This window comes from Ranitomeya variabilis, chromosome 1, assembly GCF_051348905.1.
Source record: "Ranitomeya variabilis isolate aRanVar5 chromosome 1, aRanVar5.hap1, whole genome shotgun sequence".
Lineage (NCBI taxonomy): Eukaryota > Metazoa > Chordata > Amphibia > Anura > Dendrobatidae > Ranitomeya > Ranitomeya variabilis.
The window spans coordinates 403,300,467-403,444,645 of NC_135232.1; the positions used below are offsets into that span (position 1 = coordinate 403,300,467).

At 43.4% G+C, this 144,179-nt stretch overlaps 2 protein-coding genes and 1 long non-coding RNA gene across 3 annotated transcripts; 1 reads left to right on the forward strand and 2 right to left on the reverse strand.

Annotated features, from left to right (window-relative positions):
• Positions 1–9,620: 9,620 nt before the first annotated feature.
• On the reverse strand, positions 9,621–14,112 carry LOC143806382 (uncharacterized). The gene is made up of 3 exons (XR_013221507.1): positions 13,976–14,112; positions 11,618–11,653; positions 9,621–9,886 (listed from the first exon to the last, which is right to left on the reverse strand). It is a non-coding gene; the product is annotated as an uncharacterized LOC143806382 (long non-coding RNA).
• A 43,177-nt stretch (positions 14,113–57,289) lies between these two features.
• Positions 57,290–114,006, reverse strand: BRD10 (bromodomain containing 10). The gene is made up of 8 exons (XM_077249178.1): positions 113,502–114,006; positions 102,235–102,429; positions 86,102–87,504; positions 85,341–85,405; positions 77,855–77,944; positions 71,313–71,428; positions 70,375–70,538; positions 57,290–61,089 (listed from the first exon to the last, which is right to left on the reverse strand). The coding sequence occupies exons 1-8, from the start codon at positions 113,852–113,854 to the stop codon at positions 57,869–57,871; spliced, it is 5,607 nt and encodes a 1,868-aa protein (XP_077105293.1). The 5' UTR covers positions 113,855–114,006; the 3' UTR covers positions 57,290–57,868.
• Positions 114,007–123,643: 9,637 nt separating this feature from the next.
• LOC143806762 (uncharacterized) lies at positions 123,644–125,084 on the forward strand. The gene is made up of 3 exons (XM_077288050.1): positions 123,644–124,149; positions 124,471–124,604; positions 124,683–125,084. The coding sequence occupies exons 1-3, from the start codon at positions 124,144–124,146 to the stop codon at positions 124,930–124,932; spliced, it is 390 nt and encodes a 129-aa protein (XP_077144165.1). The 5' UTR covers positions 123,644–124,143; the 3' UTR covers positions 124,933–125,084.
• Positions 125,085–144,179: the final 19,095 nt, after the last annotated feature.

The window sequence follows — 144,179 nt, forward strand, 5'->3', positions numbered from 1 at the left end:
AGTTATGTGACACAAAATAGTTAATAAATAACATTTCCCACATGTCTACTTACATCAGCACAATTTTGGAAACAATTTTTTTTTTTTTTGCCTTGGAAGTTATAAGGGTCAAAATTTGACCAGCGATTTCTCATTTTCACAGCAAAATTTACAAAACTTTTTTTTTAGAGACCACCTCATGTTTGAGGGGTCTATATGGCTGAAAATACCTAAAAGTGACACCATTCTAAAAACTGCACCCATTAAGGTGCTCAAAATGACATTTAAAAAGTTTATTAACCCTTCAGGTGTTTCGCAGCAGAAGCAACATGGAAGGAAAAAATGAACATTTAACTTTTTAGTCACAAAAATGATCTTTTAGCATTATTATTATTTTTTTAAATTTTCCCAAGAGTAAAAGGAGAAACAGGACCCTGAAAGTTGTTGTCCAGTTTGTCCTGAGTATGCCGATACCCCATATGTGGGGGGGGGGGAACCACTGTTTGGTCGCACGGAAGGGAAGGAGCGCCATTTGACTTTTTGAATGAAAAATTGACTCCAATCTTTAGTGGATACCATGTAGCGTTTGGAGAGCCCCTGTGTGCCTACAGATTGGAGCTCCCCCACAAGTGACCCCATTTTGGAAACTAGACTTCTCTCCCCCCCCCCCCCCTTCCCCAAGGAACTTATCTAGATGCATAGTGAGCACTTTAAACCCTCAGGTGCTTCCCAAATTGATCCGGAAAAATTAAAAAGTACTTAATTTTTGTAAAAAAATAAAATTAAATTAAAAATTCTTTTAGCCTCAATTTTTTTTCATCTTTACACGGGCAACAGGATAAAATGGATCCTAAAATTTGTTGGGCAATGTCTCCTGAGTACACCGATACCTCATATATGGGGGTAAACTACTGTTTGGGTGCACGGAAGGGAAGGAGCGCCATTTGACTTTTTGAATGGAAAATTAGCTCCAATCATTTAGCGGACACCATGTAGCGTTTGGAGAGCCCCTGTGTGCCTAAAGTTTGGAGCTCCCCCACAAGTGATCCCATTTTAAAAACTAGACCCACCAAGGAACTTGTCTAGATGTGTGGTGAACACTTTGAACCCCCAAGTGCTTCACAGAAGTTTATAACGCAGAGCCGTGAAAATAAAAAATCATTTTTCTTTCCTCAAAAATGATTTTTTTAGCCCGCAATTTTTTATTTTCACAAGGATGACAGAAGAAATTGGACCCCAAAAGTTGTTGTCCAGTTTGTCCTGAGTATGCTGGTACCCCATATGTGGGGGTCAACCGCTGTTTGGGCACACGTCGGTGTTCGGAAGGGAAGGAGCACCATTTGACTTTTTGAACGCAAGATTGGCTGTAATCAATAGTGGTGCCATGTCGCGTTTGGAGACCCCCTGATGTGCCTAAACAGTCAAAACCCCTCAATTCTAACTCCAACCCTAACCATGACCCTAATCACAACCCTAACCCCAACACACCCCTAATCCCAACCATAAGCCTAACCCTAATTCCAACCCTAAGCCCACGTTGCGGATTTGTATGTGGATTTTTCCACACCGTTTTTGAAAAATCTTCAGGTAAAACGCACTGCGTTTTACTTGCGGATTTCCAGTGGTTTTTGTGCGGATTTCACCAGCGGAATCCTATACAGGAACAGGTGTAAAACGCTGCGGAATCAGCACAAAGAATTGACATGCTGCGGAAAATACTGAGCGGTATTTTCCGCACCATGGGCACAGTGGATTTGGTTTTCCATAGGTTTACATGGTACTGTAAACATGATGGAAAACTGCTACGAATCCGCAGCGGCCAATCTGCTGCGCATCCCTCCAATCCCTCCAATTCTAACCCTAATTGCAACCCTAACCCTAGTGGAAAAATCAAAATAAATATATTTTCTTTATTTTATTATGTTCCCTACCTATGGGGTTGATGAACCCCCCCCCCCCCCCTTTATTTACTTTTTTTTTATCACTGTCATATGATCTATCACAGTGATAAAAATGAATGAACGAATCTGCCGGCTGGAAGATGGCGGCGCCCATACTAGAAGCCGGACAGACACCGGGAGGGACCCCAGGACTCTGGAGGTGGGATTGGACAGGACGGAGGGGAGACGATTGCAGCGGAGAACATAAGGGAGGGTAGGGAACACTGGCGGCGGCTGCAGATCGCCACCGTCAGTCAGTAGCGGGGGCAGATCGCGGTCTCCAGCTGTGGTCTATGATATTGCAGCATCGGCCATGGCTGGATTGTAATATTTCACCAGTTTTCATTGGTGAAATATTACGATTGCTCTGATTGTTTCACTTTCAACAGCCAATCAGAGCGATCGTAGCTACGGGGTGGGGGGCAAAGCCACCCCTCCCTGGGCTGAAGTACCACTCTCCCTGTCCCTGCAGGTTGGGTGAAATTTCAGTTAACCCTTTCATCTGTTCTGCAGGAATGCGATCCTGCCATGACGCCAGATCGGCGTCACAGGTCGGATTGGCATCGACTTTCATGACGCCTACGTGGCGTCACAGGTCGGGAAGGGGTTAACCATGTGTCTGCTGTATACTGCTCTTATGTATGGCTGCCCTGAGGAAGGAGTCAGTGTGATTCTGAAATGCATTGACAAACAAGCAGACTGTATCCAAGTGTGGAAAAAAAATTTCCAGCTCACAAATGTGAAAGGAGCCCTCCGGCAGTGCAAGGATTCAGCTGTATCGGCATCAGGACTAAGCCATAGAGGTGAGTATCCAGCAACAGGTCCAGGAGAAAGTGATTAAAAACAAAAAATTTTTTTTAGAAATTCATTAAAAGACAAAATTGGGACAGTCCCTGGGAACTGTACCCAGGTACTACAGTAGAACTGATGCGTTTCAAACTAGATAGTTCTTATTCATAGTCTGGCATGGTTCCATGTTACAAGTAAATGTCTTAAAATGTAAACAAAAAAAAATAAGGGGAGAGGGATGTAAAGAAAGAAGAAAATGTAAAATAGTCAATCCCTAGTGTATATCCATGAAGTCTGTTTTAATATTCATACCCTTTGGTAGTATAATTTAAATATCTACATAACTTCCTTTGATGTAGTGACCGAGTTCTATCACCTCCTCGTGTGGATGAGGGGACTTTCTCAACAGCATTAACTCTAAGAGTGCTGACATCACCCTGGTGGTAATTTAAAAAGTGTTGGAAAGCACCTGACAAGCTGCAGTTGTATTGTTCTGGGCATAATATACTGTATCTGTTCGGAGATGAGTCTCTGTAACGTTCTTGTTGTAAAACCAACGTATTGCATGTAATGGCATATACTGCATAGGTGCTTCCACAATTGCTAAAATACCGTATATACTAGAGTATAAGCCGAGGCACCTACTTTTGCCACGAAAAACTAGCTAAGCTTATTGACTCGAGTATAAGCCGGGTATGCATTGTCCCCTCATCCCTATTGTGGCATGCATGGCTTCCCCGTCCATGTCATGGTGTGCATGGCTCCCCAGTCCCTGTCCTGGTGTGCATGGCTCCTTATCCCCATGTATGATTCCTATATTAAAAAAAAAAAATCACGTGGCCCCGCTCATTAAGGTAATGAATATGTGCGCCACGCTTATTGGGAGTGGAAAGGTGTGCATATTCATTACCTTAATGAGCGGGCCATGTGATTGCTCGGCTGGAAGAGCTGGAAGAGCTGAAGGCGCTGGCGGCCAGAACGAGATGCAGTCACAGTGGCAGCACCGAGGGCGCGATGGTAGGTGAGTATGAGTGCTGGAAGTCGGTGGCTGCGGCTGGCACTGTGTGCTATTACAGCAGCGGCACAGGCTGTAGCCACCGGCTCCGGCCTCTGTGACCCGCTGCTCCACCGCTCCCCCTCCCCTGCCGGCTTTCTGGGACCGTGACTCACGTATAAGCCGAGGGGGGGGGGCGTTTTCAGCACAAAAAAAGTGCTGAAAAACTCAGCTTATATACGGTAATCAATTTTATACTACTTACCATCAGAGGATATGCTAGTTTTAGTATTAAACATTCATGCACAATCTGCAAGATTTTTGCCCACATTTATAAGGCCTATTGGCTGATGACCGATTTCTCCCATTTGCACTTTTTTTTTTTTTTTTTTTTTTAAATGGATTTATTTTCTTTATTCCTGTGGTCACTAGGGGAAACATTAATTACCAATGATTATGCCACGTTTAGAGACAAATTTACACCCTCCCGGCAAAATATTTTTGAGTCCCTCCTCCATATATAAAATGGGTACATTTCTCTTTATAATGTTCACAATGTGATAATTAGTACTTTATTGGGTAGAAAAAAACTGGTTTGTCATCAATGTGGGTTTTATTATTTTTATTATATTTGAGAGATTAATCTTCTGGTGTTTTTTTTTTTTATTAGCAATATTTTTTAGTTCTGTTTTAACCCCTTCACCCCCGGAGCTTTTTCCGTTTTTCCGTTTTCGTTTTTCGCTCCCCTCCTTCCCAGAGCCATAACTTTTTTATTTTTCCGTCAATTTGGCCATGTGAGGGCTTATTTTTTGCGGGACAAGTTGTACTTTTGAACGACATCATTGGTTTTAGCATGTCGTGTACTAGAAAACGGGAAAAAAATTCCAAGTGCAGTGAAATTGCAAAAAAAGTGCAATCCCACACTTGTTTTTTGCTTGCCTATTTTGCTAGGTTCACTAAATGCTAAAACTGACCTGCCATTATGATTCTCCAGGTCACTACGAGTTCATAGACACCTAACATGACTAGGTTATTTTTCACCTAAGTGGTGAAAAAAAATTCCAAACTTTGCAAAAAACAAAACAAAACAAAATTGCGCCATTTTCCGATACTCGTAGCGTCTCCATTTTTCGTGATCTGGGGTCGGGTGAGGGCTTATTTTTTGCGTGCCGAGCTGGCGTTTTTAATGATAGCATTTTGGTGTAGATACGTTCTTTTGATCGCCCGTTATTGCATTTTAATGCAATGTCGTGGCGACCAAAAAAACGTAAATCTGGCGTTTCGAATTTTTTTCTCATTACGCCATTTAGCGATCAGGTTAATGCTTTTTTTTAATTGATAGATCGGGCGATTCTGAACGCGGCGATACCAAATATGTGTAGGTTTTTTTTTTTTTTTATTGATTTATTTTGATTGGGGCGAAAGGGGGGTGATTTAAACTTTTATGTTTTTTTTATTTTTTTCACATTTTTAAAAACTTTTTTTTTTTACTTTTGCCATGCTTCTATAGCCTCCATGGGAGGCTAGAAGCAGGCACAGCACGATCGCCTCTGCTACATAACAGCGATCATCAGATCGCTGTTATGTAGCTAAAATGCAGGTGTGCTGTGAGCGCCGACCACAGGGGGGCGCTCACAGCCACCGGCAATCAGTAACCATAGAGGTCTCAAGGACCTCTATGGTTACAATGGAGGAGCATCGCCGACCCCCGATCATGTGACAGGGGTCGGCGATGCGCTCATATCCGGCCGCACGGCCGGATGCGGTAGTTAAATGCCGCTGTCTGCGTTTGACAGCGGCATTTAACTAGTTAATAGCGGCGGGTGATCGCGATTTCACCCGCCGCTATTGCGCGCACATGTCCGCTGTAAAAAACAGCTGACATGTCGCGACTTTGATGTGCGCTCACCGCCGGAGCGCACATCAAAGCGGGGGTCCCGACATGTGACGTACTATACCGTCACATGTCGGGAAGGGGTTAAAATATGATCATAATAACCGTGTTTGCAGAACGTGAATCAATATTTGAACATTGTCATATACAGTTCTGGCAAAAATTAAGAGACAACCACATCAAAACCCTGTCATGGGCAGCCCAATCTCCAGACCTGAACCCCATTGAAAACCTCTGGAATGTAATCAAGAGGATGATGGATAGTCACAAGCCATCAAGCAAAGAAGAATTGCTTACATTTTTGTACCAGGAGTGGCATAAGGTCACCCAGAAGCAGTGTGAAAGACTGGTGGAAAGCATGCCAAGAGGCATGAAAGCTGTGATTAAAAATCATGGTTATTCCACAAAATATTGATTTCTGAACTCTTCCTGAGTTAAACATTAGTATTGTTGTTTCGAAAGGATTATGAACTTGTTTTCTTAGCATTATCTGAGGTCTGAAAGCACTTTTTTTTCTTTTTTTTTTAAATTTTGACCATTTCTCCTTTTCAGAAAAAAAAATGCAAAATTTATTGCTTGGAACTTCGGAGACATGTTGTCAGAAGTTTAACTAAAAGAACAATTTACATTTTACTCAAATATACCTATAAAGAGAAAAATCAGACAAACTGAACATTGTGCAGTGGTTTCTTAATTTTTGCCAGAGCTGTATTTACTTTCAAGTGCTCTGACATATTCACCAACTGGTAGGTTGTGAATAATATGTCGATGATGACACCTAGTACCAAACGAGAGAGTTCCCAGCAGTGGGTTTTCTATAAAGTTCACATTTAACATTGGAATTAAATGGATAATCGCAAAGTAAAATATCAAGAAACGAAATTTGCAAATTATGTTCATTACTAAAAAATTGACGTTTCAGCCACACGATATAACAAGGACGTCATCTATGAAGTGTCCATACCATATCAGACAAAAAGGGATTAGTCACATTAAATAGTGTGGATACCATTCTTCCAGTAAGTGCAGATTACTTCCATTTCCCTGGCAATCTCAATTCTGATATTTTATGGAAGCTACAGCATCTAGTTTTTCATTGGTTGTGTCACACACAACCTTGTAAGGTGAACGTATCTTACTCATTCTTGTTTTTTGCTATATTAGGATAAGATCCTATTGTGCTCTCATTTTTTTTTTTTTATCTATGGACGGCATATTGGCAAGCACGTAGCACAGGGGAAGGGGCAGTGGTGTCACCTGCACACTTATTATGGACCCAGGCATTTGGCCCACCTACTGTAGTTGAGTGCTTTGATGATGTGCCTGAGCATGCTGGCGGTGGTTAGGGTGGTAATGGTCAGACCCCTGGTGTACTTGGTATCGCACAAGGTTGCAAATGAACATTCTTTTATCATTCACACTTTCTTTAAAAACAAAACAAAAAAACTATACTGGGCATCACTTAACTCTTGGCTGGGACCTTGATTATTGTGGGTTCTCTGTGGAACAGTTGCTCACCTTCTCCCTCTGGTCACCCCACTGCTGGCTGAAAATCCCTCCCCATTTGTGCTGCTGGTCTCCCACATCCTCGTCTTCCACTTCCACAAACTGGTTCTCCTGACTTAACAACATCACTTGTTGGCAACTGTATCTCATCATCTACCGCTTGAAACACTAAGTGCCGTTCCTCACAGTCATCTTATTCTGACAGTAGCTGCTCAAATATTGGAGCTCCTAATGTGTCTCTCTTTAAACATGCATGGGAGAGTCCAGAATCAATAAATGGAAATGTAAAGTGTCCGAGTGTGGGTTAACTTGTCTCTTGGGACTCATCTTGTCATATTGGGAGGAAGGAGGATTAGGGTGAGGATTATGTGGTTCAGACTCTTGGCACATGAGACTGCATCATGTGGAAGAAGGGGTGGTGCTGGTAAGCATACTGGAAGCATTGTTCTTGCTTTAAAAGTGGTGTCCTGTGCCCCACTACAAAGTGGGACAGGAAGCTAGGTCACATAGATGGGTGTGTTTATTGTGCTCCTGCAGCAGGCACAGCTTCACGTGGTCCACGGCCTCGGCGTGGACCATCAGAGGCACGTCCACTTCCCTGTCACTTAACGCATGCCTTGCGCGTTTTAAATTAGGTATATATTTATAAGCCTGCAAACTTTCCGGTATTAGTAGGTAAAAGAAAATATATTGCCCTTGAAATGACTTTTCTTTTAGAGGTGCAGTAGTGGTATAAAACTACTGCAATAGCAATATTAAACCCTGCCTAATCCAAAGTTATCCCTCCACTGAATGCAGGTAACAGCTTTGTTTCTAGAGAAAGGAAAATATTTAGCCCTGACTGTTGTTTTTAGGTTGCCTATAGAAGGACTGTAAGGCAATACACCCTGACTATATGCATGCTCTAAAATACGCTCTCCCTCCTATATCAACTCTCCCTGAACTGCTTTCTGATGACAGTGTGATGAGCAATGCGTCATCGGGGCTTATATAAGACCACATGACGAGATGCAGCCGGCCAGTCACAGTAATGCCAGTATCCAACATGGCTACAGCATTATATCCGCCAATCCCCGCATTTTCACTGGCTGTCTAACAGGTGCCAAACATGTGGGATGGCGATACTAGCATGGTGCTTGAGCACCCACAATACTTAATTGAGTAACAAGTGTGCCTGAGCCCCCCATGCTCGATCAAGTATCTAGCAGTGTTGAGCAGGTGAAGTCACCACTAATAATTACATGTTCAAGAACCTACTGTATTGAACTTAAGAATAAATCTAGTTAGTAATTATAAACATTATATGTCGAGACAACAGCCAGTGCAGAGATGAAGAGGTGATCTAATGTTGGGCTTCGGAGAGTGAATTTTATTCTGCAGTCTAAATGATTTATATTTTTTTTCTCTTAAATCTGACCCTAAAAAAAATATGGGATTTTCTAAACAGTTGAGGCCTGCTGCTGTCTCCATTTACTTATCTTTGAGGTGAGTACACATGGCCATCCTAACTGTAAGATAGCACCTACCAGTAGCAGCAATCTGTAGTGATGTCATGGTGGGTGCAAAGTAATGTAAACGGTAGCTAACATGACCATACGAATGTCAAAGGTTAATTTTAGCACCTTCAAGACCACAGACATGTACACACATCCAGGTTGGGAAGGACTTCCCGACCTTGAATGTATGGATACATCCTGGTGATTTTGCACTCGCAGGGGCTGTGCGTGATTGCCACCAGGAGTTCAGCTAATCTGACAGCTGACACCCTGCTCTCACGGCCAGGAGCTGTGCCCGCACTGCTATAGGCAGTATAACACCCTAAGTGCTGCGATCGATATCAATTGCAGAACTTAGGAGGGATTGGACTCCCTCTCCCCTGATCGGCGACATCGCCAAAGTGCGATCGTTGTCATCGTGACTCAATGTTGTCATGACGACATTCAGGTCACCGGGGCTAACAAGCTTGTTAGAACATGAGCAATGCATGGTCTAGCAAGCTTGTGTCAGTGTAGAACTGATAGTTTATGAAGCATTGCAATAGTTTATAAAGCAATCCGATTGCAAAAAGTGAAAGTCCCATAGAGGGACTAGGTAAAGAAGTGGAAAGAAAAAAAATTTGTAAAAATATTTAAAATATATATATATATATATATATATATATATATATATATATATATATATATATATATATATATATATATATATATAATCTCTTTATGAAAAAAAAAATACACATTGCTGCATCTCGAACGACCTGATCTATAAAGCAGTCCCACTGTCTAATCCCTTAAGTATTAAATTAAATACACCGCACACTCTAAGTGTATCATTTGTGGAAAACTTGAAATTTATTGAAGTGCTATAGACATATCATTCAACAATGCAGAATGCGACCAGAAGTCAAACTGACAACGTTTCGACTCCTCCCGAGTCTTTATCAAAATGGTCGCTGGAAAGACTAGAACAAATGTAAGTGACTGTACATCAAATATATACATAATTTACATACAAGGTGGTAGCACATAGCAACCCGAGAAAGAGAAAAAAGACATAATATATACAAATATACATGTATGACATAGCATAGTACAGGTATTTGATCCTGTCTAACAAAGGAAAAAATTAGAGAAAATATCCCCATCCTATGGGTGAAGGTGTCAATCCGCGTGGTGATTTCTGATAGTTGAGAGGACGGAGGGTTCGAGAAGAGACCGAAGTGAGGTTTACCTTAGCAAGGTGAATAGTAGTATAGCATAAATAGTATCCTCGTGGTATAAAGAGTATCTATAAAGAATAAAAAGTGTTAGTAAGGACCGTAGATGAGATGCAACCTCTTCCAGATTATAAGAAGAATTTACCTTACAAAATGGTATTAATAATAGGCAGGTGGCCTTTCGTTATGGTACCGCAGGTATAGTCTGTTGGGGACACATGGAATGGGAATGTGTGATGGAACAAGATATATAGAAGGGCATATCCAGTGAAAGTATCGGAGAGCCGTTTTACCTTGCAGAGTTGGTGGGAATATTGCGAGTATATTTGTAGCTCAAAGAATGCGACGTTCCTGTTGTGCCGTAAAGCGGATCCTATATAAGGTGCTTAGAATTAGAGTGTATATAGATAACCATGACCTGTAACGGGTGTGTTGGACACTGCTATATAATATTACCTGGCAGGCTTAGTAGGTAGTAAGGGGGTTAACCTCATGTGGTATAAGATCAGCAGATGGATCTAACGTGACGTAGGTACTGCCTGATATAAATGCACCAGGTTAGGTGAGAAATAGAAAAGCGTAATATAGGAAACGGTTATAAAGGATATTACCTAGGACAACTGGTGGTGTGGGGCTATCCTCTGGCAAATGTAAGTAGATAAGTAGCAGCAGCTAAGAAGCTGAAAACAGGATGCTTCTGCAGGTAGTAATTCAGGTAGCATGTGGTTAAAATGTATATGGAGCAGTGGTACACAGAGAGAGATGTTTAGAAGGTAATACCTTTTTGCGCAAGGCTCCACAACGGCTGTAGGCGGCGGTATCAAGGAATAGGTGTCATAAATGGCAAAAGGGGGCCATGAGTTGGAGACCTCTAGGGGGAAATATATCGTGTGAGCCAATAGTATAGAAGCCGCCAGGGCCATGTGTGACATGGAGCCGAGGGCTACATCTACATTGGTGGATCAGGGCATTACCTTCGGGTGCTGGGGTGTCGGCGGCGCTCCTGCGCCTTGCTGTAACGGCAGGTGCCCTGTGGCGTCCGGACCTTCTATTTAAGAGCGGCGGGACCCGCGGCACCGGAAGTGCGTCACCCGGTACCGGAAGTCCCGCCGCCTGGTGTCTAGAGTGGAGTGCGCAAGTGCGGGCATTGTCAGGGAGACCGGGCACTGTGTACTAGCTGCTGTAACTGCGCATGCGCTGTCGGGTCATCGGCGGAATAGGGTATAGATGAAGTGTCTTATTGATAGATATCAGGTCAGACTATAGGTGCGGTGCTGGTTCATTGCTATAGCTGGGAGAGATAAGTCCCTCCAGGTATAGGATAACCTGATTGCGGGCAAACAATATATAAATACATATATGCAAATAGTGCAGGTGAAATAAACTCATACTACGGGTCGAACTTGATCTAAAGATAATAAGGGGGGGGGGGGAAAGAAATATAAAAGATAAAAGTAAAGATAAAGATAATGCAAATAATCAAAAAATGAATGATAAAAAGGAAAATTGGACCAAATAAAAATAAGGAACGGGAAAAAGGAAAATAGGTGAAAAAATGTGAGAAACATATGGAAAATAAAAGCAAAAATTGAAAAAATAAAGATAATAGTAAAAATAAAAATAACAATGAAAAATAAAAATAAAATAAATGAAAATAACAATGAAAGAGAAAAAGGAAAAAGAGGGGGAAAAAAATAGGGAAAAATGAATGAAAAAATGATAAAGATAAAAAATGAAAAGTCAAAAATAAACGGGTTGGAAATGAGGATAGTTACCCCATAGGGGGAAGAGGGTAGTCATACCAATTGCGATTAGACCAACCACCACGGTCAGCGGGTCTATAGGGAGAGAGAAAAGAACATGTCAATGGCAACGTTAAGGCAACCAGTCAATTTCTCTATTGAGGCCCTTGGGCGCGAGCGTATCGAGTGTATAGATCCAAAATGTCTCCCTGGATCGGAGCAGTTTGATATGGTCACCCCCCCGTCTCGGTCTAGGTACCTGTTCTATTACCTGAAACTTGAGTTGTGCTACCGTGTGTCTGGCAGCAGCAAAGTGAGCAGGTAGGGGGAGCCATGTTTTCCCACACCTAATGGTGGATTTGTGGCTAGCCACGCGATCCCTCACATGTTGAACTGTCTCGCCCACATACAGAAGGCCACACGGGCACTTGATTAGATACACTACAAAATTTGATTCGCAGGTGAAAAAACCCCGTATAGGGAAGGACTTGCCAGTCCTTGGGTGCATAATATTGTCAGTTTTGATTACATTAGAACAGGCAGCGCAGTGGAGACACGGAAATGTGCCATGACGGCGTGTACTCAAAAGTTGTTGGGTAAGTTCCGTGCGTGCACTACCTATGTCGGCCCTCACAATCTGATCCCTAATATTGGGGGGTCGTCTTGTACTAATCAGTACCGGTGACTGAAACGAGGGGATACCGGGATAAGCTCTGCCCAGAAGAGGCCAGTGTCTTCTGATAGTTGAGTAGACCTTTTGCATAAACGGGTGGTGGGTATGTACAAACGGTACCCGCTCCTGTTGTAATTTAGGTAGTTGGTTTTCGTTAGGAGTAGAGGACAGTATTCGTTCCTGCTGTAGTAGTATAGGTGGGTATTCCCTGTCCCTGAACTTTTGGGACATAAGGTCAAGTCTGTTGTGACATGCTTCTGGATCTGACACTATTCGTGACACCCTTTTAAATTGGGAGCGGGGAAGACTGTTTTTAGTAGACCTAGGATGGCAGCTTGAGTATAACAGTAAGCTGTTACAATCCGTGGGTTTAGTATAGAGGTCAGTACTCAATCTTCCCTCGGGGTCCTTGAGGACCAATGTGTCGAGGAAGGCTATCTGTGTAGTGCTGGAGTTCAATGTGAACTGAAGTTCCTGAAAGATAGAGTTGAGATATCTGTGGAAGTCACTGAGTGTGTCGGGGGTACCTGTCCAGATCATGAAAATATTGTCTATATAGCGATGATACTCGATCGCGTGTTGGAGAAACAACTCATTATTGTAAACATAATGTTCCTCAAAGTAGTGCATATAGGCATTTGCATACGCCGGGGCTACATTTGAGCCCATGGCGGTCCCGCGTGCCTGGACGTAGTACGAGTCCTCATATAGGAAATAGTTTTCATGGAGAACTATCCTGAGCAGGTCTAGGCAGAAATTAATTGAATTGTGGGATAAGTCAGATTTGTCCAATAAATCTTTGGTTGCTAGGATACCCTTGTCGTGCGAAATGGAAGTATACAGACTTTGTACATCCAAGGTAACTAAGAGGCTGGATTTGGGTATTTGTTGGATGTTTTTTATGACGTCCAGGAATTGGCTGGTATCTAATAGAAAAGATCTTGTCCCCTTGATAAGGGGTGTCAGGATTTTTTCTAAGAAAATCGAGAGAGGTGAAAAAACAGAATCTGTTGAGGCCACAATGGGTCTCCCGGGGGGATTGCTGAGGGATTTATGAATTTTGGGTAAGACATAAAAAACTGGAATTATTGGATGAGGATTTTTTAGGTAGGTCACTGTTTTGGTAGCTATTGTTTTATTGTCGAGATATAGGGTAAGGAGATTTTGAATACGTTGGGTAATCCTAAGAGTGGGATCTCTGGGGATAGCCTTATAGGTGTCCGTGTCTGATAGCTGACGGAGTACTTCCGCATGGTATGAGGTGCGGTCCATAACGACTGTCGCTCCCCCTTTATCTGCCGGCTTAATAATTATGTTTTTATTTGATCTTAATGCCGCGAGTGCATGTTTCTCATCGAGGGTGAGGTTTGTGTGGGTGGGAAAGAACCCAAGTTTCTGTTGGTGAGTGAGGGATTTGATATCCCGATCAATGAGGGAAATCACAGTTTCAGCCCCATGGTACGAGTGAGGAGGTGAAAAGGCACTAACATTCCGTAAACCCAAAGAGGCAATAGACAAATCTGTTACATTCTCAGGAACAACTGTGGCATTGGAATCTGTATTGATCCCAATGCCAAAATGGGTTTTGAGTCTGATGGATCTATAGAACCTATTTAGGTCCTTTTCCAACTGGAACGAGTCCCAGTGTGGGGTGGGGCAAAAGGATAAACCTTTTTGTAGGACCGATAGTTCTGCAGGGGACAGATTGTAGCTAGAAATGTTCATCACCAGGTTGGATGGCTTACCTGGCTGCGTGTTGTCATTTTTTCTCCGCGCCCGTCGGATTGGTCTCCGTGCTGGTAACCTCCCCTGCGGCCTTTCCCTAAAAAAGGCGGTCTGGTTGAGCCTACAGACGAATCGCTGCCAGAGCTGTGTGAATCGAATCTTCTTTGCATAGGGTGTCGGCGCCAAGATGTAAATGTGGTGGAATCGCTCCATCTATAGACACGGTTGGATAAATAGTCGTCGTTGTCCCTCTGGAATTTCTGCCTTTTGCGATCCTGCAGGTTCTTCTGGTGTTCAATGATAATTTTGTCTGTTTTCTCCTTTAGGGTAGACCACTCGGCAGGAGGAAGGGTGGCTGCTAGTTGATTTTCGGTAGCCTGGATATTTTTTCTTAGATCAGAAATTTCCTTCTGGAGGTACTCTACAGTAAGAATGATGATGTCTAATGAGCACTTATTGAGAATTTTTTGATATTTATCACAATACTCCTGATTGTCTGCGAATAGGGTGGGTCGTAGATGACTCCTCAAACCCCTGGGGATTTTGTTTTGGCGGTGGTATTCTGCTAAGGTCGTGCAATGTAGGTCATAAGAGACCAGTTTGCGTTTGGTTTTCTCGTAATCTCTAGTCCTCAGGTCAGTTGCTGGTATTTTCAGGAATTCAGCGGAACTGGTAACCTGGGAAAGTATACTTGAGCTAGTAGCTATGTCATAGGCAAATGTGTCGGTTGACATTTGGGAACCTTGTGCAACAACCAATATAATACGTAAATGGAGGAGAAATTGGTGTGCACTAAGGTTAAAATAAAGCGAGGTGCAGGTGTAGAGGACTGGAATGTCCTGATACACTAGAATTAAATTAAATACACCGCACACTCTAAGTGTATCATTTGTGGAAAACTTGAAATTTATTGAAGTGCTATAGACATATCATTCAACAATGCAGAATGCGACCAGAAGTCAAACTGACAACGTTTCGACTCCTCCCGAGTCTTTATCAAAATGGTCGCTGGAAAGAATAGAACAAATATAAGTGACTGTACATCAAATATATACATAATTTACATACAAGGTGGTAGCACATAGCAACCCGAGAAAGAGAAAAAAGACATAATATATACAAATATACATGTATGACATAGCATAGTACAGGTATTTGATCCTGTCTAACAAAGGAAAAAATTAGAGAAAATATCCCCATCCTATGGGTGAAGGTGTCAATCCGCGTGGTGATTTCTGATAGTTGAGAGGACGGAGGGTTCGAGAAGGGACCGAAGTGAGGTTTACCTTAGCAAGGTGAATAGTAGTATAGCATAAATAGTATCCTCGTGGTATAAAGAGTATCTATAAAGAATAAAAAGTGTTAGTAAGGACCGTAGATGAGATGCAACCTCTTCCAGATTATAAGAAGAATTTACCTTACAAAATGGTATTAATAATAGGCAGGTGGCCTTTCGTTATGGTACCGCAGGTATAGTCTGTTGGGGACACATGGAATGGGAATGTGTGATGGAACAAGATATATAGAAGGGCATATCCAGTGAAAGTATCGGAGAGCCGTTTTACCTTGCAGAGTTGGTGGGAATATTGCGAGTATATTTGTAGCTCAAAGAATGCGACGTTCCTGTTGTGCCGTAAAGCGGATCCTATATAAGGTGCTTAGAATTAGAGTGTATATAGATAACCATGACCTGTAACGGGTGTGTTGGACACTGCTATATAATATTACCTGGCAGGCTTAGTAGGTAGTAAGGGGGTTAACCTCATGTGGTATAAGATCAGCAGATGGATCTAACGTGACGTAGGTACTGCCTGATATAAATGCACCAGGTTAGGTGAGAAATAGAAAAGCGTAATATAGGAAACGGTTATAAAGGATATTACCTAGGACCACTGTTGGTGTGGGGCTATCCTCTGGCAAATGTAAGTAGATAAGTAGCAGCAGCTAAGAAGCTGAAAACAGGATGCTTCTGCAGGTAGTAATTCAGGTAGCATGTGGTTAAAATGTATATGGAGCAGTGGTACACAGAGAGAGATGTTTAGAAGGTAATACCTTTTTGCGCAAGGCTCCACAACGGCTGTAGGCGGCGGTATCAAGGAATAGGTGTCATAAATGGCAAAAGGGGGCCATGAGTTGGAGACCTCTAGGGGGAAATATATCGTGTGAGCCAATAGTATAGAAGCCGCCAGGGCCATGTGTGACATGGAGCCGAGGGCTACATCTACATTGGTGGATCAGGGCATTACCTTCGGGTGCTGGGGTGTCGGCGGCGCTCCTGCGCCTTGCTGTAACGGCAGGTGCCCTGTGGCGTCCGGACCTTCTATTTAAGAGCGGCGGGACCCGCGGCACCAGAAGTGCGTCACCCGGTACCGGAAGTCCCGCCGCCTGGTGTCTAGAGTGGAGTGCGCAAGTGCGGGCATTGTCAGGGAGACCGGGCACTGTGTACTAGCTGCTGTAACTGCGCATGCGCTGTCGGGTCATCGGCGGAATAGGGTATAGATGAAGTGTCTTATTGATAGATATCAGGTCAGACTATTATCTTTAGATCAAGTTCGACCCGTAGTATGAGTTTATTTCACCTGCATTATTTGCATATATGTATTTATATATTGTTTGCCCGCAATTAGGTTATCCTATACCTGGAGGGACTTATCTCTCCCAGCTATAGCAATGAACCAGCACCGCACCTATAGTCTGACCTGATATCTATCAATAAGACACTTCATCTATACCCTATTCCGCCGATGACCCGACAGCGCATGCGCAGTTACAGCAGCTAGTACACAGTGCCCGGTCTCCCTGACAATGCCCGCACTTGCGCACTCCACTCTAGACACCAGGCGGCGGGACTTCCGGTACCGGGTGACGCACTTCCGGTGCCGCGGGTCCCGCCGCTCTTAAATAGAAGGTCCGGACGCCACAGGGCACCTGCCGTTACAGCAAGGCGCAGGAGCGCCGCCGACACCCCAGCACCCGAAGGTAATGCCCTGATCCACCAATGTAGATGTAGCCCTCGGCTCCATGTCACACATGGCCCTGGCGGCTTCTATACTATTGGCTCACACGATATATTTCCCCCTAGAGGTCTCCAACTCATGGCCCCCTTTTGCCATTTATGACACCTATTCCTTGATACCGCCGCCTACAGCCGTTGTGGAGCCTTGCGCAAAAAGGTATTACCTTCTAAACATCTCTCTCTGTGTACCACTGCTCCATATACATTTTAACCACATGCTACCTGAATTACTACCTGCAGAAGCATCCTGTTTTCAGCTTCTTAGCTGCTGCTACTTATCTACTTACATTTGCCAGAGGATAGCCCCACACCAACAGTGGTCCTAGGTAATATCCTTTATAACCGTTTCCTATATTACGCTTTTCTATTTCTCACCTAACCTGGTGCATTTATATCAGGCAGTACCTACGTCACGTTAGATCCATCTGCTGATCTTATACCACATGAGGTTAACCCCCTTACTACCTACTAAGTCTGCCAGGTAATATTATATAGCAGTGTCCAACACACCCGTTACAGGTCATGGTTATCTATATACACTCTAATTCTAAGCACCTTATATAGGATCCGCTTTACGGCACAACAGGAACGTCGCATTCTTTGAGCTACTAATATACTCGCAATATTCCCACCAACTCTGCAAGGTAAAACGGCTCTCCGATACTTTCACTGGATATGCCCTTCTATATATCTTGTTCCATCACACATTCCCATTCCATGTGTCCCCAACAGACTATACCTGCGGTACCATAACGAAAGGCCACCTGCCTATTATTAATACCATTTTGTAAGGTAAATTCTTCTTATAATCTGGAAGAGGTTGCATCTCATCTACGGTCCTTACTAACACTTTTTATTCTTTATAGATACTCTTTATACCACGAGGATACTATTTATGCTATACTACTATTCACCTTGCTAAGGTAAACCTCACTTCGGTCTCTTCTCGAACCCTCCGTCCTCTCAACTATCAGAAATCACCACGCGGATTGACACCTTCACCCATAGGATGGGGATATTTTCTCTAATTTTTTCCTTTGTTAGACAGGATCAAATACCTGTACTATGCTATGTCATACATGTATATTTGTATATATTATGTCTTTTTTCTCTTTCTCGGGTTGCTATGTGCTACCACCTTGTATGTAAATTATGTATATATTTGATGTACAGTCACTTACATTTGTTCTATTCTTTCCAGCGACCATTTTGATAAAGACTCGGGAGGAGTCGAAACGTTGTCAGTTTGACTTCTGGTCGCATTCTGCATTGTTGAATGATATGTCTATAGCACTTCAATAAATTTCAAGTTTTCCACAAATGATACACTTAGAGTGTGCGGTGTATTTAATTTAATTCTAGTGTATCAGGACATTCCAGTCCTCTACACCTGCACCTCGCTTTATTTTAACCTTAGTGCACACCAATTTCTCCTCCATAATCCCTTAAGTAAACACCATTAAAAAAAAGTGCTTTTTCATCATACCACCAACCAAAAAGTGGAATAAAACGAAATAAAAAAGATGAATGTAAATAACAATGGCATACAGGTGTTTCTCACAAAATTAGAATATCAAAAAGTTAATTTATTTCAGTTCTTTATATACTATGAGTTTCACTTTTTGTATTAGTTATTACAAACAGAGCAATCTATTTCAAGTGTTTATTTCTGTTAATGTTGATGATTATGATTTACAGCCAATGAAAACACAAAAGTAATTATCTCAGTTAATTAGAATACTTTATAACACCAGCTTGAAAAATGATTTTAACATCCGAAATGTTGGCCTACTGAAATGTATGTTCAGTAAATGCACTCAATACTTGGTCGGGGCTCCTTTTGCATCAATTACAGCATCAATGCGGCATGGCATGGAGGTGATCAGTCTGTGGCATTGCTGAGGTGTTATGGAAGCCCAGGTTGCTTTAATAGCAGTCTTCAGCTCGTCTGCATTGTGGGGTCTGGTGTCTCTCATCTTTCTGTTGACAATACCCCACAGATTCTCTATGGAGTTAAGGTCAGGCGAGTTTGCTGGCCAATCAAGCACAGTGATACTGTTGTTTTTAAACCAGGTATTGGTACATTTGGCAGTGTGGACAGGTGTCAAGTCCTGCTGGAGAATGAAATTTCCATTTCCAAAAAGCTTGTCGGCAGAGGGAAGCATGAAGTGCTCTAAACTTTCCTGGTAGACAGCTGCACTGACTTTGGTCTTGATAAAATACAGTGGACCTACTCCAGCAGATGACATGGCGCACCAAACCATCAATGATTGTGGAAGCTTCACACTAGACCTCAAGCTGCTTGGATTGTATGCCTCTCCACTCTTCCTCCAGACTCCGGGACCTTGATTTCCAAATGAAATGTAACACTTACTTTAGTCTGAAAACATCTTGGACCCCTGAGCAACAGTCCAGTTATTTTTCTCCTTGGCCCAGGTAAGATACTTGTAGCCCATATCCTGGATATGTCTGTGTGTGGTGGCTCTTGAAGCAATGACTCCAGCAGCAGTCCACTCCTTGTGAATCTCCCCCAAATTTTTGAATGGCCTTTTCTTAACAATACTTTCAAGGCTTGCGGTTAGCCCGGTTCCTTGTGCACCTTTTTCTACCACACTTTTTCGATCCATTCAACTTTCCATTAATATGCTTGAATACATCACTTTGTGAACAGCCGGCTTCTTTAGCAGTGACCTTTTGTGGCTTACCCTCCTTGTGGAGTGTGTCAATGACTGCCTTCTGGACATCTGTCAAGTCAGCAATCTTCCCCATGATTGTGGAGCCTACTGAAACAGACTAAGGGACCTTTTACATGCTTAGGAAGCCTTTGCAGGGTTTTTTGTAAATTATTATTATTTATTTATATAGCACCATTAATTCCATGGTGCTGTACATGAGAAGGGGTTACATACAAAGTTATATAGTTTACAGTAAACAAATTTATGATGACAGACTGGTACAGTGGGGAGAGGACCCTGTCCTTGCGGACTTACATTCTACATTATTCTAATTTACTGAGATAATGACTTTTGGGTTTTCATTGGCTGTAAGCCATAATCATCAACATTAACAGAAATAAACACTTGATATAGATCACTCTGTTTGTAATGACTCTAATATATGAGCTTCAGTTTTTGTATTGAATGACTAAAATAAATTAACTTTTTGGTGATATTACTAATTTTGTGAGAAGCACCAGCTGATCTCCAATAGATCTACCCTTTCTGAAAGTGATGGCTGGCAAGAGACTATAATCTGATTGAATTTACCCTCCTCTAGGCCTATGAAAGAATATGTATCTATCTTTCAGTTATTAGTTTTGAATGTCCATATCTATATCATAATGTACTATTTGCCCAGATTGTTCCTTGCTGTGACTACGTGCTAAAGAAGCGTAGATTGTATCCACTGCCTGGATAAGGCAGTTATTCACCTTTCCTGTTTACTTAGACACGTTCTATGTGCAGGACCGGTTTGTGTACATCCCACAACCTGCAGGTGGAACGCACGTGACACATTAACCTTGGCCACCTCCATGTTTACTATTTGCTACTTCCAGAGTGAGCACCACAGCAGCGTGTGGAACGCACATGACACGCTGAGTGGTACTTCCGCTCTGACCCTACCTAATTTGTTCTCGGAGGCGGAGTTTATCAGCGTCATTGGAATCTCATTGGTATGTGCCTCCAACCAGCTGACCATGGAAGGCATGCAGCATTCCACCATAGACTTCCTGTAACCTCGGGACACATGAGCGTGGTCTCAATAGGACTCAGGGGCAACACAAAAGCAATTACATAGGCCTTATATATATGTACCTTCTCTGACGTGATGGCATGCATTGCATCATTCAGCACACCACCAAGAGGGATCAATTCTCATGTGCCTGACCTCTATGCCTTGGTACCATACTGTGTGAAATTACAGCAGAGATATTAAGCAGGCACTTTTCATCCGTGTTCACAAATGAACTGTCTGTTACAGGGATCATTCAACAAGGCAAAAATCAAAATTCACAACCTGATATAACTGTTTAACACAACAAGAAGTACATTTACGTCTGAGCAATTTAAACATTGACAAATCCCCTGGCCCAGATGGCATTCATCCATGGATACTGAGGGAGTTGAGCTGAATAATTGACAGACCACTGTATCTCATGTTCTTAGATTCTCTTGTAACAGGAGTGGTGCCACAGGATTGGACGATGGCTCTGGTGGTACTAATATTTTAAAAAGGTAAGTAGGTGGATCCGAGCAACTATCGTCTGGTAAGCCTGACATCAGTAGTGTGCAAAATTTTTCATGACCGGCAGAAATATATTGCAGAGAATAATATAATAACTGGCAACAGCATGGATTCATGAAGAATAAGTCGTGTCTAATTAACATGTTGAGTTTCTATGAGGAGGTGAGTGCAAATCTGGATGTTGGTAAAGCAGCTGCTGGGTTTTATCTGGACTTTGCAAAGGCATTTGATACTGTTCAACATAACAGACTTATACTTAAGCTACAGAAGCAAGGACTGGGGGAAAATGTTTGCAGATGGCTAAGGAATTGGCTAAAGGACCAGAGGCAAAGAGTTGTCATAAATGGCAGGTTCTCTAAATGGGATATAGTCAGTAGTGGGGTACCACAGGGATCTATGCTAGGACCAATTCTTTATAACCTCTATATTAATGGCCTACTGGATGGGATTGAGAGTAAAGTGTCAGTCTTTGCTGACGACACCAAACTAAGTAAGATATTAAAATCTGACCTTGACATTACAATATTGTAAAAGATCTGGATAAGATGTCGGAATGGGTAAACACTTGTCAAATGAGATTTAATATAGATAAATGTAAAGTAATGCACCTAGCATGGAGTAATCCTATTGATGCATATGCATTAAATGGGAGTATACTCGGGACTACAGAACAGAAGGACTTGTGTATTCTCATAAAGAGTAAGCTGAGCAGCAGTACTAACTTTCAAGCAGCAGCTGCTAAAGCAAACAAGATTTTAGGGGACTTCCGGGAGGCGGAGCCTGAAGATGGCCGCATGTTAAGAAGAGCTCCTAGGCCACAGGGGATCCATCTGACTGAAGCACTAGTTGGCCACGATACAGTCCGGATAAGGATCCGCATCAGAGGATCCAGCTCTCCGGTTACCCCGAAGTCACGAGGCGCAGGCAGCGCCACAAGCAGAATTGCACACGGCAAGGCCCCTGAAGCAGGAGTCGGAGGGGGAAGGGCACTCCACGAGGACTTCGGAGGATCAAAGAAGCTGCTCCACAGCTTGTAGGTCACATACCTGGAAGGTGAGTGGAGACAGGAGAGGTCCGTGGAGACATCCGGCTGCTGGTGGTGGATGCGAAGAGGGAAGCAGGAGCGGGCCGGCGACTGAGACGCGCGCTCAGTTGATCCCGGAGTCACGAGGCGCAGGCAGCGCCACAGACAGCATGAAAGCAGGAGTCGGAGGGGGAAGGGTGCTCCACAAGGACTTCGGAGGATCATAGAGGCACTCTGTTCCACAGCCTGAGAGGTACACACCTGGTGGTTAAGGGAGGAAAGTGAGCGGAGACAGGAAAAACCGCGGTTGCTAGCGATGGGTGTGGAGAGGGAAGCTAGAGCGGGCCGGCGCCATCTTAGCTCAGTTGCAGCGAGCTCAGGCTGGACAAATCTCCTGTGTTCCATACCCAGGCTAACAATTACGCAGATCAACAGCTGAGCTGAGACACAGGAGATACAGGGGAGTTTAGAGGAAAGGAACTATATATCTCCAGCGTTATCTTCTCTGAGAGACTGTTACAGAAAAACTGGTGGCAATACCTGCTCCACACTGCAGGGGGCAGCAGACACCGAATTAGAATTCACTAACAGCTTGACAACATAATCTGTCACTGATGTAATTAATAATATAATCAATATCACCGACATCTATACTCAACATTATAAGCATCTGAACTATCATGGATAAATATGTGGGCAAAAATGCCAAGGCTGGCAGAAGTGCTACACGTAACCAGACAAGCACCTCTCCAACATCAAAAAACTCTGAAGTCAATGGCGATAATCCACAGTCCATTGCAAATGCCATCATAGACCGTTTAATGCCTGAAATAGACAATCGACTGGCAGCTTTCCAAACTTCCTTGGACATGATTGTTTCACAAGTTAACGCCCAGGGATCATGTATAGAAGAAGCTGAACAGAGAATCTCAGACTTGGAAGACTCTACTAAGGCCCTTAAGGAAAAACTGGACAATAAAGAGAAAGATATCTCAGGCCTCCTGGATAAGGTGGATGACCTCGAAAACAGGTCTCGCCGCAACAACTTAAGAATCATTGGCCTTTCGGAATTAATCCCTCCTTCAGAGCTGGTTAAGATAGCATCAGAATGGCTACCAAAGTCACTGCGCATTTTACCTATGTCAGGAGCAATGGCCATTGAAAGAGCCCATAGACTGGGACCCCCAAGGGGAGGAGAAGGAGACAGACCTCGTCCGGTCATCTTTAGAGTCCTTTACTTTCAGGACAAAACACACATACTGTCAGCTTACAGAAAGAAGCAATCTCTGTTCTATGATAAAAGCAAAATTCTCCTCTTTCAGGACTACTCGGCTGCCTTGGCAGCTAGGCGCAGGGCCTTCAATCCTGTCTGCAAAATTCTGGTAGACAAAAACATCCGTTTAGGGTTGCAGTACCCTATGATTTTGCGGTTCAGTATGTCAGGAAAAAACTGGATCTTCTACGACCCAGAAAAGGCTTTAAAATTTCTTCAAGAGGATCTTCAGCCACAATCTGGTCCTGGCAATACTTGATCTAAAGATGCTGCTTCGGATTAATTGTCTTTGGTGATGTCGCTGTTTATGACTTTGTCTATTTGCCCTTTTGGGGCATGTTTATTCTCTGTGCTTTGCTCATTCTGCTTTTGAGCATAGCAGTTTCAGGTTTAAAGTTTAAACTGTTAGGGGTTGTGGGGGGGAGGGTCTCTGCGTGCACAAACATACTACTTTTGATTTCCGAGCTTTTACGCCCACTCGCTGGGATGGGTGGGGGGCTCACTCACTGCTTTTGAATGCTGGTCCCATGTTCAACCGTATAGGAGTGGGTTGATGACAGATCAGGCTAATTTTAAGGACTCCACAATTCGCTGTGCTCGTGGAATGTTAAAAGAAAAATTGCCATATCATTTTTTTTACAGGAAACACACTGGAAAAAGGACAATCACCCGTCTCTGTTTAGTAGGAAGTATACTCTGTGCGCCGAGGCTTCATATTGTAAAAAGCAGCGGGCGGGAAGGGGGGGGGGTTTGGGGGGTGGGGCGGTGGCCATACTAATTCACAAATGCCTTAATTAAGAAATCCCTGATGTGTTGGAGGACCCACAAGGGAGGTTTCTTCTGGTTAGAATTGTGATAGAAGGGATGAGCTTTAGTTTGGTTAACATTTATGCCCCTAACGCTCCTGATCCACAATTTCATGCTAAAATATTAGAGAATATGGCGGGGTGGGACACATCTCAGACAGTCATGGGAGGTGATTTCAATGAGGTGTGTGACGCCTCTATGGACAGATCTAAGATGAGGACAACACAACAAACAGCACAGGGAAATTGTATACAATCATTGTCGGACCAACTGGATTTAGTAGATATCTGGAGAATACAGCACCCGATAGAGAGGGATTACTCCCATTACTCTCATGTACATGATTCGCACGCCAGGATTGATTGCTGGCTACTACATTCATCACTACTACCATTAGTACTGCAGATGGATATACAAAACATTCATATATCAGACCATGCTCCAGTAACATTTAAATCAAATTTAACAAATCCGATACATCGAGAGAGAAGGTGGCGTTTCCCCTCATACCTATAGCAGTTGGACGATTTTAAAAAATACCTCCAACTTTCGTGGGAAGTTTATAAAAATGACAACCGCAGACATTGTGACGACGCATATTTGTTTTGGATGGCCTCTAAGGCCGTGTTAAGGGGTCAAATTATCTCCTATGTTAGCCATAAAAGGAAAAAATTAATGAAACGTACATTAGAAACACAAAAATCATTAACTCAAGCATATAAGGAATTCAAATCAAACAATTCACCATTAACAAAATAGAAATTTTTAGAAGCCAAAGAGGAAGCAGACGCATTGGCACACGAGCTGGCCATGCACAATTTAGATTACCAAAAACATAAATATTTTAAATGGGGTAACAAACCGGGGAGGGTGTTGGCTTCCCTTACGCGACCATACAAGACGGCTACGAGAATACATAAATTACAGCAACGAAACGGTCCCATATTAATAAAGGGTGAGGAGATAGTGAATGAATTTAGGTCATTCTTTGGTGAGTTATACAAATCAGAACCAAATGAAGGAGGTGTAAATGGGAAATTCTTCAAAAGCAATTTAGCGCCGACACTCACAGAGGACGAGAGGAGGGCCATTAACTCCCCTATTACTCCCACGGAAATCCTGCAGGTCATCAACACACTTAAAACATCCAAGGCTCCTGGCCCGGACGGGTTCAGCAATGAACATTATAAAATTCTGGGAACTCCTATAGCATCTCATCTTTGTGAATTGTATTGTATTATAATATAGTCAATAGTGGTTGTCTCCCAGATCGGTTTAACGAAGCTGTTATTATTGTTCTTCCAAAACCAGGTAAAGACCACATGCAGGTTGAGGGATATAGACCAATATCACTACTTAACTCCGACTTCAAGATTTTTACAAAAATTCTGGCCGATAGAATCCAAAAAATAATTCCAAATTTAATTACGCCCCAACAAACTGGTTTTGTACACGGGAAATCTATTACATATAACATTAGAACAGCACTGGGAGCCATATCTTACAGTAGATCGCATAGACACATGAAAACCATTGTGGTCAGCCTGGATGCCGATAAGGCATTCGACAGAGTAGCCTGGGATTATCTGCATGATCTGCTAACATTCAGAAATGTTGGCCCATGGTTCTGCAGTGCTGTTAAAGCAATCTACAGGCACCCGGTGTCCAGGCTGTCCATGAATAACACCCTGTCCAGACCTTTTGAAATTCAGCAAGGAACACGTCAGGACCCACTCCTGAGAACGTTGCAGAATGAGATAGCATTCGAAGGCGTGAAAGTTGGAGCTACCTCAATAAAAATCTCAGCTTTTGCTGATGATATTCTTTTATTCATTGCCAATCCAGCTAGCGCAATTCCGGCCATAATGAAAATTTTAGGGGATTTTGGCAGGTGCTCGGGCTTCAAGGTCAACTACAGCAAATCTGAGGCCATGGCACTCTTCAGATCCAGGAGATTGCATGATCCTTTATTTCCATTCCATTGGAGCCAAGAGTCTATTAAATACTTGGGTATACAGCTCCCAGCAGACCCGTCCATTCTATATAGAATCATTTATAGACCACTAATAGCTTCCATTACTAGTCTCCTAAACTCGTGGAAAATTTCACATTATCCTTCTCAGGCCGTTGTCATTTGATTAAAATGATAGTGTTTCCTAAATTGTTGTACGCGTTTCAGACTCTTCCTCTATTACTATCCCGAGCAGATCTTAGGTTGTTAAACACAGCTTTTCGGAGGTTTATCTGGGGTGATGGGGGTAAGACATGCATAGGTCTATTGAAACTACAGGCATCAAGGGCCGAGGGCGGAATAAACTTCCCTGACATAGGAAGGTATAACTTAGCAGCCAACTTTAGATACGCCATGGACTGGATACGGGGAGTTTCTCATTTCGCTAACATTAGTCTAGAACAACAAATATGTCCACATATCTCGTCAGCTGTAATGCATTTGGGTGGGGAGGAGCTTCCGACCGAGCTCCAGGAACACCCGATAATGTGGCAAACGATACAGACTTGGAGGCGATGTAAAAGGCTTTGCAAAGTACGAGCTGATATGTCCCCATTTCAACCATTTCTTGGTAATCCTGGTTTTCTAAGAGGTACTCCACCAACGTTCTATAGACTTCTGGCAGATCAGGGATGCGTGCAGGCAATAGATTTGATGGACTTTAGATTTTCTGTACCCTCTTTTAATATAGCATCACGTTTTCCGCTGTTTAGCAACAATCCTTTCCTTTTCCTTCAGGCACGTAGTCTGGCACAAAAATGCCTGCCAGGTGGAGATGTAGGGGAGGGGAGGAATAATATGGATGGCTTTATCAGAAATACAAGATCACAGCCGGCGTCCACAAGTAGTATTTACTCTCTATTACGCAAAAAGTGGTCTTGGGAAGGGAGGGATACGGGATTAGCAAAATGGTCAAAAGATATCCCGGGCTTTGGGGCAGGAGACTTCCTTGATGCCACTACAACACAAAGAAAGATCCTGACATATAGTAGCTATACGGACATGGCCCTATTGATATTACACAGGGCCTATATTACCCCTTATTTGCAGTCCAGGATGTCTCCTTTAATTTCTTATTTTTGCTCCAAATGTAAAACACGAAATACCGATTTATATCATCATTTATGGAGTTGTCCAAAGATTCAAGAGCTGTGGGGCTTTGTACATGACGGGTTACAGAGGATGTGGGGGTTAGTTTCCCACTCACGCCACAGTGGGCTATTTTTAACATTTTGGAAGAAACCCAACACAATCTGCCTAAACATATTAAAGCTACTCTCACGATTTGGGCCTCGGCAACCAGGAAAAGCATATTACAGCACTGGCTGAGTCCGATTGTTCCACCACATTCCCTTATTCACACTAAGGTTATGTTCCTTTTCAAAATGGAGTGGTTGGATGCGTTGACTAGTAGTGTTGAGCATTCCGATACTGCAAATATCGGGTATCGGCCGATATTCGCTGTATCAGAATTCCGATACCGAGTTCCGATATTTCTGCGATATCGGAAATCGGAATCGGAAGTCCCCACAGTGCAAAAATCACTATAATGGAGTGTGGGCGGTGCGTGGGCGGAGACTGCGTGTCTCTGTGCGGGCGGGGTCTGTGCAAGTGTGCGTGCCTGCCGGGGGGTATGTGCGGCCTCTTTGGGGTCTGTACGGCCTGCCGGGGGGTCTGTGCGGCCTCTCCGTGGTCTGTACGGCCTGCCGGGGGGTCTATGCGGCCTCTCCGGGGTCTGTACGGCCTGCCGGGGGGGTCTGTGCGGACTGCCGGGGGTCTTTGTGTCCGTGCAGGCATCGTCCGATGGGACTACAAGTCCCATCAGACGATGCCTGCTACACTGACAGTGATTGACACATTAGCCAATGATGGGACAGTAGTAGTCCCATCATCCGGCTAATGTGTTGAATGTAAAAAAAAAAAAATACTCCATACATGCTACATACATACATACATACATACATACATGCTACATACATACATGCTACATACATGCTACATACATACATGCTACATACATGCTACATACATACATACATGCCACATACATACATGCTACATACATACATACATGCTACATACATGCTACATACATGCTACATACATACATTCTACATACATACATGCTACATACATGCTACATACATACTACATACATGCTACATACATACTATATACATACATACATGCTACATACATGCTACATACATACATGCTACATACTACATACATACATGCTACATACTACATACATACATGCTACATACATACATACCACATACATACTACATACATACATGCTACATACATGCTACATACTACATACATACATGCTACATACATACTACATGCTACATACATGCTACATACTACATACATGCTTCATGCATGCTACATACATACTACATGCATACATACTGCATACATACATATAGACATACAGTACATTAAATATAGATTACATACTCACCATTACTTGTCACTTTGTTCCCCGAAGCCAGTGTCATCTGTAAAAAATTTGAAAAAAACAACCAATATACTCCCTGTCCGCAGAAATCCACGAGTGTCCCACGACGATCTCCCGTGGAGAGCAGCAGCAACAGCTGTTGCAACCGCTCTCCAGGGGCCCCAGGAACACAATGACAGGAGGAAGGTATCCTTCCGCCACTGTATTCCTCCGCCGCTGTAAAAAAAAGTCCAAAAAAAAAGTCCCTAGTCTCACTTTATGGCATTGCTGGCTGACAAATTTTCCCAGGCAGCAATTGCCATAAAGTGACACTTTGAACTATAGTAACCTCAGTGATGCACTGCAGGAGCCATTGTCTCCTGTCAGTGTGTCACTGAAGGTCCTATAGAGCAGTGACATCACCCGATGTCACTGTTCTATAGGGGAGATCGTCGTGGGACACTCGTTATTAATTGGACTACGGCGGACAGGTAGTATACAGTTTATTATTTTACGTTTTTTGCAGGCGCTGAAGTATGGTAAGTATGGTGAAATGAAGAATATTAAAATACTTTTTCCTAATGTGTGCGTGTTTTATTAACCCTTTCTTACTATTGGATTAATGTCACCTTACGATATCAAGGTGACATTAACCCCTTATTACCCCATATCCCACCGCTACATGGGAGTGGGAAGAGAGGGGCTAAGTGCCGGAATTGGCGCATCTTACAATATCCATGGCCCCTCTCTAGGCTATGAATATCAGCCCGCAGCTGTCTGCGTAGCCTTTCTGGCTATAAAATATAGGGGGACCCCACGTCATTTTTTTGGGGGGTCTCCCTATTTTAATAGCCAGTAAAGGCTACGCAGACAGCTGCGGGCTGATATTCATAGCAGGCTACAAATATTGGCCCCCGGCTGTCGGCTTCCCCCTCTGGCGCAGAAAATTGCGCGGGAGCCCACGCCATTTTTTTCCGTTTTTTTTTTTTTTTTTTAAATTCAACGCTCATAAAGGCCTCTTTCACACTTGCATCGGTACGGGTCCATCACTATGCGTCGGGCCGACGTACCGACGCACGTTGTGAAATTTGTACACGACGTGGGCAGCGGATGCAGTTTTTCAACGCATCCGCTGCCCATTCTGAAGTGCGGGGAGGAGGGGGCAGAGTTTCTGCCGCGCATGCGCGGTAGAAAATGGCGGACGCGACGGACAAAAAAAGTTCACTTGAATGTTTTTTCATGCCGACGGTACGCCAAAACACGACGGATCCGTTGCACGACGGACGCGACGTGTGGCCATTCGTCGCAATCCATCGCTAATACAAGTTTTTGGTGCTGTTTTTGATGTAGCTTTTTGATGCGGTTTTTTATGCAGTTTTTGGTGCTTTTTTTGATGCAGTTTTTGGTGCAGTTTTGATGCAGGTTTTGATGAGGTTTTTGGAAAATAAATAAACGGAAAATGTGCATGATTTGAATGGAAAAATGCATGAGAAAAAAAAGGACAAAAACCGTTCCTATGTGTTTTCCGTCCGGCGGAAACAGCTTTTTTGACGGATCCTGCAAAAAGCGGACGAAACGTGTGGCCATGAGAAAAAAACAGATCTGGCGGAAAGAAACGGATCCGGCAGGAAAAAACAGATCCGGCGGAAAAAAAACGGATCTGGTGGAAAAAAACGGATCCGGGGGAAAAAAACAGATCTGGCGGAAGAAAACGGATCCGACGGAAAAAAACGGATCTGGCGGAAAAAAACGGATCCTGCAAATGTGCTCGCAGGATGCGTTTTTTTCCCATACACTTGTATTAGCGACGGATCGTGCAACGGATCCGTCGTGTTTTGGCGGACCGTCGGCACGAAAAAACGTTCAAGTGAATGTTTTTTTTTTCCGTCGCGTCCGCCATTTTCTACCGCGCATGCCCGGCAGAAACTCTGCCCCCTCCTCCCCGCACTTCAGAATGGGCAGCGGATGCGTCGAAAAACTGCATCCGCTGCCCACGTCGTGTACAAATTTCACAACGTGCGTCGGTACGTCGGCCCGACGCATAACGATGGACCCGTACCGACGCAAGTGTGAAAGAGGCCTTTATGAGCGTTGAATTTAAAAAAAAAAAAAAAAAATGGAAAAAAACGGCGTGGGCTCCCGCGCAATTTTCTGCGCCAGAGGGGGAAAGCCGACGGCCGGGGGCCAATATTTGTAGCCTGCTATGAATATCAGCCCGCAGCTGTCTGCGTAGCCTTTACTGGCTATTAAAATAGGGGGACCCAAAAAAAAATGACGTGGGGTCCCCCTATATTTTATAGCCAGAAAGGCTACGCAGACAGCTGCGGGCTGATATTCATAGCCTAGAGAGGGGCCATGGATATTGCCCCCCCCCCCCCCCGGCTACAAATACCAGTCCGCAGCCGTTCCGGAAATGGCGCATCTGTAAGATGCGCCAATTGCGGCACTTAGCCCCTCTCTTCCCACTCCCGTGTAGCGGTGGGATATGGGGTAATAAGGGGTTAATGTCACCTTGATATCGTAAGGTGACATTAAGCCGGGTTAATAATGGACAGGCGTCAGTAAGACGCCTATCCGTTATTAATCCAATAGTAAGAAAAGGGTTAATAAAACACGCACACATTAGGAAAAAGTATTTTAATATTCTTCATTTCACCATACTTACCATACTTCAGCACCTGCAAAAAACGTAAAATAATAAACCGTATACTACCTGTCCGCCGTAGTCCAATTAATAGCGAGTGTCCCAGGACGATCTCCCCTATAGAACAGTGACATCGGGTGATGTCACTGCTCTATAGGACCTTCAGTGACACACTGACAGGAGACAATGGCTCCTGCAGTGCATCACTGAGGTTACTATAGTTCAAAGTATCACTTTATGGCAATTGTTGCATGGGAAAATGTCTCATACAGCAATGCCATAAAGTGAGACTAGGGACTTTTTTTTTTACAGCGGCGGAGGAATACAGTGGCGGAAGGATACCTTCCTCCCGTCATTGTGTTCCTGGGGCCCCTGGAGAGCGGTTGCAACAGCTGTTGCTGCTGCTCTCCACGGGAGATCGTCGTGGGACACTCGTGGATTTCTGCGGACAGGGAGTATATTGGTTGTTTGTTTTTTTCACATTTTTTACAGATGACACTGGCTTCGGGGATCAAAATGACAAGTAATGGTGAGTATGTAATCTATGATTAATGTACTGTATGTCTGTATGTATGTACTGTATGTATGTATGCATGTAGTATGTATGTAGCATGTATGTAGTATGTATGGATGTATGTAGTATGTATGTAGCATGTATGTAGTATGTATGTAGCATGTATGTAGCATGTATGTAGTATGTATGTAGCATGTATGTAGTATGTATGTAGCATGTATGTAGTATGTATGTATGTAACATGTATGTAGCATGTATGTAGCATGTATGTATGTATGTAGCATGTATGTATGTAGCATGTATGTATGTAGCATGTATGTAGTATGTATGTAGCATGTATGTAGTATGTATGTAGCATGTATGTAGTATGTATGTAACATGTATGTAGCATGTATGTATGTATGTAGCATGTATGTATGTAGCATGTATGTATGTATGTATGTAGCATGTATGTATGTAGCATGTATGTATGTATGTAGCATGTATGTATGTGGCATGTATGTATGTATGTATGTAGCATGTATGTATGTAGTATATAGCATGTATGTATGTATGTATGTAGAATGTATGTATGTAGCATATATGTATGTTGTATGTATGTATGTAGTATGTATGTAGCATGTATGTAGTATGTAGCATGTATGTATGTAGTATGTAGCATGTATGTATGTAGCATGTATGGAGTATTTTTTTTTTTCATTCAACACATTAGCCGGATGATGGGACTACTACTGTCCCATCATTGGCTAATGTGTCAATCACTGTCAGTGTAGCAGGCATAGCCCGATGGGACTTGTAGTCCCATCGGACGATGCCCGCACTGAGACCCCCGCACGCCGCATGACCCCCGCACGCCGCACTGAGACCCCCCATGCTGCAGAGACCCCCCCCACGCTGCAGAGACCCCCCCATGCTGCAGAGACCCCCCCATGCTGCAGAGACCCCCCCATGCCACAGAGACACCCCCTACGCCGCAGAGACACCCCCACGCCGTATCGAGCCCCGGCACGCCGCATAGAGCCTGGGCAGACCGGATACAGCGCCGGCCGCATAGAATAGAAGCATGTATGTATGTATGTATGTAGCATGTATGTATGTAGCATGTATGTATGTATGTATGTAGCATGTATGTATGTAGTATATAGCATGTATGTATGTATGTATGTAGAATGTATGTATGTAGCATATATGTATGTTGTATGTATGTATGTAGCATGTATGTATGTATGTAGCATGTATGTATGTATGTAGCATGTATGTATGTAGCATGTATGTATGTAGCATGTATGTATGTATGTATGTAGCATGTATGTATGTAGTATATAGCATGTATGTATGTATGTAGAATGTATGTATGTAGCATATATGTATCTTGTATGTATGTATGTAGTATGTATGTATGTATGTAGCATGTATGTAGTATGTAGCATGTATGTATGTAGCATGTATGTATGTAGCATGCATGTATGTAGCATGTATGTATGTAGTATGTAGCATGTATGTATGTAGCATGTATGTATGTATGTAGAATGTATGTATGTAGCATGTATGGAGTATTTTTTTTTCATTCAACACATTAGCCGGATGATGGGACTACTACTGTCCCATCATTGGCTAATGTGTCAATCACTGTCAGTGTAGCAGGCATAGCCCGATGGGACTTGTAGTCCCATCGGACGATGCCCGCACTGAGACCCCCGCACGCCGCATGACCCCCGCACGCCGCACTGAGACCCCCCATGCCGCAGAGACCCCCCCACGCTGCAGAGACCCCCCCATGCCGCAGAGACCCCCCCATGCCGCAGAGACACCCCCTACGCCGCAGAGACACCCCCACGCCGCATCGAGCCCCGGCACGCCGCATAGAGCCTGGGCAGACCGGATACAGCGCCGGCCGCATAGAATTAGATCCCTGGCAGGCCCGCACAGACCCCGCCTGCACACACAGACACTCACAGTGTCCGCCCACACACCGCCCACACTCTTCCCCCCTCCAGAATAGAATATAGAAGGACAGAAAGGGCTGATTTACGTTCCGATATTTGTATTGGTATCGGGTATCGGTATCGGCGATATCTGATATTTTTTGGATATCGGCCGATCCAATCCGATACCGATACTTTTGAATATCGGAAGGTATCGCTCAACACTATTGACTAGTAAAGAAAGGATGTCTGGTAAATTTCTAAATACATGGTCTTTCTTCATACCGTCTCTATCCTTGGTGATTAAAGACAAACTACATGAGCATTTTGAAAATACCCAATGGTATCTACGGCAGCGAATAGGTGGTCACACACCAATTCCATAACATAACTCAAACACTCAGTGCACGCAGAGAAGGGTTTGGGAGGGATTGGGGACGGTTAGGGTTCTTGGGTTTTGTGGTTTGCTATATGCTTTGCCTAATTGTATAGCATACAAACCTTGTTATCTTAAAGTTAATAAAAAAGAATATATATATATATAAAAAAAAAAGATTTTAGGGTGTATAAAAAGAGAGATAAATTCCTGCGATCCCAAAGTATTATTTCCACTATATAAATCACTGGTGAGGCCACATCTTGAATTTGGGATCTAGTTTTGAGCTCCACATTGTAAAAAAGGATATTCAGAAGTTAGAGTCAGTTCAATGACAGGCAACTAGATTATTAGAAGGGATGGAAGGCCTCTCATATGAGGAGAGGTTGGAAAAGTTGGGCTTGTTTAGCTTACAAAAAAGACGCCTCAGAGAGGATCCTATTTACTTGTATAAATATATGTGTGGTCAGTACAAAACACTGGCACATGACACATTCCTTCCAAGGACCATGCTGAGGACCAGGGGGTACTCATTAAGGGTGAGAAAGGCAATTCCGACAGCTAAAGAGGAAAGAGTTTTTTACAGTTAGAGCAGTCAAACTGTGGAATGCCCGACCACAAGAGGTAGTAACGGCAGAAACTATAACAGCTTTTAAAAAAAGGCTGGAGGATTTCCTTGATACACATAACATTGCGAGTTATAGCTGATTAGTGACAAAATCTACAGTTGGTGGAGAAAGGTTGAACTTTGATCGACCTAGGTCTTTATTCAACCTACGTAACTATGTAACTGCCAGCTAAGTAGTCTCTTCATATAATCTCCACTCCTGATGACACTTTGAGAGGGGGAATGCGTTGTGTTCTTCTAGAGTTCTTAGTTAAAATTTATATGCACTTTTTTATGTAGTTGTCTATTACCCCAAATTAGGGAAGGTGGAATAATGTCTATCCTGTGACATGTTGTTATTTATGCCAGCACACACTGCTCTAATCTCTGGTATGGGGAATACATTACTGTCTATTATGTGAAGTTGTTAGACATCCCTTTAGCAATTTACCTTCTCTACCTCACATATTTCATTTTTCCCAGTCCATTCCCTCGGCACCAACGGCGGTCTGGATAATACTGATAGGCACAGAAGAGACAGCCATTGACAGTGGGGGGCAACAATTACGCTAATATTTAGGGTGCCCACCTCCGCTGACAGGCAGGGCACAATAAGGGAGAGCCTGCCCTCTCCCACTGCCTGGAACAATTTTTCCTGCCAACCTTAAAGCACTAATGCACTTTATTTAGGTACTAAGTGCAATACTTCATTGTTATCTCCTACACAGATAACAAGATTGTTAAATAGTCCACCTTGTCGGCCATAGTTCCATTTTTTTCTGGTTGACCAATTGTTCTTCGCCTCTCATCCCCAAGCCGTCGAGGAGCGGGGACGCCAGAGTGCATGTCCCAGGGTGCCAGCCTTCGCTGCAAGGAAGGACCAATCTAGCAACCTGATAGATTCAGGCACTTCCCTGGTTCCTATCCTTTCCTTTTACAGGGAATCTGTCACCTCAAATTGGTGATATATGTAAATGCTTTTTTTCTGGTCTGATGGGCAATGTTTCGTCTTCATTTCTCCAACCTATCCGTCTCTGTTTTCAGCAATATGTTCGAGAATTAGAGCACTTGTCCTCCATAGTTCACGCGTTCGCAATGCAATCTTCGCTCGTGCACGCGCAGTATGCTTTGCCCAACTGCGGGCAAAGCCGAAAAGCATTACTGCGCATGCGCCCGCGCACTATGTCCCAGAACAAAGCGAAATACTTCCGGGACATAGTGCACGGCCTCATGTGCAGTAATGCTTTTTGGCTTTGCCCGCAGTTGGGCAAAGCATACTGTGCGTGCGCGAGCGAAGATTGCATTGCACACGCGCGAACTATTGAGGACAAGTACTCTAATTCACTAACATATTGCGGACAACAGGGACGGATGGGGTGGAGAAATGAAGACGAAACGCCGCCCATCGGACCGGAAAAAAGGCATTTACATATCCCGCCAATTTGAGGTGACAGATTCCCTTTAAATGGTGCTGGTCATCTCTATTTTATGCATATTATTGTCTTCATGATAAGTTAAGTCTTTAATCCATAGCAAAATAAAGGTTATAGGGCATGGCCTGGAATCCTGGCATGTAGTTAGCAGGATTCTTGAGCTCCATGGGGACACCAGAGAAAGCGACCTATAACTCAACAAAAAGAAGCTGGTCTCATTTGGACCCTGTTTGGGTGGATTGAGAACTGCCTGTGGAGCAATCTAAGAACACCTGTGAGTCTCTACGTGCTGGCACAGCCGAGATATTGGCTTTGAAACCCAGCAGGACCGAACACTGCAGGCTGGGGAGTGGAGCCGCACAACACATACCTGCGACTCATTAATATAGTTCCCTATCCCCAGCTCCTAGCACAGCCATCAGGCGATGGTGGCGACGAAAATATACCTCACTCACTTCTGATCACTAGTGGGACTGTCACCAGCTCACTCTCACCCTTCCTGAAGGTGGCACACCAGAGCAACATCTGTTCCTATGATCTTAGCAGATCTAGTTTGTACCAGAGATTACCTTCAATATCCACAAAGTGGGTACAGCCCCTGGGTTAGCATTTCTCCTACCTCATTACTGCCCCTTCTGCCATTTGAAGTTTTCTTCATCTCTCTGATGCTCCATAACACCTTGAACCAACATCAAACACTGCTTGAGCCTGCTACTGATGTGAACTTTCTACCTATTTCTGGGAGGATTGCAGCAGGATATATGCTTTAAATCAATAGGATGTAATTCTTTCTATCCCACTAAGCGGCAGTATAATAATAAAAATATATATATGATCATCCTATGCACATTGCTTTTCCTAAATGAATTGTGGAGATTTATGATTGCATTTTTTCCTCCTTGTCTAGAAGTATATTATGACAAATAAATCCATGTGGATAAACAATATATATAGTTCCATATTTCTATACAATGAGGACTGCTTTTTTTTAGAACAATTATGTATTTAAAAAAATATATATATTATCAATACCACTTCTTACTTGGATGTACCATGTATTGTCTATTCATGTACTACTTTATAATCTATATTTTTATTAATGATTATTGTGTTCAATAAAAATTTGTTCATTTTAGTAGAGTTCTCCAGCTTTTTTTGATAGGATGATTCACTTATATTAGGACGGCATTGGCTGCCATTACACATAGTTACCAGGCTAAAGCCAAGCAGCATATACTGGTCAGCCTTGATGCTGATAAAGCCTTTGATCGAGTGTCTTGGTCTCACCTCATTCGAAGCCTTAAATATAGATTGTTTGGCTTTACCTTTTTCATCTTTGTAAGGACAATTTATACCAATCCCCAATCTTTTGATTTGGCTTGCTGGTATTTAATCAACCTCTTTTTCCATCTTCGGGGGTATGAGGCAGGGATGTCCCTTGTGACCTCTGTTATTTAATTTTGCCCTGGACCCTTTGCTGAGATACCTGGAGATGATCCCTTCCTTTGGGGGTATTAGGTTCGGTCACCATACACTTAAAACATTGGCATTTGCGATTTATATTTTACTCATGATAGCCAACCCTAGGGAATCCATTCCTTTTATAATGGATGCCTTTAACGAGTCTGGAGTAGTTTCAGGATTTCACATAAATTACGACAAATCTCATGCTTTGGCTATCTTCAAAACTGCTCAGAAACGGTGGTCGCTCACTTTCCCCTTTCAGTGGAGGATGGGCTCCCTGCATTATTTTGGGATCTACTTACTCTCAAACCCCCATGATATTTATAAACTGGATGTTCAACCCCTCATTTCTGCGGTTGTACAGCAAATACAATCCTGGAAATCCCTTAAACTGTCTGTGCCGGCAAGGCCCATCTGATTAAAATTGTCTTTCCCTAAAATACTTTTTCCCTTACAGATGCCGCCGATTCTATTATCGATCTATTAAGCTGATGACAGGCTTTTAACAAAAGTCTTCCGTCAATTTATTTGGGGCTCTAGAATTAGTATTTTAAGCTTCAACAAACTAAATCCTTAGGTGGCCTTAATCTCCCTAATATACGCCTATATAGTATAGCAGCTGTCTTCTGCCACTCCCTGGACTGGATCTACGCCTACACCCACTTCACTAATACGCCAATAGATGAGGCGATGTGTAGACCTTTTAGTCTCCCTGCTCTGCTCCACCTACGACAATCCGAGGTCTCAGTGGAGGTTAGGGATAACCCCCTACTGTGGTCAGTAATCTTGGGATGGCGCCATGCTAGACGAATTAGTAGACTTGACCCCCATATTTCAGTGTTTCTTACCTTCCGAGGCAATCCCTCCTTTCTACAGGGCTGGCCACCTCCCATCTATCGTGTGCTTGGGAATAATGGATGTAGACTGGTTTGTGGCATGTTGGCGGACAATCTTACTTTGGAAGACACTGTCTTTAAATACCCAATCCTGGTGGGAGATAACTTATACCGGACGACGTTAGAGTGACCCTCTAAACTTAATCTCTATTAAAGCACAAGCGGGGAATTACTCTTTGAGTTTTATATACAAGTCACTGAAACCTTCCATACAGTGGTCAGACTCTTCACCGGGCCGGGGAGATGGGTATCTCAACTGACTGGCAGGTAAAAACCTCTTGAAAGCCACATTACGTATTAAAGGGACTGTCACATGAATTTGGCGGGCCCTGTTTGTGGTCCGATGGGCGGTGTTTTCTGGTCTTTCATTCACCCCTTTCTTTCCCGCTGGCCGCAATATTCTCTTGAATTTGATTAGGTTTCCTCCGTAGAACACGGGTGCGCAATGCAATCTTGCCTTGCGCACACGCAGTATGCTTTGCCCAACTGCGGGCAAAGCCGAAAAGCATTATTGCGCATGCGCCGGCGCACTATGTCCCGGAAGTATTTCGCTGTATTCCGGGACATAGTTCACCAGCACATGCGCACTAATGCTTTTTGGCTTTGCCCGCAGTTGGGCAAAGCATACTGCGCGTGCGCAAGGCAATACTGCATTGCGCACGTGTGTTCTATGGAAGAAACCTAATCAAATTCAAGACAATATTGTGGCCAGCGGGAAAGGAAGGGGTAAATGAAAGACCAGAAAACACCGCCCATCGGACCGAAAACAGGGCCCGCCAAATTCAGGTGACAGAGTCCCTTTAAATCTATGTTACTGTATGATAGACAACCATGACTCATGATATTCCATAGAGCATATATCTCCTCAGAGGTTAAATCTACAATGTCCCCCTCAGGTGATTTTCCCTGCCCTAAATGCTTACATTCTCCAGCTGATATTTCTCTAGTTGACTTCCACGACAGCCCAGGAGGTTGTCTCCATATCCTAATGGGGGACAGGAAGCACAAGAGGTTAAAAGCTCCTCCCACCTCCCATTAACCAGTGTCTTTCCTGTTCCCCATGGGGCATGGAGAGGTTCCTGGTACGCTGCGCAGCCGGCTCTGGCAGTGGTACCTGTAAGCTTGTGCCGGGCAGTGGTGGTCGGGCCCCAGGCTTCCTCCTCCGCTTTCTGCTCCTGTCTCCTCCGGATTCTGGGACCGCTATCCTGGTCCTCCTGCGTCCCCTTGTGGGGGTAAAGTGGACCAGTGATCCCCTGCCGGAGGCCTCCCTGAGCTCTCCGGCGTCTCCCCCTGCTGTGCGCGCTGTTCGGTGAGTGGTGCTTCGGCGCTTCACTTCTGGGTCGGCGCTCCTGTACAGGAGCATTACCACATCCGGGATTCCGGACCTCCGAATGGCGTGTGAGGCATGCTGCATCCTCGCAAACCTGCCTGGAACTGCGGAGGGGGAGGGGATGGCTAATTGCCAGGCGCTGGGGCAGCATTTATTTTCTATATAAAGCTGCAGAAGACATCTCAGGTAAGCCTGCTCAGCATGGAGAATACGTCTCGCCCTGCAGCAGCAGAGCCCAGCGCTCCCCAAGCCCCAGTAAGTGTGGCAGGGACGGGTCCCATTTAAGGGTGGGTCTTAGAATAACTTCTCATACTGCTCCCTCTCTCCTTTCAGGGAGACAAGCCTGTCCATAGATCCACCACTAAACGCAAATGCGCTACATGTAATGAAAAATTGCCCTTAGAATGGGAGAAAAAATTGTGCCAACCCTGTACGGACAAAATAATCCGGGCTGAACATCCTTCACTAATTGAAGAGATACGTTCCTTGTTAAGACAGGAGGTTCAAACCTCTTTAGATACGTTTGCCCCACCCCGCCGACACCACCACCCTCACCTGGTCCATCACTTCCCAAGAAAATAAAAATCCAGGAATACTCTGACTCAGAATCTGATGGCTCATATGCATCATCCTCAGTTAAATGGGAAGATGTCCTACCTCATAAAACTCCTGAAATCAGAAAATACCTTTTTTCTTGTGAACACATTGAAGAATTGGTGTCCGCGGTGCGGAATACTATGGGGCTGAAAGAGGAACCCGTTCCTCAGACTATACAGGATGAGTTATTTGGCATACATACTGATAAACAGACTGTCTTTCCTGTACATAAGAGTATCATTGATATGATTAATAAGGAGTGGGAACTTCCAGAGAAACGGCTAACCACCCCATCAGACTTTAAACACAGGTTTCCTCTGGATGAAGACTTAATTAAATGGAATATCCCAAAAATAGATGTTCAGGTGGCTAAGGTGGCAAAAAAGACTGCCCTGCCGTTCGAAGGCTCCTCCCAGTTAAAAAATCCTTTAGATAGGAAGATTGAAAGCCTACTTAAATAATCCTGGGAAACCTCCACTTCGGCTCTCAGGTTTAATATTGCATCTACCTGTGTAACCAGGTCTCTCTTCCGCTGGATGGAAGAATTAGAGAACCACATCTCTTAGGGAACTCCGAGAGATGATGTGTCGGACTCCTTGCCTATTTTACATAGAGCAACTGGTTTTCTTGCAGACACCTCTATGGAATCTATCCGTGTAGCCGCCAGATCCTTAGTCCAGACTAATTCAGCCAGAAGAGCTCTCTGGCTCAAGATGTGGAGTGGAGATGTGACTTCAAAAATAAAATTGTGCTCCATCCCCTTTAAAGGAGACTATGTTTTTTTCATTAGATGATATCCTGGAAAAAGCCACGGACAGGAAAAAGACTCTTCCTGAACAGAGACCTCCCAGAAAGCGTTTTTTTGGGCCCTCCCAGTCTCAGCCCTCCCAGGCTAAGGGCGAATGGAAAACTGGTAGATGGAGCTATGCTAAGGGGAAACCCCAAAATATCCTTATCCCCCAGCAGCCACAGCAAGAAAAGCAATGACTCCGATCCAGTAGGGGGGGAGGCTTTCAAACTTTGTTCACAGTTGGCGGTATATCTCCAACAGCCCCTGGGTCTCAAGTGTTATCCAGCAGGGTCTTTTTATAGAGTTCGAAGCCCCCCCTCCCAGGATCCTAAGAGTCACCTCCCCGTCATCTCGGGAGACTCAAAACTTGATGTTGTCAGGGTTACAAGACCTGATGACCTCGAGAGCAATTTCTATGGTCCCAGTAAACGAACAGGGAAAGGGGCATTATTCCCGTATATTCATGGTAAAAAAGCCCTCCGGGTAAGCCTGAATTATAATAAATCTAAAGGCTCTCAATCAATACATCACCTACCGCAAATTCAAAATGGAGTCAGCAAAATCAGCCATTCCTCTGATAGCTCCTCATTTGTATATGGCAACAATAGATTTCAAGGATGCCTATTTTCATATCATGATACATCCTTGTCACAGGAAGTATCTGAGATTTGTGGTTCAGCTGAATCACAAGATTCTACATTTCTAGTACAATGTTCTTCCCTTCGGGATCTCCTCGGCCCCAAGGGTTTTCTCCAGAGTCATGGCGGAAGCTGTATCTCATATCAGGAACCAAGACGTCGCCATAGTACCTTACCTAGACGACCTTCTAATCATTGGTCCTTCTGCCGAAATTCTCAGAGGGTTTCCAGAACTCTGAACATTCTACAACTCTTGGGTTGGGTACCCAATCTAAAGAAATCTCAACTTCTGCCATCAAAAACAATAAGATTTTTGGGGGTCTGTTGTGAATTCCGTTCTCGAACTCCCTCCTGTGGTCATGAATGGTACTTCGGCGAGTTCTGTCCGTGGACTCCCTCTGGTGGCTGTGAGTGGAACTGCTGGTTCTGAGGTTCCTTCCTCAGCTGCCTTCGTTTGCGGCTAGGCTGGTTTCTCTATTTAGCTCCACTCAGATCGTTACTCCATGCCAGCTGTCAATGTATCTGCACTGGTTCAGATCTCTCTCGGATCTTTCTGATGACCTGTCTACTCCAGCAGAAGCTAAGTCCCTGCTAGTTCATTTGTTGTTCATTGTGTACTGAATATATATTTCTTAGTACTTGCTAAGTTCTAGTCCAGCTTGCTAATATGATATTGCCTTGCTAGCTGGAAGCTCTGGGTTGCAGAGTGGCACCTCCGCACCGTGAGTCGGTGCGGGGGTCTTTTTGCACACTCTGCGTGGCTTTTTGTAGATTTTTGTGCTGACCGCATAGATCCCTTTCCTATCCTCAGTCTATTTAGTAAGTCTGGCCTCCTTTGCTGAAACCTGTTTCATCCCTGTGTTTGTGACTTTCCTCTTAACTCACAGTTAATATATGTGGGGGGCTTCCTTTACCTTTGGGGAATTTTCTCTGAGGCAAGGAAAGGCTTATTTTCCTATCTTTAGGGGTAGTTAGCTCTTAGGCTGTGAAGAGGCGTCTAGGGAGAGTTAGGTACGCTCCACAGCTATTTTTAGTGTGTGTGTTATAAGATTAGGATTGCGGTCAGCAGAGTTCCCACTTCCCAGAGCTTGTCCTGTTTTTTAGTTTAACCATCAGGTCATTCCAGGTGCACCTAACCACCAGGTCCATAACAGGGGTCCTCTTGAACTCCGCAAACCAAAAATCTTTCTTACCAGAAGATCACCGGAAGAACTTGATATCCAAAGTTCTAAACTTCAAAAAACAAAGGTCCCCTTCTCAGCGGACAGCAATGTCTCTTCTAGGGTCTATTGCGGCCTGCATACAGTCAGTCCCGTGGGCTCAAGCGCATTCCAGAGTTCTGCAGACGCATATTCTGGAAAACTGGAATGGAAATCCAAACTTCCTAAACAGAAGAATCTACACTCCAGGGAGGGTAAAAGCCTCCTTAATCTGGTGGCTGATCCAAACAAACCTTCTCAAAGGTGTGGACTGGATACAAACTCCCCTGGTGACAGTAACAACAGATGCCAGTCGAAGAGGCTGGGGTGCTGTTGTATCGCAAGTCCCATTCCAGGGTCACTGGAATCAAAAAGAAAGCTCCAATTCTTCCAATCTCAGAGAACTGATGGCGGTGGAGAAGGCCCTTTTAGCCGCAAACAGTCTAATCGTAGGTCAACATATCAGAGTATACTCGGACAACATAACGACTGTAGCGCATCTCAAACACCAGGGGAGTCTAAAATTCAACTGCCTGAGAGTTGTATCAAGCAGAATTTTTTGCTGGACAGAGAAGCATCTCCTCTCATTATCAGCAATACACCTCAAGGGGTCGGTAAATGTTCAAGCGGATCTCCTAAGTCGTCACGACTTACGACCAGGAGAATGGAGCCTGAAAACAGACATTTTCAGGATGTTGCCAAACAGATGGGGCCTTCCCGACATAGATCTGTTAGCTTCAAATCGGAATGCACAGGTCGAGGCTTACTTCTCTCTAGACCCGAGACAGATCTCAGGGAGTGGCCGCTTTTGCCCATACATGGAGGTTCCGGTTAGCATATGTGTTTCCTCCAATACCATTGCTTGCAAAGACCCTTCGGAAGATCCGAGACGATCAGGTCCCGACTATCCTGGTAGCTCCAGCATGGCCGAAGAGGAGCTGGTACCATCTCATGATGGAGTTACAAGTAGATGGTCCAGTCTTACTACAAACATCAAACGATCTTCTTCAAGGTCCCTTTCATCACCCGAACCCCCAAAAGTTCAAACTGGCAGCCTGGCTGCTGAAGCCCAGGTGTTAAGAGCTAAAGGACTCTTGGAATCAGTGATCTCCACTTTACAAAAATCGAGGAAACCTGTCACTAACGCTATATATATAGCAAAATTTGGAAAAGGTTCTCCTCGTGGTGTCACCCTTGTAATCCTGACCCTTTCCACCCTAATATCTCAAATATTAGACTTTTTACAAAAAGGGCTGGAATTGGGGTTAAAGCTGAGTACATTGAAGGTTCAAGTATCAGCCTTGAGTTCTGTCTTCGACCAAGACATTGCAGGTCATCGGTGGATAAAAAGGTTTATGATCTCAGCATCAAGACATCATCCAAAACAACAATTTTTTTGTGCCATCAAGGGACATAAACATAGTCCTAAAAGGCCTTATGGCTCCTCCATTTGAGCCATTATCTTCCTGTTCCTCGCAGCTCCTATCCTGCAAAGCAGCCTTCTTAGTTGCCATATCTACTGCGAGACGAGTGGGGGAAATACAAGCCCTTTCAATCAGGGAACCTTATCTCAACATGAGGGCTGTCCCACACGTCCAGATAATTCCGGTACCGGAATAAATCGGTACCGGAGTTATCCGTGTCCGTGTGCCTGGGAACTCACGTAGGCCATACGTGCGGCACACGTGTGCCGCCCGTATGGCGAGTGGGTACCACACGGAGCGTGTGGTACCCACGCGTGTGGTACCCTGCATCGTGCTGAAGCCGCGATTCATATGTTCCCTGCAGCAGCGTTTGCTGCAGAGAAAATATGAATAACAGTGTTTAAAATAAAGATCTATGTGTCCGCCGCCCTCCCACCCCCTGTGCGCCCCCCCCGCTGTTCTGAAAATACTTACCCGCCTCCCTCGCTGCTTCCTGGTCTGGCCGCGGCTTCTAGTGTATGCGGTCACGTGGGGCCGATCATTTACAGTCATGAATATGTGGCTCCACCTCCCATAGGGGCGGAGCCGACTATTCATGATTGTAAATGAGCGGCCCCACGTGACCGCATACAGTAGGAGGCGCGGGGCAGAGAGGAAGGAGTGACAGCCAACATGGGAGCGGGTGAGTATTTTCAGGACAGCGGGGGGGCGCACAGGGGGTGGGAGGGCGGCGGACACATAGATCTTTATTTTAAACACTATTATTCATATTTTCTCTGCAGCAAACGCTGCTGCAGGGAACATATGAATCGCGGCTTCAGCACCATGTGGGGGGGACAGCGCTTACTGTAGCGCTGTCTCCTGCACGCACACGGACCCCAGACGGAGAACGTCCGTGTGAGGTCCGTGTTTTACACGGACCCATTGACTCTATTGGGTCCGTGTAATACGTGCGCTCCCACGAACACTGACATGTCTCCGTGTTTGGCACACGGAGACACGGTCCGCAAAAAATCAATGACATCTGAACAGATGCATTGATTTTTATGGGTCTACGTGTGTCAGTGTCTCCGGTACGTGAGGAAACTGTTACCTCACGTACCGGAGCCACTGACGTGTGAAACCGGCCTAAGGGATGATTCCATTGTGTTCCGACCTGATCCATGTTTTCTTCCAAAGGTGGTGTCAGTTTCACCGATCACAGGACATAATGCCTTTTTTATCCAGTTGGCAATGGTATTCTTCGCTACTTTTTTGCCTTTGTTTCGGCCAGACAAATGAACAAAGAGATTTTGGTCAATTCTGAAAGATTTAGTTTGTTCTAAATAGTATAAGACTATGTGACGTACATCCAAAGTATGGAATCTGTGTTCTTCCGGATTTGTAGGATTGTGACAGAACGATGGGAGGACTATGTCCTGTGATCGGTGAAACTGACATAACAGAATGTGATTTCTGTTATGCTGTAATGTCTATTGTCTGTACAAGTCCCCTCTATAAGTTGTAAAGCACTGCGGAATATGTTGGCGCTATATAAATAAAAATTATTATTATAACTGACACCACCTTTGGAAGAAAACATGGAGAGCATAACATAGGTAGCCTATCTCTTCAAGATGGCCTGGATAGAGTCCATATTGAATAAATAAAAATACACTGAACATTTTTTCCTTACATGGTCTTCTTTTATTAATGCAAAGACATTATTTATACGCCAGATGATTCATGGTTGCTTCCAATTTACAGACTGGTACATGAGAGAGCAAATTGACGGCAGAATTCCTGTTGGGCTTGATTGATATTGTGCTATGAAGATGTGGATGTGTGCCCGGGAGGGGAAATTGGTTATAGTTATAGTACAACGCCTAATGTTCAAAGTACTGTAAAACTTTGTCAAATATTTTCTAATGCTTCTGAATAATCTAAGCACCCTTTGGATATTGTTCAGTAAAGACGGTTTTATTAAAAAAAAGGTTATATTTTAAATCAATAAGAACAGAGGCTGACACGGTGATTTAATTCATTTTCTAGGAACCCTCCATGACAGCACAGGTAATTCCCACCGCCAGTTCATTATGTATTCCTTGGTGTTAAATAAATATTTTGAGTATGCATACTGTGTTAGCCTTCAGAAAACCGCTGTGGATAGGAAGTGGGGAAGGGCTATTTAACCTTTGTGTTTCCTGTCCCTATTAGCAAGGGGAGGCACCTCCTGTTGTGGGGTCCTGGAGGGTTCTTAGAAAAAAAGACTTACCGATAAGTCTAATTCCATTTTCTTTCCCAAAGTCTTAAACGTCATTAGTGAGAGTCCTGTAACATGTTCCCTTTTGATCTCCTAAATAAGGTGCTGTTGTGCAAACTGTCAACAGTTAATCATACGCTTTAAGCTCTGTGCACACATTGAGTATTTCATTGCAGAAATTTCTGCATCTCTAGAAAGTTGTTGGCAGCAAAAAAAAAAGCAACAGAAAAATGCACATTTTTGATGCATTTTTATACAGCAACGAATGCTTGTTAGTGCTAAATAGATATTTGAAAAAAAAAAAAAAAAAAAAAAGTTTTGTGATGCAATTCCCTTGTTCAACCCCTACTTTTTCATGCTTATTTTCCCTGTCCCAAACTAAAAATACCAGCACTGAGCTGCTCCATAAAGGGCAATTCATATTTGAAGCGCCAATTCTAACACAGCCTAGGGTTTTCCAGATGCCCTGGTACAGTCCCGTTGGGGTAATGGGATTTAGGGGTTACTATGAGCAGCTGTCACTGACACCTGCATTACTAAACCTGTAAATAAATAGTTAAATAAACACATCCAAAATAAAACACTTTATTTTAAATAAAACAGACATTCTTAATCATTTAATTTAACCCAATATACTCAGCCCAGGTCTGACAGTAATCCAAGGATTAAAGCGATGTCCCACATTGTTACCAGCCTACTTCGGAGTGTTCACAGAATGAACCTACATAGGCTGTAACCAAACAGCAACTGGCAGAACTTGGCATGCACCGCACATCTGCAAGAAAAACAGACGAGTGCAATCTGATAACAAAAAAATAAAAATCGAGTTGCACTCTGACCAATGTTAATCTGAGAGTCCCCTATAGTCTGGGAAGGGGATAGTACCCATGGAGTGTCCCAAGCTATTAATATCAATCAGCTGACTGCTGTATACGTAGCCTTCATGGGTCAGTAAAATGGTGGAACCCCCCCTACCAAAAAAAAAAAGACGTATGGTCCTCCTATAATAACCAGCAAAGGCAAGGCAGACAGCTGCAGGATATTAATAGCCTAGGAATGGCCAATGGGTATTGGCCTGTCTGAGACTTAAAACATCGGTGGCAAGTGGACCGTTTGTTGGTGGAGGGGGTGATGTGACCTTTGTATGGTCAGGTGACATCAAGCCCTGGTTAGTAATGGAGAGGCATGTATAAGACGCCTCCATTACTAAACCCATAGTGATATTGTATATTAAAAAAACAAACAGTATATAAAAAAAAAAACAAACCCACCACACACCCAGAATAAAGTCATTTATTTGAACAAATTATGCAGGCTCCTTTATTGACACTAAATTAAACCATACTTGCGTCATTGCCCATTCCACTGAAGCCACCATCCCCTATAATTAATTAAAATAAGAAACCCTATTCCTCACCTGTCCGAAGTGAAGAGATAATCCATAATGGCAAGCTCACACTGACACAGGAGGTAAATCGCTCCTGCAGTGTGTAGCGCTATGCTGCGGTGGGAAAGTTGACGGGAGTTCATCAGCTGATGAGCCCCGGTGAACTCAGCGAGTTCTCGTGCAGCAGTGCTATTTGTCACCATGGGGGTGCCGTTAGGTCACTGGGGCTCATCAGCTGAGTAACTCCAGTGAACTCTCACGCTCCTCTCAGTGTCGCCAGCTGGTGGGTAAAGCAGGACATTAAGGATTACGGCGCATAGGTGAGGGTTACGGTGGTTTATTATTTTTTTTCTTTTGCAGGTGACATAGGTATCAGGGATTAGGAGTTACGGTGAGTATAGGGTGTGTTTTTTTTTTTTGTTTTTTTTTACAGGAGACGGGCTTAAGGGGTTAGGTGTAAGGCGAGTATATACTTTGTTTTTTATTTCAATATTTTTGACTGAAATGCCTGCTCCAGCTGTTATCAGTGACAGCAGGCGTGGGTCACGCTGACATCTGACAGAGTGACTCCCCAGCGCTTTAACGATTTAACCAGCGGTAACTTTACCGCCAAGTAGAAGAGGTGTCTCAAGATGTCACACAGATAACAGCATTGGAAACACGATAGGAAATCTGAAAAACGCAAACAAAACCTCAGCAAATCCGCAATCATTTTTACACTTGTGTTTTTGCTGCGCATTTGACTGACTCAATTGAAATCAATGGGTGAAAAATGAGGCAAAAACGCACAAAGAACTGGCATGCTGTGGTTTTAAAAGCAGCACAAATTCTGAAAGGAAAAATAATGATTATTTATGCACAGCACTACAGTATTCTCATTGACTTTGCCGGTATAATGATTCCCTAGCGCTTTTGGGCCAATTCTGTGTGGAAAAAAACACCTCAAAAATGCATATGTGCACACAGCCTTGCAGCATTTTTGATTTTTTTTTAATAAATAATAGACATGGGATTAAGGAGTTAAAGTTGCTTATTTTCATATGACGTACTATCCCGTCGAGGTGACCTGGGACTTAATTCACAGTGACGGGATAGTACGTCATATGCGATCGCGGCCGGGAGTCAGCTATCGCAGCTGACATCCGGCACTATGTGCTAGGAACGGTCATGGACCGCCCCCGGCACATTAACCCCCGGCACACTGTGATCAAACATGATCGCAGTGTTCCGGCGGTATAGGGAAGCATCGCGCAGGGAGGGGGCTCCCTGCGTGCTTCCCTGAGACCCTCGGAGCAACGCGATGTGATCGCGTTGCTCCGAGCGTCTCTTACCTCCTATCCCTGCAGGCCCCGGATCCAAAATGGCCGCGGGGCTGCATCCGTGTCCTGCAGGGATTACTTCCGGGTCAAGTGCAGGCGCTGGTAAGCCTGCAGCGCTGTCAGTCAGATCGCTGATCTGACAGAGTGCTGTGCAAACTAAAAAAAAATAAATTCCTACATAAAGAAAAAAAAAATTATTATTCCCATACATTTCTTTATCTAAATAAAAAAACCAAAACAATAAAAGTACACATATTTAGTATCGCCGCGTCCGTAACGACCCAACCTATAAAACTGTCCCACTAGTTAACCCCTTCAGTGAACACCGTAAGAAAAAAAAAAGAGCCAAAAAACAACGCTTTATTATCATACCGCTCAACAAAAAGTGGAATAACACGCGATCAAAAAGATGGATATAAATAACCATGGTACCGCTGAAAACGTCATCTTGTCCCGCAAAAAAACAAGCCGCCATACAGCATCATAAGCAAAAAAATAAAAAAAGTTACAGTCCTCAGAATAAAGCGATGCCAAAATAATTATTTTTTCTATAAAATAGCTTTTATCGTATAAAAGCGCCAAAACATAAAAAAATGATATAAATGAGATATCACTGTAATCGTACTGACCCGAAGAATAAAAATGATTTATCAATTTTACCAAATGTGGAATGGTATAAACGCCTCCCCCAAAAGAAATTCATGAATAGCTGGTTTTTGGTCATTCTGCCTCACAAAAATCAGAATAAAAAGAGATCAAAAAATGTAATGTGCCCGAAAATGGTATCAATAAAAACGTCAACTCGTCCCGCAAAAAACAAGACCTCACATGACTCTGTGGACCAAAATATGGAAAAATTATAGGTCTCAAAATGTGGAGACGCAAAAACTTTTTTGCTATAAAAAGCGTCTTTTAGTGTGACAGCTGGCAATCATAAAAATCCGATATAAAAAAACGCTATAAAAGTAAATCAAACCCCCCTTCATCACCCCCTTAGCTAGGGAAAAATAATAAAATTAAAAGTATTTATTTCGATTTTCCCATTAGGATTAGGGCTAGGGTTAGGGTTGGGGCTAGGGTTGGAGCTAAAGTTAGGGTTGGGGCTAAAGTTAGGGTTTGGATTACATTTACGGTTGGGATTAGGGGTGAGTCAGGGTTAGGGGTGTGGTTAGGGTTACCGTTGGGATTAGGGATAGGGGTGTGTTTGGATTAGGGTTTCAGGTAGAATTGGGGAGTTTCCACTGTTCAGGCACATCAGGGGCTCTCCAAACGCGACATGGCGTCCGATCTCAATTCCAGCCAATTCTGCGTTGAAAAAGTAAAACAGTGCTCCTTCCCTTCCGAGCTCTCCCGTGCGCCCAAACAGGGGTTTACCCCAACATATGGGGTATCAGCGTACTCGGGACAAATTGGACAACAACTTTTGGGGTCCAAGTTCTCTTGTTATCCTTAGGAAAATAAAAATTTGGGGGGCTAAAAATCATTTTTGTGGGAAAAAAAAAGGATTTTTTATTTTCACGGCTCTGCGTTGTAAACTGTAGTGAAACACTTGGGGGTTCAAAGTTCTCACAACACATCTAGATAAGTTCCTTGGGAGGTCTAGTTTCCAATATAGGGTCACTTGTGGGGGGTTTGTACTGTTTGGGTACATCAGGGGCTCTGCAAATGCAACGTGACCCCTGCAGACCAATCCATCTAAGTCTGCATTCCAAATGGCGCTCCTTCCCTTCCGAGCTCTGCCATGCGCCCAAACAGTGGTTCCCCCCCACATACGGGGTATCAGCGTACTCAGGACAAATTGGACAACTTTTGGGGTCCAATTTCTCCTGTTACCCTTGGGAAAATACAAAACTGGGGGCTAATCATTTTTGTGAAAAAAAAAAAAAGAATTTTTATTTTCACGGCTCTGCGTTATAAACTGTAGTGAAACACTTGGGGGTTCAAAGCTCTCAAAACACATCTAGATAAGTTCCTTAGGGGATCTACTTTCCAAAATGGTGTCAATTGGTGGGGGGGGTTTTAATGTTTAGGCACATCAGGGGCTCTCCTAACGCAACATGGCGTCCCATCTCAATTCCAGTCAATTTTGCATTGAAAGTAAAATGGCGCTTCATACCCTTCCAAACTCTGCTATGCGCCCAAACACTGGTTTACCCCCACATATGGGGTATCGTCGTACTTAGGACAAATTGCACAACAACTTTTGTGGTCTAATTTCTTCTCTTACCCTTGGAAAAATAAAAAATTGGGGGGCGAAAAGATCATTTTTGTGAAAAAATATGATTTTTTATTTTTACGGCTCTGCATTATAAACTTCTGTGAAGCACTTGTTGGGTCAAAGTGCTCACCACACATCTAGATAACTTCCTTAAGGGGTCTGCTTTCCAAAATGGTGTCACTTGTGGGGGGTTTCAATGTTTAGGCACATCAGGGGCTCTCCAAACGCAACATGGCGTCCCATCTCAATTCCAGTCAATTTTGCATTGAAAAGTCAAATGGCGCTCCTTCCCTTCCGAGCTCTGCCATGCGCCCAAATAATGGTTTACACCCACATATGGGGTATCAGTGTACTCAGGACAAATTGTACAACAACTTTTGGGGTCCATTTTCTCCTGTTACCCTTGGTAAAATAAAACAAATTGGAGCTGAAATAAATTGTGTGAAACAAAGTTAAATGTTCATTTTTATTTAAACATTCCAAAAATTCCTGTAAAACACCTGAAGGGTTAATAAACTTCTTGAATGTGGTTTTGAGCACCTTGAGGGGTGCGGTTTTTAGAATGGTGTCACACTTGGGTATTTTCTATCATATAGACCCCTCAAAATGACTTCAAATGAGATGTGGTCCCTAAAAAAAATGGTGTTGTAAAAATGAGAAATTGATGGTCAACTTTTAAGCCTTATAACTCCCTAACAAAAAAAAATTTTGGTTCCAAAATTGTGCTGATGTAAAGTAGACATGTGGGAAATGTTACTTATTAAGTATTTTGCGTGACATATCTCTGTGATTTAAGGGCATAAAAATTCAAAGTTGGAAAATTGCGAAATTTTATAAATTTTTGCCAAATTTTCATTTTTTTCACAAATAAACGCAAGTTATATCGAATAAATTTTACCACTACCATGAAGTACAATATGTCACGAGAAAACAATGTCAGAATCGCCAAGATCCGTTGAAGCGTTCCAGAGTTATAACCTTGAATTGATCAGTCATTATTAAAATTCCCAATTCTAACATAAAAATCTGTGTTCAGTGAAGACAGACTTTCTAATCACTGAGATAGAATCTTATCAGTAGCAACTGCCATCTCCTATGTAGATAGGAGGGGTGGATCTCTGCCTCTGGCTTCTCCTTTGTTTGGTCTACATAAAATTGTGTGCATATCAACTGCCATCTCCTATCTCAGTAATGGGAAAGTCCTTCTTCAACTACAGATCTTACTTTAGGACTGAGAATTTTAATACTGACTGATCAATTTTGACGGATAAATGAGCACATTTTTCTGATAAGATTTATTACAAAGTTGCTTATTTTCAGGTGCACTATTTGATTTGTGAAATAAAAATGAAAGTTGGAGCTGAACGACGACATTTGTTGCAGTATTGCATTATTTCCTATTGTGTTGCATTGCGGCCAGCGACTTACTGCGACAGTCACAAATGTTTCCAATTGAGTTGGATATTCTGTTTCAAGTCATACAGTGGCTATGGAAAGTACTCGGACCCCTTTAAATGTTTCACTCTTTGTTTCATTGCAGCCATTTGGTAAATTAAAAAAAACATTTTTTTTTTTTCACATTAATGCACACTATGCACCCCATCTTGACTGAAAAAAACAAACACAAATGTAGACATTTTTGCATATTTCATAAAAAAGAAAAAAATGAAATATCACATGGTCATAAGTATTCAGACCCTTTGCTCAGACACTTACACTCACCGGCCACTTTATTAGGTACACCATGCTAGTAACGGGTTGGACCCCTTTTGCCTTCAGAACTGCCTCAGTTCTTTGTGGCATAGATTCAACAAGGTGCTGGAAGCATTCCTCAGAGATTTTGGTCCATATTGACATGATGGCATCACACAGTTGCCGCAGATTTGTCGGCTGCACATCCCAAAGATGCTCCATACAAGGCAGGATGGATCCATGCTTTCATGTTGTTTACGCCAAATTCTGACCCTACCATCCGAATGTCGCAGCAGAAATCGAGACTCATCAGACCAAGCAACGTTTTTCCAATCTTCTACTGTCCAATTTCGATGAGCTTGTACAAATTGTAGCCTCAGTTTCCTGTTCTTAGCTGAAAGGAGTGGTACCCGGTGTGGTCTTCTGCTGCTGTAGCCCATCTGCCTCAAAGTTCGACGCACTGTGCGTTCAGAGATGCTCTTAGGCCTACCTTGGTTGTAACGGGTGGCGATTTGAGTCACTGTTGCCTTTCTATCAGCTCGAACCAGTCTGCCCATTCTCCTCTGACCTCTGGCATCAACAAGGCATTTCCGCCCACAGAACTGCCGCTCACTGGATTTTTTTTCTTTTTCGGACCATTCTCTGTAAACCCTAGAGATGGTTGTGCGTGAAAATCCCAGTAGATCAGCAGTTTCTGAAATACTCAGACCAGCCCTTCTGGCACCAACAACCATGCCACGTTCAAAGGCACTCAAATCACCTTTCTTCCCCATACTGATGCTCGGTTTGAACTGCAGGAGATTGTCTTGACCATGTCTACATGCCTAAATGCACTGAGTTGCCGCCATGTGATTGGCTGATTAGAAATTAAGTGTTAACAAGAAGTTGGACAGGTGTACCTAATAAAGTGGCCAGTGAGTGTATATTTAAGTCACATGCTGTCCATTTCCTTGTGATCCTCCTTGAGATGGTTCTACTCCTTCATTGGAGTCCAGCTGTGTTTAATTAAACTGATAGGACTTGATTTGGAAAGGCACACACCTGTCTATATAAGACCTCACAGCTCACAGTGCATGTCAGACCAAATGAGAATCATGAGGTCTAAGAAACTGGCTTAGGCTATGTGCACAATTAGGAAGGGTCCTCTGCGGGTTCTCCCGCAGCGGATTTGATAAATCTGCATGGCAAAACCGGTGCGGTTATCCCTGCAGATTTATCGCAGTTTGTTTTGCGGTTTCCGCTGCGGGTTTACTCCTGCACTTGTTTTACTATTGATGCTGCAAAGATCTAAAGTTAATAATAAAAAAAATGGTTATACTCACCCTCCGACTTCCCGATCTCCTCGGCGCTGCACGCGGCGGTCTGGTTCCAAAGATGCTATGCGAGAAGGACCTTCGTGATGTCACGGTCATGTGACTGCGACGTCATCGCAGGTCCTGCTTGCATAGCAACCCTGCGACCGGACGGCCGCGTGCAGCGCTGAGAGGTGGGAGGACTTCAGGGGCCATCAGAAGGTGGGTATATCATTATTTTTTATTTTAATTCTTTTTTTTTTTTTTTACACAAATATGGTTCCCAGGGCCTGGAGAGTCTCCTCTCCTCCACCCCGGGTACCATCCGCACATGATCCGCTTACTTCCCGCATGGTGGGCATAGCCCCATGCGGGAAATAAGTGGATTAATGCATTCCTAGGTGTGCAGAATCGCCGCGATTCCGCACAAAGAAGTGACATGCTGCGGATTGTAAACCGCTGCGTTCCCGTGCAGTTTTTTCCGCAGCATGTGCACAGCGTTTTCGGTTTCCCATAGGTTTACATTGAACTGTAAACTCATGGGAAACTGCTGCGGACCCGCAGCTGCAGAAACGCTGCGGATACGCAGCAAAATCCGCAACGTGTGCACATACCCTAAGGAGCTCAGAGACAGAATTATGGCAAGACACAGATCTGGCCAAGGTTACAACAGAATTTCTGCAGTACTCAAGGTTCCTAAGAACACAGTGGCCTCCATAATCTTTAAATGGAAGAAGTTTGGGACCACTAGACGTTTTCCTAGATCTGGAAGTCCAGCCAAACTGAGCAATCATGGGAGAAGAGCCTTGGTAAGAGAGGTAAAGAAGAACCCCAAGATCACTGTGGCTGAGCTCCAGAGATGCAGTAGGGCGATGGGAGAAAGTTCCACAAAGTCAACTATCACTGCAGCCCTCCACCAGTCGGGCCTTTATGGCAGAGTGGCCCGACGGGGCCTTTATTGCAGAGTGGCCCGATGGAAGCCTCTCCTCAGTGCAAGACATATGAAAGCCCACATAGAGTTTGCTTAAAAACACATGAAGGGCTCCCAGACTATGAGAAATAAGATTCTCTGGTCTGATGAGACAAAGATAGACCTTTATGGTGATAATTCTACGCAGTATGTGTGGAGAAAACCAGGCACTACTCATCACCTGCCAAATAGAATCCCAACAGTGAAACATGGTGGTGGCAGCATCATGCTATAGGGGTGTTTTTCAGCTGCAGGGACAGACCGACTGGTTGTCACTGAAGGACACATGAATGCGGCCAAGTACAGAGATATCCTGGATGAAAACCTCTTCCAGAGTGCTCTGGACCTCAGGCTTCGCTGAAGGTTCACCTTCCAACAAGACAATGACCCTATGCACACAGATAAAATAACAAAGGAGTGGCTTCAGAACAACTCTGACCATTTTTGACTGGCCCAACCAGAGCCCTGACCTAAACCCAATTGAGCATCCCTGAAAATAGCTGTCCACCAAACGCTCACCATCCAACCTGACGGAACTGGAGAGGATCTGCAAGGAAGAATGGCAGAGGATCCCTAAATCCAGGTGTGAAAAACTTGCTGCATCATTCCTAAGAAGACTCATGGCTGCACTAGCTCAAAAGGGTGCTTCTACTCAATACTGAGCAAAGGGTCTGAATACTTATGACCATGTGATATTTTAGTTTTTCTTTTTTAATAAATTTGCAAAAATTACTACATTTCTGTCTTTTTTAGGCAAGATGGGGTGCAGAGTGTACATTAATGAGAAAAAACAACTTCTTTGAATTTACAAAATGGCTGCAATGAAACAAAGAGTTAAAAATTTAAATGGGTATAAATACTTTCTGTACCCACTGTAAGTGACTAGGGTGCTTTAACATTGCGTTGTGTCCCCGTCGGGGCATACATCTGAAATCCCGAGCAAAACGGGGTCTGGAAGCATGGGCAGACAGGGCCATAGACTATAATGGTGACGGCAGAGTGAATATGCGCTTTGCCGTGTATAATTTTTCTGGAGTGTATGCCTACACCTGCAGTAGACTGCGTGATGTCCGCCTTCTGTAGGCATACACTCCCGAAAATGATGCGCGGCAGAGAGCAGGCTCGCCCTGCCATTACCATTACAGTCTATGGCCCCGTCAGCCCATGTGTCTGAATCCCATTTTGTGGGGGATTTTGGACGTATGCCTCAACGGGGAAACAGAACACAATGTGAAAGCACCCTTAGACTTCAATGCAAGCCACAAGCGAAAAGTCACATGTTGCTGCTAAGCAATTACATGGCTAAATAAGAGCTCCAAAATGGTCAATGTGCCATCAAGTTGTAGAAAAGTAGCACAGATGTTTGTGGCACGACTATGCTAAAAATTGCTGTTGCTTGACAAATAGTGTAGCCCCAGCCTTGGTCTTCCAGACTGTAACTTCCTTCAGTTTAGTACATACAAGTTTTCAACACACAGTATGTAATCTGGCTTCTGCTAGGTACAGTATATATTATTTCATTAAAAATTCTTACTTTCAAGAAATCATACAGTAAGAATGATTGCATAACTTTTATTTTCTACAAGCAGACTAGTCTGCATTAATGCTAAACAGTACACTTCTGAAAAATACTAAAATACTTAAAAAAAACTATATACATTATGTAAACAAACATAAATAAGACAATATTCTTTATACAGAATATTTAGTAAAGAATGTTAAGGGTAAAGAATATGTACAAGTTTACAATTTTGCTAAAACCCTTTGAATTCATAAATATTTACCCCCCTCAAACTAAAATTATTTTTTATTACAACTGTAGAAAGACAAATACTGTTCTAGATAAACTGCAAAAATATTCAAATAGAAGTGCAAATAGCTAGACTATCAATGGCAAACTATACTGGCTGATCAAAGTGAATCATCATTCACTTAAAGCAGATTGCCACTCTCTGCTATACTTATGTGAACCTAGAAAAAAAAAAAGGAATAAAAACAAAAATAAAACTACAACCAGTAAGATAACTGCGTAAACCGTACTTGATGAAGTGCATGTGAAACATTTAAAAAAGCTGTGTCAGTTTATCATTTCATTAAGTGCCACAATATCTACCTTTTCATTGTATATTCTCATTTAGGATGCTACAGTGTGCCGCATTTCTGGTGAAGACTGATTGACAAAAGAGGCAGAGCTTGTCATGTTGTTCTCTGAAGCAGGTACTAGATTGGCAGAAGATTCCCTCACATTTGAAATAATTTGCTCCTTGACAGATATACTTTTAGGGAATTGCATTACGTTACTTGGTTGTGGGTAGCTGCCCTGGAGTATGCATGGAACGATGCGAGGTTGAGGTACAGTGGTTAACGAAGGACATGTTGAAGTCCTTTCGAATGAAGATACAGGACATGGAGACACAACTTTAGATGTCATATTTACATACTGAGTCGTATTCTGTACAGAAGGTACCAATTTAGGAGCGGCCACAGAATACATATTTAAAGGTTGTTCGGAAGTCGGCACTGGTGCCATATTTTGCGTTAGAGGTTGATGCACTGCGGTGTTATTCAGGAGAGAATTACATGTTTGCACACTATTGCCAACTAAAGATCCTTGTTTAGCATTTGAGGATAAAAGTAGAACATGACTTCCTGCCCCAAGACCTTGAGGAGGAACAATTAAACGTGTACCATTAATAGTAATCTGAGTTCCAGGTACCAATGGTGTGCTAGTATTAATAACCAGTTTCTGATGGGTACAGTCATTCAACTGGGGCTTTAACTGGGTGACGGTAGTGGCTGAAAATGGCGGTAAAGCTTGATAGGAAGAGTTGACAGAGCTGGCTTTACATAAAGGAGGCATTAAAGGAGAATTCAATACCACCTGTGGCTTGGTGGCATTTGTTGAGAGAATTTTAGGAAACATTTCTGAGCTATATTGAGTTTTCTCCATTCGTTCCCTAATTACTGTCGGAGATGCAGCTGTCATTGGAGGTTTTAGATGTGAACTGTTCTCTAGACAAGTGGTTGTTACAGGTATTTGCAAAGAAGATAATGCCTGTTTTACCTGTCCAGTCATTTGTGTTGACAGTAAAACTGATGATGAAAGATGTCCAGTTTTCACAGTTGATAATGCTACAATACTCCCTCCATTTGAGGGGCACAAAAAAGGTGGCAAAGGCTTTGAAAAGTCTCTTCCACTAGATGGAGTTGTGCCCGGCTTTGCTGTGGCCACCACAGTACTTTTTGCACCAGACTTTGCAACAAACACAGTACGTAAACGATTTGAACTTGTAACTTGTCCATTTTGCCCTTTTAAGTTAAAATTCTCTACAGAGGAATCAGCAAAGTCTTTATGACTATTGTCAACTCCCTTACCCAATGTTTTTTGTAAAATAATAGGTAGGATATTTTTCATACCACTAGTGGAATTGACAGTGGTCTGTCCTATAGTTAATCCAATCTTTACATCCTTCACTTGAGACACAATTGGTGCAGAACTTGTCTTTATTGATGAAGTAATGGTGGAAGGTACTAAAATAATTTGTGGAGACTCAGCCGGCTTGACATAGGTTTTGCCAATAATATTGGGAGAAGCCAGTTTTGATCTTTGTAGTGCAACATTTGTGCTTGATGAACTAGTTGGAACTTGAGTGTTTATAAAAACAAATTTTTGTGGGGTTACTGCGGATGTTGTCAGCATGCCAATTTTTGGAGTATTTGGAGATGCGAGAATAGGAGGGGGAGAAATCAGCAGAACCTTATGGAGGGCAGATCCGCTACATAAATCACCCTTGGAAGAAGTAGTGTCAGGCTGGACTACAGAAAGACTACTTTCTGCTTGTTTTAGGTCTGTGATCTTGTTTATAGCACTACCACACTGTTCACCACTGTTACGAGTAGGAATATTTAAAGCAATATTTGTTGTAGCTTGGGAAACTGTAGGTCGATGAACAGTGTTGACTATATTAGAAGATTGCATGGACTTTTCGGTAGTTTTACATATCCTTGAGCAAGGATACTGGACTGGTGTCGACGTAGTGTTTATTTCTGTCAGATAACTTCTGTCACCAAAAGCTGATAAAGTCTGCAGGCCAGAAGATTGAGGTACTGGTGTAATATTGGAAGAAGCAGAGGTTTTAGATCTTGAGAGCAAGAATGACTGAAGCTGTGGGGTGAAAGTAAATAGGGAGGTTGATACTGGAGTAACTTGTTCTTGGCTTGGCTGCACTTTCACAAGCCCTGTATTGCCACCCCTAGTTCTCACAAGAATTGACTGTGAATCTCTAATGCATACAGTTTTTAATTCCTGTTTTGCTTCAGGTATATCTGTCTGTGATGCACTGGATACATTTACTATGTGGCTAGCCATAACCGCTTTGCTTGTATTTGGTGGCACACCTCCAGAGTCAGACTGAACTGCTGGTGATCTTACAGATGATGGCACAGGTATAGGCAAATTAGCTGTCAAAATGGAAGTACTACTTTTACTTGTTTCACAGGGTGATACTGTGGAACTACAAGCAAATGGTACGGCTGGTTGGGAAACAACACCAGCTGAACACATGGAATGTACTGTACTTTTGCTAAATGCTGTGACAAGTTGTGCCGTTTTCTCTGCATTTATATAACCTACAGAGGAAGAAATTGGTGACAAAACAGCAGACTTCATAATGTTGTCAGATGCATCTGGCTGGGCATGGTGGTTATCACGTCTGGATAGCGTTTCATCTTTTTGCTGGATAATTAGGTTTTTAGGCAGAAGAAGAACCGGTTGCATTAGTTTCTCTCCAGTTTTCGTATCTACTATAGGTTGCACCTGATTGTTAACAGTGGAGTTCTGTACAACAGGGATACAGTGTCCATCTGGGAGCTTGTACATCATCTGTAATGGAGGTTTTAAAGAATTCTGACAAGGCAATGCAGACTGTAACGGAAAGAAGTCTTGAGCATTTTGAGACATGGGTTTGTTAATAGACTGTGCGAGTTGGCTCGTTAAGGTCACTTTGTTACCAAAATTTTTGGCTAGCAAAGCCTGTATTGGTTTGCTCCTTCTAGCCGCTTCTAGGGGTGAAACGCACATGACATCAGCTGTTATTTCTGTAGCATCCAGTTGATTTTGCTGCTGGTTTTCTAAGCATGTTATTCGGTCCCTGCCTTCCAAGGAGGAACCAGAGGTTTCATGAGAGCTTAATTTTATTCTTTTTTGTTGGCAAGTGACTTTTTCTTCATTATCTGGGTAAATATACTGTCTATTCACACGTTTACAGCTTCTTTCTGGCAATTCTTTTAAAATTGACTCTTGCCTAGCCATCTTGGTTTTGCCACATATTCCAATCTCTGAATACACTAGCTTCTCTGTAAAACAAATAAATATAGAAAAAAAACAATCAATACATATTACTACATTTTATATGATTATCCGGAATACAGATTATGTATATGTAAAAAGTATCTGCCAAATCTTGGAGGTATTGATGCAAAAATAACACTTATTTCTGTGGCTCCACCTCTGCCAACTCCCACTTCTTAGAAAATGGTCATTCCCCCAGTCATCGTTTTGCAACACAAGTTTGTCAGCAACCATTACTAATGAGAAGAAGCTTGTTCCATGTTTTCACAGCTCTTTATTCTTTATTGGAGACAGACAAAGGCAAGTAAGGCTTCTTAGCCATTTCAGGGACTTTCATAGAGAGGACTTGTTTGACCTTTCACAGCATTTCATCACCTTAGACACCAGAATGAGGTGTATAGCAAAACAGTGAGCAATGGAGCCCCATTTTCCTCAGACAGGGTCTCGAAAGTTATGGCATACTGGCATATTGTTAAACAAAACAACAAAAAAATGCTGCTGGGGTCAAGATATACAGAAATCACTGGATCTGTGAATACTTTTGAATTGCATTTAAGGCACATTTGCCATATTACAGATATTCAAATACATTATGTAAAACGCCACATCTTACAGTTTAAGCTCTTACTTTAGGACAACTCTTCAAAGTAGTGCCATAAGCTCAGGGTAATACCTTTTAGCAGTAAATCATGTAGGTATTGCAATGTTTTATCATAAAAACATGTGCCAAGTAACAGGAAAACTGCACAGTATCTTATAGGCAAAAGATAATTATAAGCAAATTTATGTATAATAAAAAGTATGCTTGTTTTTTTTAATCTGTTTATTTTCTGATAGAATATTTTGTGTTCCATGCTCTACACGATTATCAAGGCAGCCTCTGGATAGTTTATAATTTTAAGAAGACTGCATACCCTGACCCCAATGTACAGAGGAAAAACTGAAGAGTGATCTGCACATACCTGAAAGTGTTAGTCTTTTGTGACTACTCAGCGGCGGTGTGAAAAAGTAAAGCTTATTTTAACTACATTTTACAGTTTTGTACAGAAACGTATTAAAGGGAATTTATCAGTAGGATCAAACCTCCTAAGCCATCTATATGGTCATGTAGGTCATAGAAAGTTGAATAAAGTGATACTTGGATATCTGCAATCTGATGTTTTATTCCATAGAAATACAGTTTGGTTGTGTATTTAAAGTATGTAAGTGAGCTGTTACGATCTATGGGCTGGACATGGATCTGCATGAGAATCTGCCTCCAGAGTGTATTTTAAATGAAAGGGGGCTGTTAAGAGTATGAGACATGTAATGACTGACAGCCTGCTCTCCTGATCTACATGTCTCACACTGGTAACAACCAGTTTAATTTAAAATAAGCCCTAGAGCCAGACTCTAGGACATCTATGTTCGGCCCGGAGAGCTTAACAGCTCATTTATACATTAAGAAAAATGTGGATTGCTCTAGAATAAAACAGTTATATAGTTATTAAGGTTGAAGGAAGACTTTAACCCCTTTCTGACATCGGACGTACTATCCCGTCGAGGTGGGGTGGGCCCGTATGACCACCGACGGGATAGTACGTCCAGCGCGATCGGCGGCGCTCACGGGGGGAGCGCGGCCGATCGCGGCCGGGTGTCAGCTGCCTATCGCAGCTGACATCCGGCACTATGTGCCAGGAGCGGTCACGGACCGCTCCCGGCACATTAACCCCCGGCACACCGCGATCAAACATGATCGCGATGTGCCGGCGGTGCAGGGAAGCATCGCGCAGGGAGGGGGCTCCCTGCGGGCTTCCCTGAGCCCCCCGCAGCAACGCGATGTGATTGCGTTGCTGCAAGGGTCTTACCTCCCTCCCTGCCTGCTCCAGACCCGGATCCAAGATGGCCGCGGATCCGGGTCCTGCAGGGAGGGAGGTGGCTTCACAGAAGCCTGCTCAGAGCAGGCACTGTGAAGCAGCCTGCACTTCTCTCAGATCGGTGATCTGTCAGAGTGCTATGCAAACTGGCAGATCACCGATCTGTATTGTCCCCCCGGGGCAAAGTAAAAGAGTAAAAAAAAAATTTTCCAAATGTGTAAAAAAAAAATTTAAAAAAATATTCCAAAGTAATGAAAAAAAAAAAAAATATTATTCCCATAAATACATTTCTTTATCTAAATAAAAAAACCAAAACAATTAAAGTACACATATTTAGTATCGCCGCGTCCGTAACGACCCGACCTATAAAACTGGCCCACTAGTTAACCCCTTCAGTAAACACCGTAAGAAAAAAAAAAAAACGAGGCAAAAAACAACGCTTTATTATCATACCACCAAACAAAAAGTGGAATAACACGCGATCAAAAAGACAGATATAAATAACCATGGTACCGCTGAAAGCGTCATCTTGTCCCGCAAATAACGAGCCGCCATACAGCATGATCAGCAAAAGAATAAAAAAGTTATAGTCCTGAGAATAAAGCGATGCAAAAATAATTATTTTTTCCATAAAATAGTTTTTATCGTATAAAAGCGCCAAAACATAAAAAAATAATATAAATGAGGTATCGCTGTAATCATACTGACCCGAAGAATAAAACTGCTTTATCAATTTTACCAAACGCGGAACAGTATAAACGCCTCTCCCAAAAGAAATTCATGAATAGCTGGTTTTTGGTCATTCTGCCTCACAAAAATTGGAATAAAAAGCGATCAAAAAATGTGACGTGCCCAAAAAGTTACCAATAAAAACGTCAACTCGTCCCGCAAAAAACAAGACCTCACATGACTCTGTGGACTCAAATATGGAAAAATTATAGCTCTCAAAATGTGGTAACGCAAAAAATATTTTTTGCAATAAAAAGCGTCTTTCAGTGTGTGACGGCTGCCAATCATAAAAATCCGCTAAAAAACTCGCTATAAAAGTAAATCAAACCCCCCTTCATCACCCCCTTAGTTAGGGAAAAATAAAAAAAATGTATTTATTTCCATTTTCCCATTAGGGTTAGGGTTAGGGCTAGGGTTAGGGTTGGGGCTAGGGTTAAGGCTACAGTTAGGGTTGGGGCTAAAGTTAGGGTTAGGGTTGGGGCTAAAGTTACGGTTAGGGTTTAGATTACATTTACGGTTGGGAATAGGGTTGGGATTAGGGTTAGGGGTGTGTCAGGGTTAGAGGTGTGATTAGGGTTACTGTTGGGATTAGGGTTAGGGGTGTGTTTGGATTAGGGTTTCAGTTATAATTGGGGGGTTTCCACTGTTTCGGCACATCAGGGGCTCTCCAAACGCGACATGGCGTCCGATCTCAATTCCAGCCAATTCTGCGTTGAAAAAGTAAAACAGTGCTCCTTCCCTTCCGAGCTCTCCCGTGTGCCCAAACAGGGGTTTACCCCAACATATGGGGTATCAGCGTACTCAGGACAAATAGGACAACAACCTTTGGGGTCCAATTTCTCCTGTTACCCCTGGGAAAATACAAAACTGGGGGCTAAAAAATAATTTTTGTGGGAAAAAAAAAGATTTTTTATTTTCACGGCTCTGCGTTATAAACTGTAGTGAAACACTTGGGGGTTCAAAGTTCTTACAACACATCTAGATAAGTTCCTTGGGGGGTCTAGTTTCCAAAATGGGGTCACTTGTGCGGGGCTTCTACTGTTTAGGTACATTAGGGGCTCTACAAACGCAATGTGACGCCTGCAGACCATTCCATCTAAGTCTGCATTCCAAATGGCGCTCCTTCCCTTCCGAGCCCTCCCATGCATCCAAACGGTGGTTCCCCCCACATATGGGGTATCAGCGCACTCAGGACAAATTGGACAACAACTTTTGGGGTCCAGTTTCTCCTGTTACCCTCAGGAAAATACAAAACTGGGGGCTGAAAAATAATTTTTGTGGGAAAAAATTTTTGTTTTATTTTTACGGCTCTGCATTATAAACTTCTGTGAAGCCCTTGGTGGGTCAAAGCACTCACCACACATCTAGATAAGTTCCTTAGGGGGTCTACTTTCCAACATGGTGTCACTTGTGGGGGGTTTCTACTGTTTAGGTACATTAGGGGCTCTGCAAACGCAATGTGACGCCTGCAGACCATTCCATCTAAGTCTGCATTAAAAATGGCGCTCCTTCAATTCCGAGCCCTTCCATGCGTCCAAACGGTGGTTCCCCCCACATATGGGGTATCAGCGCACTCAGGACAAATTGGACAACTTTTGGGGTCCAATTTCTCCTGTTACCCTCGGGAAAATACAAAACTAGGGGCTGAAAAATAATTTTTGTGGGAAAAAATTTTTGTTTTATTTTTACGGCTCTGCATTATTAACTTCTGTGAAGCCCTTGGTGGGTCAAAGCGCTCAAAACACATCTAGATAAGTTCCTTAGGGGGTCTACTTTCCAAAATGGTGTCACTTGTGGGGGGTTTCAATGTTTAGGCACATCAGGGGCTCTCCAAACGCAACATGACGTCCCATCTCAATTCCTGTCAATTTTGCATTGAAAAGTCAAACAGCGCTCCTTCCCTTCCGAGGTCTCCCATGCGCCCAAACAGTGGTTTATCCCCACATATGGGGTATCAGCGTACTCAGGACAAATTGTACAACAACTTTTGGGGTCCAATTTCTTCTCTTACCCTTGGGAAAATAAAAAATTGGGGGCGAAAAATAATTTTTGTGAAAAAATATGATTTTTTATTTTTACGGTTCTGCATTATAAACTTCTGTGAAGCACTTGGTGGGTCAAAGTGCTCACCACACCTCTAGATAAGTTCCTTAGGGGGTCTACTTTCCAAAATGGTGTCACTTGTGGGGGGTTTCAATGTTTAGGCACATCAGGGGCTCCCCAAACGCAACATGGCGTCCCATCTCAATTCCAGTCAATTTTGCATTGAAAAGTCAAATGGCGCTCCTTCGCTTCCGAGCTCTGTCATGCGCCCAAACAGTGGTTTACCCCCACATATGGGGTATCGGCGTACTCAGGACAAATTGTACAACAACTTTTGGGGTCCATTTTCTCCTGTTAACCTTGGTAAAATAAAACAGATTGGAGCTGAAGTAAATTTTTTGTGAAAAAAAGTTAAATGTTCATTTTTATTTAAACATTCCAAAAATTCCTGTGAAGCACCAGAAGGGTTAATAAACTTCTTGAATATGGTTTTGAGCACCTTGAGGGGTGCAGTTTTTAGAATGGTGTCACACTTGGGTATTTTCTATCATATAGACCCCTCAAAATGACTTCAAATGAGATGTGGTCCCTAAAAAAAAATGGTGTTGTAAAAATGAGAAATTGCTGGTCAAATTTTAACCCTTATAACTCCCTAACAAAAAAAAAATTTTGGTTCCAAAATTGTGCTGATGTAAAGTAGACATGTGGGAAATGTTACTTATTAAGTATTTTGTGTGACATATCTCTGTGATTTAAGGGCATAAAAATTCAAAGTTGGAAAATTGCTAAATTTTCAAAATTTTCGATTTTTTTTGCAAATAAACGCAGGTAATATCAAAGAAATTTTACCACTATCATGAAGTACAATATGTCACGAGAAAACAATGTCAGAATCGCCAAAATCCGTTGAAGCGTTCCAGAGTTATAACCTCATAAAGGGACAGTGGTCAGAATTGTAAAAATTGGCCCGGTCATTAACGTGCAAACCACCCTTGGGGGTGAAGGGGTTAAGTCCATCTAGTTCAACCCATAGCCTAACCTAACATGCCCTAACATGTTGATCCAGAGGAAGGCAAAAAAAACCCATGTGGCAAAGAGTAAGCTCCACCTTGGGGAAAAAAATTCCTTCAGATTACATATCAAGGTATACTTTTATTCAACTTTGCATGACCTACATGCCCATATAGTTGGCTGACAAGGATTTATCCTACTGACAGATTCTCTTTAATGACCACATCTTGAGCCTGTGTCCCTTATCTTTTGACATCTTCATCACTGCCGCAGACAGCGAATTGAGCTCCATGCAATCTTTAGACTGTTCTAGTAATTATTCGGGGTGCCCAGTGATCATATAGTTATACGCTAAGGTTGTTGGAAAACCCTTTTATATTTGAAGATGTATAAAATATACTGCATAGAAATATAACCTCTCTATCAAGAACACCCAAGAATGGTATAACCTAGGCCATTAGAGAAGTTGGTATTAAACCCTCAGGCATGTATCCTACCAGAAAGGCTAAGCCTCCTTGCCATTGAGATGAGGACCGATAAGGGACTAGATCTGAATAAGTGACCAGTTGGTGGATAAGGATGCCATAGTTGAAAGCCTCATTTAAGCATGTATTCCTAGAAAACAGTTTTCCGTAATTGCAGATTATTTACAGTGTGTCCGTAAAGTCATGGTGCACTTTTGGCCAGTCACAGGATCTATTTATAGTTTACATTTTGGCGCCCTTTCTCTGACCCAAATCATATCAGACTTGTTTATGAGGAGAGATAACAAGAACCAATCAAACAACACAAACTCATTTAATTGATTATATAGGTCACCAGTATATTTACACAATCAAAGATATAAAAAAATACAGACTCAAAGAGATCAATTAAATAAGAGGAGAACTGGAGTCATAATGTATCTCAAAATATAAATATTTTATTAAGGGTATATATTTACCACATAGACTAAATACAAATACCGTATATACTCGAGTATAAACCGAGAATTTCAGCCCATTTTTTTTTAGGCTGAAATTGCCCCTCTCAGCTTATACTCTAGTCATTCCCAGGGGTCAGCATAGGGGTGGAGCCGCATATTCATTACTGTAATGAGCGGTACCATGTGACCGCTCAATACAGGAAGAAGCTGCCGGCGCCCGGAGAACCAGGGATGTCCAGGGACTGCGTCGGGTGCAGGCGAGTATGGCGGGGGGCAGTGCGCTATATTCACCTGTCCCTCGTTCCACCGTCGGCGTCCTCTGCAGTGACTCTCAGGTCAGAGGGCGCGATTAGTGTGCGCGCCGCCCTCTGTCTGAACAGTCAGTGTGGAGGACGGGTGAAGACACAGCGACGCTTGGCGGTGGAACGGAAGACAGATGAATATAGCAAGTGCCGGGGGCCTGAGAAACAAGAGGGGAGTATGTGATTTTTTTTTTTTATTGCAGACACAGCGACGCTCGGCAGTGGAACAGAGGACAGGTGAATATAGCAAGTGTCGGGGGCCTGAGCGACGAGAGGTGAGTATGTGATTTTTTTTATATCGTAGCAACAGCATATGGGGCAAATATCTCTATGGAGCATCTTATGGGGCCATGTGCAGCGTTATACGGGGCAAATATCTCTATGGAGCATCTTATGAGGCCATGTGCAGCAGTATATTGGGGCAAATATCTCTATGAAGCATCTTATGGGGCCATGTGCAGCATTATACGGGGCAAATGTGTCTATGGAGCATCTTATGGGGCCATAATCAGCATTTGTGCAGCATTAAATGGGGGCAAATGTGTCTATGGAGCATCTTATGGGGCCATAATCAGCATTTGTGCAGCATTAAATGGGGGCAAATGTGTCTATGGAGCATCTTAGCATTAAATGGGGCAAATGTGTCTATGGAGCATCTTATGGGGCCATAATCAGCATTTGTGCAGCATTAAATGGGGGCAAATGTGTCTATGGAGCATCTTATGGGGCCATAATCAGCATTTGTGCAGCATTAAATGGGGGCAAATGTGTCTATGGAGCATCTTAGCATTAAATGGGGCAAATGTGTCTATGGAGCATCTTATGGGGCCATAATCGGCATTTGTGCAGCATTATACGGGGCAAATGTGTCTATGGAGCATCTTACGGGGCCATAATCAGCATTTGTGCAGCATTACATGGGGCAAATGTCTGTATGGAGCATCTTATGGGGCCATAATCAGCATTTGTGCAGCATTATATGGGGCAAATGTGTCTATGGAGCATCTTATGGGGCCATAATCAGCATTTGTGCAGCATTATATGGGGCAAATGTGTCTATGGAGCATCTTATGGGGCCATAATCAGCATTTGTGCAGCATTATATGGGGCAAATGTGTCTATGGAGCATCTTATGGGGTCATAATCAACATTTGTGCAGTTGAATCCGTGACCAAAGTGCTACGTAAATATCGGCGCGTTTATAACGATGCACCACCACATAGGAATAACATTACTCAGTGGGATAAGCAGTTGAAGGAAACCGGCAGTTTGGTGAAGAAACCCCGTTCTGGTAGGCCATCAGTCAGTGACGAGTCTGCAGAGGCTATACGGAATGGCTACCTAAGGAGCCCTAAAAAATCTGTGCGTGCGTGTGCTCGACAATTACACCTAAGCAAGACTACAGTTCAAAAGATGTTAAAGAAACGTCTCTGTTTTAAGGGGTAAAAATTGCGGCTGTTGCACGCTATCAAACTGGCGGATAGACCCAAACGATGCGCGTTTGCTACAGATATGCTTCATGAGATCGGAGATGATGCAAGCTTTTTGCAGAAGATTGTGTTTAGCGATGAGGCGACCTTCCATAAAACAGAGAATCACAGACGTTATTCACTCTGTTACACCAGACATCCTTACCCGTGTGTGGCAAGCACTTCACTATCAATTGGATGTGTGTAGGGTAACAAAGAAGAGCCCACATCGAACTGCCCTAAATAGGTATAAAACTGGGAGAGTTTTTCTTTTATTTGGAGCAGATTTCACATTTCTATCGTTTTTTGTTGCTTTCCAGTGACTGGTCAAAAGTGCACCATGACTTCATGGACACACTGTATTTCTAGCTCAAAAACTAGTTTAGCCCTGTACCAATTGCTGTAGAGAAAGAAGAGACTTTGGTAGCAGTGATGTAGTTTCTTAGCCGAACCTGCTTTATTACCCAGATAAGTCAATGAAGTAGTTGAGCATTTTTCCGAGAGACCTGTACCGAGACAGAGAGATAGATCGATATTGATAGCATCATTTAGCAGGCAAGGATCTGAGCAGTGAGTGCTGGGTGTCAGCTGTCATATCAGCTGAACACCCAGCGGCGATCACACACACAGCTCCTGTGTGCAGGCGATCGCCATGACTTATATATACACTTTCTCTGTCGGGAAGTACTTTCTAACCATGATGTATATATATAGACTTCAAATGTCAAGACGGGGTTAAACGTAATGACAAGCTCAAAAGCCTGGGATCAGCCGTCATGCAAGCCGATCTCCCGGTTACTATTGCCCTGAAGTGGTTAATGGGCATGTAAACTTTTGAATTGGATTTACGGTACTTTATTGCTAGGATTTGTTTCAGGATTTAAATAAAAAGAAAAAATGTATACCTTATACAAACTCTTAATACAAGCATACAACCAAAACTCTGAATTCTTACCAAGAGAGCCTTTTCCCTGGATTTCCTTTTGACAGGAAACAAATGTTTTTGACAGAGACTTTGTAGATTTGTTAGTTTGACATTCTTCATTATATGATTCCCTGGTAAGATTTTCTGAATTTGTCAGTTTTAAGAAATCATCGTAATCTCTTCTGAGGCGTGCCCTGCAGAAACACAGAAAGGACAATGAAGAAGTATAATTAACCCTTAATTACATTTCAGTACAATGAGTTCTTATGTCGCACAGTCCAAACACATACATAGTACAGTAATTATAAATCAGTAAAGCACTTTAAAAATAAGGTTTTGCTAGCTGGGAGAGGTGGCTGAGAATCTATCCAGCATGTCACCGCAAGTATGCAATAAATGTGCTTACATGACCACCCACTTAAGCTGTAAATACAGGGAAATCGGCAGTCTGTATATAATGACTGCAGGCTCTTCTTTAGAGCTGGGAAATCTTTTTTTAGGATTAATATGCACAGATGGGATCACTTAGCTTCAGGTATCTCTAGCCTAATAATGGGTCACAAAATAATTTTCATTTTCTACTGGCATAGAGAGATGGGATAGAATTGAGAAACGTAAAAAAAGCTAAATATTCTGTTTTCTTTACAAGGGAACATATAAAAACCATATCTTTACAGCACCCTAATTTGATGTACAGAAGCACAATAACTCTTTGGTGCCATATGGAGAATGCTCTGGTGCTCCTACTAAACATTATGTATTAAGTACTTGTGGCAAAGAATATGGTGCAGTTCTTGTGGCCTGCAGTGCTAAATAACTACTTATATGTCTATTTAGAAATGGGTAAGTAAAGACTCTATGTTAGACATGGTTGCTCTGCTTGATTGACCAAGTGACTTCAAGCAATTATTTTTAGGAGAAAAAAAAGCGGCCTTTAGACATGAATGTAATGAGAGAAACATTATTACCGGTTTTTCTGAAAAGCTTTTTGCAGCTTTGGTTCCCATGGCAACAGCTCATTTAACAGACGTGTCAAGGTGCTGTGTAGCTCTTTCACACCTTGTCTCCTGACGTGCCACTTTCCCTAAAACATTAATACAATAGACACTTGTTCTAAAAGTGGGTTCATCTAGTCTTCAAGCTCTCAAATACATATATGGTATATAGCTACCCATCTCATGTATCACAGTGGATATCTGTCCATCTAAAGCGCAAGACATACAGTCACAGCAGAAGGGGTTTGCACCCTTGAAATGGTTCCAGAAAATAATTGCTATTACACATTTTGTTATACGTGTTTATTTCCTTTGTGTGTATTGGAACAAAAAAAAAAAAGCAAATTGGACATTATTTCACACTACACTCCAATAGTGGGCTGGACAAAATTGTTGGCACCTTTGCAAATTTGTGGATAAGCAACTTAACCTTGTTTCAAGCACGTGATGCTCGTTCAAACTCACCTGTGGCAAGTAACAGGTGTGGGTAAAATGAAAATCACACCTGAAACCAGATAAAAAGGGGAGAAGTTGAGTAATTGTGCGTGCCACACTAAGGCTACTTTCACACTAGTCCGTCAGTACGGGCCGTCGCAAACCGTCGGCCCGACGGACAGTGTGTTAAGTAGCACAACTGGGGCAGCGGATGCAGTTTTTCATCGCATCCGCTGCCCCATTGTAATGTCCGGGGAGGAGGGGGCGGAGTTCCGGCCGCGCATGCGCGGTCGGAAATGGCGGACACGATGCACAAAAAAAGTTACATGTAACTTTTTTTGTGCCGACGGTCCGCCAAAACACAACACATCCGTCGTACGATGGATGCGATGTGTGGCCATACGTCGCAATGCGTCGCTAATGTAAGTCTATGGGTAAAAAACGCATCCTGCAGACAACTTTACAGGATGTGCTTTTTCTCAAACAATGCATTGCGATGTATTACAAACGACGCTAGTGTGAAAGTAGCCTAAGAATGGAAAACAAAGGAGGAGAGGAGAACTGGGAGGACTGGATAATAGTGATGAGCGAATTTGTTCGAAAAACGATAGCCAAACAAATTCGGCACATTCGGATTCGTGATCACAAACACAAGCAAAATTTTATAAAAATCGGAAAGAAAAAATCGTAACATTCGGTAAAAAGTGCGGGAAAATATCTCAAAAGTATTTTCAGCACTCTAGCAACGATAATGGTGGTGTATCATGAGCATTTGGCACGTGTTTGATGAGAGGAGGGGGTCTGCAGAGCTCAGAGGTGCGGCGTTCTTGTAAACAGTCATTTTTTCCCTCTTTGTGTGCACATTGCGGCTAGCCAATCAGGGCGCAGGAAACACCCACAATGTCCTGACAACGGCTAGTGTCATTGGCTGCTAAAATCACATGTTCCTCTCCATATTAATAGCGAACATCTTGTTTTAGCGCCATTTTGACACTAACAGCGCAGAGAGGCTGCTCCTGATGCTGGCACTGTTAGCAGAAAAATTTTAGCTAGTTAACTAGGAAGTTGTATATCAGTCAGATAGTGTAGCTAGCTAGTGTCCAGTGTGGATGTAAAATTTACCTTCCAGTACTTATTTTTTTTGGCCATTACTGAGGTCCACTGACAAAGCCAGCAGGGTACACGCCCTACAAGTGTGTTGTGCACTGCTTCTATTGTGCTCCATGCACGAGTACAGAGTTCTAAATAATATTATTTCACTAGCTAAATGTGAAACAGCCTGCTGTATCCCACCTTGTCATTTAGTGCTGTGGTGATATAAAAAATGGTGTGCAGACCTATGGCACATTAAAAAAAAAAAAAAAATTGTAATTTTTCAGTTGCAAAAACTTTGACAGCCCGCCGTATCACACTTAGGCTACGTTCACATTTGCGGTCAGCGCCGCAGCGTCGGGCGCCGCAGCGGCGCCGCATGCGTCATGCGCCCCTATATTTAACATGGGGGCGCATGGACATGCGTTGTGCTGCGTTTTGCGCCGCATGGCCGCAAGCGTTGGACGCAAGAAACGCATCAAGTTGCATTTTTTTTGCGTCCAACTTTCGGCCAAAAACGACGCATGCGGCGCAAAACGCAGCGTTTTAGCGTGCGTTTTGCCGCGTTTGTTTGCGTTGTGCGCTGCGGCGCCGACGCTGCGGCGCACAACGCAAATGTGAACGTAGCCTTAGCCATTATGTTGGGTTGCAATTAAGCCGTACAAATATCAACAATCTCCAGAGCTCTTGTTGTTCCTTTGTCCACCGTGTGCAACATAAATCTGCCATCCACAGCGCACAGGAACGCAAGTCTGAAACCAGCCTTAGTGACAGAGCCAATTTGGTACTTAATGACCAGGCCAATTTTTACAATTCTGACCACTGTCACTTTATGTGATTATAACTGTGAAACACTAATGGATCCCACTGATTTTGAGACTGTTTTTTCGTGACATATTGTACTTCATGTTAGTGGTAAAATTTTATCAATTTGACTTGAGTTTATTTATGATAAAAAACGAAAATCTGGAGAAAATTTTTGAAAATGTAGCAATTTTCAAACTTTTAATTTTTATGCCCTTAAAATCAGAGATATGTCACACAAAATACTTAATAATTAACATTTCCCACGTGTCTACTTTACATCAGCACAATTTTGGAAACACTTTATTTTTTTATTTTTTATTTGGAAGTTATAAGGATTAACCCCTGGAGCTTTTTTCGGTTTTGCGTTTTTCGCTCCCCTCCTTCCCAGAGCCATAACTTTTTTATTTTTACGTCAATATGGCCATGTGAGGGCTTATTTTTTGCGGGCCGAGTTGTAGTTTTGAACAACATCATTGGTTTTACCATGTCGTGTACTAGAAAACAGGAAAGTTTGATTTTTTTTATTGTTTTATTTTGAATGGGGCGAAAGAGGGGTGCTTTAAACTTTTATATTTTTTTCATATTTTTAAAAACTTTTTTTTTTTTTTTTTTTTACTTTTGCCATGCTTCAATAGCCTCCACGGGAGACTAGAAGCTGGCATAGCCTGATCGGCTCTGCTACATAGGAGCGATGCTCAGATCGCTCCTATGTAGCTTAATTACAGCATTGCTATGAGCGCCGACCACAGGGTGGCGCTCACAGCATTCTGGCATCAACAATTATAGAGGTCTGCAGGAGACCTCTGGTTGTTATGCCAATGCACCGATAACCCCAGATCATGTGACAGGGGTTACCGATGCGTGCATTTCCGACCGGAATCGCTTGATAAATGCCGCTGTCGGAATTTTACAGTAGCAGTTAACTAGTTAATAGGTGCAGGCAGATCGCGATTCCGCCCACACTTATTGCGGGCATGTCAGCTGTTCAAAAAAGCTGACATGTCCCGGCTTTGATGCGGGCTCACCGCCGGAGCCCGCATCAAACCTCAAGTTCTGCCATTGGATGTACTATTCCATCTGATGGCAGAAAGGGGTTAAACGTTGACTAGCAATTTCTCATTTTTCCAACAAAATTCACAAAACCATTTTTTTTTTATGGACCACCTCACATTTGAAGTGAGTCTGGGGGGGTCAATGTAACAGAAAATACCCAAAAGTGTCACCCTTCTCAACGTGTGCAAAACCACATTCAAGAAGTTTATTTACCCTTTAGGTGCTTCACGAGAACTAAAGTAATGTGGAAGGAAAAAAAAATGAACATTTTACTTTTTCACAAAAAATTTAATTTGGAGCCAATTGTTTTTATTTTCACAAGGGTATCAGGAGAAAATGGACGACAAAATTTGTTGTGCAGTCTCTCCGGAGTATGTCGATACCTCATATGTAGGAAAAAGCCACTGTTTGGGTGCATGGTAGGTCTCCGGAGGGAGCACTGTTTGATGTTTTGAATGCAAAATTGGCTGGAATCAATGGTGGCGTCTTGTCACATTTGGAGACCCCCTGATGTACCTAAACAGTTGAAACCCTAACCACACCCCTAACCCCAACACACGCCCAACCCTAACCCCAACTCACCTTTAGCCCAACTCGCCTTTAGCCCAACTCGCCTTTAGCCCAACTCGCCTTTAGCCCAACTCGCCTTTAGCCCAACTCGCCTTTAGCCCAACTCCCTAATGGAAAAATGGAAATATTTTTAAGCTAACTAAGGGGGTGATAAAGGGTGGTTTATTTTGATCACTGTGATAGGGTCTATCACAGTGATCAAAATGAACCAATAGGAAAAATGTCCTACTGTTGCCAGGTGCCGGCCGGCAGATCTAGGAGAGAGCATTGCGCATGTGCCCGCCATTTTCTCCCAGAAGAAGACGCCGGCGGCCCGGGGACTTCATGGGGATTGCAGGGACAACGGTACCGGCAGGTGATCGGGGGTCGCTATTGCTCTCTCCTCTGAAGTGCAATCACATCAGAGAGAGAAATTAAATGGAAAAAAACCCAGACTTTATTTTGCGGTCCCCATTATACCGTTAATAACAGCGATTGCCACACCGGGGTCAGTAAAAACCGACCTGAATCCTGTTAACTGGGGTCTCGGCTGAAACCCCGCAGAAATTCCAACTCTGGGGGGCACTATACCCTTATTCCTTAGCGCTGCTTAAAAGCGGCGCTGTGGTTTATGTACCCTTAACTGCCGCCGTTAAAAGGCGTATCGGTGGTCGTTAAGGGGTTAAGAGAAAATGTATGGAAATAAAGGATAACGATCCTCCAAGTGACTAAGAACGTGCCCTACAGGGCTTGTTAGATATATAAGACTTTATAGAACGTACCGAAAACGTTCCATTTTTTAGTTAAATGTAGCCAACAAACAAAATCAGAGTAATATTAGTGGATGTGGAAAATGCATCGAGGTAACTAAGGGTATAGGAAGAAAAGGGCGTGTGTGTGAGCATGTTTTAGGTGTCACTTGTCTTATGTTTGATAGGGGGAGAGATTCCTTTCAAACCCCTCTGGAGCGGCTGTTGCCAACATTGCAGTTAGTAAGGTATACTTCCATCACCACACACACTATTCGTGTGTTGTGGTAAGGGAGAAGAACTGGTGTGACGTTCCGCATTTCTCCCATGACAACCAAATCTTGTGAAAAGGGGCTAGATTATGGTGGGCAAGGGCAGCTAGTTCTTCAATATGATAGAGCTGGTCTATTTTTAGGAGCATTTGTTTTTTTTGATAGGGGTGTTGGTTGTGCACCACAGTGGGGGTATTAGAAGTTTGCTGGCTGCCAGTATAAAAAGAGGATAACTTAGATAGGTGTCTATTGTTATGCTTGGCTGGGAAATCTTGTTCTGGAGTCAAAGATACACGAGAATGGAGTAGTTCTGTTAGGATTTGCGAGACAATTCTTCAGAAGTCCCAAATATTCTGACAGGACCACCATATGTGTAGATAAAGGATCCTATCTCCATCGAATCTCCAACATTGGTCGGAGGTAGTTGTGAACCACATGTGAGAGTCTGGAGAGGGGTTGTGTACCATTGTGTAACTATTTTATAAGCGTTTTCTTGAACTCTAACACAGTGTGATAGTCTATGAGAAAAGTTGTAAATGTGTTTGGTTTGGGTTTCTGAGAACGACATTCTCAAGTCTCCCACTATGAAATGAAGGCTCTTTACAGTGAGAAGTTATAAGAAAATGAGAGGCTTTTTTAGGAGGTCGTGTTTGTGAACACAGGTTTCAAAGAAATTCAAGCTGTCCTGGAAGCTCAGGGTGCATCAGCGTGAACGATCCATCGACATTTGAGTGAAATTAAACCTATGGCAAGAAGCCCAGGAGGACCACACTGCTGGCACAGAGACAAAAAAAAGCTAGACTGCAGTTTGCCAAAATGTACGCAAGTACAAAATCATTTTGGGAAAAAGTCTTACGGACAGATGACACCATGATAGTGCTTTTTGGTAAGGCACATCATTTTACTGTTTACCAAAAATGCAATGAGACCTTTCAAGAAAAGAACACACTACCTACAGTCAAATATGGTGGAGGTTCAAAGATGTTTAAGTGTTATTTTGTGGCCTCTGGCACTGTGTACTTTGACTGTGTGCAAGACATCATGAAATCTGAAGATTACCAAAGGATTTCGGGTCGTAATGTAGTGCCCAGAGTCAGAAAGCTGGGTTTGCTCATGGGTCTTCCAGCAGAACAATGGCATCAAACATACTTTAAGAAGCACCCAGAAATGGATGGAAATAAAGCGCTAGAGAGTTCTCAAATGGTAAGCAATGAGTCCGGATCTAAATTACATTGAACACCTGTGGAGAGATCTTAAAATTGCTTTTAGGAGAGGGTGCTCTTCAAATACAAGAGACCTGGAGCAGTTTGCAAAAGCAGTGTGGTCAAACATTCCAGTTAAGAGGTGTAAGAAGTGATTGATGTAGTTATTATTCCAAAAGGGTGTCTAATACACTCAGGAAGTAAACATGTGTATAACAAAACATATCATTACAATAATTATTAATACTTTATTTTCTGGAACAATTTCAAGGGTGTCAACACTTTCGTTCATGACTGTATTGTGGATAAGTTTGAACTGAAGGATCCCAAGTTGAAATAGTAATAGACAATCTTACCGACTTCTTTTTGTTGTTTTCCATACACTTCAGCTCTCCCTCTATTTTCTTAATCAGTTCCCTGAGTTCATGAAGATTTGTGCAGACAAGCTGAAAATAAAAAGTTTGGTTAATTAGCATTTTGTGGTCTGCACATATTTACTCAGGGTACAGTCATTTCACCAACTATACCAAAACATTCTTAGCATAATTGGCTTTGCTTTCCATTATACTTTCCCAGAATGCCTTCAGTAAGATGTATGAATACAATCTTGCTACCATGCTGAAAACTGTGTCAACCCCATGTAACCAGGGACCATAAACTACATTCATCGATAGCAGGCCTTGCCAGCCAAGAAATTATGTGCTGTGCTGACATCTAGTGACTGGTATCAAAACTACCAAATCTCATTTTACATAGGCATTGCAATTGAAAACTTAGTTTCAAACATATTGAGTGTTACTTATTTCTCCATGATCCAACGGTGATCACCTGATGGTGGCCACAAATTCCCAACTCCAAGCCTCCTCATGTTTCTGTAGCACCCAGCATGCTTGGATGAGGTTGAAGCCAAGAGATATATTTGAAGAGGAGCATGCTTTGTAACGTATTTGAACTAGTTTAATTTGATTTAGAGTCTGACCTTTGTCTTGCTGCTAGCTCCACTTCAGCCCCTATCTTACAACTACGTCAATGTTGAAAAGGCCACACTTATTTGCTTGATTACATGTATAATTATCAACTCTATCAGTTATGTACTACAGCAGGGGTGGGGAATCTTTTCTGCCACGAGCAATTTGGATATTTATACCGTCCTTGGGGGGCCGTATAAATCACGCGCTAATTGCGCCCACAATTTCCGTCCTGACTCTGGTGTCAGGACATAATCTTTCCTTACTTGCACCTCAGGGCTCAGTAGTGAACAATGCGTGCGCTAATAGAGCAAGGAGAAATTAATGGACTGGTAGCAGTCAAAATACAGCTGCTTGTACAAGCACTTCGGAACCCGGGAATCTGCCTGCAAGGACCATAAATAGCCCGTGGGCCGGAGGGTCCCCACCCCTGTACTACAGCCACACAATTACCAAAGTTTAACCTTACTGTATCGCTTCCAAAATCACAATGTCTATTTTGCTTCCATTTCTGAACTTTAGCTTTAGAAGCTAAGCTCACCCGTGATTGGATATTGATATTATTGCTAACATTAAAGCACCACTAACGTTTTTGCTTTTACTGCAGCACTGTAGTGGTGCTACTAATCTAAGTTCATTGCCCCAAGTCTTACACCAGCTACTGTCTTCATCCGTTCTCTGTACTGCTCCGGTCAGCTTCCAGCAGTTTGTGACTTGCCAGATCATGCCAGTGTTTGCTGGGGAATCCAGAAGTCACTACTCAATGTAACCATGAAAAAGCAACACAATCAAAGATATAAACAAAATTAACAAATGTTATTGCTCAATAGACATACAACAGCAACTTTTTTCCATCACTGGCATGGGAGAGCACATGCCGTGCATGCGCTACAGTGGAGAGTTGCTCTATCCATTGCTCAGCATCGCCTGGGTAACAGGATTGGTCAGCTGACAAGGTCATGTGCCCATGTGACGTGCACAATGAGTGCAGTCTCCTCCGACGCGGTAATATGGAGGGGACTCACCAGCACACATGCGTGATAGCTCAGGTGATTATGAGCACTATATAACACTGTTAAATAATACCCTCCTCTACCTCCTGACGAAATCGGTGAAACGTGCGTCGAGATGTCTAGCAGCACACATATTTCCCCATCATAGCCACAGGTAACAGATACAACTGATATCTGAATGGATCATATTTTGTGTGATCAGGGAGGTGCATTAGCACTTATCTTCTCCAATTTGGCCAAGTAATACATAATCAACTGAGTGCACTATTATTTTACTTATATGATCTCATGTATGATGATAACCTACATTTATCAGGAGAATGGGAACAATTAGCCTCATTATATACCGTAATAACTTTCCCATCATGTCATAAAATTAAAATAGGCTCTTTGTATTATATGCAGTATAGTTCCAGTCAATAATATAGGTATTTTAGCACCATTTCGGATCTTGTGACCGGATCCTCATCATATACTGTGTGTAACCCACATCAATATTGGGTATATATGGTTACTATTGGGGAAATATGGCTCTTTTCTCTCTCTCTCTCTCTCTCTCTATATATATGTTCCACTTTTTATTGCTTCATTAGTCTTTCCATTGTGCTTTGTTGTTGTATATCTATTTATTCAGTAATAAAACGTATTTTTTTTTTTTTACCATCTTTGATTGTGTTGCTCCTTCATGGTCGCTGTAGGTTTATAATTATATTGTGAAGTGATCCTTATTTATAATTATGAGGAATTATTTTTGGCTTCATACTACCCAATGTAAGTCTGAGAGACAGAACGAGGTTCATAGACTTACACTGAGAGCTTGTGACCGTTAACTCCGACTTCCGTCAGTCACAAGCAACAAGATGGCTGCGCGGGACCAGAGAGATGAAGGGAAGAGAAGAAGACAGCGTCTTATAAGTATATTACTAGGGTCAGGGAACTTAGATTAAGGTGCATCACTCAAGTGCTTAAACCCCCACCCACCCAAAAAAAAAACAAAAAAAAAACGCTAGTGTGGTGCTTTAAACTGGTTCATGTTTAAGCCATTACTGACTACACCAATCTGATAGGACTTATATAGATATAGTGATTTTACGCTCTTGAAAAGATAATTTTTCATTCTACAATATGACAGGTGTACCACTTTTTGAGCCATTATTTTACTATTTATTCATTGTGGAATTATTTCAATCTTTAGCTATCCTGGCAGCTAGATTCACTTGTTTTTCAGACATTTAAATAATGCTGTCTATAGGTTATGCTGGCCGTCTGTGATTTGCTTCTGCTTAACCCCTTCACCTCCAGGCCATTTTCAGTTTTTGCGTTTCAGCTTTTTGCTCCCCTTCTTCCCAGAGCCATAACTTTTTTAATTTTTTTGTCAATATGGCCATGTAAGGGTTTGTTCTTTGCAGGACGAGTTGTATTTTTGAACGACATCGATCCAAATTTTATTGATACCATTTTGGTGTCAATACGATGTTTTGATTGCCCATTATTGCATTCTAATGCAATGTTGTGGCAACCCAAAAAAAAATGTAATTCCAGCGGTTTGATTTTTTTCTCGTTAAGCTGTTTACTGATGGAACTAATTATTTTTATATATTGATAGATGGGGCAATTCTGAAAGCAGCAATGCCAAATATGTGCTTTTTTATTGTTTTATCTTGAATGGAGTGATATAAACTTATAGTTTTAATTTTTAAAATATACTTTTTATTTTTTTAATTTACACTAGCTTCAATAGTCTCTAAGGAAGACTAGAAAGCTGCAATCATCCGATCGCACATGCTACACAGAGCAGAACTTTAGCAGAAATGCTCACTTGCTATGAGCGCCGACCACTGGGCAACGCTCATAGCTATCCGGCAATGACAACCACAGGGCTCTCCTGAAGACCCCGGGTTGTCATGCCAATCCTTTGGCGACCCGTGATCATTTGACACGGGTGCCAATGGGTGGGAAAAGTGAAGTGCTTCCAGTGCGATCATGATTGACAGCGGCATTTAACAAGTTAACAGCCATGGGTGTATCGCGATTCCACCTGCGGCTGTTAGGGGCACATGTTAGCTGTTCAATTCAGCTGACGTTGCCGGAAAAGATGCGGGCTTAGAACCGGAGCCCACAAGGAGGAAACATGACATGCGTCGTAAATGTTCGATGCATATAGGGAAGTGGGTTAGAGTGTTCCTGGCAGCGTACCAGATGCCAATTGGTGTATATTCTGGATACCGATTTGGGAATCAATACCTCCTTGTAGACTTAAAGGTTGTAGAATGAGGAGTTATTAAAATTCTGTACCTCAGTTTAGCCCATCACCCCGAAGTCTGTTTTCACCTTCCTGAACAGGCCAAATTTTACAATTCTGACCAGTGACACTTTTATGAGTAATGCTTCAAAGTATCTCATCAATTCTGAGACTGATTTCTCGTGACATATTCTTCGTCATGATAGTGGTAAAATTTCTTCTATATGACTTGCATTTATTTGTGAAAATATTGGAAATTTGGAATTTTCTAAATTTTAATTTTTATGCCCTTAAATCAGAGAGTTCTGTCACGAAATAGTTAATAAATCATATTTCCCACATGTCTACTTTACATCAGCACAATTTCTAAAGAGAATTATTTGGTTAGGAAGTAACACCATACATGCAAAGATTGAGATCTCGTCAACGAGATCTTGGGAGACTTTTTTTTTTAGGGTCCACATTAGATTTGAAGTGACTTTGAGGGGCCAATATGACAGAAAATACCCAAAAGTGACACCATTCAAAAAAAATTGCACCAATTAAGTTGTTCAAAACCACATTCAAGAAGTTCATTAGCCCTAAATGGATTTTTTTTCACAACCATTTTACTTTAGACCCAGTTTTTTTTGCAAGGGTAAACAGATGAAAATGGACCCCAAAAATTGTTGTGCAATTTCTCCTGAACATGCAGATACCCCATATGTGGGTGGTAACCATTGTTTGGGCACATGGTAGAGCTTGGAAGGGAAGGAGTGCCATTTGACCTTTTGAATGCAAAATTTGCTGAAATAATTAGCGCACGTCATGTTGCATTTGGAGAGGCCCTGATGTGCCTAAACAGTGGAAACCCCCACAAGTGACCTCATTTGGGAAACTAGACCCCTCAAGTAAGGTGCTTAGATGTGTGGTGAGTACCTTGAACTCCCAGGTGCTTTACAGAAGTTTATAAACATTGAGCCATGAAAAAATTAAGAAAAAAGTTTTTACTAATTTGTCTTTACCCCCAATTTTTTTTTTTTTTATTTCACATGGGTAACAGGAGAAAATGGACCCCAAAAATTGTTGTGCAATTTATTTGGAGTACACCAATACACCATACGTGGTTGAAAACTACTTTTGAGGCACAGTGCAATGCTCAGAAGGGAAGGAGCACCATATAAGAGTATGTGCACACGTTGGGGATTCGCAGCAGTTTTCAATCAGGTTTACAGTACCATGTAAACCTTTGGAAAACGAAATCTGCTGTGCCCATCGTGCGGAAAATACAGCGTGGAAACACTGCGTTGTATTTTCCGCATCATGTCAATTCTTTGTGCGGATTAAGCAGCATTTTACACCTGCTCCTCAAGAGGAATCTGCAGGTGTAAAACCGCAAGTGAAATGTGCACAAAAACACACGAAATCCGCGGGTAATCCGCAGGTAAAACGCAGTGTGTTTTACCTGCAGATTTTTCAAAAACGGTGCGGAAAAATCCACACCCGAATCCTCAACGTGTGCACATAGCCTTACAGTGCAGATTTTTCTGCACCGGTCTGTGGGTGCCATGTCACATTGACAGAGCCCCTGAGGTGCCAGACCAGCAGAACCCTGCATAAGTGACCCCCATTTTACAAATTACACTTCTCAATTAATTCTTTTAGGGGTGCGGTGATCATATTGAAACAGATTTGTCACAGTATATTATACCTTTTGGCAGTGAAGAAAAAAAGAATTACATTTTTACCACCAAAATTTTGTTTTAGCCCCAGATTTTACATTTTCATACTGGGAAATGAGTAAAAATGGAACCAAACTTTGTCTCAATTTCTGATAAATGTAGAAATACCCACTATGTGGCTATACAGTGCTGCTTAGCCACACGGCTAATTCAGGAATTGCTTTTTGGGGATAATTTTATACAGTTTCACGTGCGGCAAAGATGACAAAGGCAGCTTTATTCTTTGGGTCAGTACGATTATAGCGATACCACATTTCTATTTTTTTTCATGTTTTGCTTTTTTTTTTTTTTTTATTATATATAGAAAAATAATCTTAACATCGCTTTATACTGAGAGCTATAACTTATTTTTCTGCTGATAAGCTGCCATACAGCTCAGTTTTTTGGGGGACAAGAGGATGTTTTCAGCGGTACCATTTTTATTTACATTCATCTTTTTGTTCGCGTTTTATTCCACTTTTTGTTCCGCGGTATGATGATGAAGCATAGCTTTTTGCCTAGTTTATTTTTTTTCATGCTGTTCACTAAAGGGGTTAACTAGCAGAACAGTTTTAAAGGCCGGATCGTTTCGGACATGGCAATACCAAATGTGTACTTTTTGTTTTTACATAAATAAATGTACATATTGGTATAATTTTTTTAGTTCTTTATTTTCAGGTTTGTGTTTTTTTTGTTTTTTTTTTTGTTTTTTTTACATTGTCCCAGGATGGGACATACATTTTCACTGAGAAAAAAAAAAAATTGCTTGTCTAAGGCTACTTTCACACGTCAGGTTTTCGCTGCAGGCTCAATCCGGCTAAATTTAAAAAAAATCGGATCCGGCGGCAACATTCGCCGGATCCGATTTTTTTAAATTTAGTTTTTTTCCCATAGACTTGTATTAGTGCCGGATTGCACCGGATGACCTTGCGTTTCGTCCGGTTTTCGCCGGAAGCACCGGATCCGGCTGTTTGCTAGAATGGAAGCCTATGGGAGCCGAATCCGGAAAATGAAGGATTCCGGCGCCGGATTCCGATTTTTTTTAAACTGAGCATGCTCCAAATTTTTTTTTATACAATAATCTAGATATCCTAGCTGGATCCGTCAAAAAAACCGATCCGTCGCATCCGTTTTCCACAATCTGCGCCGGATCCGTTTTTTCCAACATTCGCCGGATTGTGCCTGATGCAAAAAACCTGATGTGTGAAAGTAGCCTATTACTCTGCCATGCTTTTGAACTGCAGAGCATTAGATCAGCTTCTCAGATGCAGGGAGCAGGCATGTCAGTTCCTGCTTTGAGCACGAGCTGACAGACCGTCCCTGGGTGACCCCGCTGCCATCTTTCAGGTCACCATGGAGAGCATCGGCACAACGATATCACAATGTGCCGATGGGAGCTCTCTCTGTGCTCCTTCCCTCTGCAATGCCCACGATGTTGCTGTCATTATTGACAGCGGCACGAGTGGCTAAAAGCCCGCAATTGGTGCTAGCACCAATCATGGGCGTTGCTGCAAGGCGTCAGCTCTCATACAGCGGACACCAGCATTTTTGAAGTTTTTATTCTCAAGTGCATAACGGCTGGCCCTTCATTCACCAGCTTTGTTGTACTTCGCCTCCCACTGCCAGCATCCGGTCATTGATTGACAGTTCACTCTTCCCTCATGGACCTGTCTCTGCTGCACAGGCGCTGTCATTTCTTCCAGTTTGTTTAACCAGAAGGGGAGGCGCCTGTGATGTGAGATAGTTATGACGTACCCATATGAAGCCTTTTTTTAAATTTTGATATACATAGAACGGAAATATCTATTGAAAATAATCTGGCAATGAATAGAGGCTCTGGCAAACTACTTGCCGTTACTTTATGACCCCTTTGTAGTTGATAAGGGTTCAGTCTTTATAAACTGAAGAAAGTCAGTTACCTGGAACTCAGGAGAAGATTGTGACGCTGCAGACACTTTCTTCTTCATAGTCACCATTTTCTTTCCTTCCAAAAACCAAAAATAGCTTTGTAAGAAACCATAGACAGATTTGATGAATGACAAGTCCAGATCAATTGAAACTGTGGAACTCAGATTTGTGACGGATACAAACTTCTTACATTGCTTATTGTACAGTGAAGAGATCCTTTATGAGGTGTTAAAAAAAAAAAGAAATAGCCAGTAAACCTTTTAGTTGTGTTAATAAATGAGTTAATTACCAATGGCCAATTTACATTATTAGCTTGTCTTAATGCAGATTCTGTCTGGGAGCATCTGCACCATGTTACTATATTAATAATACTGGAGTTATATACTTAATGAAGATTTATACATCTTGAATGGCTTTTATATTAATGATGAAGCATGGACTGTCTGGGAGACACCAAGGTACAAGATTATCAGCAATGCTAAACTCCTGGATGTTCACTCAATATATTTTTTCTTGCTCCCAGCACTAGGTGCCAAGCTCATTGACGTTGAAGAAGACATGCCGTCATTGAAGCTTAGACACCCATGTAACGATGCTGCATCCCACTAGCATAGACGAACAGCCGCAGATGCCGTGGACACGACGATTTAAGCAAAGTGCTACCATTTCTGCATAGGCGCTTTTGTTGTATTTTTTAGGATTCCTAGACCAAAGATCTGTGGACTGATGGAAATCTATTGTGAGTGAAGTACATAATTCATATGGTACTCACCAGGCTTGTACTTCTTGTGCTTGGCTTGCTTTTTGTTTAGATAGAATTTACTAAACATTTCAGATTTAAGAGATCTGATTGAATGGGTTTTGAAATTTTCACATTTACCCTGTATGCTTTCATTTTGGAGATCCTTTAATTTTTTCCTTTTCTTCTTCTGCTTTGCGCGCATCTTATTGAGACTTCGTTTTTTATGGTTTAGTAGAGGATGGTCTAAGATAATGTCCATTGCTACCCTGTGGCAAATAACCTCAGCATTGTCAGTGTGGTTGCTATTCATATGGACTTGATACGTTTTAAGTGCATTTTCTTTCAATGGGCTAGTGTCAGCCTTGAGTAAGGTAGCTTCAGAGTATTTATCTACATTTTCAAGGACTTTAATCTCTCCTGGACTGAGAGGTTCCCCATATCCCAGAAGCTCCCCAGGACTAACAGGCTTTTCTACATTTTCTTTGCAAGAGACAGTCATACTGCAGGAATGGCAACTGTTGTCTTCAAGCTCACAGTCTGGCTTCAGGTCACAGTCAGATAGGTTACTGCAGTTGCTCCAACTTTCTTCCTTAAAGTCACAGTAATTCTCTGAATTAGTTGAGCAGGTTGAAGACACCAACGTCTTAACATCTTTTAAAATTCCATTCCTTTTTTTAGAGTATTTGCATTTGGACCTGCTCGATTTTATACGTGGAGTTCTTTTAATTTTAACCAATGGGATAGGAAATTCAGGGGCTTTAAAGGGTCTCTGCTTGTAGACTCGCACATCTGCGCCACAAAACTGGGGAAAGTGAATGTAAGCATTTTCCTGGGTATCATAACCTAGAATTACCTCTCTACATTCATGAATTGGCTGCCCAAGCACAGAATCTTGTACTTCGCTTTGTGTTTCATAGACAAAATCACAAAGACCTTTTAGTAACCATACTTTCTGGTAAAATGTTAACTCGTGAAATGTTTTATGTTCAAGTGGATTAACTTCACCTACAGCTTTAAAAAACTGAGGGCAAAGCCCAAGCTTCTCAGCGCAACGGTCAGGATTCTCAGCTTGACCTATAACAGTATACCACTGCTGAACCTTTTGCCTAAGAGCAGTTTCCCAGGCTCTGTATGAAAGGTTGGGGCGTCGATGTAAAGTTAGTCTGCGATGTGGAGGGCTTAATAGTGAAGTCATTATCTTTGCCAAAAACACATTACACTGAGGCATCAATAGGCACCGCTCCAGTTCATAAAACACTATTTCAGGCAGGTTTAAGATTTGCTGAGCCAAGCAAAGAAAATGACCAATGGCTGGTATTTCCCACATTGTCTCCATTGATGAAGGTGCTGCAAGAGCTAGGAGACCTTTATCCCACTCTTCCATTTCCTTCAGGTTGGCTTCATCTGCTTCTTTCTTCTCTTGTTCCTTAATTCTAAAATCATAAAGAACAAAATTACCAAAAAAAACCCAGCATGCATGGGTTCTGCACCTACACTAAATGGAAAGCAAAAATTAGTTTTAGTTTTAAATTCTCACCTTTAACCCCTTCACCCCCAAGGGTGGTTTGCACGTTAATGACCGGGCCAATTTTTACAATTCTGACCACTGTCCCTTTAGGAGGTTATAACTCTGGAACGCTTCAACGGATCTTGGCGATTCTGACATTGTTTTCTCGTGACATATTGTACTTCATGATAGTGGTAAAATTTCTTCGATATAACTTGCGTTTATTTGTGAAAAAAACGGAAATTTGGCGAAAATTTTGAAAATTTTGCAATTTTCCAACTTTGAATTTTTATGCCCTTAAATCACAGACATATGTCACGCAAAATACTTAATAAGTAACATTTCCCACATGTCTACTTTACATCAGCACAATTTTGGAACCAAAATTTTTTTTTGTTAGGGAGTTATAAGGGTTAAAAGTTGACCAGAAATTTCTCATTTTTACAACACCATTTTTTTTTAGGGACCACATCTCATTTGAAGTCATTTTGAGGGGTCTGTATGATAGAAAATACCCAAGTGTGACACCATTCTAAAAACTGCACCCCTCAAGGTGCTCAAAACCACACTCAAGAAGTTTATTAACCCTTCAGGTGTTTCACAGGAATTTTTGGAATGTTTAAATAAAAATGAACATTTAATTTTTTTTCACACAAAATTTATTTCAGCTCCAATTTGTTTTATTTTACCAAGGGTAACAGGAGAAAATAGACTGCAAAAGTTGTTGTACAATTTGTCCTGAGTACGCTGATACCCCATATGTGGGTGTAAACCATTGTTTGGGCGCATGGCAGAGCTTGGAAGGGAAGGAGCGCCATTTGACTTTTCAATGCAAAATTGACTGGAATTGAGATGGGACGCCATGTTGCGTTTGGAGAGCCCCTGATGTGCCTAAACATTGAAACCCCCTACAAGTGACACCATTTTGGAAAGTAGACCCCCTAAGGAACTTATCTAGATGTGTGGTGAGCACTTTGACCCACCAAGTGCTTCACAGAAGTTTATAATGCAGAGCCGTAAAAATAAAAAATTATATTTTTTCACAAAAATGATCTTTTCGCCCCCAATTTTTTATTTTCCTAATGGTAAGAGAAGAAATTGGTCCCCAAAAAATGTTGTGCAATTTGTCCTGAGTACGCAGATACCCCATATGTTGGGGTAAACCACTGTTTGGGCGCATGGCAGAGCTTGGAAGGGAAGGAGCGCCATTTGACTTTTCAATGCAAAATTGACTGGAATTGAGATGGGACGCCATGTTGCGTTTGGAGAGCCCCTGATGTGCCTAAACATTGAAACCCCCTACAAGTGACACCATTTTGGAAAGTAGACCCCCTAAGGAACTTATCTAGATGTGTGGTGAGCACTTTGACCCACCAAGTGCTTCACAGAAGTTTATAATGCAGAGCCGTAAAAATAAAAAATCATATTTTTTCACAAAAATGATCTTTTCGCCCCCAATTTTTTATTTTCCCAAGGGTAAGAGAAGAAATTGGTCCCCAAAAAATGTTGTGCAATTTGTCCTGAGTACGCAGATACCCCATATGTTGGGGTAAACCACTGTTTGGGCGCATGGCAGAGCTCGGAAGTGAAGGAGCGCCATTTGACTTTTCAATGCAAAATTGACTGGAATTGAGATGGGACGCCATGTTGCGTTTGGAGAGCCCCTGATGTGCCTAAACATTGAAACCTCCTACAAGTGACACCATTTTGGAAAGTAGACCCCCTAAGGAACTTATCTAGATGTGTGGTGAGCACTTTGACCCACCAAGTGCTTCACAGAAGTTTATAATGCAGAGCCGTAAAAATAAAAAATCATATTTTTTCACAAAAATGATCTTTTCGCCCCCAATTTTTTATTTTCCCAAGGGTAAGAGAAGAAATTGGTCCCCAAAAAACGTTGTGCAATTTGTCCTGAGTACGCAGATACCCCATATGTTGGGGTAAACCACTGTTTGGGCGCATGGCAGAGCTTGGAAGGGAAGGAGCGCCATTTGACTTTTCAATGCAAAATTGACTGGAATTGAGATGGGACGCCATGTTGCGTTTGGAGAGCCCCTGATGTGCCTAAACATTGAAACCCCCCACAAATGACACCATTTTGGAAATTAGACCCCCTAAGGAACTTATCTAGATGTGTTTTGAGAGCTTTGCACCCCCAAGTGTTTCACTACAGATTATAACGCAGAGCCGTGAAAATAAAAATTCTTTTTTTTTTTTCACAAAAATGATTTTTTAGCCCCCAGCTTTTGTATTTTTACAAGAGTAACAGAATAAACTGGACCCCAAAAGTTGTTGTCCAATTTGTCCTGAGTACGCTGATACCCCATATATGGAGGGTAACCACTGTTTGGGCGCATGACAGAGCTCGGAAGGGAAGGAGCGCCATTTGGAATGCAGACTTAAATGGATTGGTCTGCAGGCGTCACGTTGCATTTGCAGAGCCCCTGATGTACCCAAACAGTACAAACCCCCCACAAGTGACCCCATATTGGAAACTAGACCTCCCAAGGAACTTATCTAGATGTGTTGTGAGAACTTTGAACCCCCAAGTGTTTCACTACAGTTTGTAACGCAAAGCCGTGAAAATAAAAATTCTTTTTTTTTTCACAAAAATGATTTTTTAGCCCCCAGCTTTGTATTTTTACAAGGGTAACAGAATAAATTGGACCCTAAAAGTTGTTTTCCAATTTGTCCTGAGTACGCTGATACCCCCTATGTGTGGGGTAACCACTGTTTGGGCACATGACAGAGCTCGGAAGGGAAGGAGCGCCATTTGGAATGCAGACTTAAATGGATTGGTCTGCAGGCGTCACGTTGCATTTGCAGAGCCCCTGATGTACCCAAACAGTACAAACCCCCCACAAGTGACCCCATATTGGAAACTAGACCTCCCAAGGAACTTATCTAGATGTGTTGTGAGAACTTTGAACCCCCAAGTGTTTCACTACAGTTTACAACGCAGAGCCGTGAAAATAAAACATATTTTTTTCCCACAAAAATGATTTTTAGCCCCCCAAATTTTTATTTTCCCAAGGATAACAAGAGAACTTGGACCCCAGAAGTTGTTGTTCAATTTGTCCCGAGTACGCTGATAACCCATATGTTGGGATAAACCCCTTTTTGGACGCACGGGAGAGCTCGGAAGGGAAGGAGCACTGTTTTACTTTTTCAACGCAGAATTGGCTGGAATTGAGATCGGACGCCATGTCGCGTTTGGAGAGCCCCTGATGTGCCTGAACAGTGGAAACTCCCCAATTCTACCTGAAACCCTAACCCAAACACACCCCTAACCCTAATCCCAACGGTAACCCTAACCCTACCCCTAACCTCACCTCTAACCGTTTAATGAACATTTTCTGACAGTCATAAGTGCCACGTATTTAAGTGCCACGTATTTAAGTGCCACATATTTAAGTGCCACATATTTAAGTGCCACGTGTTTCAGTGCCACGTGTTTCAGTGCCACGTGTTTCAGTGCCACGATATTTCAGTGCCACGTATTTCAGTGCCACGTACTATAAATACTATAACTATGTGGTTATACGTGGCACTGAAATATCGTGGCACGTAAATACGTGGCACTTAAGTACGTGGCACTTAAGTACGTGGCACGTAAATACGTGGCACGTAAATACGTGGCACGTAAATACGTGGCACTTAAGTACGTGGCACTTAAGTACGTGGCACTTAAGTACGTGGCACTTAAGTACGTGGCACTTAAGTACGTGGCACTTAAGTACGTGGCACTTAAGTACGTGGCACTTAAGTACGTGGCACTTATATACGTGGCACTTATATACGTGGCCACTGAAATATCGTGGCACTTATATACGTATATAAACGTATATTTTAGTGCCACGTATTTCAGGTTAGGGGTAGGGTTAGGGGTAGGGTTTTTTTTTTTTGTTTGTTTTCTTGTGTTTTTCTATAAAAACGCATGCGTCTAAAAACGCATGCGTTTTACCACGTTTACATGCGTTTTTTCACACATGCGTTTTTTTAAAAAACGCATGCAGATAAAAACGCAAGTGTGAAACCAGCCTAAAAGACGCTTTTTATAGCAAAAAAGTTTTTGCGTCTCCACATTTTGAGACCTATAATTTTTCCACATTTTGGTCCACAGAGTCATGTGAGGTCTTGTTTTTTGTGGGACGAGTTGACGTTTTTATTGGTAACATTTTCGGACACGTGACCATTTTTGATCACTTTTTATTCCGATTTTTGTGAGGCAGAAGGACCAAAAACCAGCTATTCATGAATTTCTTTTGGGAGAGGCGTTTATACCGTTCCGCGTTTGGTAAAATTGATAAAGCAGTTTTATTCGTCGGGTCAGTACGATTACAGCGATATCTCATTTATATAATTTTTTTATGTTTTGGCGCTTTTATACGATAAAAACTATTTTATAGAAAAAATTATTATTTTGGTATCGCTTTATTCTCAGGACTATAACTTTTTTATTTTTTTGCTGATGATGCTGTATGGCGGCTCGTTTTTTGCGGGACAAGATGCCGTTTTCAGCGGTACCATGGTTATTTATATCCGTCTTTTTGATCGCGTGTTATTCCACTTTTTGTTCGGCGGTATGGTAATAAAGCGTTGTTTTTTGCCTCGTTTTTTTTTTTTTTTTCTTACGGTGTTTACTGAAGGGGTTAACTAGTGGGGCAGTTTTATAGGTTGGGTCGTTACGGACGCGGCGATACTAAATATGTGTACTTTTATTGTTTTTTTTATTTTATTTAGATAAAGAAATGTATTTATGGGAATAATATTTTTTTTTTTTTTTCATTATTTTGGAATATTTTTTTTTTTTTTTTTTACACATTTGGAAAAAATTTTTTTTAACTTTTTTACTTTGCCCCAGGGGGGGACAATACAGATCGGTGATCTGCCAGTTTGCATAGCACTCTGACAGATCACCGATCTGAGGAAAGTGCAGGCTGCTTCACAGTGCCTGCTCTGAGCAGGCGTCTGTGAAGCCACCTCCCTCCCTGCAGGACCCGGATCCGCGGCCATCTTGGATCCGGGTCTGGGAGCTGCAGGGAGGGAGGTAAGACCCTCGCAGCAACGCGATCACATCGCGTTGCTGCGGGGGGCTCAGGGAAGCCCGCAGGGAGCCCCCTCCCTGCGCGATGCTTCCCTGCACCGCCGGCACATCGCGATCATGTTTGATCGCGGTGTGCCGGGGGTTAATGTGCCGGGGGCGGTCCGTGACCGCTCCTGGCACATAGTGCCGGATGTCAGCTGTGATAATCAGCTGACACCCGGCCGCGATCGGCGGCGCTCCCCCCGTGAGCGCCGCTGATCGCGTATGACGTACTATCCCGTCGGCGGTCATACGGGCCCACCCCACCTCGACGGGATAGTACGTCAGATGTCAGGAAGGGGTTAAATGAAGTAACTTAGTAGCTACATAATAAGTAATCTTTTCTATTTTAACCAATCCCATATAAAAAGGCAAAAGTCATCATTAATTAGAATTGAAAGGAAAATTGTTGCTCAAAATGTGTGATGATATTAAAGTGGGCATAGAAGAAAAAAAAAAAAAAAGAACCCCATCACGACATATAATGTATATTTACATCATATGTCCTGTGCCTGACTAATGCAGGAACCCGAATATTTAAATCAGTTGTCATGTGCCTTTAACCCCTTCCCGACCTGTGACACAGCGTATGCGTCATGAAAGTCGGTGCCAATCCGACCTGTGACGCATATGCTGTGTCACAGAATGATCGCGTTCCTGCAGGCCGTGTGAAAGGGTTAACTCCAATTTCACCCGACCTGCAGGGACAGGGGGAGTGGTACTACAGCCATGGGGGGTGGCTTCGCCCCCCCTTGGCTACGATCGCTCTGATTGGCTGTTGAAAGTGAAACAGCCAATCAGATCAATCTGTAATATTTCACCTATGAAAATTGGTGAAATACTACAATGCAATAGCATCGGCCATGGCTGGAGACCCCGATCTGGCCCCTCCACCAACTGAAGGGCGGCGATCTGCAGACGCCGTCATTGTTCCCTACCCCTCCATCCTGTCCTAAGCGCCTTCCTCTCCCCTCCGACCCTCCCCCGTCCTCCCCTCCGCCCCCCATACTTACCTAGTCCCGGTGTCCCTCCCGGTGACCTCGGTCTTCTTGCATGGGCGCCGCCATCTTGTAAAATGGCGGGCGCATTTGCAGTGCGCCAACCGAATCTGCCGGCCGGCAGATTCGTTCCCTGTACATTTTGATCGCTGTGATAGAACCTATCACAGCGATCAAAATAAAAAAAATAGTAAATAAACCCCCCCTTTATCACCCCCATAGGTAGGAACAATAATAAAATACAGAAAATATATTTATTTTTGTTTTTCCATTAGGGTTAGGGGTAGGGCTAGGGTTGCACTTAGGGCTAGGGTTGCACTTAGGGCTAGGGTTAGAATTAGGGCTAGGTTTGGAATTAGGGTTAGAATTAGGCTACGTGCACACGGTGCGAATTTGGCTACGGATCCGCAGCGGATTGGTCGCTGCGGATTCGTAGCAGTTTTCAATCACGTTTACAGTACCACGTGAACCTATGGAAAACCAAATCCGCTCTGCCCATGGTGCGGAAAATACAGCACGGAAACGCTGCGTTGTATTTTCCGCAGCATGTCAATTCTTTGTGCGGATTCCGCAGCGTTTTACACCTGCTCCATTAATAGGAATCCGCAGGTGAAATCCACACAAAAAACACTGGAAATCCGTGGTAAATCCGCAGGTAAAGCGCAGTGCGTTTTACCTGCAGATTTTTCAAAAACGGTGTGGAAAAATCCGCACACAAATCCGCAACGTGGGCACATAGCCTTAGGGTTGGAATTAGGGTTAAGACTAGGGTTAGGGGTGTGTTGCGGTTAGGGTTGGGATTAGGGTTAGGGGTGTGTTGGGTTAGTGTTGGAGTTAGAATTGAGGGGTTTCCACTGTTTAGGCACATCAGGGGGTCTCCAAACGTGACATGGCGCCACCATTGATTCCAGCCAATCTTGCGTTCAAAAAGTCAAATGGTGCTCCCTCCCTTCTGAGCCCCAACATGCGCCCAAACAGTGGTTAAACCCCACATATGGGGTACCAGCGTACTCAGGAGAAACTGGACAACAACTTTTGGGGTCAAATTGCTCCTGTAACCCTTGGGAAAATAAAAAATTGCGGGCTAAAAAATTATTTTTGAGGAAAGAAAACGTATTTATTATTTTCACGGCTCTGCGTTATAAACTTCTATGAAGCACTTGGGGGTTCAAAGTGCTTACCACACATCTAGATTAGTTCCTTGGGAGGTCTAGTTTCCAAAATGGGGTCACTTGTGGGGGAGCTCCAATGTTTAGGCACACAGGGGCTCTCCAAACACGACATGGTGTCCGCTAATGATTGGAGCTAATTTTCCATTCAAAAAGTCAAATGGTGCGCCTTCCCTTCCGAGCCTTGCCGTGCGCCCAAACAGTGGTTTACCCCCACATATGAGGTATCAGTGTACTCAGGAGAAATTGCCCAACAAATTTTAGGATCCACTTTATCCTGTTGCCCATGTGAAAATGAAAATATTGAGGCTAAAAGAAATTTTTTGTGAAAAAAAAAGTACTTTTTCATTTTTACGGATCAATTTGTGCTCACCACACATCTAGATTAGTTCCTTGGGGTGTCTAGTTTCCAAAATGGGGTCACTTGTGGGGGAGCTCCAATGTTTAGGCACACGGGGGCTCTCCAAACGCGACATGGTGTCCGCTAAAGATTGGAGCCAAATTTTCATTCAAAAAGTCAAATGGCGCTCCTTCCCTTCCGAGCCCTGCCGTGCGCCCAAACAGTGGTTTACCCCCACATATGAGGTATCAGCGTACTCAGGACAAATTGGACAACAACTTTCGTGGTCCAGTTTCTCCTTTTACCCTTGGGAAAATAAAAAAAATGGTTGCTAAAAGATCATTTTTGTGACTAAAAAGTTAAATGTTCGTTTTTTCCTTCCATGTTGCTTCTGCTGCTGTGAAACACCTGAAGGGTTAACAAACTTCTTGAATGTGGTTTTGAGCACCTTGAGGGGTGTAGTTTTTAGAATGGTGTCACTTTTGGGTATTTTCAGCCATATAGAACCCTCAAACTGACTTCAAATGTGAGGTGGTCCCTAAAAAAATGGTTTTGTAAATTTTGTTGTAAAAATGAGAAATCACTGGTCAAATTTTAACCCTTATAACTTCCTAGCAAAAAAAAAATTTGTTTCCAAAATTGTGCTGATGTAAAGTAGACATGTGGGAAATGTTATTTATTAACTATTTTGTGTCACATAACTCTCTGATTTAACAGAATAAAAATTCAAAATGTGAAAATTGCAAAATTTTCAAAATTTTCGCCAAATTTGTTGTTTTTTTCACAAATAAACGCTGAAATTATCGACCTAAATTTACCACTAACATGAAGCCCAATATGTAACGAAAAAACAATCTCAGAATCGCTAGGATCCGTTGAAGCGTTCCTGAGTTATTACCTCATAAAGGGACACTGGTCAGAATTGCAAAAAATGGCCAGGTCATTAAGGTCAAAATAGGCTGGGTCATGAAGGGGTTAATCGCTGTGGATGGTTTGGAGCTCCGCCCCTGGTTGTTAACCAGTTGAATCCCATTGTCAATCTGACAACAGTATTTAACACGCGCCTACAGGAAGTGCATAATACATCCCGCCCTTTGGCGCCCCAGTCACGTGATCACAGGGAGCTGATGGGTTGTTGTGACAGCCAGTGCTCGTCATTATGATACTCTTGTGAACACTGGCCCGTGGCTGGCGTTCATAGGAGATCGTGATTACTCTTATACATAGCACAGGCGATCAGATGATTGGAGCTTCAACTCCTAAGAGGATTATTGAGGGCAATTAAAAAAAAAAAATACCCCCACAAAAGTTCAAACAAATTACCCACTTTTTTACCCATTGAAAAAAAAAAAAAAATACACATTTTGTATCGCTGCAGAATTGTCCTATCACAATAATTGTTTTTTTTTTTTTTAGAAATACCAAAATTACATTTTCTTCGCTGCAACTTTCCAATATGAAATTATCATATCATAATCGTATCTTACCGAAAAAAGTTTCAATAAAGAAAGGGGGTGATTGAGAAGTGAGAGCAGTTTCAGTCGCTGCTACAAACATCTTTAGTGACCCCCGCTGATACAAGCTGCGGAGAAGTGACTGCAGGGCCATCCTCCTGTGATGTCTCATTTGAAATCCCCCCCAAAACAAAACTTCGCAGGAAGAAAAAAATAAAAAAGTAGATATATAAGGTACATATAACATAGCAGGATAGTGAGAATGGTAATAAAAAAACATTACAAAAGTGGTTGAGGCTTAAAGTTAAATAAAGCAGCACTCTGCAGCACTACAGTATGTGAACATGAAATATATGAAAATTAAATCGCATTACTGCTCTAGAAAATAGAGCACATATTGGCCACTTCAGCCACTACCCGTTTTAATCACAGCAGGATGACGGGTAGTGTGGCGAGCACTCTTGCGGAGATCCGAGGTGCTGGTGAAGTGGGACGGCAATCCCTGTAATAGAGTAATGTTCAATCACCGCACACTCTTGATAAATGCTTGTGAAGACTTTATTATACAGATGCAGATGTAGCGATAACACAATTCATGAATAAGGAATTGGTGCAGGGATAGAGAAAATGGTGAGGCGACAAGAACATAAAGTTTCGACTCTCATAGGGTCTTATTCATATTGTCGTTGTTCGCAAAATTCACTGATTTGGCACTGCAGCCTACAATCGAAGGCGCAGGTGCGCCGGACCTACCCAGGACCCAGGTGTCCTTTTGCAAGCAGGATATCCTTTACACTATTCAGTGAATTTTGCCAACAGCGACTATATGAATAAGACGCTATGAGGGTCGAAACGTTAATGTTCTTGTCGCCTCACCATTTTCTCTACCCCTGCACAAATTCCTTATTCATGAATTGTGTTATTGCTGCATCTACATCTGTATAATAAAGTCTTCACAAGCATTTATCAAAAGCATGTGCAGTGATTTAACATTACTCTTAATCACAGCAGGATCACAAAGGAATCACATTAGGTTAGGTTCCCATTAAAGAGAATCGCCTTATCGTGGCTGCTGGGTATACATAAACTGGCCAATTTATGAACTAAGTTTCATATATTTCATGTTTGCATGCTATAGCGCTACAGAGTAACTTTGTTAGTTATATATGGAGATGGCTACTCTTAGATTGCAGCTGTACACACCAGTTTCTGTTTAGAATGGATGGTCAGCGTTTCGTTAGTTGTAGGGCTTAAAGATAGATATTTATAGAGGGAATTAGAGGTATCGGACATCCCTTTTAATGGTGTTACTGCATATTCCATTTAGTCAGACAGGTGTTCATTTAGTGCTGAACTGCCCAGCCAGCAGATATCATGCCCACAAAGGCGTGGCTAGGGTATGTGCACACGTTGCAGTTTGCCTCTGGAATTTTCTGTGCGAATTCTGCATCTCTTGGCAGAAAACGCAGGTGCAGATTTGATGCGTTTTTGTGCAGTTTTCCTGTGGATTTCATGCGTTTTTTTCCCCTGCAGATTTCTATAATGGAATGGGTGCAGAAACGCTGCAGATCTGCACAAAAGAAGTGACATGGTCCTTTTTTGAATCTGCTGTGTTTTCCGTGCAGATTTTTCCCCACCGTTAGCACAGCATCCTTTTTTTTGCCAATGACTTACATTGTACTGTAAATCACTTGCGGATCTGCAGCGTTTTTGCGCGGAAACAAGCGCTGCAGTTCTGCAGGAAATCTGCAATGTGTGCACATAGCCTTATAGTCTCTAGTGTCCCGGTCTACCTTCTAAAATCACACAGATGCCTGGCAGCTGCCATGACCTCGGGCATGCAGAGTGATCTGCCTATGTTCCACTGCCTTGGTGTCACTCTGTGTAAACCCGAAGTCTGACTGGCAGAGAACTTGCCACTGCAACCACACAACAGACGTGCTGCGCTGGTTTGTATAGGATTGTATAGTGCCATGCCATCATGTATTAACACATAGGAAGAAGTTCATTGTACATGCCAATAGCTCCCGAATCAGCACTACAACACAGCAGTGCAGCACATCTGCAGTCAGAGCATAGGAGGAAAAGCTTGGCTGGTCAGACTTTGGATCAGCAGTGTGATACAAGGGCAGTGTCACATAGGCAGATCATTATGCATGCCTAGAGTCATGGCAGCCGCCGGGCATTTGTGAGATATAGGAAGCGGGGAGGATGTACGGTACTACCGAGACTATAAGGACAGGGTCACACTTGCGAGTGTGATGCACGAGATTCTCTTGCATCAATTTCTGGCACTGTCGCACTCGGGACTGGAGTGTGCGGCTGAATAGAAATACATGTAGCAACACACTCCGGTCCCGAGTGCCAGCAGCAGTGCCAGGAATTGATGCGAGAGACTCGTGCGAGTTTCTCGCCTCACACTTGCAAGTGTGACCCCGGCCTAACTATGATATCGGCTGGCTGGGCTGCTCAGCATGAAGATAACGCTTATCTGATTTGTCAAACTAATTAGAATATGCAGCACGTTTACTTGGTGTTGCAAGAAATCAGTGTTTGGGTATGTGTCCACTTTCAGGATGGCCGACGGTTTGGACGGAGCGGCAAACTTGCTCCGCCCCCTTCTGGAGACGCGATGATGCCGGATGTGTTCATTGCACACATCCGGCATCATCGCACCCCACACATAGGGCCCTGTGATTTACCTTGCGGCGGCGCAGCGTCGCCACAAGGTAAACGGACATGCTGCGATCTAAAAGGCGCGCCGCATGTCCGGAATCGCAGGCCCGCCGGGTGCGTGTTACCACGCATAGTGGACACGGGATTTCATAAAATCCCCTCCACTATGCTGTAACATCTGGACGCTGCGGATTGAACGCTGCGGCTCCATGCAGCGTTCAATTCGCTGCTATTCCGTATGTAAAACGGCACGTGGACACATACCCTTTAAGTGACAAATGCAGGGCTACTATTAGTTAAGGGGAAATCAATGTCATTTTACCTTTAAAACACTCCGTACAACAAAGTGTGCGGATTAAAAATTCAAAACAAGATATAGTAATATAATATAAGTTTGCAATTGTCTGCTGATATACAGCTAAAGTAAGCATTTCCAATAAAACAGTCAATTACTACTTGTATCCTTAAAGCAACGCTGCAGAAGTTTACGCTTACCGTATTTTTCAGACTATAATACGCACTTTTTTCCTACAAAAACGTGGATTCTTTCTGTGAAGTAAAACATTTTCCTGCTTGTTTTTAAACAATGTTTTAAGTCAAAAGAAAGAATCATTTGTGATCCCATGCTGTAATGTCGGTATACTCTCTAACTTCCTCCCTGCCCTGGAGCTGAGGTATGATCAGACCATGTTCCCGTACGGTCAGACACAGCCATTACACAGTACACAGCAGGGACACATTTATAAGATTATCTCAGCACAGGGACATTTTTTTTTTATATGTAGAAAAAGAAGATGTGGATCCAGCTCCAGGGATAAAATGTAGAAACTTTATTAGATCACATTAAAATGCTGCTGAGACATGACCGGCATGGTGGGTAACGGAGAGCAACCAGCACCTGACTGGACGCATTTCGAGCAACAAGTGTGCCCTTAGTCCTCAGTGTAATGTGATCTAATAAAGTTTATACATTTTATCCCTGGAGCTGGATCCACATCATCTTTTTCTACACGTCAACCAGTGTTGTGGCAGCAACACTGTTTCCGTGCTCAGACTGATACTTACCACATCGCACAGATGAACTAAGGGTGAGCTGAAATATACCTTTTTTTTTTCTGTGTACATTTTATTTTATACACATCTAACTATGGAAATTATTATTCCAAGATCTATTGATTAAAATGTACTTTTGTTCGTGGGAAAACTCCTTTAATGGAGTCTACATAAAATTGATTTTAAGCATATTCAAAAATCCTAAAAAGATCCTTTTTGTTCCTTTCACGGAAGTGTATAAATGGATCAATAAATACTGCTGCTTCCTTGCAGTATGATAGAGGGTGGTAGTTCTATAATTAATGGTTGCCTAATCGGCCTGTATAAACGATTATTGATGGCTGCTAGTTCCTTTTGTTCTCGTGGAGATACATGCTTGCAGTTTCGTGGGCCTGTAGAAGCTGAGAGGTTCCTTTTAAAGGTGCAATAGTATCAATAATAATCAATTTTTTATAGTAAAGTCTGATGATTTATGGATATAATATTTTTATACTAGTTAGAATAAAAAAATTATAATTACTGGTATAAATAAGTGGTTGAATTATTAAACAATATAGCTTTTTTGTAAAAAAAAAATAAAAAATTAACATTTTATTTACAGTTAGGTCCATATATATTTGGACAGAGACAACATTTTTCTAATTTTGGTTATAGACATTACCACAATGAATTTTAAACAAAACAATTCAGATGCAGTTGAAGTTCAGACTTTCAGCTTTCATTTGAGGGTATCCATATTAAAATTGGATGAAAGGTTTAGGAGTTTCAGCTCCTTAAAGGGAACCTGTCACCCCGTTTTTTCGGTATGAGATAAAAATACTGTTAAATAGGGCCTGAGCTGAGCATTACAATAGTGTAGTTTGTGGACCCCGATTCCCCACCTATGCTGCCGAAATACGTTACCAAAGTAGTCGTTTTCGCCTGTCAATCAGGCTGGTCTGGTCAAAAGGGCGTGTTGTCTTCCCCCAGATTTTGCGTAGTTTTCCGTTGGTGGCGTAGTGGTGTGCGCATGCCCAAGGTCCAGAATCCTCTGCCAGGGGATTTAAAAGAGCGCGCTGTTCGTTATTTCATTGGTGATCGGTGGGCGCGGCCATCTTCCTTTGGCCGCGCGTGCGCAGAAGCGGCGCTCTGCTGGCCGCGGCGCTCTGCTGGCCGCGGCTTCAGGAAAATGGCCGCGGGATGCCGCGCGTGCGCAGATGGATATCGCGGCGGCCATTTTCCTGAAGCCGCGGCCAGCAGAGCGTCGCGGCCAGCAGAGCGCCGCTTCTGCGCACGCGCGGCCAAAGGAAGATGGCCGCGCCCACCGATCACCAATGAAATAACGAACAGCGCGCTCTTTTAAATCCCCTGGCAGAGGATTCTGGACCTTGGGCATGCGCACACCACTACGCCACCAACGGAAAACTACGCAAAATCTGGGGGAAGACAACACGCCCTTTTGACCAGACCAGCCTGATTGACAGGCGAAAACGACTACTTTGGTAACGTATTTCGGCAGCATAGGTGGGGAATCGGGGTCCACAAACTACACTATTGTAATGCTCAGCTCAGGCCCTATTTAACAGTATTTTTATCTCATACCGAAAAAACGGGGTGACAGGTTCCCTTTAACATGTGCCACCCTTTTTTTAGAGGGACCAAAAGTAATTGGACAATTGTCTCTGTCCAAATATATATGGACCTAACTGTATTACAGATGGTCATGCTGCATTTCATTTTTTCTTATGTCAATGTGATTTGAAAAAGAAATTCTGGGACTGTAGTATTTTTAAGATGGGCCTCAAGTATCTGATTGGTGTATGTCCTACTACCATCACCTCCCATAAAACTCCATGTTGAGTTACAGAACTTTCAGTAACAAGCTAATGCAACCTCCTTACCTTTTTTCTTCCTTTGCTCTTAAAAACTCAGCTTGTTTTAAGACTTGTAACATCACAGATTCCATTGCCCCACTGTTTGCACCAGCCAATTTTCTTGCCGACGATCTCCGTCTTGTTGAAGTGCACTGTATATCTTCCTCAGGTCTTTCACAACTTATGGGGGTTACTTCAGCAGAGGTTTTCTCTCTCAGATTCCTCAAATAGAGAAAAAGATTTTTAGATTAAAAGAATTGCAATGCACCAATGTGTATAAAATATTAGGTAGTCGTTTAAACATCAATTTCCAAAACAAAAGTAACTTAATATGTATTCCTTCTAGGAGTCCTGTATTAACTCAGTATTGAATGAATGGAATTCAAATCTATAGCTGCTCTGTTTCCACGCGATAGGCTTTTGTCTGCAACACCACTAAAATATTAGGTTTTTTGGAACCCCCCTACTCCCTGCATTACATTTGGTCAATATTTCCTGGAATTAGGCTATGTGAGTATGTTGAGTATTTGATTGCAGAAATTTCGGCAATGTTTCTGCATCTCTAGGAATTTGTTGAGTACATGTGAGGATTCACTAGCAACCAGGCGACCCCCACATGTACTCAGCCTGGCTAATAGCTGTAAATCATTCAACTGCAGCGATGAAAACTTAATCTCCGAACACTAAAAGGACACCCGAGCGTGCTTGGGAAAACCCGAGCAACGAGTATACTCGCTCATCACTATTGTCAAACACTATGTTTCACAAGTGTGACCAACCTGTCAGTTTTCCAAGCGATGCTACAGATCGCTTGGAAAACGCTAGCATTCTGCAAGCTAAATACCCCAAAAGATGTTGTGCAATTTCTCCTGAGTATGCCGATATCCCATATGGGGTCATACTACTTTTGAGGCACAGTGAAAAGCTCAGAAGGGAAGAGGCGCCATTTTGGAGTTCAGATTTTGCTGGACTGGTTTGTAGGTGTCATGTCACACTGGAAGAGCCCCTGAGCTGCCAGTACAACAGAAATTCCCTATATATGAACTCATTTTACAAACTATACTCCCCAATGAATTCATCCATTGGTGCACTGATCATATTGACACCACATATGTCTCACAGAATTTTATACCATTGAGCGGTGAAGAAGGAATAATTACATTTCTACAACTAAAATGTTGTTTTAGCCCCAAGTTTTTAAATTTTTCTAAGTCCGGGGTCACACTAGAGAGGAATACGGACGAGGGAGAGGCGCAAAATCAACATATTGCACACGGACCAATGTTTCTCTATGGGGCAGCTTCCATCAGCCGTATATTTCTCGGCCGTTTTTACGGGCTGAGAAAATCACAGCATGCTGCGTTTCTCAGCGTAATGCGCAAAAAATTTGCGAGAAAAATACGGATTACACACGGACCATGCGTGTGACTTGCGAGAAATACGCAGCGGTGTTCTCTAGAAAAGCCGGCAATTCAGTGCAGTGTACAGTAAAATCACACTGACAGGTTAGAATAGACAGAATAAATGTCTACACATCTACTATATAATTGTCTAAGGCAGTGTTCCCCAAGTCCGGTCCTCAAGAGCCACCAACAGGTCATGTTTTCAGGATTTCCTTAGTATTGCCCAGGTGATAATTGTATCACCTGGACAGGCAAGCATTCAATGACCTGTGCAATACTAAGGAAATCCCCAAAACATGGCCTGTTGGTGGCTCTTGAGGACCGGACTTGGGGAACACTGGTCTAAGGGTATGTGTCCACGTTCAGGATTGTTTCAGGATTTGGTCAGGATTTTATGCAAGTAAAATCGTGACCAAATCTGCACCTGAGGTCACTGGCAGGTCACCTGCGCTGTCCTTACGTTTTTTATGCTATGTAAGGACATGCTGTGTTCTTAAAAAACGCACCGCATGTGCGTTTTTGCGGGAATTCCGCATGCGTTTTTTAATGCATAGTGGAGACGGGATTTCATAAAATCCCCTCCACTATGCTGTAACATCTGGACATTGCGTTTTTGACGCTGCGGCTCAACGCTGCGTCAAAAACGCAGCGTTTCCTGAACGTGGACACATACCCTAAGGGTCACTTCCGTCTTTCCATCCTTCTGTCTGTCTGTCACGGATATTCATTGGTCGTGGCCTCTGTCTGTCATGGAAATCTAAGTCGCTGATTGGTAATGGCAAAACGCCCACGACCATTGCCACGACCAATCAGCGACGGGCACAGTCCGGCGGCAAAATGGCAGCTCTTTCCTCCCCGCAGTCAGTGCCCGCTCCATACTCCCCTCCACTCAGCCCCCAACACAGGGTTAATGCCAGCGTTACCAGAGGGCAGTGTGACACACTCAGTTAACGCTGCTATTAACTCTGTGTGACCAACTTTTTACTATTGATGCTGCGTATGCAGCATCAATAGTAAAAAGATCTAATGTTACAAATAATAATAAAAAAAAAGGTTATTCTCACCCTCCGACATCGCCCGCTGTCCTCGGCAGTGCAAGCGGCAGGTTCCGGTGCCAAGGATGCTATGCGAGAAGGACCTGCCATGACGTCACGGTCATGTGACCGCGACGTCATCACAGGTCCTGCGCTCATACCAACCCTGGGACCGGAAGCTGCCGTGTGCACCACACACAGGCGCCAGGACTTCAACGGGCCTTCGGAAGGTGAGTGTATGTTTATTTTTTAGTTTAAGTCTTTTTTGCGTGGCTGCTATATACTACATGGGCAGTGTTATATACCGCGTGGCTGCTATATACTACATGGGCAGTGTTATATACTGCGTGGGCTGTGTGATATACTGCGTGCCCTGTGTTATATACTACGTCGCCTGTATTATATTCTGCGTGGCCACTGTTATATACTGCGTGGCCTGTATTAACGCATCGGGTATTCTACAATATGTATGTATGTATATAGCAGCCACATAGTATATAGCACAGGCCACGTAGAATTTGCTATATACTACATGACTCCTATATACTACGTGGCCTGTGCTATATACTATGTGGCTGCTATATACATACATACATACATACATACATATTCTAGAATACCCGATGCGTTAGAATCGGGCCACCATCTAGTCTACTATACAATTGTCTAAGGGTCACTTCCGTCAGTCTGTCTGTCACGAAAATCCCAAGTCGCTGATTGGTCGTGGCCGTTTTGCCGTGACCAATCAGCGACGGGCACAGTCTGGCGGCAAAATGGCCGCTCCCTACTCCCCTCCAGTCAGCGCTCACACAGGGTTAATGGCAGCATTAACGGACCGCTTTATGCAGCGGTGTAACGCATTCCGTTAACGCTGCTATTAACCCTGTGTGACCAACTTTTTACTATTGATGCTGCCTATGCAGCATCAATAGTAAAAAGATCTAATGTTAAAAAAAATAAAAAATCATTATATACTCACCCTCCGTCGGCCCCCCGGCTCCAGCCCAGGTCTTTCCCGCTCCTCGCGACGCTCCGGTGACCGGTCCATGCATTGCGGTCTCGCGAGACCGCAATGCACTCTTGGGACCGGAGCATCGGTAAACGCCTGGGCTGGATCCGGGGGGGCCGATGGAGGGTGAGTATATAACTTTTATTTTCATTATTTTTTTTTAACAGGGATATGGTGCCCACATTGCTATATACTACGTGAGCTGTGTTATATACTGCGTGGGCTGTGTTATATACTACATCTCTGTGCTATATACTATGTGGGCTGTTCTATATACACTACGTGGCTGTGGTATATACTACGTGGCTGGGCAATATACTACATCGCTGTGCTATATACTACATGACCTGTGTTATATACTGCATGGGCAGTGTTATATACTACGTCTGTGCTATATACTACATGGCTGGGCAATATACTACGTGGCTGGGCAATATACTACGTGGGCTGTATTATACGCTACTTGGCCGTGCTATATTTCTCTGCTGTATCTGTGCATCATGAATCGTGGTATGTGTAAGGCCGGCGTAACACTAGCGAGTTTTACGGACGTATGAGAGGTGCATAAAATACGGATTGCATACGGTACAATGATTCTCTATGGCCCAGCTCCTATCAGCCGTATTTTACGGCCGTAGAAAATCGCAGCATGCTGCGTTTGTCACCGTATTGCGAAAAAAAAAAAAAAAAAAGCCAATGAAAGGTCTGTGGGGGCGAGAAAAATACGGATTACACATGGACCAGCAGTGTGACTTGCGAGAAATACGCAGCGGTGTTCTATAGAAAAGCCGGTAATTCAATTGCCGGCTTTTCCTCTCTCCTTCACAAACCCGACATGATATGAGATGGTTTACATACAGTAAACCATCTCATATCCCTTTTTTTTTTTTTTTGCATATTTCACACTACTGTTAGTAGTGTGTATGTGCAAAATTTGGGCACTGTAGCTTGTAAAATAAAGGGTTAAATCGCAGAAAAACTGGCGTGGGCTCCCGTGCAATTTTCTCCGCCAGAGTGGTCAAGCCAGTGACTGAGGGCAGATATTAATAGCCAGGAGAGGGTCCATGGTTATTGGCCCCCTCTGGCTAAAAACATCTGCCCCCAGCCACTCCAATAAAGGCACATCTGGAAGATGCACCTATTCTGGCACTTGGCCACTCTCTTCCCACTCCCGTGTAGCGGTGGGATACGGGGTAATGAAGGGTTAATGTCACCTTGCTATTGTAAGGTGACATTAAGCCAGGTTAATAATGGAGAGGCGTCAATTATGACACCTATCCATTATTAATCCAATAGTACGAAATGGTTAATAAAACACAAACACACACTATTAAAAAGTATTTTAATGAAATAAAGACGCAGGGTGTTTTAATATTTTATTATACTCTTAGTCCACCTGAAGACCCTCGTTCTGAAAAAAAAGAAAAATAAAAAAATCAACAATATCCCATACCTTCCGTCGTTCAGTCATGTCCCACAATGTAAATCCATCTGAAGGGATAAAATCATAAAATTTTTTCCCCGATTTGACCCTTTATTTTACAAGTTAGAGCGCCCAAATTTTGCACATACACACTACTAACGTTAGTAGTGTGGAATATACATACTCCCCTGCCCCCAGTCAGCGCTCACCACCCACATAGCATTTTAGCAGTCCGTTAAACCGACTGCGTTACACCGCGGCATAACGCGGTGTAACGCAGTCTGTTAACGCTGCTATTAACACTGTGTGACGAATTTTTTACTATTGATGCTGCTATGCAGCATCAATAGTAAAAAGATATGTTAAAAATAATTTAAAAAAAAATAAAAATAAATGGTGCTATTCTCACCTTCCGCCGTCCGATGCGCGAGTGGCGAGGCGCCGCCAGCTTCCGTTCCCAGAGATGCATTGCGAAATTACCCAGATGACTTAGCGGTCTCGCGAGACCGCTAAGTCATCTGGGTAATTTCGCAATGCATCACTGGGAACGGAAGCTGGCGGCAGCCTCGCTGCTCGTGCGCATCGGTGGACGCCAGAGGGTGAGTATATAATTATTTTTTATTTTAATTTTTTTTTTTTTTTTTAACAGAGATATGGTGCCCACACTGCTGTATACTACGTGGGCTATGTTATATACTGCGTGACTGATATATACTGCGTGGGCTGCTACATACTATGTGGCTGCTATATACCACGTGGCTGTCTGTGTGATATAGTACGTGGGCTGTGTTATATACTACATGGCACGGGATTTAAACACCGCTTCAGTGATTGGTAGCTCACGGCCAGCCACAACCAATCAGCGATATTGGTGCGGTATTTAAACCCCACTCGCAGCGCGACGTACGTACATACTCTAGAATACCCAATGCTTTTGAATCGGGCCACTATCTAGTAGATTATATGTCATTGAGATATATATATATATATACACATACATACATACATACATACATACAGCTAGATAGCTTAAAAGCCGATAATTCAATTGCCTGCTTTTGCTATCTCCTTATCAAACCCAACAGGATATGAGACATGGTTTACATACAGTAAACTGGTTCAAATCAGTTATATTTTTACATGTTCCTCGCTAATAATGTTAGAAGTGTGTGAGAAAAATTTGGGAGCTCTAGGTGTTAAAATAAAGGGTTACATCACAGGAAAAAACTGGCGTGGGCTCCCATGCAATTTTCTCCGCCAGAGTGGGAAAGCCAGTGACAGAGGGCAGACATTAATAGCCTAGAGAGGGACCATGGATATTGCCCCCTCTCCCCCCCCGGCTAAAAACATCTGGCCCTAGCCACCCCAGAAAAAGAAAATCTGTAAGATGCACCTATTCCGGCACTTAGCCTCTCTCTTCCCACTCCCAAGTAGTGGTCGGATATGGGGTAATTAGGGGTTTATGTCACCTTGCTAATATAAGGTGACATTAAGCCAGGTTAATAATGGAGAGATGTCAATAAGACACCTATCCATTATTAATCCAATAGTAATAAAGGGTTAAATAAACACACACACACACACACACACATTATGACTGAAGTAGTTTAATGAAATCAATACACATGGGGTTTTAACATCTTTATTGTACTCAATCCAACTGATGACCATCGATCTTCTGAAAAAAAAAAAAACAACATCATCCCATACCTGTCCGCCGTACAGTCATGTCCCACGATGTAAATCCACCTGAAGGGGTTAAATAATTTTACAACCAGGAGCCTGCTAATGCAGCTGCCCCTGGCAGTAAAAACTGGGGAATGAATGGAATGCAGCGTCGTTGACTTGCGGTGCTGCGCCCACTGATGGCATAAACTCATATGAACTCTAGCGTGAGAAAATATTCTGAAAAATTCCCATGCTAGAGTTCATATGAGTTTATGGCACTAGGGGGCGCAGCAAAGGAAATCTAGTCCTGCTGAGCCGGACTCAAATATTTTTCTATTTTCCTTGATGTGAGGCCAGGGCGAGGCCAGAGTTTGAGCCCCAGGTGGATGAGCATAGAGCTACTGGGTGAGCTTGAATCAAGTGTCTATAATGGTACATTGCTATTTTATTTTTATCACAGGAGATTGAGGGCTTTGGTGGAATTGGGCTAGGTCGTAAGTATGGTTTAATTGAGAATATTAATGGAGTCTGTCATTTTTTCAACTAAAGGACTTTAATCTGGCTGTGTCTTTATTTACCATATAACTATAGGATTGGTAATGGATAGGTGTCTTATAGACACCTCTCCATTACTAAGCAGTGGGCTTGATATTACCTGACAAGACAAAGGTGACATCAACCTCACAAATATGAACCCGACTTGCCACCGCTACAGGGCAGTGGGAAGAGCCAGGAAAAGCGCCAGAATTGGTGCATCTAATAGATGTGCCTTTTCTGGGAAGTTGCGGGCTATTTTTTAGGCTGGAGGGGGTTAATATCCACGGTCCTTGCCAGCCTGAGAAAACCAGCCCCCAGCTGTGAGCTTTAGCAACGCTCGTTGTCAAAAATTGGGGGAACCCCAAGCCTATTATATATATATATATATATATATTTTTTTTTTTTAAACAGCATGGAGACCCCTCTATTCTTGATAACCAACCTTGCTGAAAATGACAGCTGAGGATTGCAGCCCCCACCTGTGAGTTATGCCTGGCTGGTTATAGAAAATACAGGGAAACGCAAGCCGTTTTTTTTTTTTTTTAAATTTATTTATAGCGCAGGTGGCGGCTGATGAATACTCCCATCAGCCGCTCCTGCTGTCACTGTTATTAGCAGTAGCAGCAAGGGTAGGCTGATGGGAGCAATAGTCCCATCAGCTGCCGCCTGCTGTCTCTTATTACTTAAATGTAACTCATCATTTTCCCTTGCTAACGCCGATCGCCGGCAAAGGAGGGGAGAATGATGAGAGCCGTGTTAAGCACCCGGCGCCGGGGGATCAGCGCTTACTGTAACACTTCTTCCCTGGCGCCCGTCTTTATGGTACTGATGTGGCACACAGATGCCACACGTGTGCTGCAAGTATTACATACGGACACTGACATCTCCGGTATAAAAAATATCAGGACGTGTGAAAGAGACCTTATAGTGTTATTTTTCTGTTTGGCTGCTGTCACACACTAAGGCCGGTTTCACACATCCTGGAAAAAACGGTACATGAGATTTCAGTGTCCGTGTGTGTACTACGTGCGGCACACGTGTAGCAACCATGTGCCGCATCAGTACCACACGGACGGTCACCGGGGAAGAAGTGCTACTGTAAGAGCTGCTCCCCGGCTGCTGGTGCTGAACGTGGCTTTCATCCATTGTCCCCTGCTCTGCTGGTGATCGGCGCAAGCAGGGGAGAATGAAAAACGCGATATGGGGTCCCCCTATGTTTTTAAACCAACCCGTCAAGATGCACAGGTGCGGACTGCTATTCTCAGGCTGCTAAGGGGCCATGGATATGTGCTCCCCAGCCTAAAACAGAAGCCCGCAGCTGCCCAGAAAAGGTGACGTCACTGAGTCTGTGCTCGCTGCCGGCATGAACTCCTGTGACCTCAGGACCGTGGGAGAATGCAAGTGATGCAGTCACTGTGACAGAGTTTGAACTGCCGTGACCTCACCACTTGCATTCTCCCACGGTCCTGTAGTCACAGAAGTTCATGCCGGCATCGAGCACAGACTCAGTGACATCACCGCTAGTTACTGAGCCTGCACCCGCGGCTTATCATTCATTCCCCAATATTTTACTGCCGGTGGCGGTCACATTAGCAGCGCTCCTGGTTGTAAACTGTACATTCCCCAGATATGGATTACAGCGTGGGACTGAGCGCTGGACAGGTATGGGTAAATTGTTGGTTGATTATTTATTTATTTTTTTTTTATTATTCTTACTGTGTGGTGTGTTTTATTAACTCTTTAACAACTGTACGATTAGTAATTGAGAGGTGTCTTATTGACACCTCTCCATTACCAAGCCAGCTTAATGTCACCTTACAATAGGAAGGTGACATTAACCCCTCTTTACCCCACTTGCCACCGCTACAGCGCAAGTTGGAAGAACCGGGCAAAGCTCCAGAATGGGCACATCTAATAGATGCGCCTTTTCTGGGCAGCTGCGGGCTGCTGTTTTTAAGCTGGGGAGGGGGGGGGGGCATATCCCTGGCCCCTTACCAGCCTGAGAATAGCAGCCGGCACCTGTGAGTTTTGCCGGGTTGGTTTAAAAACATAGGGGGACCCCACATCTGGTTTTTCATTTATTCATTCTCCCCTGCTCACGCCAATCGCCGGCAGAACAAGGGACAATGGATGAAAGCCGCGTTCAGCACCAGCCGCCGGGGAACAGTGGCTTACAGTAGTGATTCTTCCCCGGCGGCCATCCGTGCACTGTTCTCTGTGTGCACGTTTCGTGGCCCGTGTGTCCAGATGAAACCGGATATGTCTGCGTGTTTTGCACACGGACACACGGTCCGTGAAAACACGCTGGCATACACCCATTCATTTGAATGGGTCTACGTGTGTCAGTGTCTCCGGTACGTGAGAAAACCGTCACGACACGTACTGGAGACACTGACGTGTGAAGATGGCCTAAGAGACGCTTTTTGTTGCAAAAAAATAGCTTTTGCATCACCACGTTGTGAAAGTTATTATTTTTCCATATTCTGGCCCACAGAATCATGTGCTGTCTCATTTTTTGCGGGATGAGTTTACTTTTTTTGGTAACATTTTTGGGCACAACATTTTTTGATCACTTTCTATTCCGATTTTTGGGAGGCAGAATGAACAAAAACCAGCAATTCCTTATTTTTTTTTTTTTTTTTTTTTTTTTTAGGGGGGGGGGGGGGGGGGGGCATTTATACCGTTCCGTATTGTAAAATTGATAAAACAGTTTCTTTGGATCAGTACGATTACAGCAATACATTATTTATATCTTTTTTAATGTTTTGGTGCTTTTATACATTACAAACTTTTATAGAAAAATAATTATTTTTGCATCACTTTATTCTGAGAACTATAACTTATTTTTCCGCTGATGGAGCTGTACGGTGGTTTGTTTTTTGAAGGAAAAGATGACGTTTTCAGTGATATTTTTATTTACATTCAACTTTTTGATTGTGTTTTATTCCACTTTATGTTTAGCAGTACGATGATAAAGCATCATTTTATTTTTTTTATTTATTTTATGTGGTGCTCACTAAAGGGGTTAACTAGTGAGTTTTATAGGTCGGTCCGAACGCGGAGATAACTTTTAAAAAAATTTTTTTTTATAAAAATATTTATACAATTTTTCTTCACTTTTTTACTTTGTCTCACTATGGGACTTGCACTTTTTGCAGTCTGATCGCTTGAAAAGCATAGCACAGCAGGGGCTTTGCTATGCTTTACAAACTGTTAGCATTGCACTGATAAACTTACTACATCATGTTCTGAGCATAATCTAGCAAGTTTGCTAGCTCTGGTGACCCAGATGTCATCAAGAGGACATCGGGTCATCATGGCAACGATCGGCTCATTTTGACGACATTGTGGGGTGCACAGGGAGATCGGAGAGCAAAGGGGGCACCGCTCCAGCACAAAGTGCCGGGTGTCAGAATCAGCTGACGACCGGCGGCGATCGCACAGAGACAAAATTGCCATGACATATCCATACGTCCAAGGTTGGTAACTACCGGGTGATCTGGACCTATGGATACGTCTAAGGTCGTAAAGGGGTTAGAGCCTCGTTAGCCAAACGACCGATCGGTCAATAGATCTCTCATCCGATTCCACCACACATAGGAATGCTGAGAACTCCTGCATGATCTCGGAGAGGTGCAAAGTCAGACTCCTCTGGACGGGGCTCATCACCTGGAAAACAATGGGATGAGCTAAAGGAAATAAGACAGGCTGGATCCTTCTCTACCCCATCATCATAATCTGTTGGGGAAGAATACAGAGACACACACATATACAAGCGTGCAGCTGATCCCACTGACAGGTGCAGGTCTGAGTGACCTTAGTCTATGGTGTATGGGGGGGCTTATATGCAATGTTAGCAGACTTTCCCATTATTGAGATAGGAGATTACAGTTTCTATGGATCTATGGATATGGATTTGTATGTAGATGGGAGGAGCTACAGGCAGAGCTCCTGTCTCCTATCTACATAGAATCTCATCAGTAGCAGCTGCCATCTCCTATCTCAGTAATGGGAAAGTGTCTTCACTGATTACAGAGTTGACCTCAGAAGTGAGATAATGACTAGTCAGTCCTTGCAGAGAAAGAAGCAGGTTTTTCTGATAAGATTTATTAATAAGTTGCTAATTTTCAGGTGTGTGATTGCGGTATTAAACAATAATACTGGCTGCCCCGTGGTGAAGCACAGGGGCCACAGTGTAGGGGCCACAGAGCTGCGCTCACCTGGACAGCAGGGACAGCTTCTGCTCCAGCATCAGCTCCAGCTTCTGCGCTTGCCTGGACAGCCAGTGGTCGGCGCCATGGAGCTGGTAGCAGCCCTCCAGCATAGTCCTGAAGTCTGACACGAAGTCCCCGATAGCGCGGTACTGACCCGAGGAGAACTTCTCCTCCATCCTCAGCAAGGACATGGAGGGCGCAGCACGACTGCTGCCGGGTGAGGGCGGCCGGGGCTGCTCGGTACCGGCTGCTCCATCCTCCGTCCGGGCAGCTGTCACATCCGCGGGCACCTGCTCCACTGGCGCCGTCCCCCCGTCCTCCGTTAGCGGTGACACACTACCACTCTGCACCCCGGCCATTCCGGAGTCCCTGACACGTCCAGCTTCGCCCCGCACTCATTCATCCCTCCCGTGTCCACCGCGGGAGCAGGAACGGCGCTCACTCCAGCCACTAACCGCGGATGACGGTGTACCGGAAGCACTGAGGTGCGCAGCTATCACTTCCCTGCTGCCGCTGTCCCGCCTACCTCAGCCCTACGCAATTCGACGGGAAAGTGCCCGAGCGACCAATCACAGAGGCCGGTACAGAGGGCGCCGAAAACGGCACGAGAGGAGAGAGCCGATTGGCTGACCATACAGCTGTGTGCGCACGGAGGGCGGCTGGCTCCGCCTCCTAGGGTAGGAAGGACAGGTAGGAGATTAGACGTGCTCAGCCCAGGTCCGATGGATAATGTGTGTCAGTAAGAAAAAGACAAGAATATACAGAGAACTGGTGGAGAGGAAGAACAGGAATAGCCACCACCAGTGTGAGACCATGCAGGCAAAAATAATATATAATATGTATAGTGTCCACATAGTTACAGTCATCAAATGGAGTAAATTAGTAAATGGACATATACAGGATTAATAAAAAACTTTACAAAAAATGTAAAAAGAATTTCATCATAATAGTAAGAATATCTGCACACATATGCCAAATGAAGTGTTTATGTACCATATGTCAAGTCAAAAAAGGAAGTCCTGTGCGAAACTGTCCTGCTATTAAAGCTTAAGGGCTGGGTAGACACAAAAATAATAAGGTGCAAGTGCACCGAAACCTGGATGGGTGGTCACAACGCGGCAGCCAGAGACCCCGACGCACGTTTCGCGTATAGCTTCAATAGGGAAGTGAGGTCAGCACGCACACGTCCTGGTTTGTGTGAACTTGCACCTTAGGCAGTTATTATGCCTACTTACCTAAGATTTATATTGCCTTTATGTCTACTTACCTGTTCAGGATTTAATGGCAAGTTAGCCCAGCATAAACACTTGCCCCTTATTATTTTTGTGTCTACCCAACCCTTACGATTTATTAGCTGGACAGTTTAGCACAGGACTTTCTTTTTGACTTGACATATAGTACATAAACACTTCATTTGGCATATGTGTGCAGATATTCTGACTATTATGATGAAATCCTTTTTAAATATTTTGTAAAGTTTTTTTATTTATTAATCACGTATATGTCCATTTAATAATTTACTTCTTTTGATTATATTTATGTGGACACTATACATATTATGTATTGATTATTTTGTGTCATATAATTTGGATTTATTTTTACCTGCATGGTCTCATACTGGTGGCTATTCCTGTTCTTCAACTCCACCATTTCTCTGTATATTTTTGTTAAAAAATTACTTCTTGTCTTTTTTATTTCTACAACCCCTGGCAAAAATTATGGAATCACCGGCCTTGGAGGATGTTCATTCAGTTGTTTAATTTTGTAGAAAAAAAGCAGATCACAGACATGGCACAAAACTAAAGTCATTTCAAATGGCAACTTTCTGGCTTTAAGAAACACTAAAACAAATCAAGAACAAAAAATGTAGTAGTCAGTAATGGTTACTTTTTTTAAAGGGATTCTATCACCTGAATTTGGCAGGCTATGTAAATGCCATGTGTCCGGTCTGATGGGCGGTGTTTGTTCTTTTTTCCTCCACCTCATCCTTCCCCGCTGTCCGCAATATTTTCCGGAATTGGAGTAGGTGTCCTCCATAGTTCGCGCGTGCGCAATGCAATCTTGTCTCGCTCACGCGCAGTATGCTTTGCCCATCCGCGGGCAAAGCCGAAAAGCATTAGTGCGCATGCGCCGGCGCACTATGTTCAGGAACACAGAGAAATACTTCCGAAACATAGTGCGCAGTAATGCTTTTTGGCTTTGCCCGCAGATGGGCAAAGCATACTGCGCGTGAGCGAGACAAGATTGCATTGCGCACGCGCGAACTATGGAGGACACCTACTCCAATTCCGGAAAATATTGCGGACAGTGGGGAAGGATGAGGTGGAGGAAAAAAGAACAAACACTGCCCATCAGACCGGACACATGGCATTTACATAGCCTGCCAAATTCAGGTGACAGAGTCCCTTTAACCAAGCATAGGGGAAAAATTATGGAGTCACTCAATTCTGAGGAAAAAATTATGGAATCATGAAAAAGAAAAAATCAAAAAAACACTCCAACACATCACTAGTATTTTGTTGCACCACCTCTGGCTTTTATAACAGCTTGCAGTCTCTGAGGCATGGACTTAATGAGTGTCACACAGTACTCTTCATCGATCTGGCTCCAACTTTCTCTGATTGCTGTTGCCAGATCAGCTTTGCAGGTTGGAGCCATGTCATGGACCATATTCTTCAACTTCCACCAAAGATTTTCAATTGGATTGAGATCCAGACTATTTGCAGGCCATCACATTGACGTTATGTGTCTTTTTTTAAAGGAATGTTTTCACAGTTTTTGCTCTATGGCAGGATGCATTATCATCTTGAAAAATGATTTCATCATCCCCAAACATCCTTTCAATTGATGGGATAAGAAAAGCGTCCAAAATATCAACATAAACTTGTGCATTTATTGAAGATGTAATGACAACCATCTCCCCAGTTCCTTTATCTGACATGCAGCCCCATATCATCAATGACTGTGGAAATTTGCATGTTCTCTTCAGGCAGTCATCTTTATAAATCTCATTGGAACGGGACCAATCTAAAGTTCCAGCATCATCACCTTGCCCAATGCAGATTCGCAATTCATCACTGAATATGACTTTTATCCAGTCATCCACAGTCCACGATTGCTTTTCCTTAGCCCACTGTAACCTTGTTTTTTTCTGTTTAAGTGTTATTGGTGGCTTTCGTTTAGGTTTTCTGTATGTAAATCCCATTTCCTTTAGGCGGTTTCTTACAGTTCGGTCACAGACGTTGACTCCAGTTTCCACCCATTTGTTCCTCATTTGTTTTGTTGTGCATTTCCTGTTTTGGAGACATATTGCTTTAAGTTTCTGGTCTTGACACTTTGATGTCTTCCTTGGTCTACCAGTATGTTTGCCTTTAACAACCTTCCCATGTTGTTTGTATTTGGTCCAGATTTTAGGCACAGCTGACTATGAACAACTAACATCTTTTGCAACATTGTGTGATGATTTACCCTCTTTTAAGAGTTTGATAATCCTCTCCTTTGTTTCAATTGCCATCTCTCTTGTTGGAGCCATGATTCATGTTAGTTCACTTTGTGCAACAGCTCTCCAAGGTGTGATCACTCCTTTTTAGATGCAGACTATCGAGCAGATCTAATTTGATGCAGGTGTTATTTTTGGGTATGAAAATTTACAGGGTGATTCCATAATTTTTTCCTCAGAATTGAGTGGTTCCATATTTTTTCACCTATGCTTGGTTAAAAAAGTAACCATTACTGACTACCACATTTTTTGTTCTTGATTTCTTTTAGTGTTTCTTAAAGCCAGAAAGTTGCCATTTGAAATTACTTTAGTTTTGAGCCATGTCTGTGATCTGCTTTTTATCTACAAAATTAAACAACTATATATGCTCAAAGCCAAAACAAGTAAATTGATGGCACATGGAGTGTAAGAAAAAACAATAATTTTATTCACAGAAAAAATCCATATAAAATCATGTCAATGTGTACAGGTACCTCAAAATTGAAACTAGATACAAGGGACGACAGGAAAAGCCATGAGACAGCTACAATGAATCCAATAAACACTAAATGGCATCCATGATACTCATTGCAGCTTTGTGTAAATTAACGATAATCTAAGCATTATAAATCTTAAATGCAATTAGATGGTACTCCAAGTTGTCACTATCATAACCTTGGCATCAATAGCTAATGTGAAACTGCTGATCATAATCCTCTGCTAAGCGATAAATATCATCAGACCATAAGACTGTGTGCATGTAGTCAGTATAATACCTGTAGCGTGCCCAAGCTCCTGTGGCGTCCCACCCCGATGCGCGTTTCGCCTGTTCTTCTTCCAGGGCGTATCTACTAGGAAGACAGATGGTCCCTATAACTCCCCAGTGGCCAATCAGAGTCCAGTATTATGAATGGGGTTAATAAGTGCCTGCCCATGACGTGAAGTGTTGCAACGAGTAAAGCGGCGCATCCGGCGCTGAGGTCACTCGATGTAAGAACCACACACTTCTGTTAAAGGGAACGCATGCGTTCCACAAAGCCATAGCCAGGCAGAAGTCACACGTCACCATCGCCTGCCGGAGCCAGGAGATTCGGAGCTATCAAATCAGCGCATGCGCACAACCCGATGCCATCAGGTGCTAAGTGTATTAATGTGAGTACATGTATTAGTGTAATATTTATGTGCTTAAATAAAATACATTAAAGTGATAATGTGCATAACATAAACTAAAACTACATAAGTTGCCAACACTAAAACATTAAAACAATCTCGGGAGCGCATACGCGCTACCCAGTTAGCATAAAGTGCCAAATGTGCTGATATGGAAAAATATGTGACCATAAAATTGTTGATTAGTATAATATCAAGTTTAAAGTGATAGTGTGCATAACTTATATACAGTATTAAACCACATATGCGTGCAGTAAAAATTACAAGACATGTCTACCAAAACTGCAGGAGTACCATATTGTTACTGTAAAGGCATACATCATACAGCTTAAAGCTTAGTGTAACAGTCATATACATACGAATAATAGTGCCGCCGTGTATAAGAGACTAAAATAAAGATAAACACAACAAACATCAAAGGCATACACCATGTAACATCCCCAAGTTGAGAATCCCACAGGAAATATAAAATAGAAGAATGAAGTTCGCCTGATTTTGCCCTCATCTACTATATAATTGTCTAAGGGTCACTTCCGTCTGTCTGTCTGTCACGGAAATCCCAAGTTGCTGATTGGTCGCGGCAAAACGGCCACGACCAATCAGCGACGGGCACAGTCCGGCTGCAAAATGGCCGCTCCCTACTCCCCTGCAGTCAGTGCCCACTCCATACTCCCCTCCAATCAGCGCTCACACAGGGTTAATGGCAGCGTTAACGGACCGCGTTATGCCGCAGTGTAACACACTCCGTTAATGCTGCTATTAACCCTGTGTGACCAACTTTTTACTATTGATGCTGCCTATGCAGCATCAATAGTAAAAAGATCTAATGTTAGAAATAATAAAAAAATAAAAAATCATTATATACTCACCCTCCGTCGGCTCCCCGAATCCAGCCCAGGCCTTTCCCACTCCTCGCGACGCTCCGGTGACCGGTCCATGCATTGCGGTCTCTCGAGATGATGACATAGCGGTCTCGTGAGACCGCTACGTCATCATCTTGCTCGACTGCAATGCACTCTTGGGACCGGAGCGTCGGTAAACGCCTGGGCTGGATCCAGGGGGCCGACTGAGGGTGAGTATATAACTATTTTTCATTTTCATTCTTTTTTAAACAGGGATATGGTGCCCACATTGCTATATACTACGTGGGCTGTGTTAGACACTACATCTCTGTGCTATATACTATGTGGGCTGTGCTATTTACTACGTGGCTGTGGTATATATTACGTGGCTGGGCAATATACTACATCGCCGTGCTCTATACTAAATGGCCTGTGTTATATACTGCATGGGCAGTGTTATATACTACGTCTCTGTGCTATATACTATGTGGCTGTGCTATATACTATGTGGCTGTGCCATATATTACATGGCTGTGCAACATACTACGTGGCTGTGCAATATACTACGTGGCTGGGCAACATACTACGTGGCTGGGCAATATATTACGTGGCTGGGCAATATACTACGTGTCTGTGCTATATACTATGTGTCTGTGCTATATACTACATGGCTGGGCAATATACTACATGGCTGAGCAATATAATACGTGGCTGGGCAATATACTATGTGGCTGGGCAATATACTACGTGGCTGGGCAATATACTACGTGGCTGGGCAATATACTACATGGCTGGGCAATAAACTACGTGTCTGTGCTATTTACTACGTGGGCTGTGCTATATACTACGTGGCTGGGCAATATACTACGTGGCTGTGTTATATACTACGTGGCTGTGCTATATACTACGTGGGCTGTGTTATATACTACATGGGCTGTGTTATACGCTACTTGGCTGTGCTATAGTTCTCTGCCGTATCTGTGCATCATGAATCGTGGTATGTGTTAAAGAGGAGGGCCCACTGAGACTCTTTCACCCGGGGCCCTCAAAAACCTGGGCTGTGCTATATGCTACGTGGCTGGGCAATATACTACGTGGCTGTGCTATATACTACATGGGCTGTATTATATACTACATGGGCTGTGTTATACGCTACTTGGCTGTGCTATATTTCTCTGCTGTATCTGTGCATCATGAATCGTGGTATGTGTTAAAGAGGAGGGCCCACTGAGACTCTTTTGGGGCCCTCAAAAACCTGGAGCCGGCCCTGGCTTCACTGATTGGTCACGCCCGGGCGCGAACAATCAGCGACAGGCGCAGTCTGCCCGCCAATTGGCGCGGAATTTGAACCACGCTTCGCTAATTGGTCGCGGCCGGCCGAATCCTGTGTATAAATTACATTATTCTGAAAACTTCATAAATAAACTACATACATATTCTAGAATACCCGATGCGTTAGAATCGGGCCACCATCTAGTTATACAATAACTATCCATAAACTATTATAATACACCTAATAAGTAATTAAAAAATCACCTGATACTATACAGCATTGAGGGTGCATTAAAGTCAGTGCATTCATTATCTATATTTTATTTTTTCGAGTTTTTTGAAGCCAGTCTTCTTCTTTAAGGAATATCTTCTTCCATAACACTCATTTAGAATACCAACTGGATCAATATAACAGCAAAAGAGTATAGTATGGCCATATATACGATATAGTTCTAAAAAACAAGAATAACTGTCAGTACACAAGAACAAATTAAAACAATGAAACCCCCCATAAAAATTTCCACACGGACAGAGAGAACAGTTCAGCATATATTTATAGGAATGCCCCAAACCCAAAGTTTTCATTAAGCCCCTGTGGTGACACTGTGCCTAGGCGATAGATCCACCAACTCTCGATTTGTGCAAGTATTTTACCAAAGTTGCCACCCCTGATCCCCTTTGATACAGAGTCAATACCTTTAATCTTAAGGCCATGTGGATTGCATTGGTGATGTTGCTTAAAATGCCTAGGTAACGTTTTGAGAGTCGATGCTTCTTCGACTGTTTTTGCGTTAGTAATGTCCCAACAATGTTCCCATGTCCGAATTTTCAATTCGCTAGTGGTTAGTCCTATGTATACCTTATTGCAGGGACCGGTAGCGTGATAAATTATGCCACGAGTGGCACATGTAATGTATTTTCTGATGTTATATGTCTTGGTATTATCAAAATTGGAGAAAGTTTTGGTCTTAGTGTGATTGAGACACGCTTTACATAGACCACAGGGGTAGAAGCCTGAATCGGTGGTACTCCTCAGATTCCTAACTCCCATTGGATTATAGAGGCTATGCACCAAGATGTCATGCAAGTTACTGGTTCTTTTGGCCACAATCATTGGTTTTTCTGGTAAAATTTTCCTCAAAATGGGGTCTGTATGGAATACTTTCCAATGCTTCTGAAAAATCTCTTTAAATTTATGCAATTTGTTATGATATGTGGTAATAAAATGTACCCCATTTTGTTTCTCAGGGTCTTGCACTCTTGTTTCTTGTTTATACAAAAGGTCATTTCTCGGCGTATTTGCTGCTCGTTGATACCAAATATCACTTACAGTAAACAAAACTAACAATGACAGACTGATACAGATGGGAGATGACCCTGCCCTTGCGGGCTTACATTCTACAGGATTGTGGGGAAGGAGACAGTAGGTCAGGTGTTGCTGTAGCTCCAATGGTGTTGAGGTGGTCGTGTGGTCATTACAGGTTGTAAGCTTCTTTGAAGAGATGGCTTTTCAGGTTCCGTTTGATGGATTCAAATGTGGTGGATAACCGGACGTGTTGGGGCACAGAATTCCAGATGATGGGGGATATTCAGGAGAAGTCTTGGAGGCGATTGGGTGAGGAGCGAACAAGCGTGGAGGAGAGAAGGAGGTCTTGGGAGGACCGGAGATTACGTGAGGAAAGATATTGAGATTAGTATGGAGATATACGGAGGAGAAAGGTTGTAGGTCAGTGTTAGCAGTTTAAACTGGATACGCTGGGAAATTGGGAGCCAGTGAAGGGATTTGCAAAGATGGGAAGCAGGAATGTAGCGAGGAGAGAGATTAATTAGTCGGGCAGCAGGGTTAAGGATGGACTGGAGTGGTGCGAGAGTGTTAGAGGGTAGGCCACAAAGGAGGATGTTGCAGTAGTAGAGGCGAGAGATGATTAGGGCATGCACAAGCATTTTGGTAGAGTGAGGGTTAAGGAAAGGATGGATTCTGGAAATATTTTTGAGCTGGAGGCGACTGGAGGTAGCGAGAGCTTGGATGTGCTGTTTAAAGGACAGGGCAGAATCAAGGGTTACTCTGAGGCAGCGGATTACCAAGATGGGGGAAAGTGTGAATTCATTTATTGTGATAGATACTGTAGATCAGGTAGAGAAGATGTGCGAGATGGAGGAAAGATAATTAGTTCGGTTTTGTCCACATTGAGTTTGAGGAATCGAGAGGAGAAGGAGGATATGGCTGATAGACACTCTGGGATTCTGGAGCGCAGAGAGGTGACATCTGGACCAGAGAGGTGTCATCGGCATATAGATGGTACTAGAAGCCATATGACTTTATGAGTTGTCCTAGGCCAAGGGTATAGATTGAGAAGATAAGAGGTCCTAGGACAGAGCCTTGAGGAACACCAACAGAGAGGGGGCGAGATGAATCATCGCTTTTATTGCATGCCCACGGACCGGGTCACCACTGCCGTGACCACCCCTATAAGAGCCGTGCAACCCGGTTCCGAGTACCCCATGGCTCTAGCGGGTGTTGCATATCCAAGTCAGCGAGCTCAAGCTTCTCCAATCCCTGGAGGACACTGTCGCTTTAGTTGAAGGTCGCAGCTTTTTAATAGTAAATAAGCCTAGTTTTGAGTCACACGACATGCCATTAACCTCTGAGTTGCCCGCTCAGGTACAAATAGACAATTTGGAGCCCTGCTACATGCCTCTGGTGGAGCTAGATTCACATTTGATTGATGTGCTTGTCCCTTTACAGCCAGCAGCCAGTTTTGAGGGAGACCCATGCCCAGAGCCTGAGCACACAGGGAGCTTCTCTGACTACATAGACGATGAGGAGATCATGGATGGCAGCACCTTAAGGATTCAGACTATGCAGTGGAAAGACAAAAAATGTTTGGCTACAAAGGCCGCCAACTTGTTTAGGCGTCACTCAATGAATCACCCCTGTTCTGAAGGGGTTCCATTCATATCAGTCAGTTACACTTAGGGTTCCTAACTTTAAACAGGAGATATCGAACATAGCAAGTTTTCTTTTCTTTATGAACCCAAGAACTGTAACTCTGGAGTACATTACAAGACCAAGCAAGGTCAATGATTTTTTTTTTGAAAAGCTTAGAAGTAGTAATGAGCAAGTATACTCGGGTTTCCCCGAGCATGCTCGGGTGGTCTCCGAGTATTTTGGCGTGCTCGGAGATTTAGTTTTCATCGCTGCAGCTGCATGATTTGAGGCTGCTAGACAGGCTGAATACATGTGGGGGTTGCCTGTTTGTTTAGGAATTCCCACATGTGTTCCGTCTGTCTAGCAGCCGCAAATAATGCAGCTGTGGCGACGAAAACTAAATCTCCGAGCACACCAAAATACTCAGAGACCACACAAGCATGCTCGGGGTAAACCCAAGTAATGAGTATACTCGCTCATCACTACTTAGAAGCCTTCGACTATCGAGCCACACCTCCCTCACAATGCTCAAGAATATTTGGAGATTCACCACCTATCAGATGAGAGGCACACAGCTGAACATACAGGAACCTCAGCTATATAGAGCCTGTGAGGTATTCATGGACTTTACAGCAGACCTCCAAAAGATATTGTACAGGGGAGTCTGCAGAGAGTCCGTCAGCAAAAGGTACACAGTTCAGAAGATCCACTAATCTGCTTGAATATTACACACAATAACAGTGTATTTCTTTTCCCCCACGGGTACGATACACTGATGAAGCCCTCAAAGACACCCAAGGACTGCCAGAGAACACTGGAGGAGGCAAGGCCTACATTTCTGGAGTGCATAGCGGCTGTGCAAGATGGGGATCAGAAAAAGACAGCAATGAAATCCTACTGTACCCCCAGGCCCTTCTAATTCTTAAAAACCTCCAAAGGCCAGGTCTTGTCCATAACATGCTGGTAAGTCGTCAGACCCTGTGGGTCAGCTGCCTTTGCTGAACCAGTTCAATATTTTAGGTTTGAGAGTGGAATGGGAGGACCCATCACATGTACCGCGGCTGTCGCAGGACTATTGTCGGTGTGAAGACACACAAGTGTTCCTCCACTCAGGTAGCATCATTTGTGCTTTCAGAGGAAGAGGAATTGGTAAGGTTTCTCCAATCCAGGGAACCCAGGCAACCCCACTCCACATGAGGGGCAAACCCCTCTCTTGTCCCCATGTTAAAGCTGTTGGAGGGGTGCACTCTTGCTTGAGATTAACTTTTTTTTTTTCTTTTTCAGTGGTTCGAAGTGTATACGAAATATGACAGACCTGTCTTTACTGCTGGCCGACAGATCATCACAAACTTTTTTGTGACGTGTACCGGGAATGTCATAGTAAATCCATCCATCTTCCTCAGACCATACCATTCTAGGTAAGACGATCTCCATGTCAAGTGACACACAGCCATATGTACTAACAGGTACTGACGATATTATACTCTCCTCCATAGTTACAAACTACCAAACATCACTAGCCATCTTGTACAACGTGTATGCAAGACATGGACTCTGTCACCATACTCCGATTCTGAAAAGCGCCTGTTTGCACGATACTTGGCACATACGAACAACATGGCTGAGAGAGTTTACCGGGAGAAGACCCTGACAGATATGTGTCATGCCCATGGGTTGGTGGTAAATTCGGGAAAGACTAATGAGGCCGACAGGCAGCCACCAGTATTGGCTTCAACCAGTCAATAGCAGAACCAGCAGGGAGACAACACGGAAATCGTTACTGAGGTACTGAAGCCTATTGAGCAGCAAAGCGGCAAAAAGTTTAGTCTCGCCCCAGTCAGGAGATCCAAGCGACTGTGAAACTGTCAAATATGTACACCCATTAATAAAATAATTCAAATGCATGTACGTCTTTTCATATTTGTTCAGGCCTGTTGTCACGAACGTGGTTTGTGGAACCATTGTGCCATGGACAACGGAGAGCCTAGAGGAGAGTGACTAAGCGAGAACCAGACTGTTCACTAGAGCCTCTGATGGTGAGGTTAGACTTGGCTCCTGATGAGCGCCAGATGGCAATCCAGGACAGACCAACGGTCACTCAGCAGCTAGACTCAGAAGGACAGACTGGATGGAGCAGCAGGCATAGTTTGCATCAGAGTGCAGCAGGCGGGATTTGCACGTAGAGTGCAGCAGGGACTGGTATGCAACCTTACACAACATAGACTGCAAAACAGGAAGGTTGCTGGGGCACCTCCCCAGTGGGGAGGAAGCAATATATACTGTGATGCAGCGGTAGGACCATACACAGTGAAACAGCAGTGACCCAAGCAAGTTCAACCAAAACATTCTTTTATTGTGTTACTTCACAAAGTCAATATAGTATACACCTTCTTCATACAGTCCATTAATAATGCATGGCTATATGATGCAGTCAATACACAGGCCGAACTTCCCTCTGTCCAGTTTCCCTGGGTGACTGCACACCGGTAACAAGTCTCTGTACTCACTCAGCAAACTGCACTCTTTATCCTCTGGAGTGCAGCCGGCTACACATAAGACAGCCCAAGATGCAGGGTATCAGTCTCTCTGGTTCCTTTAGCCTTTGTGTAGCTCCACACAGAGAGAGCTCTGCAGACAACTGCCCTGTCTGCTTCCAAGAACACACTGACACACCTCCCCCACTACTACAGGGCTTTTTAATCAGTCACTGCTTCACTATTCTAATTACAGCCACACCTGTGTCTGTAGTACGCCCTCATGGCCTCACTACGCCTCCATGCACATTCTGGAGAGCACATACAGCGCCCCCTAGCTGTAACAGGGGTCACTGCCTCACAATACATACTGCCCCACAGCCATTGGCTGGGAAGGAAATAGCAAGTGCATGCGCTGGCCCTTCAAGAGGGCAGGAGCGCGCGCAAGCGTGCTCTAAGGACATGGCTAGAGGTCCGGCTGGAAGTTCTGCTGGAAGCATGCAGAGCACGAAAAGGGGAGAACCGACCGCAGCACAGGTGAGTGAAGTGACATGTCGAGGCCCTGCCTGTCAGAGCAGGGATCCAGCGTGGTGCTAACAGTACCTCCCCTTTACACCCCCTCCTCTTCAAGCCACCAAAAAAGTTCCGGAGGAGAATCGGAGTGTGAATGTTCTCATTAGGCTCCCAGGATCTCTCTTCGGGACCAAACCCCTTTCAGTCTATAAGGAAGAAGGTCTTGCCTCACTCTCATGGCCAAGATGTTCTCCACCTCAAAAATGTAATCCGAGGCAGTTGGCCCAGGCGTGGTACTGGGATCCTTGAAGAAGGGGCTCAGGATGACCGATTTCAGCAGAAAACAGTGCAACAAAACACGGCACTCTTACAAGAATGAGATATTGGTGCTCAAGTACGGTATCCATATATTAGTAGAGCATATTCGTTTCAGCAGAGAGACATAAAACGGGTTCAGAATCCGTAACGAAGGAGGCAACTTCAGTTTTAGGAGACCTCGTTGATCCACTTCAGCACCTCAAAAGGTTCGATAAAACAAGGACCCATCTTGTAAGAGGGAACCTGCAGCCGAACGTATCTGAAGAAGAGCCAGAAACCCCATGATATGGACCTTGTCGATGTGGTGGAAGCATGAAGAATCCAGGCGCCTTTTGTCAGCATGTCTCTTCATACGGATGGAGGATGCTTCTAAAGTGGCTTTTGTATCGTCCCACAACTTTACAAAATCCTTGGAGAGGACATCTGCCGCAGGAACATCAGAAGGATCCATCACCGGAAAAGGAACCTCGGGTTGCCGACCGAACATAAAGTAGAAAGGAGATTCTCCCGAGGCTTCACCAACAGGATAGTTGTACGAGAACTCAGCCCAAGGAAGTAATTTTACCCAATCCTTGTGGTGGGCATTGATGAAGTGTCACATCTAGCTGCCCAGGACCTGGTTGACACGCTCCACTTGCCCATTGGACTGAGGGTGATAGGATGAGGAGAAGTCCAAGACGATATTGTCATGCTGCTGCAGTGCAGGTAGGTGCGGGCAGGGCCAGTTTTTAGGCAAAGTGGGGCCCTAAACAAAAGTAAAAAATGGGGCCCCAAATGCTAACATATTGCACATCACACAGAAGCATTTCTGTTGTATTTACATCCGCTGAGTTCAGGCCGCTAAATGGGCATGATCGATAATATTTACTTGTTTCCCGGCCTCGTTACACCAACTGAGAAAGAATGATGGGAACAGAACAATCACTATTAGATTAATCTGTCCCCATACAGTATCATGTTATCAGCAGCACATCTACGGTTTGGTTTACATCGGTGATGTGCTGCTGATAACAATGATTTCTGTTCTGGCATAAACAATCCAATCTCTCGATGAATATGCAGCATTTTGCTTGTTTAGTATAATACACCCCATAGTCCCCCATATATTATAATGTGCACTACAGTCCTCCACATTGTAAAATGCACTCCCCATAGTCCTCAATATAGTATAATACTCTCCCTATAGTCCTCCATAAATTAAAATACACTCCTCAGTCCTCCATATAGTATTATACATTACCCATAGTCCTCCATACAGTATAATACACTTCTCATAGTCCTCCATATATTAAAATACACTGCTCAGTCCTCCATGTAGTATAATACTCGCCTCATAGTGCTCCATATAGCATTATACACTCCCCATAGTCCTCCATATAGTATAATACTCTCCTCAGTCCTCCATATAGTATAACCCCTTTCTGCCAGCTGACGGAATAGGACGTCAGCTGGCAGATCCCCTGCTTTGAGGTGTGTTCTGGCGGTGAGCCCACCTCAAAGCCACAACATGTCAGCTGTTTTGTACAGCTGACATGTGCGCGCAATGAGCAATGAGCGCGAGTGGAATCGCAATCCCTCCCATTAACTAGTTAAATGCCGCCGTCAAACGCTGACAGCGGCATTTAACTAGCGCTCCCGGAGGTGCTCGCACCGCTGACCCCCGTTACATGATCGGGGGTCATCGGTGCATTGCCAAAACAACCAGAGGTCTCCTTGAGACCTCTATGGTTGTTGATGGCCGATTGCTTTGAGCGCCACCCTGTGGTCGGCGTTCAAAGCAACCCTGCATTTCTGCTACATAGAGGTGATCTGTGCTTCACCTCTATGTAGCAGAGCCGATCGTGTAGTGCATGCTTCTAGCCTCCTATGGAGGCTATTGAAGCATGCCAAAATTTAAAAAAAAAAGTGTTTAAAAATATTAAAAAAATATAAAATATATAAAAGTTCAAATCACCCCCCTTTCGCCCCAATCAAAATAAAACAATACAGAAAAAATCAAACCTACACATATTTGGTATTGCCGCGTTCAGAATCACCCGATCTATCAATAAAAACAAAGGATTAACCTGATCGCTAAATGGCGTAGCGAGAAAAAAAATCAAAACGCCAAAATTACGTTTTTTTGGTCGCCACGACATTGCATTAAAATGCAATAACGGGCGATCAAAAGAACGTATCTGCACCAAAATGAAATAATTAAAAATGCCAGCTCGGAATGCAAAAAATAAGCCCTCACCCGACCCCAGATCACGAAAATTGGAGACGCTACGGGTATTGGAAAATGGCGCATTTTTTTTAGCAAACTTTGGAATTTTTTTTTACCACTTAGATAAAAGAGAACCTAGACATGTTTGGTGTCTATTAACTCGTAATTCAAATGAAGAGAAAGACAGCGCCACACCAGGAAGTGAAAAAGCAGCTCACATTTTATTCTGCCTCCTGCGGCAACGTTTCGGTCCGAAGACCTTTGTCAAGCACAGTACAAAACATTCCAACCACTATTATATATCCTTAGGCCCACCCCATTAATTAACCAACAACCAATGGGGATATCACCATATCATAAAAAAACACCTAGCAATATAATATACATATACATAGATAAAAATAATACTGTACGAGTAGCAATCTATACATACCATCCTCTAGTATGAAGCAATCACCTCTGATCGCTCCTTTCTATATAACAACCCAAAAAACACAATATAAAATATCAACTTCCAAAGTGTAAACAGACTTCATCCTCCTATCAGGGCACTGCATCGGTGGTTGTCATGGTACCGCAGGCGAGTTCATGAGACGCGCGGCACAATCAGGTAACAGTGTCAACACCATGTGACCACACCGTACCCAACATGCAGCGCTCATCACTGCACAGGCTCCCCGGTCCTTCTCCAACCGCGCATGTCCCAGAACAAAACCTGCCCACTCCTATCCAAGTCCAATGCTTCAGTGACCATCCCCATAATAAAACAAACACCAAAGGCCGTATAGCCCAGCGCTCGTCATTGCGCAAGTCCAGATTTCATCTACAACCGCGCATGTCCCAGGTTAGAGTCCGCCCAATTCTTCAACACGCAAGTCGGTGACATCACAATATCCAGAGGTTCAGTGCGCATGCCAAAGTCCCGGAATTCCAAAGCTTCAATGCGCATGTCAGAGGACGTCCATATTAACGCAGCTGATCGTTCATGTGCATGTCCAAAAAAGATCACCAGAGCGCTCTTTCATTCTAAGTCCACAACAAGCGGTATACTGGTACGCTCATCTAGATTATATTGCTGCGCAAAATGCACGTCTTTTCCATTGTTGTATATATATATAAAAGGACAATAATTCCAGATTTTCCATCAATTGTCACATATACCAAAGACTTTTTTGAAAGATAATATTCCGAACCTGTAATGAAATATCAAAACACATTCTGGTCGCACAATATAAGCAGTATTACCAACATAGAAGAATCAATTGATATACTGTAATAAAACATCTAGGGCGAAAAAAAGGACCATTCATCATACATCATAATAACATAATATGCATGGCTTAACACCGATTATTAAGACTCGTTTCCTTAATTTTAGCATATCATTGAAAATGGGACAAATCAATACAAATAAATAAAAATAGAGGACATATCCTACACAAACACATATCCTAACCCACAAGGCTTATATTTTCGTATGCAACATTAACATCACCAATATGATATTCATTCTAATGATGGGGATAATTGCAGTAATGACATAAAATGACATGATAAACACGTCAACAATACACTCCCCATCTTGGCAACCATAATGTTATACATGAAAGAAGTATAGGGAAGCCAGATCATAAGAGGTGTTTCATCTAACTACTCATATCACGATTACAAGACAACAAAGAAAAAAGACAAACAGGACTCAATAACATGGTTGAAAACAATATACCGATGAGGATTCGACAAAGACCCTCCGAGCACTAGAGGAGACAACCCTGTTGATATTCGATATTCAATCCCTTAGGGAAGAGCGTATCGAGCTCAAATATCCATTTTAGCTCTTTTCTCTTCAGAAGAGAAACCCGGTCACCCTCTCGCCTCAACACAAGGACATCATCTATAACTCTATATCTTAACTGATTGACTGAATGTCCTAATTCATGAAAGTGCCTTGGTACCGGAAGCTCAATAAGTTTAGTTCTAATAGTACTTTTGTGTTTGCTAATCCTTGCTTTAACCTCCATCGTGGTCTCCCCTACATAGTAGAGACCACATGGGCAGCTAAGGACATAGACCACAAAACTACTCTTACAAGTGTACCGTTTACGTATCTCATATTTTTTGCCGGTGTGGGGATGGCAAAAGGATGCCCCCTTCACCATGTTATTACAACACGCGCAACCGAGACAAGGGAAATTACCCAGGCTCGGACGGCTCAGAGCAGTTTGTAGGTCCCTCCTTGAGCTGCCAATATCTGATACCCCCAACTCATCCCTTAGATTTCTATTCCTCCTATAAGAGAACAGAGGGAGCAGTTGAAACTCATTCACGTTGGCATGACCTCTACTAAGTAGTGGCCAATGCCTCCGTATAACTTCCGAGATCCGATTGCTCAGACCATTGTACGCTGTTACAAATGGAATCCTTTTATTTGATTCAGCAGCCACTCTAGGGGTGAGAAGCTCGTTATGTTCTTTAGATAAAGCTTTTACTTTAAACCCATCTAAATCAGCTCTGGGATAACCTCTTGCAAGAAATTTCTGGCACATTTCATTAAGTCTCTCATCAATGAGAGTATTGCTGGAGACAATTCTTCTGACTCTCAGCAGTTGGCTCCATGGCAGAGACTCCACCATTCGGCGGGGATGTTCACTAGAAAAATGCAACACGTTTCTGTCAGTATGTTTAACGAACAAATCAGAATGTAGAGAACCATTGATCTTATAAACACAATTGTCTAGAAATTGCATCCTAGTCTGAGAGCAGTCCGTGGTGAACCCCAACCCAGGGTGAATGCTATTTAAGTATAGATGGAATGACTCAAGCTCATTCCAATCACCATCCCATATCAGGAATACGTCATCGATGTAGCGCCGCCAGCCCCTGACATGGCCCCAAAACTGCGAACTGTACACATGCTCACCCTCCAGGACAGCCATGTAGATGTTAGCATAAGTAGGGGCCACATTGGACCCCATGGCTGTCCCGCGGCGCTGCAGATAGAATGCATCCCCAAAGAAGAAAAAATTAATCCCAAGGATGAACTCAAGCAGCGCCAGGGCGAACCGTGCACAGTCCGGAGCCATATCGGAGCCGGCAAGCGCCACACCGACGGCAGACAACCCCCTGACATGTTCAATGGACGTATACAAGGATGTAACGTCAAAAGAGACCAACCATGTGGATTCCTCAACCTGTACACCCTCTAAGGACCTAATAAAGTCGCTCGTATCCCTCACATAGGAGGGTGCAGAAATAGCAAATTTCCTCAGCAGATGATCCAAAAAAATTGCCACTTTGTTACACAGAGTGTCCCTGTGTTGAGGCAAGGGGGTGACCGGGTTTCTCTTCTGAAGAGAAAAGAGCTAAAATGGATATTTGAGCTCGATACACTCTTCCCTAAGGGATTGAATATCGAATATCAACAGGGTTGTCTCCTCTAGTGCTCGGAGGGTCTTTGTCGAATCCTCATCGGTATATTGTTTTTAACCATGTTATTGAGTCCGGTTTGTCTTTTTTCTTTGTTGTCTTGTGATATGAGTAGTTAGATGAAACACCTCTTATGATCTGGCTTCCCTATACTTCTTTCATGTATAACATTATGGTTGCCAGGATGGGGAGTGTATTGTTGACGTGTTTATCATGTCATTTTATATGTCATTACTGCAGTGGCGTAGGAAGGGGGGTGCGGGGGGGGGGGGCGGGCAGCCCCGGGCGGCACAATGTCACCGGGCGGCACAATGTCACCGGGCAGCACAATGTCACCGGGCCGCGGCCGGCGCTGTGGCGGTTTCCTATTGACGTGCAGGCGCGTTCCCGCACGTCAATAGTTGACAACAGCCGCCAGCCAATTGGAGGCTGGCAGCTGAAGTCGGCCGCAGGCGCAGCAGCACACACGTCGCCGGCGTCTGACGTCATTGTCAGTCGCCGGCGAGTCCACGCTGCTGGAGGGAGCTCGCCGCTGGAGCGCTGGTCAGGGAAGGAGAACTCATTTTTTGGGGTTTTTTTTTGCGAACGGCAATCCGGGGGGCCGGGGCAATATGCTGGAGACACTGGGGCAGATTGCTGGACACACTGGGGCAATGCTGGAGGACACACTGGGGCAGATGATTGTTGCAGACACTGGGGGGAATGCTGGAGACACTGGGGGCAATGCTGGAGACACTGGGGCAGATTGCTGGACACACTGGGGGCAATGCTGGAAGACACACTGGGGCAAATGATTGCTGGAGACACTGAGGCAGATTGCTGGAGACACTGGGGCAATGCTGGAGACACTGGGGAAATGCTGGGGACACTGGGGGCAATGCTGTGCTGGAGACACTGGGGGCAATGCTGGAGACACTGGGGGCAATGCTGGAGACACTGGGGCAATGCTGGAGACACTGGGGCAATGCTGGAGACACTGGGGCAGATTGCTAGACACTGGGGGCAATGCTGGAGACACGGGGGCAATGCTGGAGACACTGGGGCAGATTGCTAGACACTGGGGGCAATGCTGGAGACACTGGGGCAATGCTGGAGACACTGGGGCAGATTGCTAGACACTGGGGGCAATGCTGGAGACACTGGGGCAGATTGCTGGACACTGGTGGCAATGCTGGAGACACTGGGGCAATGCTGGAGACACTGGGGCAGACTGCTGGACACACTGGGGGCAATGCTGGAGACACTGGGGCAGATTGCTGGCGACACTGGGGGCAATCCTGGAGGACACACTGGGGCAGATGGTTGCTGGAGACACTTGGGCAATGCTGGAGACACTGGGGCAATGCTGGAGACACTGGGGCAATGCTGGAGGACACACTGGGGCAGATGATTGCTGGAGACACTGGGGCAGATTGCTGGACACACTGGGGGCAATGCTGGAGGACACACTGGGGCAGATGATTGCTGGAGGCACTGGGGCAGATTGCTGGACACACTGGGGGCAATGCTGGAGGACACACTGGGGCAGATGATTGCTGGACACACTGGGGCAATGCTGGACACACTGGGGCAATGCTGGAGACACTGGGGCAATGCTGGACATACTGGGGCAGATTGCTGGACATACTGGGGCTAATATGCTGGACACACTGGGGCAGATTGCTGGACACACTGTCTGGGGGCAATGCTGGACACTCTGGGGCAATATGCTGGACATACTGGGGCAGATTGTTGAACACACTGTCTGGGGGCAATGCTGGACATAGGGGCTAATTAAGGGATATTATTACTGCAGTGATGTATTTATTTTATTTTTTGAGGACATTGTTTTAAATGGGGGGGTGGGCCTGTTACTGTGTAGAGTGACACTATATCGCCTTTTTGTCTTCATGTGGTGTAATGTAGAACTTGTGAAAAATTAAGTAATGTGTTCTGCAAGCGGAGCTCGAGATAACTGTGTTATTTCCTGCAGAAACGAGTCCTGGCTGGAAAAAATGATGGCGGTCTGTGCTGGATGAAAGATGAAGGACTTCACCTAGAGACGTCACTGGTGAGTCAGTGTTACCTATACACTGACACTATACACTGTATACTATATACAGAGGTCCTGTGTATAATGTCACCAGTGATCACTGTATTACCTATACACTATATACAGAGGTCCTGTGTACAATGTCACCAGTGATCGCTGTATTACCTCTACACAGACACTGCATACTAAGTACAGATCTCCTGTGAATACTGGGACTTATGGTGATAGTATTGTGTTGTTTTTTTTTATTACTGATCAGTATTGTAGTATTCAGTCACTATGCTGTGGTAATATGTGGTCTGGAAATGGTGTGGTGGTATTTGACCCTTGTATGTGCTACTTGGTCACCAAGTGGTGGTAATATGTGGTCTTGATATGGTGCGGTGGTATTTGTTCCTTGTATGTGATATTATTCGATCACTGTGGTTGTAATTTGTGGTCTGGTCATGGCGAGGTGGTATTTGTTCCTTGTATGTGATATTGGTCAAAATATACCTAAATTGTATTGCATATTTTAACTAATATTTAATAGGTTACAGTAGAGTAGGGCCCAAACATTTTTCTGGAATAAACTGGTTCAGGTATCACATGACCCCCGTCACATGACCCCCATCACATGACCCGGGGGGGGGGGGGCGCCAAACTCGGGAACAGCCCCGGGTGGCAAAAGCTCTAGCTACGCCCCTGCATTGCTGCAATTATCCCCATCATTAGAACGAATATCTTATTGGTGATGTTAATGTTGCACACGAAAATATAAGCCTTGTGGGTTAGGATATGTGTTTGTGTAGGATATGTCCTCTATTTTTATTTATTTGTATTGATTTGTCCCATTTTCAATGATATGCTAAAATTAAGGAAACGAGTCTTAATAATCGGTGCTAAGCCATGCATATTATGTTATTATTCTGTTTGATGAATGGTCCTTTTTTTCGCCCTAGATGTTTTATTACAGTATACGAATTGATTCTTCTATGTTGGTAATACTGCTTATATTGTGCGACCAGAATGTGTTTTGATATTTCATTACAGGTTCTGAATATTATCTTTCAAAAAATTCTTTGGTATATGTGACAATTGATGGAAAATCTGGAATTATTGTCCTTTTATATATATATATATATATATATATATATATATATACAACATTAGAAAAGACGTGCATTATGCGCAGCAATATAATCTAGATGAGCGTACCAGTATACCGCTTGTTGTGGACTTAGAATGAAAGAGCGCTCTGGTGATCTTTTTTGGACATGCACATCAACGATCAGCTGCGTTAATATGGACGTCCTCTGACATGCGCATTGAAGCTATGGAATTCCGGGACTTTGGCATGCGCACTGAACCTCTGGATATTGTGATGTCACCGACTTGCATGCTGAAGAATTGGGCGACTCTAACCTGGGACATGCGCGGCTGTAGATGAAATTCTGGACTTGCGCAATGACGAGCGCTGGGCTATACGGCCTTTGGTGTTTGTTTTATTATGGGGATGGGCACTGAAGCATTGGACTTGGATAGGAGTGGGCGGGTTTTGTTCTGGGACATGCGCGGTTGGAGAAGGACCGGGGAGCCTGTGCAGTGATGAGCGCTGCATGTTGGGTACGGTGTGGTCACATGGTGTTGATGCAGTGCCCTGATAGGAGGATGAAGTCTGTTTACACTTTGGAAGTTGATATTTTATATTGTGTTTTTTGGGTTAAGTTATATAGCAAGGAGCGATCAGAGGTGATTGCTTCATACTAGAGGATGGTATGTATAGATTGCTACTCGTATAGTATTATTTTTATCTGTGTATATGTATATTATATTGCTAGGTGTTTTTTTATGATATGGTGATATCCCCATTGGTTGTTGGTTAATTAATGGGGTGGGCTTAAGGATATATAATGGTGGTTGGAATGTTTTGTACTGTGCTTGACAAAGGTCTTCGGACCGAAACGTTGCCGCAGGAGGCAGAATTAAATGTGAGCTGCTTTTTCACTTCCTGGAGTGGCGCTGTCCTTCTCTTCATTTGAATTTGGATCTTCTGTCTGGGATGGACCCCCTGGTGAGGACGTGCGCCCTGATCTCCATAGAGACAATGTTATTTTAGGGTGCGGCCTGACCAAATTGTTTTGGATATTAACTCGTAATGACCTGGAGAATCATAATGGCAGGTTAGTTTTAGCATTTGGTGAACCTAGCAAAAAAGCCAAACAAAAAACAAGTGTGAGATTGCACTTTTTTTGCAATTTTATCGCACTTGGAATTTTTTTCCTGTTTTCTGTTACACGGCATGGTAAAACCAATAGTATCGTTCAAAAGTACATCTCGTCCTGCAAAAAATAAGCCTTCATATGGCCATATTGGCAAAAAAATAAAAAAGTTATGGCTTTGGGAAGGAGGGGAGCGAAAAACGAAAATGAAAAAATCTCCGGGGGTGAAGGGGATAATATACTCCTCAGTCCTCCATATAGTATAATACACTCCTCATAGTAATCTATATATTAAAACACACTGCTCAGTCCTCCATATAGTATAATACACTCCTCATAGTGCTCCATATAGTATAATGCACCTCCATAGTCATCCATGTAGTACAATTCACTTCCCATAGTATAATGCACCCCATAGTTCTTCATATAGTATAATTTAGGGCAGCATGGTGGTTCAGTGGATAGAATTGCAGCGCTGGGGTTTTGGGTTCAAATCCCACCAAGGACAACATCTACAAGGAGTTTGTATGTTCTCCCCGTGTTTGCGTGGGTTTCCTCCGGGTACTCCGGTTTCCTCCCACATTCCAAAAACATACTGATAGGGATTCTAGATTGTGAGCCCCAACAGGGACAGCGATGATAATGTGTGCAAACTGTAAAGCACTGCGGAATATGTTAGCGCTATATAAAATAAAGATTATTATTAATTTATTCCCCATAGTCCTCGATACAGTATAATGCAGCCACATATAGTATAATGCTGCCACCCCACAGAATATAATGCAGCCCGGCCATACAATATAATGTAACCCCCATAGAATATAATGCAGCCCCCTCATATATTCAAAAAGGAGAAACATTGGAGTTTTTGCCCAAATTTCTATAACAACCTTTATTGAAACAGACCATCAAACATATATTAACAAACAAGATTTAAAAGATGTGATTAAAAAGGACACCAACACTGGCCGCACTCAGTACTAAATGTAATACTAAAGGGCTTCAATCAACATGATATTTTAAAGACCCCATCACCTACAATGTCCATCCACCTGCTCCCAAAGGTTAATGGAGGGAGGACATTAATCAATATAGCCCAGTGGATGTTGTAGAATCTTCTCTGGGGATTCCTCTCCCATACTGCCCCCTTAATACATATGGTCACAAAAATCAACCTATGTTAAGTTGAATAAAAGGGTCATCTTACCCAGACTGAGGCACACTGCTGGATGCGCCGCAACACAAGTTTCGCCGCTCTATAGCCTTGCTTTCTCTCCCCTTGAGAAAGCAAGGCTATAGAGCGGCTAAAAGTGCTTTGGGGTGCGTCCAGCGGTGTGCCTCAGTCTGGGTAAGATGACTCTTTTATTCAACTTAACATAGGTTGATTTTAGTGACCATATGTATTAAGGGGGCAGTATGGGAGAGGAATCCCCAGAGAAGATTCTACAACATCCACTGGGCTATATTGATTAATGTCCTCCCTCCATTAACCTTTGGGAGCAGGTGGATGGACATTGTAGGTGATGGGGTCCTTAAAATATCATGTTGATTGAAGCCCTTTAGTATTACATTTAGTACTGAGTGCGGCCAGTGTTGGTGTCCTTTTTAATCACATCTTTTAAATCTTGTTTGTTAATATATGTTTGATGGTCTGTTTCAATAAAGGTTGATATAGAAATTTTGCCAAAAACTCCAAAGTTTCGCCTTTTTGAATATAATTATCATGGAGTGCTATGTAATTAACTAGGCATTAATTGCTTGGCATACTGAACAATATGAGTCTGGGTATTTTTGCATTAGCCCCCTCATATAGTATAATGCAGCCCCTCCATAGAATATATATGGTAGCCCCCTCAGAGTATAATGCATCTCCCCATAGAATATAATGCAGCCTCCAATAGAATATAATGTAGCCCCTCCATAGAATGCAATGTAGCCCTCCTCATATAGTACAATGCAGCCCCCCATAGAATATAATGTAGCCCCCTCATAGAGTATGATGCAATCACCCCTCATAGAATATAATAAATGTAATACATCGAATATAATACAGCCCCCCCGAGAATGGCCTCGCAGTCCAGTACTCATTGATATATTAAAAAATAAAAACACAAAATCCTCACCTCTCCTTGTGCCCCGAGCTGCTCCCAGCTAAGCTCCGGTCTTAGCAGCTGCAGTCTGCCCGGCACACAGCAGGTACGCGATGAAGTGACGTCATCGCGCACCCACAATGTCAGAGGCAGAGGGTAATGATGGGAGAGGGAGCGTCAGCTGACGCTCTCTCCTCCATCATTACATTGAACTGTACTGGCCGTATAGTTGAATGTGTCAGTGCTGGATGGGGGATGAGTCGGTGCTGGCAGGGGGGAGTCAGCACTGGTGGCAGGGCGGGGGCCCTACGCATGCATTGAATATTAGTCCCTCGCTACCTGAGGCTTTCTGGCAAGGTACTCTGGCAGGTAGCTGCCTGGTCTGCCTGCCGCTAATGCCAGTCCTGGCTGCAGGCTTCAGTAGATGGCAGTACAGAGGAAGCAGGTCTGCACCTAAACAAAGCTAACCTGCAGTGCAACACTGAGGCTACCTCAGTGGCAGCAGAATAGTCAAAACAAACCAGGTCAAATCCTAAACTGTAGCGCAGTACCAAAGGAATAAGCAAACTCGCGATCAGAGACAAGCCAGGGGTCAGGAGTGGATAAGACAAAAGACAAAGGACAGAAACAGGTCAGTATACACGCCAAGTCAAACCAGAGAGTTTGCACACTAAAGGGAAACAGGGTCAAGACAGGAACAGGGAAAAACAGAGACAGGTTCAGACAGCAAACGCAGCCGGACAAATTGGAGCAATCAGAGCCAGCTACAGCAGCACTAGGCAGAAACTATAACTGACATGATCTGCAGGACACAGTGGGGCTAAATAGCAAACCTGAGACAAGATTGAGGATGAGAAAAGTTAACCCCTGTCATGATCAGACCGGGAAAATTGGAGACAGGACTCAAAACCCGGTCTGGATCATGACAGATAACCAGATGTTTACAGAGATATCACCAGAATCTAGAAGTGAACTGTAAACCTCGATTGGACACAATGTGATGACGAAATTCGTGCAGGCGGAAAATATGTTTGATGAAGCTGTCAGCCAGTTGAGGAGCAGACAGAAGAGCAGACAATGAGGTAAAATGCCCCATTTTGGAGAAGCGATCCACGACTACCCAGATGAGGGTGAAACCATCTGATACTGGCAAATCTGTAATAAAATCCATTGCTATGTACTGCAATGGACCAGATGGCATGGGTAACAGCAGGAGAAAACCGGCAGGAAGTTGGAATGCCCGCTGTTATGGTTCTCAATGGCAAGAGAACATAGCCCAGCAAACATAAGAACTAGCTCGTGGAAGGATGGAAACTAAACTGACCATGAACTAAATCTGCCGCACAACTAACAGTAGCCGGGTAGCGTAGCCTGCGTTTTATCCCTAGACGCCCAGCGCCGGCCGGAGGACTAACTAATCCTGGCAGAGGAAAATATAGTCCTGGCTCACCTCTAGAGAAATTTCCCCGAAAGGCAGACAGAGGCCCCCACAAATATTGGCGGTGATTTTAGATGAAATGACAAACGTAGTATGAAAATAGGTTTAGCAAAATTGAGGTCCGCTTACTAGATAGCAGGAAGACAGAAAGGACACTTTCATGGTCAGCTGAAAACCCTATCAAAACACCATCCTGAAATTACTTTAAGACTCTAGTATTAACTCATAACATCAGAGTGGCAATTTCAGATCACAAGAGCTTTCCAGACACAGAAACGAAACTACAGCTGTGAACTGGAACAAAATGCAAAAACAAACAAGGACTAAAGTCCAACTTAGCTGGGAGTTGTCTAGCAGCAGGAACATGCACAGAAAGGCTTCTGATTACAATGTTGACCGGCATGGAAGTGACAGAGTAGCAAGGCTAAATAGCGACTCCCACATCCTGATGGAAACAGGTGAACAGAGAGGATGATGCACACCAGTTCAATTCCACCAGTGGCCACCGGGGGAGCCCAAAATCCAATTTCACAACAGTACCCCCCCCTCAAGGAGGGGGCACCGAACCCTCACCAGAACCACCAGGGCGATCAGGATGAGCCCTATGAAAGGCACGGACCAAATCGGAGGCATGAACATCAGAGGCAGTCACCCAAGAATTATCCTCCTGACCGTATCCCTTCCATTTGACCAGATACTGGAGTTTCCGTCTGGAAACACGGGAGTCCAAGATTTTTTCCACAACGTACTCCAACTCGCCCTCAACCAACACCGGAGCAGGAGGCTCAACGGAAGGCACAACCGGTACCTCATACCTGCGCAATAATGACCGATGAAAAACATTATGAATAGAAAAAGATGCAGGGAGGTCCAAACGGAAGGACACAGGGTTAAGAATCTCCAATATCTTGTACGGGCCGATGAACCGAGGCTTAAACTTGGGAGAAGAAACCCTCATAGGGACGAAACGAGAAGACAACCACACCAAGTCCCCAACACAAAGCCGAGGACCAACCCGACGCCGGCGGTTGGCAAAAAGCTGAGTCTTCTCCTGGGACAACTTCAAATTGTCCACTACCTGCCCCCAAATCTGATGCAACCTCTCCACCACAGCATCCACTCCAGGACAATCCGAAGATTCCACCTGACCAGAAGAAAATCGAGGATGAAACCCCGAATTACAGAAAAAGGGAGACACCAAGGTGGCAGAGCTGGCCCGATTATTGAGGGCAAACTCCGCTAAAGGCAAAAAAGCAACCCAATCATCCTGATCTGCAGACACAAAACACCTCAAATATGTCTCCAAGGTCTGATTCGTCCGCTCGGTCTGGCCATTAGTCTGAGGATGGAAAGCAGACGAGAAAGACAAATCTATGCCCATCCTAGCACAGAATGCTCGCCAAAATCTAGACACGAATTGGGTACCTCTGTCAGAAACGATATTCTCCGGAATACCATGCAAACGGACCACATTTTGAAAAAACAGAGGAACCAACTCGGAAGAAGAAGGCAACTTAGGCAGGGGAACCAAATGGACCATCTTAGAGAAACGATCACACACCACCCAGATGACAGACATCTTCTGAGAAACAGGAAGATCCGAAATAAAATCCATCGAGATGTGCGTCCAGGGCCTCTTCGGGATAGGCAAGGGCAACAACAATCCACTAGCCCGAGAACAACAAGGCTTGGCCCGAGCACAAACGTCACAAGACTGCACGAAGCCTCGCACATCTCGAGACAGGGAAGGCCACCAGAAGGACCTTGCCACCAAATCCCTGGTACCAAAGATTCCAGGATGACCTGCCAACGCAGAAGAATGAACCTCAGAAATGACTTTACTGGTCCAATCATCAGGAACAAACAGTCTACCAGGTGGGCAACGATCAGGTCTATCCGCCTGAAACTCCTGCAAGGCCCGCCGCAGGTCTGGAGAAACGGCAGACAATATCACTCCATCCTTAAGGATACCTGTAGGTTCAGAATTACCAGGGGAGTCAGGCTCAAAACTCCTAGAAAGGGCATCCGCCTTAACATTCTTAGAACCCGGCAGGTAGGACACCACAAAATTAAACCGAGAGAAAAACAACGACCAGCGCGCCTGTCTAGGATTCAGGCGTCTGGCGGACTCAAGATAAATTAGATTTTTGTGGTCAGTCAATACCACCACCTGATGTCTAGCCCCCTCAAGCCAATGACGCCACTCCTCAAAAGCCCACTTCATGGCCAAAAGCTCCCGATTCCCAACATCATAATTCCGCTCGGCGGGCGAAAATTTACGCGAGAAAAAAGCACAAGGTCTCATCACGGAGCAATCGGAACTTCTCTGCGACAAAACCGCCCCAGCTCCGATTTCAGAAGCGTCGACCTCAACCTGAAAAGGAAGAGCAACATCAGGCTGACGCAACACAGGGGCGGAAGAAAAGCGGCGTTTAAGCTCCCGAAAGGCCTCCACAGCAGCAGGGGACCAATCAGCAACATCAGCACCCTTCTTAGTCAAATCAGTCAATGGTTTAACAACATCAGAAAAACCAGCAATAAATCGACGATAAAAGTTAGCAAAGCCCAAAAATTTCTGAAGACTCTTAAGAGAAGAGGGTTGCGTCCAATCACAAATAGCCTGAACCTTGACAGGATCCATCTCGATGGAAGAGGGGGAAAAAATATATCCCAAAAAGGAAATCTTTTGAACCCCAAAAACGCACTTAGAACCCTTCACACACAAGGAATTAGACCGCAAAAACTGAAAAACCCTCCTGACCTGCTGGACATGAGAGTCCCAGTCATCCGAAAAAATCAAAATATCATCCAGATACACAATCATAAATTTATCCAAATAATCACGGAAAATGTCATGCATAAAGGACTGAAAGACTGAAGGGGCATTTGAAAGACCAAAAGGCATCACCAAATACTCAAAGTGGCCCTCGGGCGTATTAAATGCGGTCTTCCACTCATCCCCCTGCTTAATTCGCACCAAATTATACGCCCCACGGAGATCTATCTTAGAGAACCACTTGGCCCCCTTTATGCGAGCAAACAAATCAGTCAGCAGTGGCAACGGATATTGATATTTAACCGTGATTTTATTCAAAAGCCGATAATCAATACACGGTCTCAAAGAGCCATCTTTCTTAGCCACAAAGAAAAAACCGGCTCCTAAGGGAGATGACGAAGGACGAATATGTCCCTTTTCCAAGGACTCCTTAATATATTCTCGCATAGCCGCATGTTCAGGCACAGACAGATTAAATAAACGACCCTTAGGGTATTTACTACCCGGAATCAAATCTATGGCACAATCACACTCCCGGTGCGGAGGTAATGAACCAAGCTTAGGTTCTTCAAAAACGTCACGATATTCAGTCAAGAATTCAGGAATCTCAGAGGGAATAGATGATGAAATGGAAACCACAGGTACGTCCCCATGCGTCCCCTTACATCCCCAGCTTAACACAGACATAGCTTTCCAGTCAAGGACTGGGTTATGAGATTGCAGCCATGGCAATCCAAGCACCAACACATCATGTAGGTTATACAGCACAAGAAAGCGAATAATCTCCTGGTGATCCGGATTAATCCGCATAGTTACTTGTGTCCAGTATTGTGGTTTATTGCTAGCCAATGGGGTGGAGTCAATCCCCTTCAGGGGTATAGGAGTTTCAAGAGGCTCCAAATCATACCCACAGCGTTTGGCAAAGGACCAATCCATAAGACTCAAAGCGGCGCCAGAGTCGACATAGGCATCCGCGGTAATAGATGATAAAGAACAAATCAGGGTCACAGATAGAATAAACTTAGACTGTAAAGTGCCAATAGAAACAGACTTATCAAGCTTCTTAGTACGCTTAGAGCATGCTGATATAACATGAGTTGAATCACCGCAATAGAAGCACAACCCATTTTTTCGTCTAAAATTCTGCCGTTCACTTCTGGACAGAATTCTATCACATTGCATATTCTCTGGCGTCTTCTCAGTAGACACCGCCAAATGGTGCACAGGTTTGCGCTCCCGCAGACGCCTATCGATCTGGATAGCCATTGTCATGGACTCATTCAGACCCGCAGGCACAGGGAACCCCACCATAACATCCTTAATGGCATCAGAGAGACCCTCTCTGAAATTCGCCGCCAGGGCGCACTCATTCCACTGAGTAAGCACAGCCCATTTACGGAATTTCTGGCAGTATATTTCAGCTTCGTCTTGCCCCTGAGATAGGGACATCAAGGCCTTTTCCGCCTGAAGTTCTAACTGAGGTTCCTCATAAAGCAACCCCAAGGCCAGAAAAAACGCA

Excerpts from the sequence above, each read along its gene's own strand:
- BRD10 (XM_077249178.1), bottom strand. The coding sequence starts at position 113,854 with ATGGCCGGGGTGCAGAGTGGTAGTGTGTCACCGCTAACGGAGGACGGG. Across the intron at positions 85,406-86,101 it reads GCACAAGAAGTACAAGCCTG|GAAAGAAAATGGTGACTATG; the intron begins GTGAGTACCATA and ends GGTTTTTGGAAG. Across the intron at positions 70,539-71,312 it reads AAAGCTTTTCAGAAAAACCG|GGCACGCCTCAGAAGAGATT; the intron begins GTAATAATGTTT and ends GTGTTTCTGCAG.
- LOC143806762 (XM_077288050.1), top strand. Across the intron at positions 124,605-124,682 it reads CTCAGACCATACCATTCTAG|TTACAAACTACCAAACATCA; the intron begins GTAAGACGATCT and ends TCTCCTCCATAG.